This window comes from Grampus griseus (assembly GCF_964374135.1).
Source record: "Grampus griseus genome assembly, chromosome: 1".
NCBI classification, from domain to species: domain Eukaryota; kingdom Metazoa; phylum Chordata; class Mammalia; order Artiodactyla; family Delphinidae; genus Grampus; species Grampus griseus.
Window position 1 is genome coordinate 155,459,859 of NC_139017.1, and position 125,956 is coordinate 155,585,814.

At 41.7% G+C, this 125,956-nt stretch overlaps 2 protein-coding genes and 2 pseudogenes across 10 annotated transcripts; 3 read left to right on the forward strand and 1 right to left on the reverse strand.

The window, feature by feature from the left end:
- Positions 1-8,431: 8,431 nt before the first annotated feature.
- ZMYM6 (zinc finger MYM-type containing 6) lies at positions 8,432-51,802 on the forward strand. 7 transcript variants are annotated; one of them, XM_082662239.1, is made up of 16 exons: positions 8,432-8,566; positions 9,624-9,790; positions 20,151-20,235; positions 21,055-21,304; positions 24,445-24,619; positions 24,718-24,909; positions 29,437-29,587; positions 30,512-30,627; positions 31,446-31,721; positions 31,894-32,044; positions 34,859-35,031; positions 36,180-36,330; positions 37,556-37,690; positions 38,466-38,506; positions 47,165-47,309; positions 49,875-51,802. In XM_082662239.1, exons 2-16 carry the CDS (start codon positions 9,698-9,700, stop codon positions 51,704-51,706), a joined length of 3,966 nt encoding a protein of 1,321 aa, XP_082518365.1. In that variant the 5' UTR covers positions 8,432-8,566; positions 9,624-9,697; the 3' UTR covers positions 51,707-51,802. The 7 variants fall into 7 exon arrangements, with proteins under 7 accessions (XP_082518365.1, XP_082518364.1, XP_082518369.1 ...); XM_082662238.1 differs by lacking the exon at positions 8,432-8,566 and adding an exon at positions 8,676-8,838; XM_082662240.1 differs by lacking the exon at positions 8,432-8,566 and adding an exon at positions 8,988-9,090.
- LOC309825549 (small ribosomal subunit protein eS12-like) lies at positions 11,552-11,912 on the reverse strand (annotated as a pseudogene). Its single transcript has one exon. The product of its transcript is annotated as a small ribosomal subunit protein eS12-like (transcript).
- On the forward strand, positions 17,110-17,521 carry LOC309827176 (ribonuclease P protein subunit p20-like; annotated as a pseudogene). Its single transcript has one exon. The product of its transcript is annotated as a ribonuclease P protein subunit p20-like (transcript).
- Positions 51,803-53,349: 1,547 nt separating the features above from the next.
- On the forward strand, positions 53,350-62,855 carry LOC309833072 (platelet-activating factor receptor-like). Its single transcript, XM_082671206.1, has 4 exons — positions 53,350-53,413; positions 60,479-60,667; positions 61,213-61,680; positions 61,724-62,855. Exons 3-4 carry the CDS (start codon positions 61,226-61,228, stop codon positions 62,199-62,201), a joined length of 933 nt encoding a protein of 310 aa, XP_082527332.1. The 5' UTR covers positions 53,350-53,413; positions 60,479-60,667; positions 61,213-61,225; the 3' UTR covers positions 62,202-62,855.
- Positions 62,856-125,956: the final 63,101 nt, after the last annotated feature.

A 125,956-nucleotide genomic window follows, 5' to 3' on the forward strand; every position in this document is an offset into this window, starting at 1 on the left:
CTAGCTATCTATTTTATGTTTGGTAGTGTATATATGTCCATGCCACTCTCTCACTTTGTCACAGCTTACCCTTCCCCCTCCCCATATCCTCAAGTCCATTCTCTAGTAGGTCTGTGTCTTTATTCCTGTCTTACCCCTAGGTTCTTCATGACATTTTTTTCCCTTAGATTCCATATATATGTGTTAGCATACGGTATTTGTCTTTCTCTTTCTGACTTACTTCACTCTGTATGACGGACTCTAGGTCCATCCACCTCACTACAAATAACTCAATTTCGTTTCTTTTTATGGCTGAGTAATATTCCATTGTATATATGTGCCACATCTTCTTTATCCATTCATCTGTTGATGGACACTTAGGTTGCTTCCATGTCCTGGCTATTGTAAATAGAGCTGCAATGAACATTGTGGTACATGACTCTTTTTGAATTATGGTTTTCTCAGGGTGTATGCCCAGTAGTGGGATTGCTGGGTCATATGGTAGTTCTATTTGTAGTTTTTTCAGGAACCTCCATACTGTTCTCCATAGTGGCTGAACCAATTCACATTCCCACCAGCAGTGCAGCATGCATGTCCCCCTGACCAGGGATTGAACCTGGGCCCCCTGCATTGGGAGCGTGGAGTTTTATCCACTGTGCCACCAGGGAAGTCCCCTACTTGGTACTTTTTAAAGGTGCTTTGGCTTATTCATAAATTTTTGGTTCATTTTTACTTGCTTGTATATATATATATATATATATATATATATATATATATATATATATATACACACACACACACACATACATACATACATAGAGCATAAACATAAGTAAATTATATGTAGGTATATTTAAATCAACATACCCTTTACAGAAGAAAAAATACATGTGCATTCACACCTCTACTTGCAGATACACATATAACTCATTATTAAATGTATCATATTGTATTCATCCTTTTATTGTATTAAAGCTATTTTTCTCTTTTCAGTCTTAGTATGGATGTATAACCTTTATAGATTTGAATTATTCCAATTAACCCAAATTATGATGTTTTACAATCAAATTATTACAAGTTGGTCAGAAGAAAACATAGGCATAAATCATAGCAATATTTTTTGGATGCCTCCTAAGGCAAAAGAAACAAGAGCAAAAATAAACAAATGAGACCAAATTAAACTTAAAAACTTTTGCACAGCAAAGAAATCCATCAACAGTGAGAAGACAACATACTGAATGGGAGAAAATATTTGCAAATGATATGACCGATAGGGGTTAATATTGAAAATATACAAACAGCTCATATAACTCAGTAACAAAAAAACCCAAAAAACTAAACCAACAACCTGATTAAAAAATAGGCAGAAGACCTGAATAGACATTTTTCTGAAAAATATATATCAGATGGCTGAAAGGCACATGAAGAGATACTCAACATTGCTAATAGTCAGAGAAATGCAAACCAAAACCACAATGAGATATTACCTCACACCTCTCAGAATGACTATCATCAAAAAGTCTACAAATAACAGATATTGGTGAGGATGTGAAGAAAAGAGAACCTTAGCACACTCTTGGTGGGAATGTAAATTGGTGCACCCACTATGGAAAACAGTGTGGAGGTTCCTCAACTAAAAACGGAACTACTATATGATCCAGCAATTCCAATCCTTTGGTTATATATATGAAGAAAACGAAAACACTAATTCAAAAACATACATGCATCTCAAAGTCTATAGCAGCATTATTTACAATTACCTAAGTGTCCATCAACAGATGAATGGATAAATAAAATGTGGTATATATATATATATATATATATATATATATATATATATATATATATATATATATATACACACACACAATGGATTATTACTCAGCCATAAAAAAGAATGAAATTCTTGGGAATTCCCTGGTGGTCTGTGGTTAGGACTCAGTGCTTTCACTGCTGGGGCCCAGTTTCGATCATTGGTGGGGGACTAAGATCCCATAAGCTGTGTGGCATGGCAAAACAAAAACAAAAACAAAAATACCTAACCAGTAGGGAAACTGAATCAGTAATAAGAAGAAAATCCTCAACAAAAAAAGCCTAGGACCATATGTCATCACTGATGATGAAAAAAAGAATGAAATTCTACCATTTGCAATGACATAGATAGACCTAGAGGATATGATGCTTAGTGAAATAAGTCAAAGAAAGACAAATACTTTGTGTTATCACTCACATGTGGAATCTGAAAAATAAAACAAACAAATGAATACAAGAAAACAAAAACAGACTCACAGTTATAGACAACAAACTAGTGGCTACCAGTGGGGAGAGGGAATGGGAGAGAGACAAGATAGGGGTAGGGAATTAAGAGACACAAACTGAAAAGTAAATAATTTAAAATAAAATAAAATAAAATAATTGCAAGTTGGTCAGTGAGCACATCTTTAAGCTTTGGCCTTTTAGCTCTGCCCCTGACATCCTTGAAACACTCTTGACACAACAGAATGTTCCAAAGCCATACTGATTTTTCTCCTGCCCCATAGAATCATCTATTCTGCAATGAGTTCCAGATTCTTTTGGTGGGAAAAAACCACCAGAGACCAAATTTAGGTTTCAAGGGTGTACACAAGAGTAAATGTTAGGCAAAAATATTAGAGCTGCTATTGGGCCTCTTTTAGTATCGAAAAACCTGGAAAAATATATGTATTTTAAGCTTATGGCAAATCTGTAGTCATCAAAACAACATGGTACTGACATAAGTATTGACATATAGGTCAATGGAAAAAAATTGTGAGACCAGAAATAAACCTTCACGTCAATTCATTTCCACAAGCATTCCAACATAATTCAGTGGGGGAAAGAACAGTCTTTGTAACAAATGGGTATGGGACAACTGGTATCCACATACAAAAGAGTGAAGTTGGACCCCCTACCTCACACTATATACAAAATTAACTCAAAATAGATCAAGACCTAAATGTAAGAGATAAAACTATAAAATCCTTGAAGAAGACATAGACATAAATCTCTGTGACATTGGATTAGGCAATGGTTTCTTAGATATGACACTGAAAAGCACAAGCAACAGAAGAAAATAAATTGGACATCAGTAAAATTAAAGATTCCATCAAGAGAGTAAAAATGCAACCCACAGAATGGGATAAAATCTTTGCAAATCACATATCTGATAGGGGCATTGCAATAAGAATATATAAAGAACTTTTATATCTCAATAACAAAAAGACAAGCCAGTTAATGGACAAATGATCTGAATAGACATTTCTCCAAAGAAGATCAACAATTGGCCAATAAGCACATGAAAATATGCTCAACATCATTAGTCATCAGGGAAATGCAAATTAAAACCACAATGAGATACAACTCCACACCCACTAAGACAGTTATCAGCAAAAAGAGAGATAATAATAAACGTTTAGGGGATGAGAAGAAAATGAAACTCTCATACACTGCTAGAGGGAATGCAAAAAAGGTACACCACTTTGGAAAACAATCTCAAGTGGTTAAACACAGACCTACCATATAATTTAGCAATGCCATTCTTAGGTATATACCCAAGAGAAATAAAAACCTATGTCCACATAAGAACTTGCACCTGATTGTACATAGCAGCATTATTCATTATAATCAAAAGTCCATTAAATGATAAATGGATAAATAAAATATGGTAATCCATCCATATTAATTGGCAATAAGAATAAAATACTGATACATGCTGAAATGTGGATGAACCTTGAAAACATGCTAAGTGAAAGAAGTCAGTCACAAAAGACCACATGTTGTATGATTCTATTTATAAAAAATGTTTAGAATAGGCAGATCTATAGAGAAATAAAGTAGACTGGTAGTTGCCTAGGAGTTGGGAGGAAATGAGGAGTGATGGCTAATAGATACAGGGTTTCTTTTTGGGGTGATGAAAATGTTCTGATGTTGATTGTGGTAATGATCGCACAATTTTGTGAATACACAAAATCCATTGAATTGTACATTTTATTTTTATTTATTTATTTGGCTGTGCCGTGTGGCACGTGGGATCTTACTTCCCCGACCAGGGATAGAACTTATGCCCCCTGTAGTGGAAGCGCAAAGTCTTAACCACTGGACTGCTAGGGAAGTCCCGAATTGTACACTTTAAATGGGTATATTGTATGGTATGTGAATTATATCTTTTTTTTGTGAATTATATCTTAATAAAGCTATTAAAATTTTTTAAAAAAGAAACCCATTCTGTGAGAGCCACTTACAAGATACGCCCAGTCTATCTATTTATTTATTTATTTATTTTTGGCTGTGTTGGGTCTTCGTTTCCGTGCGAGGGCTTTCTCTAGTTGCGGCGAGCGGGGGCCACTCTTCATCGTGGTGCACGGGCCTCTCACTTTCGCGGCCTCTCTTCTTGCGGAGCACAGGCTCCAGACGTGCAGGCTCAGTAGTTGTGGCTCATGGGCCCAGTTGCCCCGCGGCATGTGGGATCTTCCCAGACCAGGGCTCGAACCCGTGTCCCCTGCATTGGCAGGTGGATTCTTAATCACTGCACCACCAGGGAAGCCCATGCCAACTCTTAGTTGCGGCATGTGGGATCTAGTTCCCTGACCCGGGATCGAACCCAGGCCCCCTACATTGGGAGCACAGAGTCTTAGCCACTGGACCACCAGGGAAGTCCCCCGCCATTTCTTATTTTGATGATATTGTGCTAGCTGGAGAGACTGTCCTGGACCCTTTATATTTTGTCTAATTTCTGCTTGAAAACAAAATAGTTCCTTCTTTAGCTTATTTCTCTTTTACAATAGCTTATCACAGATGGTTAAAATAAATCAATAGGCACTTTTAGTATTCTTTCTGGAAATCCCCTAATCTAGGTCCACAAGTTCATTAAGTACATTTTCTATCTTCTAAGTTAGTACAGGTGGCAGCACTGCCAAACATTTTGTCACTACATAACACTGGTTAGTCTTTTTCTAGCCTCCAGTAACAATTTCTTGACTGCTCTTCCAGACTCCACTAAGAGTTTCCTTGCTGTCTTTCCAGACCCTGCCTGCTGCCTGGTCCCAAAGCCAATGTTGTATGTTTTAGGTTTTAGGATTGGCAGTACTCCACTTCTAGATATTAATTCTGGAACAGATACCTATTGCTAAATAACAAAGCAGCCCAGAAGTTATTTACTTAAAACAAAAACCATTTACTTACTTGTGATTCTACAATTTGGGCTTAGTTAGGCAATTCTTCTGCCTGAGCTTGCTCATGAAGCTGCAGTCAGCTAGCAACCTGGAGGATCTAAGATGGTTCCACTCACAGGTATGGGGCCTTGGTGCTGGCCATGGGGCCACTCTTTGCATGACTTTTCATCATTCAGTAGTTTAACCCATCTAACTTTGATATGTTGTAGGAATGTTCCAAGAAAGTAAAAGCAGAAGATGTGGGACTTCCTTGGTGGCACAATGGTTAAGAATCTGCCTGCCAATGCAGGGGACACAGGTTTGAGCCCTGGTCCGGGAAGATCCCACATGCCATGGAGCAACTAAACCTGTGTGCCACAACTACTGAGCCTGCATTCTAGAGCCCACAAGCGACGACTACTGAGGCTGCGTGCCACAACTACTGAAGCCCGCGGGCCTAGAGCCTGTGCTCCACAACAAGAGAAGCCACCTCAATGAGAAGCCCGCACACTGCAACAAAGAGTAGCTCCCACTTGCTACAACTAGAGAAAGCTCATGTGCAGCAACAAAGACCCAGTGCAGCCAAAAGAAAAACCAGAAGCTGCAAGGACTATAAGGCCTATGCTTGAGAATTCACATGACATCGGTTCTGTAATACTCTATAAGTCAAGATAATTCACAAGGCCCAACCCAGAAACAAGGGGTAGGGAAATAGACTCCCTTTCTTGATGGGAGGAGTTGCAAACAATACAACATATTTAACCCCCCACAGGTGACTGCAAAAATTCTAAAGCAAATATAGTATTTAATGGTTTTATGTTGAAAGCAACATAGCAGGAAGAAGATACAGATGCCCAATGTCACTATTTCCATTTAACACATTGCTAGAGGTTTTAGCCAGCACAATAAGGCAAGAAAATTAAATAAATAAAAGTCATCTGTTTGGAAAGGAAGAGATGATTTGTCATTATTCTCTACATAGTTGGAAAACTAAAAAAATTTTTAAAAATATATAGATAAACTGTTAGAATTAATAAATGAATTTAGCAATTGTGCTGGCTTCAAGACCAACATACAAAAGTCAATTGTAGTTCTACAATTGAAATGAACTATTAGAAAATGAAATTTTACCATTTAAAATGACATAAAATATCAAAGATCCAGAAAAACATCTTAAAAGGATGTTAGCTCTCTGTACTTAAAAACTACAAAACAATATTAAATTACAGGCATTTAAATAAATGGAGAGATATACCATTTTCATGGATTGGAGGAGTCAACCCTATATAATGCTATCTTAGTTTCCTGGGCCTGCTGTCATAAAGTGTTACTAATAAAAATTTATTGTCTCATAGTTCGGGAGGCTTGAAGGCTAAAATCAAGGTTTCAGTAGGGCCATTCTCTCTTTGAAATCTGTATGGGAGAATCTTTCCTTACCTCTTCTAGTTTCTTGTGTTTAACACCAACCCTTGACATTCCTTGGCTTGCAGTTGCAGCACTTCAATCTCTGCCCCAATTGTCAACTGGTGTTCTCCCTTCATGTGTCCATCTCTACATCTCTTCTTATAAGGACACCAGTCATACTTGATTAAGGCCAACCCTACTCCAATATGACCTTGTCTTAAATAATTACATCTGCAACAACTGTATTCCCAAATGAGGTCACATTCTGAGGGTTAGTACTTCAACATATTTTTTGGGGGGAAACAATTCAACACAGTGAATAACAAATGGCAATTCTCCAAAACAGGTCTACAGCCTTAGTGTAATAGTAAACAAAATCCTTGCTGATTCTAAAATTTATAAGGAAAATTTTGTCACATTTGGCAAGATGATTCTAAAATGTATATAAATATGCAAAGGACCAAGAAAAGCCAAGACAGTCTTGAAGAACATAATGGGACAAAGGACTTTTTCTACCAGATATCAAGTTTTATTATAAAGCTACTACAGAAATAAAGACAGTGTGATATTTCCACAAAAAGAGACAAAAGGAATAGATTACCTAGTCTTCAAACAAACCCGCATTTATGACAACTTATATATATACAGGTGATGATAAAGAACAGTGGGGGAAAGCACAGACTTTTAAACAATAGCACTTAATCAGTTTAACATTCACATGGAAAAATGAAACCTGACTTACTTCACAGCATACAGAAGATACAATTTTAGATGGATTGTAGATCTAAATGAGAAAGACAAAGTAATAACAATTCCATAAGTCAATCAGAACCTTTGGTAGGAAAATATTTCTTGACAGGACACAAGAAACACTAAGCATAAAGGTCTTTTATGTTCATCAAAGGACACCAGAATTTATATCCATAAGAAAATGGCAGACAGTCCAATACAAAAATGAGTAAGAGACTTGAACAGGCACTTCATAAAATAGGCTATCCATACATCAAAAAACATGAAAATGGGTTCAACCTCATTAGAAATCTGGGAAATCCAAAGTAAAATCACAACGAGATACCACTATACCCCCACCAGAATGGCTAAAATTAAAAAGATGTACAGTAGTAATTACTGGCAAGGATGTGGGGCAAATGGAATTCTTATAAATGGCTGGTGGAAGTACAAACTGAAACAACCACTTTCTAAAGTTGTTTGAAATTATCCACTTAAGTTTCATATATACACAACAAGCAATTTCACTGCTAGGTATAAACCTAGCATATGTGTCACAAGAGGCAGGAATGTTCACAGCACTATTATTCCTAATGGCCGAACATTGGAAATAACTCAAATGTCCATCAGAAGTAGACAGTTAAACTGCAGCGCATTCATAAAGTGGAATACTATACAGCAGTCAAAACAAATAAACGACAGCCTCACAGATCATAGATGTATCTCCAAAACAATGTTGAGTGAAAACACATCAAATCTTGACTTTGAACAAGTTGATGTCTTCATTTACAGCTCCCAGACAAAAATTGTACCTCTTGGAGTTGTGGTGAGCATTAAGTGGAAAGATTCATATCAAGTGTTTACCAAACACTTGGCTTAATAAATATCAGCTATTATTTATTCATGTTCTCTTGGCAGGTCACCTTTCCAGACATGGGCAATAAAGAATGGTGCAGGGCACTTAACAGCGTCATCTTACGCCCCTTAGTTTCTTCCCAACCTCTTCCTCTATCTTCTCACCATTAGGTTTTGGTCTCTTTAAGAAGTCAACCATAACTGAGGCAAGAGGAATGCTGGGAAATCCACTCAGCTCAGGTCTGGAGCATAATGGGAAAGGGGGCGGAGACCAGGGTTGCGCACGCGCAGTTGTCCGGGTGTTGCGTTGCGATGGATTAAGCGGAAAAATTCCCGTAAGAGAAAATAATCTTCGTCCCAGGGTGGGGGCCTTGGGTTCTACTCCTCCTTCCCCGGTCGGTGCTCCCCGGGAGCAGGGAAGCCACCAGAAGGTGAGCGCGGCCGGTAGCAGCGGGAGGGGCCGCGTGGGGCGGGGCGGCGGCCGCGCCACGTGACGAGGCGGGCGCTGGGCGGAAGCAGCGCAGTCGGGCGTTGCGGTTTCGCTGCAGGGACACGCTGACAGGCATTTGCGGGTCGCGTTCTCTCCAAAAGATACAACGTTGCAGCGTTTGTACCCTGTGACAGGCGTGGGAATTATTGGTGGGGACGAGATTTTGGGAGCGATTACGACACGAGAGCCCATAGATTGTTGTAACTGTGGCAGGTAGTCCTAAATTCTAATCCCTCGCACTGGTTATTAAGCCAGTTGCCCATTTCCATGTCTGGCTTGCCTGTTTGGGTAAAGACAACTTTGGAGAGTTTCCTTTTTGCTTTAGGTGTACTACGTCCTGTTTAGGGGAAGGGAAGTCCGCTGAATGACTAATCTTGTTTACAAGAAGGAGATTGGGAAGCGGATCTCAGAGGGGCTCATTCCTGGGCATGGCCTTCGTGAGACCCTGCAGGTGGTCCACTTTAAGTAAGGGCATACCTGTTCATTTGTGGTGGCAACTTGCGCTCTTATCTATCTTTAAGCCGAGAGTTGGGGCCCTTATGGAGGCCTCTAGTGAAGGCTGAGTTAGAGGTGGGGGTGGGGAGTTTGGTGTGCCCCGTTTTGAGAAATATAAGCTGAGGTGGGCCTCCAAGTACTAATTCTCATGGACTCAGAAACAGTATTTCTGAGTCCTTTCTTCTAAGAGCTTGGTAACGTTCTCTCACGTGTTGGTCTGCCAGTCTAATTACCTCAGTAACTTTCAACATATAAAAGACCAGAGTATTTGTCTTTAAAGCTATCAGGGAAGCGGGAGCTATTGCTGTAAGACTTTATGTGAAGGCAGCTACCAAAGAAGCAGAAGGCAGGAAGAAAGGAGAAGAGTCATGGCCCCAGAAGAGTTGTTTTTTTTTTCAAATGCTTAGCCCTAAAACCTTGTGCTCAAAACAAAGCTTTTGATATAGATAAACACGAAAAAAAAAAAAAAAGCCTGAGTACCAATCCTTTATGTTGTGTTTTAGGAATCCAACTATCCATCACCAAGAAGAAATCTATTAGTTTTAGACCGGGGAATTCCTTTACCTAAAAAATTAGAATGAAAGAACCTTTGGATGGTGAATGTGGCAAAGCAATGGCACCGCAGCGGGGGCTTCTGGACAAAATTAAAGAAGAACCTGACAATGCTCAAGTAAGCATTTCATATTTATTTTAAATTTTAAAAAATGTCTTCCTTTCTACCTGGTGAATTCAAATTTTTAGTTAGTTTCTGACTTGTAAGGTAACCCAAACTGATTTTTTCCCCATTAGATGAGTAAATCACCTATTCTGCTCTTTGAATGAAAAAATATCTTGGTAACTCTATTATATTTCTTTTTGTGGGAAGAAAGTAATGTGTATTACCCTTTTTCCATTGGTACCTTTTTAAAAAGTTCTCTTGTATCTGATAGTAGTTTCCATTTATTCTGTAAGTATTTGTGGTCTACTCTATGCCAGGCTCTGGGGATCCAGGAGTGAGCAAAATCAGTTTAGTCCCTTCCTTCATAGAGCTTGCAGGTTAGTAGAGGAGATAGACATTACACAAGTAATTGATCACATGATATATATAATTACAAACTAAGACAAGTGCTGTGGAAGAAAAGCCTGAAATGGGGAATCTGACCTAGTTTTGATTGGGGGCAGGGGGCTAGAGAAGGATTTGTCAGCCGCATTATGAAGAATGAATTGACTAGGTGAAGGCATGGAGGAGAGTGTTCCAGGTAGAGTAATCTCCATACAGGAAAGCTCTGATTTGGGAAGATGCTTGGTTCTTTTGAAGGACTGCAGGACCAGTGGGCCTGGAACAGAAGAGGTGCAAAAATGGTGATGACGATGATAATGATGATCATAATAACAATACTAATAGTGATATTAATATGTCAATATGTAGAGTATATTATATCATAATAACATGATCTTATAAATACTAACTTATTACTATTAACACTTATATGTACTTAGACTGTGCCAGGCACCATTCTCACAACCATATTATTATCCCCATTTTAGAGATGAGGAAACCAGGTACAAAGAGGTCAAGCAGTTTACCACAGATCACAGCTCATAAATAGCAAAGATTGGATTCAAACCCAGGTATCAGACTTCAGAGCCTATACTATCCTACTTATAGGATGAGGCAGTGTAAGTAGTTTGGGGCCAGATTATGCAGAACCTTGTGGACCTTGTTACGAATTTTGGTCTTCTCCTGAGAGCTTTGGGAAGCCATTGTAGGGTTTTACTTGGGAGAATAAGATAAACATGTTTGGAAAGATCATATGGCTACCTTTTAGGGACCCAGATTGGAAATCTGTGGAGATTAGTGTGGAGAGACCAGTTAGTTGTTTTAGCAAAAAATGATTTTTTTTTCCTTCATGGACAGTTCTTTTGCTTTATACTCTAGTTATTGGCTTCATTGCATAAGCAAATCAATAATATTGAAAATATAAATAATAAAATAAGTCATAGTGATAATACTCTATTTCTCTTATTATCTCAAAGGCAGTGTCATTCCAGAACAGGGATGTCAAGTAGATGTTGTTTTGTTCATCCACTCCACGCCTTCCTAAAATGCTGTGCTGTGAAGGGTTCTGAGGTAGTGTCTACAGGATGTGGGGTGGGGGATGGTGGTATCCATGACACTTATTTTCCCTCCAGATGGTAAATTCTTTCTCTTTTTTTGCCAGAAGTAACCATTTGTTTGTCAAGTTTTGTGGGTTCTGCCTTTTAAGAATATTTTTTTTACCTTGCCCTTTCCTCCCTGTTTTATTATTTCTCATCTGGACTTTTATAACAGTTTCCTATTCATCGTCATGTCTTCAGTCACATATCTCACCAAAACTCTGTATAGTGATTTTTTTTTTTTTTTTTTTTTTGAGGAACAAGAGCCAAGTTTTTAATTTGATCATTTCTTCTATTAGAAGTACTCCTTAATGACATCCTTGGCCTGAGACTCTTTGCTTAACCACCACACAACTGCAACCATCCGCTTTACAGGGATTTTCCTGTCTGTCAGTTTTACAGAGGCCTACCCATTCCCCTAGTTTCTTGTTACCATCAACCTTAATTAGGTTGATTTGTCATTCAGCACAAGGGCCTTTACCAACTTGACATAAGCTCATCAGAATTGGATGCAAGCACACAGAGATGGGATTGGCACTTGTCTAAGGCTTTGGCAGCTTTGGAATCCCACATGCTAGGCTGTCCTGGATGAGGGTGGTCTTCAGCATCTCTTGTAAAGCAGTATTAATGTCCATTACACCTCCAGTGGAAATGCTTTCCTCCACCAAGGCGGTGGGTTATGGCCACAGCAATGGGTTATGGGTGGAGCCGAATCTTGAATGCACCGGGGCCTCTACCTCCCATGCAATTCCCCAGCAACAGGGAAAGAGCACTATGGTGCTCTTTATAGATCTGATGACACTGCTCTCTTTAAAGACCCTGTCTCCTCATGAGGGATAAAACATAAACTTTTTAGTGTGGCATCCGAACTATCCATGTTTAGGCCTTTGTTTTCCTCTTCAGTGTCGTCACTCATCCTTCCCACCTTTTTTTTCTTTCTTTTTTTTTTAACATCTTTATCGGAGTATAATTGCTTTACAGTGGTGTGTTAGTTTCTGCTGTATAACAAAGTGAATCAGCTATACATAAACATATATCCCCATAGCTCCTCCCTCTTGCATCTCCCTCCCACCCTCCCTAACCCACCCCTCTAGGTGAACACAAAGCACCGAGCTGATCTCCCTGTGCTATGTGGCTGCTTCCCGTTAGCTATCTGTTTTACATTTGGTAATGTGTATATGTCAATGCCACTCTCTCACTTCGTCCCAGCTTACCCTTCCCCCTCCCCATGTCCTCAAGTCCATTCTCTATGTCTGTGTCTTTATTCCTGTCCTACCCCTAGGTTCTTCAGAACCTTTTTTTTTTTTTTTTTAAGATTCCATATATATGTGTTAGCATACGGTATTTGTTTTTCTCTTTCTGACTTCACTCTGTATGACGGACTCTAGGTCCATCCACCTCACTACAAATAACTCAATTTCGTTTCTTTTTATGGCTGAGTAATATTCCATTGTATATATGTGCCACATCTTCTTTATCCATTCATCTGTTGATGGACACTTAGGTTGCTTCCATGTCCTGGCTATTGTAAATAGAGCTGCAATGAACATTGTGGTACATGACTCTTTTTGAATTATGGTCTTCTCAGGATATATGCCCAGTAGTGCTTCCCACCTTTTCTAATCTATGCTCCTGCAAACTATTTGCATTTCACAGGAAGGTATATTCTGTTGATTTTTATTTCCTTGCCTTTGCACATGCCATTTCTTCTGCCTGTGTATCCTAAACTGGATACTTTAGCTTGGCAAAAAGTTCCTCCTCTTTTAAGATATAGTTTAACTGTCACTCAGGTAGAATTAGCCATTCTTTCTCTGTCTTTTTTTTTAAATCATGTAGTGCTTTTACATTTATTATGGCATCTGGAGGTCAATGAATTTGGTTTCCTGGGTCTCGTCTTATTTGATCTCAGTTCCTTGCACAATGACTGGCACATGCTCAATAATCAAAATAAAAGAGGCTGTGTTTCACAGATGAGGAAACTGAGCCTGAAGGAATAAGTGACTTCACCAAGGTCTCATGGCAAAGCTGGGATACAAAACCAGTTTTTTAAAATTCCAGATCCAATATTTCTTTCATCGTACCTTGCCTGTAGTATAAAAATTTAAGAAATATTGTACTGTGAGTTGAGTATTCTTTCTGTATAAAAATTGTGATAATGAAAATCCCGTTAACAGCTTACATTGTAAATTTAAGTGGATAGGGACCTACTTAGTTCCTTTTGGTTTATATTAATGCTTCAAGGTGAATAGGCTATACTTTTTCATGATTGAGAGTGTGACCTATGGTGGAAAAGCCAATTGAACAAATAGTATGTGCAATTTTTCATGTCATATTTGAATATTGGAAAATAGACAAAAAATTGAAAAGTTGAGTATTTTATGATATACTAAGGGTCTGTTCTGGATATTAAAGCTATAGTTGAGCTCTCATTCAGTCGTTCAGTGACTTTTATTCCTGTTTATATAACCTAAAGCACTTGTTGAACACCATTGTAAGCAGTTTACATGTGACGCTTACAACCCTACGAGTTAAGTATGTTATTATTCCCACTTTACATACAAGGAAACAGAGACACAGATGGTAACTTGCTAAACTAAATGTAACACAACTAGTAAATGGGTGAGTTAGCATTTGAACCCAGGCAGTCTGGTTCAAGAGCCCAAACCCTTAACTAGGATGCTAAGCTTTGTTAGTTATTTTGTTTTCAGAGGAGCTACAAAGATGAAAAGATAGGGCCTCTGCTCTCAAGAGAATTGATAGTAAGGGGGAATAAAGGTATGGAAATGGGAGAGGTAATTATTTGCTGGGTGACTTCTCCCTGCCAGAAGGTATGCTACGTATGTCTTACCTATTCTCATTTAAACTCTACAAACATAGGAGGGAAGTATCCTTACCCCATTTTACAAAGGAGGGAACTGAGGGAAGGACAGGTTAAGTAACTTACAAACTCAAAGGAAGCATCAGAACTAGAATAGGAACTTAGTTTTGACTGGCTTCAAGCATATATTCTTTCTGTTGCTTTGTGCCACTTCTATACAGATATAAAATCACAGTATTATGTAATTACTGTAATTTTAAATATTGTGTAAGGTGCATTGGGAGCACAGGGAAAGGATCCCTTATGTCTGTCTAGGGAGGAGAGGAAGGCTTCACAGGATGGGTAGCGCTTGAGTTAATAGCAATTGATGAAGAGCTTCAGACAGAGAAGAGCATGTGCCAAGTCATGGAGGGGTGAGAGAATGTGGTGTGTTTAGTGGTTGAGTATTTCACTAGTAAAGTGGGAGAAGAGAATAGATTTTAGATGTTCAGGTAGAATTGATCCAATTTAGAGATAGCAAATGAAGTATGAGGGTCAAGGAGGATCCAGGAATACTCAAGAGGTTTCTGGCTTCAGTAAGTTGAGTTTGTGACAGTACCATTTACTGAGGGGCTAGGAACAGGATTTGGGGGGAAGTAATAAGTGTTGGAATCTGTTGTGTTAAGGGGCTCGTGGGACATTCAAGTGGTAATTTGCACTGGGAGGCATTTGCCCACATGGATGTGGTATTTAGAGATTAGAGAGTTATCTACCTGTAGGTATTGTGTTGCCAGATAAAAATGTAGAATGCTCAGTTAAATTTGACTACCAAATGAACAATGAATATTTTTTCATATAAGTATGTTGCATGCAATGTTTGGGACTTACTTATACTAAAGAATTATTTGTTGTTTATTTGAAATTCAAATTTAACTGGTCATTTTATATTTTTATTTGCTATATCTGATGACCCTATATAGGTGATAGTTGAAGTCATGAAGGTGGATGAGATTGTTCAGGGAACAAAAGTAGAGAAAAGAGAGTAGAGCTCAGGATAGAAAGCTGGGAACTAGATTAATTTAGTGCTTCAAAATGGCTTCAAAGTAGTCCCTCAAGCAGCAGCCTCATCATTACCTGGGAACTTGTTAAAAACGTATGTTCTTGGGCCCTGCTCCAGACCTGCTGAATCAGAAATTCTGAGGCTGAAACCCAACACTCTATGTCTTAATAAGACTTTTAGGGGCTTCTGATGCCACTGAATTTGGAACCATTGACTTCAGGGGTGAATATAAGATCAATGAAGGATACTAAGAAATAGTAATGATGAATTGAAGTAATAACATAATACGAAGACAACCAGTGGAATCATTGGCAGTGTCAGAGGTATCTGAGAAGCCAAGTAAGATAAAACCTAAAATTGTTTGTTGAATTACACAATAGTGAGATGATCGGTTATCTTAAAACACCTTCAGTTGAAGCAGTAGCCTGATTGCATTGTGTTCAGGAGGGAATCAAAGTGAGGAAGTAGAGAAAGAATGGAATACTTTTTCTCTAAGTTCGGTTGTAAAGGGAGAGAGAAGAGAGGGCAGTAGTTCCTTAGGGAATAGGTTCCTTGTAAGCCGAAGGGAAGAAACCTATATGGAGGTTGTGAAAGGAACAAAGGCAAGAATGACTGAGACTGTCTTGAGGATCTCCACATTTGCTGCCCATGCTGAACTTTTGCTGAACTCTCTAACATAAAACTGCTGAATAGTTGCTGAGTTGCCAAAAGGAAAGAACAATGCTGAGAACTGGACTCTTTCTGGACTAAGGAAACCATACCTTTCCCTAGTAATGGATGAAACGTGCTTGATAACCCAATCGTATGAACAGAACAGTTTTATCGTCCAATCCAAATTCTTGGTAAACAGCTTGTGTAAGCCTGTGTGAGCTTCCTCCTTTTCCCCATAAAAACCTCCACCCATTTTCCTCCACTGGGACACTATTCTGGGTTCTTCCAGAATCTGTGATCCCTGAATTACAATTCTAAGAACCTAAATAAACTACCTTTTTGCCTCTTTACAGTTCATGCTGCTTTTAGTTGACAAGATAGAGAGAGGCTGAGGATACACAAAATCAGTATGAAGTGCTGTAAGAAGGGAGAGGGAAAGAGATCCTGAACATAAGCGCTGTTTTAGTCATGACTGAGAAGGTTGCCTTTTCCTGTAAGGTTCAAGGACAGTTTGCTGATCAATTTGTAGGCATGGTGGGGGGAGCGGGAATCAGAATGTTGCAGGAATTCTTACTTAGCTGCTTCTATTTTCTTGGTGAAATAGAAACATTACTGAGCAGGAAGAATGTGGGGTTGGGACTTATGAGTGATGGAGGTGTGGAACAGTTACTTTATGAAGTAAAAGAAACTGACTAGGGAAATGTAACAGGCATATTAGAAAAATACTAGAGATTGAATTGATGGTAAGACAATTTTTTATTGAGTCTTAAGTGTTCTTTTTGGTAAGTTGAAGGAGGTGTATATAGGTACTTTAACTTCCTCTTCTTTTTGCAAGTGCCAATGAATAAATACTGTTATTTGAGTATAATGTTTAAGAACATTTGAATTGAATGAACTTGAATGCCCACTTTGAATTGAACTAACTTAGATTCATTCATTCAACAAATATTTATTCAATGTCATAATTATGAAAAGAGTAAGAGCTAGCATTTTTGTTCTTAAATCATGTTTAACTTCTGGCTAACTGCAAGGCATCACACTACACACTTTATTTGTATTAAATCATTTATCCCCCATAAATCTAGTCCAGTGGGTTAGATAATATTATCTTTATAGATAAGGAAGTTGAAACTGAGAAAGATTAAATAACTTGTTTAAGAACCGGGATCGCTAGTGTTCTGGCATTCCTGCGGCATACCCCTTTCCTTTTCTCCCCTTCTTGGGGCCTTGGGGTCATGGGCAGCATTCTGTATTCTGGCTGGTTGGCGCAATGCTTGAGTGGCCTGGCAGGGGAGTGGGCCACATGCGCGTGGAGGACACTGTGGACCGGAGGGAGGCACACAGCATGGCTGAAAATCGAGAGCCCCGCGGGGCCATCGAGGCTGAGCTGGACCCGGTTTAGTACACCCTGTGGAAGTGGCTTCCCCACTGCCTGTACCGGAAGCCCAATGACATTTCTGTCAACATGAAGACTGACGTTAAGGCCCAGCTGGCCCACTGCCAGAAACTGCTGGACGGACGGGCATGGGGTCAGAACTCATGCACTGAGATCTACATGCACTGGCCATCAACTGCACCATGAACATTGCCCTACAGCTTCAGGCTGGCAGCTTCAGGTCCCGGCAGGTGGTGCCAGTACCTCCACTGTGGAGCTTGTCGTTGAACTGGAACCAGAGACTTACACGTGAGCGCTGCTGACCCAGATCTACAACAACTCAGCCATCCACATCTGTGTCTTCAGGGTCGCACCCAAGTAATTGAAATGAGGCTGTCCTGTCTTATCCACCCACTGCATACAGCTAGGCTCAGATGTGGCTCTACTGAGTACTGTCATGGACCTTCTACCAGAGGCATGTAGGAAAAAGCCTGTCCTCCTTGCAGCCCCAAGGACTATGAATTCAGAGGGCGAATATTGTCTTTTGTTGGGCCCAAGCAGTGGGTCTTTCTGAATCTTTGTGTTCTGTAACCATTGTCCTATACAGTCAAACGTATCAAGTTGTGTTGGTGCCCGGCCACCCCACTGCAAAAAAAAAAAAAAAAAAGAACCAGGACCACACCTGTTTCTGTCTGCTCCCGGAACCCATAGTCTTCTTTGTTATGTTGACTGTGCTGGGTGTTGAATGTACAGAGGTGGAAAAACAGATATGGTCCCTGTCCCTAGTGGACATGGTCCTTTTGGTCTAGTGTATGTGTGGGGGAGGAGGAGGGGTGTTAGACATTAAACAGATTATCACCCAAATAAGTATGGTATGATGTATTATGACAAGTGCTGTGAGTGAAAGGAGATGGGAGAAGCTACAACAGGGGAACTTAATTTCCATTGGGGACCAGAGTTTGAATTCATTATAGTAATTATGTTATATTGTATTTGTACATTTAGGAGGGAGACAGCATGGATTTTGAAACAGAGAGACCTGGGTTTGATTCCCATCTGTGCACTTAGTATCTTTGTGACCTTGGACAAGTTGATGAACATCTCTAAGCCTCACTTTCCTCATCCATAAAGAAGGTTCAATAATTCTTACCTTATAGGCAGCAGTTTGTTTGGTGCCATAACGTACATCATGGGAAGTGGTAAATTAATGCAGTGGTTCTTAATCTTTGGCATTTAATATTCCAAAGAAATTCCAAAGTAACTTTGGGAACCGATACATTTGTCATTTATTTTGCTAAGTACAGGGAGATTAAAAATACAACTACCATTTATTATCACCATTGTTTCAAAAAACTTTGAGGGCGGGCTTCCCTGGTGGCGCAGTGGTTGAGAGTCCACCTGCCGATGCAGGGGACATGGGTTTGTGCCCCGGTCTGGGAAGATCCCACATGCCGCAGAGCGGCTAGGCCCGTGAGCCATGGCCGCTGAGCCTGCACATCCGGAGCCTGTGCTCTGCAATGGGAGAGGCCACAACAGTGAGAGGCCTGCGTACCGCAAAAAAAAAAACCCAAAAAACTTTGAGGGCTTCCCTGGTGGCGCAGTGGTTAAGAATCCGCCTGCCAGTGTAGGCCACACGGGTTCGAGCCCTGGTCCGGGAAGATCCCACATGCCATGAAGCAGCTAAGCCCGTGCACCACAATTACTGAGCCTGCGCTCTAGAGCCCGCGAACCACAACTACTGAAGCCCGCATGCCACAACTACTGAGCCCATGCACCACAACTACGGAGCCCGCTAGCCACAACTACTGAAGCCCACGCGCCTAGAGCCCGTGCTCTGTAACAAGAGAAGCCACCGCAATGAGAAGTCTGCGCACTGCAACGAAGAGGAGCCTCCACTCGCCACAACTAGAGAAAGCCTGTGCACAGCAACGAAGACCCAACGCAGTCACAAATAAAATAACTAAAATAACTAAAAAAAAAAAGAACACTGTCATTTAAAAAAATAAATAAACTTTATTTGAAATACGTAAGGCTGTTTTAACAACCCCCCCCCCCCCCCACCGCTCCAAAATGTAGGGTAGTTCTGATCTCAGAATAAAGGGCACTCTTTTTCAAGTTAGGTATATGTATTTTAATTTCTTTCATGATTACGTGTTATTTTAAAGCATTTTGAAGAATACATTAAAGATAAACCTGATTTAGGCTGTGTTGATTTTTTGTGTAATGAGCAGATTGCATTGAAACTCGTGTCTTCTGACATTAAGAGATATGCCACTTGCAAATCTGTTGGCTAAAATTACTAATTTGATCCAAACTCTAAATCATTCAGATTTAATTTCATTTATTGCTCCGTTATAAGCACAGCCTATAAAAGGGGTAGTGCTCAGCATTGAAATAGCTGTGTATTACTCCCATATAACAAGATTACATTTGAGAAGTAGATATAACTATCATAAAAGATTCTTCAGTTCTAAAGATCCTTTTTGTAAAGATTAAATCTAGGGCTTCCCTGGTGGTGCAGTGGTTAAGAATCCGCCTGCCAATGCAGGGTACACAGGTTTGAGCCCTGGTCTGGGAAGATCACACATGCTGTGGAGCAACTAAGCCTGTGCGCCACAACTGCTGAGCCTGTGCTCTACAGCCCGCGAGCCACAACTACTGAGCCTGTGTGCTACAACTACTGAAGCCTGTGCACCTAGAGCCTGTGCTCTGCAACAAGAGAAGCCATCTCAATGAGAAGCCTGCCCACCGCAACGAAGAGTAGCCCATGCTCGCCGCAACTAGAAAAAGCCTGCGCGCAGCAACGAAGACCCAATGCAGCCAAAAAAAAAGAAAGAAAAAGATTAAATCTAGTCTAATAACTTGTAAATTTTGACTTTTGAGGTATTTGAAGGCGATTACGACTATAATGTAGAAGAGATGAATATGACAGTTATTTTTTTGTTTGAATTTCTAGTTTCCTCAGTACTAACACTGTATTCATTTCTCTGTCTCTTCTTTTTTTCTTTAAGGAATATGTACATGCTTCAAAGCCGAAAACTCAAGAAAGTGAACTGAAAATTAGTGCTGTCTTTTCAGTCAGTGACAGTCCTCTTGGTAAGAAACAGAACTGTAAGTTAGTTAGAATCAGTATTTGTTATATTCTGACCAGTAGAATTGAGGGAAAGTACCTCATGTAAGTCTTTTTCTTCCTTTAGACAAAGCAGTGCTTTTCAAACTGGCTAGCTGGTCTTGACCAGTATTTTAAAAAGTGGAATATAATTACAGTTGGTCCTTGAACAACATGGGTTTGAACTACGCAGTTCCACTTACAGGTGATTTTTTTCAATAAATATAGTACCTGTATTTTTATTCTACAGATCTGTAAATTAACTAAGTGTGGGGACATTTTTATGTTCTATTGGAGATCACAATATGTGGAATCAGAAGAACTAGGGTTTGAGTCCTGATTCTATCCAGACTGTTTCAGCTTCCTGCCCTTGGATGAGTCATTTATCAATTCTTTTGTTTTTGAGACAGAGATAGCAGGACACAGATTTTTGACTGCGTGGGGTCGGCACCCCTAACCTCTGAGTTGTTTAAGGGTCAACTGTATATCAGAGTGTGGTGCATATAGTAAGGAAGCATATTATTTCATGAAACTACTGTTTCAGTTATTAAATTTTATATACATATACACACACATGCACATACAGATGTATGTGTGTGTCTCTTGGGTTATAATGTGAAATGTAGTTCTAACTGTGTCATGGTTCAAAAGTTTGAAGCTGCCTGTTTTAGAGTGGTTATTGCCTCAATATTGGATTTCAAGACTGAGGGAATTTGTCCTAAAAAATAGAGAATGTGTATATGTTCATGTTGATGTGAAAACAGTTTTTGTTGTTGTTGTTGTTTTTTCTTATTTTGTTTTTATAGCCCAACAGTTGACCCCAGGCTTTCAGCTCTCTCTTGCATCATCTGGCCCAAATATATCGCTTCCTTCAGTTCCAGCCGTAGCTATTCAGGTTTTTTGTTCTGGTTGCAAAAAAATGCTTTATAAGGGGCAAACTGCATTTCATAAGACAGGATCTACTCAGCTCTTTTGCTCCACAAGGTGCATCATCGGATATTCTTCACCTGTCTGCCTACCACCTCCTCCCAAGAAAACCTGTGCAAACTGCTCAAAGTATGAAATTCTTAATTATATCCCTTACTTTTTAAGTGTTTTTAGTTCAAATATGCTATTGCTATTTTAAATCTCTTTAGCTCATTTCCCTGGAAATACTTTATAGCTAATTGAGAAGTTTGCAAATTCTAAAGTTTTGTAAAGTTAAATAAGTGACTTGATGTAAAAAAGTATTGTTTAGACCAGTTTTCCTATCTCTTTCAATTAGAAAGAAATAAATTATTTGTGAGAAACTATAGGACCACTCCTATATTGTACGTCTACTGTAATTGTAGACAACAATACTCAAAATTGTTATCTTGAATGTTATTGAAGTATAGAATGAAATAATATCACCCGTATAATAGTATATGAAAGTTATTTAATTCTTTAGAAGGTAAATGGCCACAAAAATAATGCATTTATTCCTGAAAAGTCCTTGTGAGCTTTTGTTGGGGGTCATTGTTACTTTATAATAATGCATAGATGCAGAGAGAGGAAGAAATAGCAATGAAGTTATATAAACTTCTTTCTCTGCCTCAGTAAGTTTGAAGAATTTGGCACGTTTTACCTATTTGTGTGGTAGTGCAATTCTAGGAATACAGTGTGTTGTCAGTAGTCACTAATGTAGAGCAAGGAAAGTTAAGAGCTTGGTTTTAGATTGTAGCTCTATCACTTACCAGCTATATGACCTTGGGTCAGATATTTAACCTTTCTAAGCCTTAGTTTCTTCATTGGTAAATAATATCTACTTCCTCAGGTTTTAATGAGACAGTGTTGGCACAGGACCTAGCACATAGCAAATGCTTAATAAGTGGGATCCTATTATTTTTAATAATAAATTTGGTATTATGTATATTTAACATAATTTATAGGTCTCTATTTTGTCTTTGGCGATATATGATAGTTTCTTTATCTGCTTGGTGTGTTGGCCTTAGGTATCTAAAAGTAGATCCTGTTAAAATGGAAATCCCCGACTAAAAGGAAAGAGGCATTTTAAAACATTTTACTTAAATATTCAAATTTAGTTTTGTTCCAAAATGCCCCTCTAATACCTTACTTTAACTCTTTTATGTCATTCTCATGAAACTGATCTGGAAGGGTAAATTTAGTTTTTTGTTTTTAGATATTCAATCTCAACATATCAAATATCAAAAGGAAATTAATTAAATTTTAAAGAACATAACACCGCCTATACATCCAAATACATATTCTCTTAAAAGTAGAGACTCTTGTCATTGGCTTTTTACCACAATGCTGTTGTTATTCAAAATTTTTTTTTGTCTCTTGATTTTGCATTGCCTTCAGAGGCTGTGAAACATTCCTTTAGACTAAGTTAGGTGATAAATCTATCTTTCAAGCTGGGGTTTGATTTTTGCACATTGCCAAAAGTTACTTGATGTCTTACCAGCTGACTAGTGTAGATGATTAAACTGAGTCATACTGTTAAACATGGTCTCTGACTATAAAATTAAAAAGTTGTGCTTAGAGTTCTTATAAACTAAAAGAGAAATTAGAAAAAATGTTTGAGCCACGTTGTTGGGAGAGGTATGGTTTCTCTAAGGTGAATGTTAAGATGCAACATATATTTGGATGTATAAAGTTTAGAATGCATTTATATTTATGTGCACAGATTTTCATTAAAAAGTCATTCTCATTGGTTTACTTATATATATATAGCACTGGCAGATTTACATTATTAAATAAAATTCTTAATTGCTTTCATTTTAGTAGAAAAATTACTTTTCAAAATTAATACTTCATCTGCATGTAGGCATATCCACTTGGTTTCCAAGATTCACTGTCATATTAGTAAGGCTAGGTGAGTTTTAGAACATTAAAGTAGTGCTCTATTGCTGTTTTTTTATATTTTTAATTTTTTTTTATTTTGGCTGTGTGGTGCGGCATGCAGGATCTTAGCATGCGGGATCTTAGTTCCCTGATCAGGGATCAAACCTGAGCCCCCTGCATTGGGAGCACGGAGTCTTAACCACTGGACCACCAGGGGAGTCCCTGTTGCTGTTGTTATTCTTTTGTAGTTTACCATGGAGTTCTGTATAATAAAGGTACAGGATGGAAGGCAGAATAGTGGAATGATGAAGTCCATGGACTGTAGAATCAGACTGCCTCGATTTGTATTCTGGCTTCACTGCTTACCAGCTGAATGACTTTGGCAAGTCATTATTTAACCTTTCTGATTTGGTGTCCTAATAATACTTACCTTACAGAGTTTTTTGATAATTAAATTGGATAATTTGAGTAAAGAGACCAGTGTGTGGCACATAGAAATTACCCAGTACATTATTGTAGTACATAATATTATTGCCATTAATTTTCTTTACTGTGTGGTCATTAATTAGAAACTAGTGTTTCTAATTAATGACTATTTCCTTCAGTTTTTATACTTGTCAGAAGAATGGCAATAACTTAGTCTCTGTTTTTACTGGCAGTGCTTATTGTAACAATTAGCTCTTACAGAATAACTCTACAAGTCTCATAGAACAACTCAGTTATTTGTATCCTTTTTGTTTCATTCTTGTTTCCATCTGTCCTCTGATACCAAGCCTTAATAGTGCTTTTGTCTGTCATTTGTTTCTTTGGTCTCTTCAGTTATAGTGAAGATTTATATACCATGCTCATTTTTAATGCTAATCTTTGGTAGTTCATCTGTTTCCCAAATCTTACATTTAAATAAAAAGTTTTTTCATTCCTTATTTCATTCATGTTTCTACTCTTGGCAGCTACTGGGTAGTAAGAGGACAAGTGTTTTGTGGTCTGGAGTTGTGGGATGGCCACTTGTTCTGTTGGCTCCAGTGGATGAAAGTTGGTTGGAGCTGGAAGCCTCAATGTTTTTTTCATGAGCATCTGGCTAGATATATTTTAAATGTAGCTCTCCTTCAACACATCTATGAATTCAGTATTATAAACTCCGTTTTATACATGAGGAAATTGAGACAGTAATTGCCTCACTCATTGTCACTCAGATGATAAGTAATAGAACTAATCATCAAACCCAGTTTCCCAGATGCCTTTTCCAGGGCTACCCATTTACTACTATACAATAGCTGCCCTTAGTAAATGTAGTTATTTTAGCTCACAAAGAGGAAGAAATTACAATTACGAAGAACACATTTCATTTTGCCTTTGTTATTTATTTTTAGAGACATTTTAAATCCAAAGGATGTGATCACAACCCGATTTGAAAATTCCTCTCCTAGCAAGGATTTCTGCAGCCAATCATGCCTTTCTTCTTATGAGCTAAAGAAAAAACCTGTTGTTACCATATATACCAATAGCATTTCAACTAGGTGCAGCATGTGTCAAAAGAATGCTGATGTAAGTTGAATTTCACCTTTATTGGGATTCTCTTCACAGATTAGATGTTTTTAACCGGCTTTGCTTATTTTGTATCTGTATGTGTTTTTATTTCCTAGATTCGATTTGAAGTTAAATATCAAAATGTGGTACATGGTCTTTGTAGTGATGCCTGTTTTTCAAAATTTCATTCTACCAACAACCTTACCATGAACTGTTGTGAGAACTGTGGAAGCTATTGCTATAGTAGCTCTGGTCCTTGCCAGTCCCAGAAGGTTTTTAGTTCAACAAGTATCACAGCATATAAACAGGTATGAATATCAGTCTGTTGTGTACAGTTGGGCTTACCCCTTCTGAGATGGCTGCACAGGGATGAAGTGCAGCATAAAAGAGTGAGCTCTTCCCATCAGTTGATCTTGGTGTGTGATTTCCCCTCCTGAAAAATGGGATAGATTCTGATGCTGTAAGGGTTGATTTGACAGTGAGATGATATAGGTGAACTAGGTCATTTTTTAGGGTTTCCTTCATGGCCAAGAATTCACAAATATAATTTCATGATTTGCTATGAGTCTGAAATATTCTGTGACATATTGATAGTGAAGAAAACCCCATATTATTGTGAATAAACTATGACCAAGAGTTAAAAGATGATACAATCAGCAAATATAAAACATCTTTTTCCTTTTAGAAAATATATATTTTAAATGTGTTTTGGAATGAATTGTAATTATTCTGGCAACATTGCCTTATTAGAATACTGTAGCTTTTTTGTTTTCTTTTTTCTATTTTCCAACTGCCTTTTTAAAATTTTAGCTAATTTTTATTTATTAGTTTCGTTACTAAATATATTAATTTGTGTCAGTTTAATTATTGCTGAATAATATGGGGTCTTTAAAAAGTTATTTTTTAAACAGGTATAAATGATAATTAAAAGTTTTTTTCAGTTAGGATGTTTGGTTTATTTTTAATTCCTTTGAGCATCTATTTGAGTAATAGATGTTCATCTTTGGAAAGTATCTCTTTTCTAGAAACTTAGCCACTTTTTGCAGTCTGGCTACTACTTTCACAAGAATAAAATCCATGTTTTATATATATGTGTGTGTGTATATATATATACATATATATATGTATTCCAAAAATCATTTCCATTCCTGATTTTGTTACTGGTATTATACCCTATCAACTGCATGAATGATGTTCGTCTTTTACCAGGAAGATTATGTATTGTAACTTTGCAATTTATATTTTCCTACCTTTTACTTCCCTATTTAATTCATTACTAAAAGACCTTATATTGTGTCAGTGACAGGGTAGCAGTTAGGAGCTTGGACTTAGGAGCCAGATGAAGTAAGTTTAGTCTCCTACTTTATTTGTTAATTTAAAGTTTGTTTAAATTAAAAATATATATATAATTTTTTTAAAGTATCTCACTATGTTATTGAAAGGATTTTATGGTACAGTGTATGTAAATTGCTTAGTGTGGGGCCTGCTCATGGTAAGCACTCAGTAAGTAATAACATTGGTAATTTATATAAATGGTAGCATTATTATTGTTGTTGTTTCTTAAAACATGAATAACCTTACAGGCAAATTTTATTATGAAACTCAGCTTGAACTACAGGTAGTTCTGTAGAATCTCCTAATATACATTAAACATCTTTTCTATCTCCTGATAAAGAGTCTTCCTAGTTAAGTAACCTTCAAGGTGGTAGACTCTATCCTAGATTGATGTCCAGGTCTGTCCTGAGGGTGGTCCTTCGGTTCATGGATTACTTGGTCCTCTCTGATTATTTGTGATGAGAGAAGTATGTTATGACTAATTAGTTATTACTTTTAATGTGTTTTGTTGTTGCTAATATAGATGAGTAGTTACTAATATTTTTCAGTTTACATTTTACAGGCATACCTCAGAAATATTGTGGGTTTGGTTCTAGACCACTGCGATAAAGCAAGATTATATGTATCAATTCTTATATACACATACACACGAATATAATTTATATATATACATATTATATATATAATTGATATATATTCTTGGTTGAAAGAGGTATGTTTCAGGTCTATGTGGGTCCTTTCAAAAAGTAAAGAGCTAATCCTTAAATAATTCTAAAATAGTGTTTATAGACATTTCATCAGTTAAGAGTTTTAGAGACATGTGATTGAGTTCATCCAGTTTCTGTAGCTAGGAAAGCAGCTTACTAGATAACTAACTTAGATAGATTATGTCTTTTCTTCACCTTTAGAAAGAGAGGGCATTTATAGACATACCTCAGAGATACTGCATGTTCAGTTACAGACCACCACAATAAAGCAAATAATGCAATAAAGTGACACACAAATTTTTGGTTTCCCAGTGCATATAACAGTTATGTTTACACTATACTGTAGTCTGTGAAGTGTGCGATAACATTATGTCTTAGAAAAACAATGTGCATACCTTAATTTAAAAATACTTTATTGCTTAAAAATGCTAACATTCCTCTGAGCCTTCAGCGAGTTGTAATCTTTTTGCTGGTGGAGGGTCTTGCCTCGATGTTGATGACTGCCGACTGCTCAGGGTGGTGATTACTGAAGGTGATTACTGGGGTGGCTGTGGCAGTTTCTTAAAATAAGACAATTAAGTTTGCTGCATGGATTGACTCTTCCTTTCATAAACGATTTCTCTGTGGTATGCAGAGCTGTTTGATAGCATTTGACCCTCAGTAGAACTTCTTTCAGAATGGGAATCAATCCTGTCAAACCCTGTTGCTGCTTTATCAACTAAATTTATGTAATATTCTAAATCCTTTGTTGTCATTTCAACAGTCATCTTCACCAGGAGTAGATTCCATCTCAAGACACCACTTGTTTTTGCTCAGCCGTAAGAAGCAACTCCTTGTTCATTAAAGTTTTGTCCTGAGATTGTGGAAATTGAGTCACATCTTTCGGGCTTCACCTCTAATTCTTGTCCTTTTGCTATTTCCACCAATCTGCAGTTACTTTATTCACTGACGTCTTAAACCCCTCAAAGTCATCCATGATAGTTGGAGTCAACTTCTTCTAAACTCCTGTTAATGTAGATATTTTGACCTCTTCCCATGAATCACTTATGCTTTTAATGTCATCTAGAATGGTGAATCTTTTCCAGAAGGCTTTTAATTTACTTTGTCCAGCTCTATCAGAAGAATCACAATCTATGGCAGCAATAGCGTTACGAAATGTATTTCTTAAATAATAAGAGTTGAAAGTCAAAATTACTCTTTGATCCATGGGCTGCAGAATGGATGATTTGTTAGCAGGTGTGAAAACAACATTAATATCATTGTACATCTCCATCAGAGCTCCTGGGTGACCAGATGCATTGTCAATGAGCAATAATATTTTGAAAGGAATCTTTTCTTCTGAGGAGTAGGTATCAACAGTGGGCTTAAAATATTCAGTAAACCGTGTTGTCAGCAGATGTGCTGTTATCTAGGCATTGTTTTTCCATTTATAGAACACAGGCAGAGTAGATTTAGCATAATTCTTAAGGGCCCTAGGATTTTTAGAATAATAAATGAGCATTGGCTTCAACTTAAAGTCACCAGGTGCAGTAGCCCCTAACAAGAGAGTTGGCCTGTCCTTGAAGCTTTGAAGCCAGGCATTGACTTCTCTCTAGCATGAAAGTCCTAGATGGAATCTTCTTCCAATGGAAGGCTATTTCATCTGCATTGAAAATCTGCTGTTTAATGTAGCCACCTTCATTAATTATCTTAGCTAGATCTTCTGAATAACTTGTAGCTTCCGCATCAGCACTTGCTGCTTCACATTGTACTTTGATGTTTTAGAGATGGCTTCTTTCCTTAAAACTCATGAACCAACCTCTGCCACCTTCAGACTTTTCTTCTGCAGCTTCCTCACCTGTCTCAGCCTTCATAGAATTGAAGAGAGGTAGGGCCTTGCTTTGGATTAGGCTTTGGCTTAAGGGAATATTGTGGCTGGTTTGATCTTCTGTCCAGACACTAAAACTTTATCCATATCAGCAGTAAGACTGTTTTGCTTTCTTATCATTTGTGTCTTCACTGGAGTAGCACTTTTAATTTCCTTCAAGAGCTTCTCCTTTGCATCTACAACTTGGCTAACTGGCACAAGAGGCCTAGCCTTAGGCCTCTCTTAGCTTTCCACATGCCTTCCTCACTAAGTTTAATCATTTCTAGCTTTTGATTTGAAGTGAGAAACGTGTAACTGTTCCTTTCACTTGACTACCTAGAGACCATTGTAGGGTTATTAACTGGCCTAATTTCAATATTGTTGTGTCTCAGGGAATAGGGGGCCTGAGGAGAGGGAGAGAGATGGGAAATAGCTGGTCAGTGGAGCAGTCAGAACACATACAACGTTTATCAATTTAGCTAGTCTTAAATGGGCGTGGTTTATGGTGCCCCAAAATAGTTACAGTGGTAACATCAAAGATCACTGATTACAGGTCACCATAAAATATACAATAATAATGAAAAATTTTGAAATATTGTGGGAATTACCAAAATGTGACACAGTGAGCAAATGCTGTTGGAAAAATGGCACTGATAGACACAGGGTTGCCACAGATCTTCAATTTGTAAAAAATGCAGTATCTGCAAAGCATAATAAAGTGAAGCACAATAAAATGAGGTATGCCTGTATTATTGTCTGAAAGAACTTATTTTTCCTACATCCCAACTTTTAGGAAAGTCTGTACTTAGTGTAGCTGCTATCATTGTCATGCTCAAATATTTTAGCCAAAGGCTTTGGTTGTAGGTAGATTTTATTTTTCTTTCCTTAAACCATATATATATACGTGTGCTTGTACTAGGTATCTAAATCTTATTTTATTTTAATAGAATTCAGCCCAAACTCCTCCATATGCCTTGGGGAAATCATTGAGGCCCTCAGCTGAAATGATTGAGACTACGAACGACTCAGGAAAAACAGAGCTTTTCTGCTCTATTAATTGCTTATCTGCTTACAGAGTTAAGACAGTTATTTCTTCAGGTAATGTTTAAGTTTGATAAATTTATAGATTTCGTAACTGTTAAAGAAGAATGTGACTGCTTTTCTTTCACTTCGTTACAAACTAAACTGATCTATGTGGTTAAATAAAGACCCAAGGTCATTTTAGTTTCAAAGAGCTGATTTTTATTTTTATTTTCTTTGAAGGATCCATGCAGTATTTTTTTTAAGTAATTAATTAATTTATTTTAGGCTGCGTTGGGTCTTAGTTGCAGCATGTGAGATATTTTGTGGTGGTGTGCAGGCTTCTCTCTAGTTGTGGCACACGGGCTGAATAGTTGTGGCGCATGGGCTTAGTTGCCCCGTGGCATGTGGGATCTTAGTTTCCCCACCAGGGACCAAACCCATATTCCCTGCATTGGAAGGCGGATTCTTAACCACTGGACCACCAGGGAAGTCCCACAAAGAGCTGATTTTTTTTTTTTTTTTTGCGATACGCAGGCCTCTCACTGTTGTGGCCTCTCCCGTTGCAGAGCACAGGCTCCAGACACACAGGCTCAGTGGCCATGGCTCACGGGCCCAGCCGCTTTGCGGCATGTGGGATCTTCCTGGACCGGGGCACGAACCTGCGTTTCCTGCATCGGCAGGTGGACTCTCGACCACTGCACCACCAGGGAAGCCCAAGAGCTGATTTTTAAGTGACAAAGTTTTTCAGTGATTCTCTTGATTGAAGTATTTATTTTGTAATTTCATATGTGAAAAGAGAGAAAAAACACGTATAAGTTCCAAGTTAATTTTTGCGTAAGTGGGACTTAATTGAGGTTAGCTTTACATATTATTGTAAAGTTCCTTCTTTTTTGTTTTGCATATTACTGCATATTTGGTTTTTTTACTCTCCTAATACATTTTTGGATCATTTGTTCATCTGTGTAACTTACTCATTGGTTTTTATTTTTTGCTACCAAGGTGTCCAGGTTTTGTGTCATAGTTGCAAAACCTCAGCAGTCCCTCAGTATCACCTAGCCATGTCCAATGGAACTATATACAGCTTCTGCAGCTCCAGTTGTGTGGTGGCTTTCCAGGTATGAGCTAAGGTAGTACTTTACCCTTGCAGTTCTCTTAGGCGTTGGTCTATGGCAAATGTTAACTGCTGAAGGACCATGCTTATTAAGTTAGAAAGAAAAAAATTCTATTCAGCTGTGATCCAAGAGGTCATTTCTGCAAAATGTCTGAGCCCAAGATTTGACCCTCAGTCCTTCTTAATTCAGAGTGCTCACCTAAACTACCTTTCTCTCCCACTTTCTCCCTTGGCTCTCTCCCTTTCAAAAGAATGGAAGCTAGGCTATGGTTTGGATAGGTGGCATGGTGATGTGCTCATGTGTCCCTTCGTTTCATCCTGGGCCAGATACATAATGAGTCCTGGTGTGGATATGGAAGCTTCCACGTACTTGTCCCATTCTCTTCTCTCTGATACACAGGGAAAGGGTAGAGTTTCCCATCCTCCTGGGTGGGAAGATGCCTGATGTAGTATCCCTGGCACAGGGAGAAAGAGACTACTGGTGGCCACTGTGCTCTTAATAGCCATGAGAGGCTGGTTGGTAATGGGAGTGCAGGTGAAGGGGTATCTTGGGGGAAAGGAGAGGGCTGCTTTAATTTATTAATTAGTCATGTACTAGAGATCTTTGTCTGGAAAGCCTGAATTTTAGTCCTCAATCTTTTAATGTTGCATTTCTCAGTCCTATTCTGGAAGTATGCCATTTCAACTCTTTCTGTGAACTACTCAATAAAATTTTCAAGAAACGTTTGGGGGGAATTAATTTATTAAAATGAGAAAATGAAATTGATCAAGTTACCTTATTTCTCAGTTGATAAAATCTTTGCCTTATTTGTATTCATTCAGAATGTATTTAACAAGCCAAAAGGAACAAACTCTTCAGCAGTGCCCTTGTCTCAGGGCCAAGTGGTTGTAAGTCCACCCTCTGGGTCAGCAGTGTCAGCAGGAGGAGGTAACACCTCTGCCGTTTCGCCCAGCTCCGTCAGTGGCTCTGCCGCAGCCAATCTCCAGCCTCCTTCTGCTCAGTCCCAGCAAGTTGCTTTAACCCATACAGTTGTTAAACTCAAGTGTCAGCACTGTAACCATCTGTTTGCCACAAAACCAGAACTTCTTTTCTACAAGGTAAAGAGAGATCGTGGAAGGGATTGAATATGAGTTTATCTAAAGAAGTATTTTTGTCTTTTCATCTTTGACAGTCCCTTGGTTTGCTTTGAAATGAGAAAGAAAAGGATTTCTTAACAATAAAGCAACTGTTTAATTTAATTAGATATTAATGACTGTTCTTCCTCTGCAGGGTAAAATGTTTCTGTTTTGTGGCAAGATTTGCTCTGATGAATACAAAAAGAGAAATAAAGTTATGGCAATGTGTGACTACTGTAAACTGCAGAAAATTATAAAGGAGACTGTACGATTCTCAGGGGTTGATAAGCCATTCTGTAGTGAAGGTAAAGAAAAAAGCTCAGTTTTGGCCGCAGAGCATATGGTTGTTATGAAGTAATTCATGATGAGTTGAGCTGTTAATCCACAATTAATTTTCAAGTAATTTCTTTTATGAAGTATAATTTGAAGCTTTTTTATTGAGTTTATACTTAATTCACTTTAAATTCTATCCTTTTAAATGTTATAATAATCTCAATAAAGAAAAACTTTCAAAATATAATTAGGTCAATGGTATTCGTATATAGAAAATCTCTTTGTAAGTTTAGCTATGACTTCAGAGATCTTTTTGTTTTTGCACCCATTCATAAAGAGGGTACTTAGGCAATTACTGCTTCTTGGCTTAAGAAACTTTTATATTGGGTTGGCCAAAAGGTTGCTTCGTTTTTTTCTGTATGATGGCTCTTGTAGCACTTAGTTTTCTTTAACTTCATTCGAAACAATTTTGTTAGATTGTATGTGACAGCTGTCATATCAGCGTGCATTTAAAAAAAGACTTATCAAAATTGGTGAATTTTGGGGGACTTCCCTGGTAGTCTAGTAGTAAAGAATCCACCTTTCAACGCAGGGGGCACAGGTTTGATTCCTGATCAGGGAACTAAGGTTCCACGTGCCGCGGGGCAACTAAGCCCATGCGCCACAACTACTGAGCTTGCGCACCTCAACTAGAGAGGCTGTGTGTCGCAAACTACAGAGCCCACGTGCCCTGGAGCCTGCGTGCCACAACTAGAGAAGAGAAAACCCGCATGCCACAACTGGAGAGAAGTCTGCGTGCTGCAACGAGAAGATCTCGCATGCCTCAACGAAGATTCTGTGTGCCACAACTAAGATCCGACACGGGCAAAAATTAAAAAAATAAAAAAATCGGTGAATTTTTATGTAACCATTTTAATATTGAAGATGGAAGAAAAAAGCATTTTTGGCATATTATGCTTTATTATTTCAAGGAAGTAAAAATGCAACTGAAACACAAAAAGAAGATTTGCGCAGTGTATGGAGAAGGTGCTGTGACTGATCGAATGTGTCAAAAGTGGTTTGCGAAGTTTCGTGCTGGAGATTTCTCTCTGGACGATGCTCCACGGTTGGGTAGACCAGTTGAAGTTGATAGTGATCAAATTGAGACATTGAGAACAATCAGCATTATACCACGCGGGAGACAGCTGACATACTCAAAATATCCAAATCAAGCATTGAAAATCATTTGCACCACGTTGCTTACGTTAATTGCTTTGATGTTTGGGTTCCACATAAGTTAAGCGAAAAAAACCTTGACTGTATTTCCGCATGCAATTCTCTACTTAAACGTAAGGAAGACGTTCTTATTTTTGTTTGTTTGTTTGTGTTTTGCGGTACGCGGGCCTCTCACTGTTGTGGCCTCTCCTGTTGCGGAGCACAGGCTCCGGACACACAGGCTCAGCAGCCATGGCTCATGGGCCCAGCCACTCCACGGCATGTGGGATCTTCCCGGACCGGGACACGAATCTGTGTCCCCTGCATCGGCAGGCGGACTCTCAACCACTGTGCCACCAGGGAAGCCCTTGTTTTGTTTTTTTGAACTTGGCTTTTTTCTCTTTTTTTTTAAATAAATTTATTTATTTACTTATTTTTGTCTGCGTTGGGTCTTTGTTGCTGTGCGCGGGCTTTCTCTAGTTGCGGTGAGCAGGGGCTACTCTTCGTTGTGGTACGTAGGCTTCTCATTGCACTGGCTTGTCTTTGCTGCGGAGCACGGGCTCTAGGCACGTGGGCTTCAGTAGTTGTGGCTCATGGGCTCTAGAGAGCAGGTTCAGTAGTTGTGACACATAGGCTTAGTTGCTCCGTGATAATGTGGGATCTTCCCGGACCAGGGCTCGAACCTGTGTCCCCTGCATTGGCAGGCAGATTCTTAACCACTGCACCACTAGGGAAGTCCCAGTGTTCCATTTTTAAAACAAATGGTGACGGGCGATGAAAAGTGGATACTGTACAGTAATGTGGAATGGAAGAGACTGTGGGACAAGCAAAACGAACCACCACCAGCCACACCAAAGACCAGTCTTCATCCAAAGAAGGTGATGTTGTGTATATGGTGACATTGGAAGGGAGCCCTCTGTTATGAGCTCCTTCTGGAAAACCAAACGATTAATTCCAACAAGTACTGCTTCCAGTTAGACCAACTGAAAGCAGCACTTGATGAAAAGTGTCTAGAATTAGTCAACAGAAAACGCATAACCTTCCATCAGGATAACGCAAGACCGCATGTTTCTTTGATGACCTGGCAAAAACTGTTACAACTTGGCTGGGAAGTTTTGATTCATCCACTGTATTCACCAGACATTGCACCTTCGGATTTCCTTTTATTTTGGTCTTTACAAAATTCTTTTAATGGGAAAAATTTCATTTTCCTGGAAGACAGTAAAAGGCACCTGAACAGTTCTTTGCTCAAAAAGATAAAAAAGTTTTGTGAAGATGGAATTGTGAAGTTGCCTGAAAAATGTCAGAAGGTAGTGGAACAAAAGGGTGAATACGTTGTTCAATGAAGTTCTTGGTGAAAATGAAAAATGTGTCTTTTATTTTTACTTAAAAACTGAAGACACTTTTTGGCCAACCCAATACCTCTGATGTTTCTGAATATAGACGACCTAATATTTAGAGTATATGTTTCAAAAGTGATATATTTGTTTTGTGAATATAGATAAGACTGTCTTTTAACCTAGAGGCAAATAATTGTGTCAAGTATTTAGAAATTAGCTTAAAGTTGCTATCTAAGACTGTAGAAACTCACTTTACTGTCTTCAAGTTTATATAAACTTGATGTTTCTTGCTTTTATCCCTCTGGTTCTCAGTTTGCAAATTCCTCTCTGCCCGTGACTTTGGAGAACGATGGGGAAACTACTGTAAGATGTGCAGTTATTGTTCACAGACATCCCCTAATTTGGTAGAAAATCGATTGGAGGGCAAGTTAGAAGAGTTTTGTTGTGAAGACTGCATGACCAAATTTACTGTTCTGTTTTATCAGGTAAATGTAATATATCTCTTTGGCTTTCTGAAGTTCATACAAATTATTTTCTATTTGAAATATATTCAGATTATGTGAAGAAAAATTGGGTGTTTAGAATTGGATAAATAAATTATGGGCTCCTAAAGCAAAATTCAATTGAATATAAACATGAAATCTTTGGGGTAAAGAGTATAGAATTAAAATAAATAAATAAAAGAATTAAAAAAAAAGAGTATAGAATTTCGGGAGACTTTGTTGTTGTTTGAAGATATGTTCCTTTAATTTTTGCTTTCTTATAAGGCACACGGACCTTATTTATAACTTTGGGTTTTTTTTAGTTAGAACTTTACATAGTTATGTTGCCTTAAGTTGCTCTCTCATTCAGAAAGTTACTCTGAGAAATTTGAAGTCAGACCTTGTTCTCACTTCATAGGTCAAATGACTCTGACCTCCTTAACCCTCACCTGCCTTCTTAAAAAAATTTTTTTTTTGAAAGGCTAACAACGAAAGCTATAATTAATTGAACCACTAATACATGTCCAGTGCTTCATAAGTGTTATTTCATTTACTCCTCACCACAATCCTAAGAGGTAGGTATAGTATTACCTGTTTATAAATAAGGAAAAAAAGTAAGGTCCAGGGAGGTTAAGTAATGTGCCCCTGAAGAAGCTGGTAGGTGATGGACAGCACCTGTAACATTCCAGTGAGATCACCTGTTTACTTGTCTACCTTCCTAACATATAACTTTCTTTGGGGGTCTTTTTCATAATTATATGACCAAGACCTATCTCAATGCTCAAGACGAAGGATATCTAGTTAGATATTTGTTGAATGAGTCAAAATCTTTATGACTCCAAAGCCCATATTCTTTATACTGCAGTAGGCTACCTCTTAACGTTAAAAAAAAAAAAGCCTATCTTTAGATTCCTTCATCAGTAATTTTGAAAACAGGAGATAACTTTTATATCCTCTCAATTGAGGGCATCTATACGAAACAAATAGTGTATATATTTTTAAGTACAGTGTCTTAAGGTAGGAACCTTACATTTTGTGATCTCAACTGACTCATGTATCCTGTTTTCATAGTTCCTCCGATTTTATGATTATTGTTATATTTTCATTATTTTACAGTTTTAAGCCTATCCTGTTTTACATTTCTTTCTCAGATGGCCAAGTGTGATGGTTGTAAACGACAGGGTAAGCTAAGTGAGTCCATAAAATGGCGAGGAAACATCAAACATTTCTGTAACCTATTTTGTGTCATGGAGTTTTGTCATCGTCAGCAAATTATGAATGACCCTCTGTCACAAAATAAAGGTAAAGTTAAACTTGGCTAAGGGGGTCTTTATGTCAGTCCTAAGTTACTATCAGCACACACAGTTGTAAATAATATAATAAAACAAATTTCACTGGAGTCAAATAGCCTGAATTTCCTTAAATTTTCCTGTAAGAATTCTTAAAGATTGCTCTTGAGGGAAAATTAATCCTGATGCCTTTTGCTATCAAAATCAAACACACCAAGGAATCAGTAAACATATAAGCACTGATTTTGTAGGAAAATTAGATTTGATTGCTTTTGATTGAATTATCTGTACATAAATAACTTACACTAAGGGATATATGCTATTCAGTTAATAAACCAGAAATAAAAACAGAACATGAGGGCAAACAAAGGAAGAGGATATAAGTATGTTAATATGGTTGTTGTGACTGGTGTCAGATTTGATCCAGAGCTTGCTTGTAGCCAAGGAAAAAAGAACAACACATTAATTATATCAGAAAAAATAAAGTAGACCAGTTCTTCACAGGTAGCGAAGTTTTTCCTGGCTAAGAATAAAATAATTTTGCAAGTAGGACAGCTAATGTGGTCAGAATATCCAGATGAATAGATATGTGGCATGTTCTGAAAGTAGCTCTCTGAAGTAGCACTTCTCTGAGTTAGACTAAAAACATCTGATGTTATGTTCTCTCCTCAAAGCCTGGCATGCTGCTGAATTGACAGAATTCATGTGCTTTGACATTAAAGTCTGGCCTTTGTCTGCCTTTGCAATCTTATTAATCATCACCTTAATCACATATGCCTTGCACTAATCTTTTGTGTTATCATTCATTCCGTAAGACCAGTTAGGGTGGTGGTAGAATTTTCATTGTATAATGTGGGTTAACAAAGTCACTGTTTTTATGTGGATGGACAGCTACATCACCAACTTACTTATAAAAATTCGCATGTTAAATTTTTATTTGAATCAAGCTTAGGTGTAGGAATTTTAGTATTCACTAACGGAAAAGTCCGGTTAATCCTGAAGCTGATACCTGTATTTTCACCTATTAAGTATCAGTTGAAGTTTATAATTTTAGAGAATCAGGTACCCTTTAAGTCCTAATGAACACTAATCTGAACAGAATCACCCAACCCAACATTATACAGAGTTAGATATTTGCATTGTACCTTGAAACTTAGCTGTTAAACAGGGTTTTTTTAGTGTGTGTGTGTGATCCTTTTGTTTATACTAGGTCTTACCTTTTTGTCTATTTTAATCAGTAAATATTTCTAAGGCACAAACTGCTTCAGTGGAGCTCTCTTCTGCAAGGACAAGTACAATACCAGTTATAACCAATGTGGTGTCATTGGCAAAAATATCTCCTGCCCAGCTCACAGAGAATGTTGTTTTAAAAGGTATGACTTGATGTAAAGGCATTTGGGTAGACTGTAGAGGTGAGTGTTGTCTAGGGTAAATAGCTCTTATTGGTAATGTTTACATATATGTTTATATGAGGAAACATGCCCCTCTGTCTCTGAGGGAATTGGGTAGCAAGCAGGGTGGCATGTATAGGGAAGGAAGTGGCATGTATAGTTTATTTTTTTAAGAACCCAATTGATTTTATTTATTTATCTCTTTTTTTTGATTTTTTTTTTTTTTTTTTTTTTTTGTGCGGTACGCGGGCCTCTCACTGTTGTGGCCTCTCCCGTTGTGGAGCGCAGGCTCAGCGGCCATGGCTCACGGGCTCAGCCACTCTGCGGCATATGGGATCTTCCCAGACCGGGGCACGAACCCACGTCCCCTGCATTGGCAGGCGGACTCTCAACCACTGTGCCACCAGGGAAGCCCTTTTTTTGAATTTTATTTTATTTATTTTTTTATACAGCAGGTTCTTATTAGTTATCCGTTTTATACATATTAGTGTATATATGTCAGTCCCAATCTCCCAATTGATTTTAATATCACTGCCTTTACCTTCGGAGATTCTAATACAGTAGGATGGGATTAGGCCCAGGAATCCCTACCTTTACCAAGCACCCCAGGTAGTATTGATGCCAAGTTTCCTTGTACCACTTTTTGAGAAATTCTGGACTAGGCTGTAGACCACCTTAGCAAGAGGAAAGTAACCTCTTGGTTTTAGTGTTTACTTCTGTATATTCTAGGGATAATGTATGTTTTAATTTATAACAGGTGCAGTTAATACTAAAGAGGCAGCAAAGATCATTGAAGATGTAAGTTTTATTAAATATTTTCCTGATTAATGCCCCTTGGGTTTAGTTTCATTTTGGATATAGCCTTCTAATATATGTCTGAGTTCATGTCTATTTGCTGCTTAGTCTTTTTAAAAAGTAGAGTAATATATTATACACTGATTTTTGTTTTTGAATCTTAAAGTTAGATCATTAATAAGAATGCATTCCTGATTTTATTGTTTGTGTTCTGGTTCCTGAGTTTCTTTAAATACTTGTTAATTCCGTCTGGTTGCTTATTTTTCTCTTTTACTACATTCAAGTATTTTTCTTTTAGACTAGAAGGTCTCTTGAAAAAGTTCAGTATATTGTTGTTTTATGCATCTTTGAATTATGTGAGGCTGAAAATAGTGCAAAATAAAAATATATTTAAATTCCCACTTTATTGTGAAACTTCCCAAGATTTAAAAAAAAGTTTAAAGAAATATATAATTTCAAATCTGGCAGGCTGAAAGAATTGCAGACTATCTCATTGTTGTCCTATGTCAGCATCCCTTTAGCAGGAAAACAAAATTCCTATCATCCTTTATCAGTATCACACGAACCTAATGTGTCAGATCTTGAGTTAATGTTTTCAGTGACTGTTGTGTTGCTCTCTTAACATTTGCTCTTGATACAATTCAAATCTTTTTTTAAATATTGATATCATATAACAGCGTCATTCATGTTCATTAAGTGGTGTTGCTATACTAAAAAATGTGCCCCAAATTCTAAATTTGGAGCAGAAGTTAGATGTGATAAAACTTTGTGAAGAAGGCCAGACCATTGCTATGATATCTCATGCTGTTAATTTAGGAGAGTGCACCCTGCAGAGTATTAGAGATAATGCTCAAAAAACCCCAAAGCAGTATTAAAGCAGGTACATTCTTTAGTTCACAAAATTATCTTGTAACCAGGCAAGGATAATGGAATAAATGGAAGAAATCCTGGCAACACAGCTGCAAAATCAGTGCTGCCATAATGCGTCCCTAAGGCCAAGCTATCATCTGTGCTATGGCATGAAGTATTTTTGATGATTTGAAAGGAGGCGACACTGAGACAAAAAGGTTTACTGCAAGTCATGGCTGGCTTTCCAATTTTAAAGCCCACCAAGGTTTTAAGAATACAAAAATGAGCAGGCCAGCTATATCTGCTAACACTGAAGCTATCAAAACATTTCAGCTTTACCAGAATTTAAAGAGGCTTTAACTTGGAAGACACCATAACATCTGCTAATAAAGAAGCTATAAGGGACTTCCCTGGTGGTGCAGTGGTTAAGAATCCGCCTGCCAGTGCGGGGGACATTTGTTCAATCCCTGGTCTGGGAAGATCCCACATGCCGTGGAGCAACTAAGCCTGTGAGCCACAACTGCTGAGCCTGCACTCTAGAGCCCATGAGCCACAACTACTGAAGCCCTCTCGCCTATAGCCGGTGCTCCGCAACAAGAGTAGCCACTGCAATGAGAAGCCTGCGCACCGCAACAAAGTAGCCCCTGCTCGCCACAACTAGAGAAAGCCCGCGCGCAGCAACGAGGACCCAACATGGCCAAAACTAAATGAATTAATTAAAAAAAAAAAAGCTATGAAAATGGTAAAGAAGGTAAATTTGTGCAAGGTTGTTGAAAGGAATGTTGAAATTTTGCTTGGGTTGTTGCCCAGGGATTAATAAAGGAAGACTTGCTAGAATTAGAAAAACAAAGGAAGAGGGCCCCAGCAATTAGCCTGGGCCTTTAACACATCAACTAGCAGTGAAGTGACTGGCATAGACTTTTGACCATATTTCAGCAACCAGTTGCTATATTTGAAGATGATCCAAATGTGGATTGCGGTTCCACAGTGGCAAGGCGAAAGACGGACAGTGTGTCTGCATATCAAGAAATCCTCAGTGAAAAAAGAAAAAATGAGAAAAAAAAAACAAACCACGTTAGATTCATTAGATTCATTCTTTAGCAAAAGTCTTCCAGGGAATCAGACCAGCTTTCGCCGTAATGTGGAGAGATAGTTTATCCTACTTAGTTCGATATCTCTTAACTCTCCCATTATTAGTGTTGTTGGAAGATGGTGATAACTCTACTTAATTATTTTCAGGCAGTATACTACATTAGTTAATGAACTATCAGTAAGTTAATTTTGTGTCTATATGTATGCTATGTATTGTACATTAAATTATATCTTAAAATTACATTATTAATAGATCACCATGTTGTAGAATTAATAATTTTGTTATTAACTGCCTAACTGTATAATGAATCGTTGTTAATGTACCTTATATTAATAAGTATTATTAATATGTATTATAAAAATATTCTATATTGGTTATAGGCTTATGACTCTGATAATGCATCCCTCCTCTACTTTATATGTGTGGGACAATTAGTCTTGAATTATGTTGGTTTTGAATTGTTCAGGATTTTCAGGAACACATCCCTCATATTAAATGTGACTGCCCTACATATGTTTTCCCTATATGGAGTATTTCTGTAATTCACCAATCATTTAAACTATGTTACAGAATAGTTCTGATTAATATTTTCAGTTTAGTCTATAAAAAGTATAATAATAAATAATGTAGTATTTTTATGATTAAAAAAACCTGACAGTTTTAGAATTTTTTCTTTGTTTCTCTGGGACTTTGGTCTGAATGTCTTCAGGTTATTTAAGTGGTCTTAAATTTGGGGGAAAGGTGAGATACAGGGAAGTGCAAAGAAGAGAATATACTGCAAATGTCAGCAAACTTTTTCTATAAAGGTCTAGAGAGTAAATATTTAGACTTTGCAGGGCATACAGTCTCTGTTACAACTCCTCACCTCTGCCATTGTAGTGCAGAAGTAGCCATAGCAATACATGAGTGAGTAAAACACTGGAACAGTAAAACTTTATTTACAAACACAGGTGGTGGGCCCATGAACCGTATTTTGCCAACTCCCTGTTCTACTGTATTCCCTCTATCCAGAATTAACCATTGATAGATTTGGCTTATTAGCTCACAGTTTTTTTGTTTTTTCTTCTACCCTCCCTTTTTTCTCCTTTTTAAAAAATGAATCACTACCTTCAGTCCTTTTTCACAACCCTAGATGCAACTACTGTTCTGAGTTTGGTATGTGTCCTTTCAGACCATTTTTAATCTTTCACATTCATATATACACATCCATGGAAAATAATGTTATTTTTTAAAATATCCATGTGATATTTAATAGATTTGTTACATTCCCATTGCTGCTGTATAATATTGTATATAGGGACCATATTTTATTTATCTATTGCCTATTGATAAACATTAGATTGCTTCACTATCAAAAATATCTGCTACAGTGGACATTCTGTGTCTCCTTGTGCACGTGTGCAGGTGTTTGTCTAGTGTAGACATGGAATTATGGAATTTTGGCGACAAAGTGCATTTGCATTTTTAGTTTTCAAATTGCCCTATAGAGTGGCTGTTCCAGTTTTCATTCCCACCAGCAGTTTATTTTTGTACTTATTTCCCACAGCCTTATTGTTATTTTATGTTGTCAGATTTAAACTTTCTTTTGCCAGTCTGTTTAGTAATATCTTGTTTTATTTTACATGTCACTGATTACTAGTGTGTTTGCTTATATTTCTGTTTTTGAACATTTGAATTTTCTTTGAATTTCCTGTTTTTAATTTTTCCCCATATTTGTGTTTGTCTTTTTCTTATGGATTTCTTTTTTTTAATATGTTTATTTTTATTTATTTAGTTTTTGCTGCATTGGGTTTTCATTGCTGCACGCAGGGCTCAGTAGTTCTGGCTTGTGGGCTCAGTAGTTGTGGTGCATGGGCTTAGTTGCTCTGCGGCATGTGGGATCTTCCTGGACCAGGGCTTGAACCCATGTCCCGTGCATTGGCAGGCAGATTCTTAACCACTGCACCAGGGAAGTCCTGGGTTTCTTTATATATTCTGGATTTGCCTTCCTTTCTACTTACAATTTTTACCAACACAAAAACATGCAGTAATCTTTCCTACCTGAAAAAAATCCTTCTTTAACACCATGACCTTTCAGCTACTGTCCCATTTCTCTGCTCTCCATTTTGGAAAAACTCCTCTAAGTGTGGCCTCTACTTGCTGCCACCATTTCCTTATCTGTTATCTTCCCTTAGCTCACTCTAGTCAGGCTTTTGTCTGCACCACTCCACTGAAACTATTCTTGTCAAGATCTCCATCAGTGTTTATTTTGCCAAATCCAGTGGTCAATTTTCAGTTCTTACTCTACTCATCCTTTCAGTAACATTTGATACAGTTGATCTCTCCTTCATTCCTTGAAATACCTTCTTCAACTTCTAGGTCAATCATTTGTTCCTTTTGTCAATCTACATTTCTTTGTAGGGGACTCATTATAGTCCTGTGGTTTTAAACCACCTAGATGGTGGCTGATTACCAGATTTATTTCTCTTGCCTTGACCTCTGAGCTCTAGATTCACGTATCCATCCAACTGCTTGCTTGACATTTACTCTTAGATTGTGAATAGCCATCTCAAATAAAGCAGAGCTGTTTTATTTCCCCCACACTTCCTCTCCAGTGTTCCTTCTTATCACTCCTGTTGCTGTCTTCTTAGTCTGAGCCACCATCACCTTTCTTCTGCATTGCAGTGACCTCCTACTTGTCTTCCTCCTTCCATTTTTGCCCTTTGCAGTTTTTTTCTCCACACTATTGCCAGAATGATCATCTTAAAACGCAAATCAGATTGTCATTCCAGTGCTTTAAAAACCTTCAGTGAAATTCTGAAAAAAGAAGAATAGAGAAGGGGAAGATCTAGTTCCCAAAACTATAGGATAACTACAAATTTAAAAAAATGTTTTTAAAATTTTTATTGGCGTATAGTTGATTTATAAGGTTGTGTTAGTTTCAGGTGTACAGCAAAGTGAATCAGTTATACAACAGACTTTATAAGGCTACGTAGTTGAAACAACAAGAAGCCATGGATAGACAGCTCAATAGAAAAGAAGTCTAGAAATAGACCTAAAAAAAAAATATATATATATATATATGCGAATTTAGAAACAATCTAGGTGGCAGTTCAGATCAGTAGGAGAGATCTAGATTATTCAGTAAATAGTGTTGTGACAACTGAGTAGACATATGGAAGAAAATACAGTTGGATTTCTACCTCTTAAACCAAAATGATGTCTAGATGGAGAAAAGTTTTAAGTTTTAAAAAATAATGGAAGTACTAGGAAAAAGTATAGGAAAGAATTTTAGTGCAGAAGTGGGGAAAGTCTGTCTAAATATGTCACAGAACCCAAAAGCCATAAAAGATTTGTAAGGAAAATTCAACTACATTTCAAAGGCAAAGACACAGAAAAAAACAAGGTTGCAATTTATGCCATAAAAGGCTATTTTTTTCCATATGTAGAGAGTGTCTGTGAGTCAGTAAGAAGACCCAACACCCATTAGGAACATGGGCAAAAGTATGATCCATCAGTTTACAGACCAGGAAATAATAGTTCTTAAACACATGCAAACATAATTCAACTTCAAGATTAGAGAAATGCCATTTAGAACTACAGTTTTATCAGATGGCAAAGATAAAAATGATGAATTACACTGTTAAGGCATTTTTACATATTGCCAATGGCAGTTGGTAAAACTGCTACAGAGGGCAATTTAGTAAAACCTTTTAAAATTTAAAACATAAATACCGTTTTACCCAGGAACTCCAATTTTAAGAATTTATCTTTCAGGTATATTTTGCACATTCATCGTCCTTACTGCCAGTCAACCAAGAACTCCCAGACTGGTCAGAATTATTCCACTAAGGTGGAGGCCTCCGTCAATCGCCTGGTCAGCCTGCCTCTGCTGGCCTCCTACACGTACCACTCTCTGAGCATCCATTTCCACCGTGGTCATGTGGCTCTGGAGAGTGTGGGCCACTTCTTCCGAGTCTCCTGAAGATGCAAAACCAGCGCAGTGGCTGTATCCTCTTCCAGGGTGTGCAGAAACTGTCCCAAGATGAGTGGGGTAAAACCCTGGATGCCATGGAAGCCACCATGGTTGTGGAGAAGAGCCTGAACCAGGCCCTTTTGGATCTTCATACCCTGGTTCTGCCTGTGCAGACCCCCATCTCTGTGACGTCCTGGAGAATCACTTCATAGATGAGGAGATGAAACTCATAAAGAAGATGGGCCACCACCTGACACACTGGCTGGTGTTAGGCTGGGCTGGGCGAGTATATCTTTGAGGGGGCCACCCTCAACTCAAGAAGGGCTAGGAGCCTCCAGCCCAGCTGCCTTTGAGGGGCCCCTCTGTTATCCTCCGGTGTCAGGGCTTCTGTCTGAGCCTCTTCCTGCAGCCACTAGGCAGCTTTTTAACCACGCTGGAGCCCTCTCCCAAGCCATGGACCCAATGGAAACAAGAAAGCTTTTGCAGGAAAAGAGAAAGACCTTGGTCTACAGATATACTGGCACATGAAGAATCAATTTGTATGTAAGGATATTTATTGTAGCATTGTTTATAATAGCAAAAGATTTGTAACATTTAAATGTTTAGCAGCAGGGACTCTTCAAATTACATATAGTACATTCAGTGTATAAAGCTGTTACTAGGCAGCTTTGTATAAAGTTTTATGAAAATACCTCCAAGATAGTTCGCTAAGTGGCAAAGCAAGGTGCTGAGCCTTGCTAATAATATGCTACCATGTGTAGTCAGAAGCAACTTATTTAATTACATAGCCCATCTCTAGAAGGATGTATACGAAACTGGGAACACTGTGTTCAAGACTGAGTCTGGATAGATGGCAGACAGGTGTGGAAAACTTACTTTTCATGTATACACTTTTATACCTTTTGAATTGTTACGTCATTCAAAATTACTGCCTCTATCACCTATTTAAAAAGTAAATTTAAATAACAGTAGTACTCCCTTATCCGTGGGGGATACGTTCCAAGACCCCCAGTGGATGCCTGAAACCATGGGCAGTACCGAACCCTATATATACACTATGTTTTTCCTATACATACATATCTATGATAAAGTTTAATTTATAAAGTAGGCACAGTAAGAGATTAACAATAACAAAATGGAACAATTATAACAGTATACTATAATAAAAGTTATATGAATGTGATCTCTGTCTCAAAATACCTTATTGTACTGTATTCACCTTTGTGGTGGTGATATGAGGTGATGAAGTGAGGTGAAAAACGTAGGTGTTGTGATGAAGTGTTAAGCTTTTCCCTTTGCGCTTGAAGGACACACTTTAGGGCTTTTCTTCGGCATATCTGAATTGCCAGCATCACTGCTCTTGCACTTTGGGGCCATTATGAAATAAAATAAGGGTTACTTGACTAGAAGCGCTGTGACACCACGGCAATCAAGCTGACAACCAGGATGGCTGCTAAATGACTAATGGGCAGGATACGCTGGACAAAGGGATGGTTAACTTCCTGGGCAGGACAGAATGGGACAGCAAGAGATTCCATAGTGCTACTCAGAATGGTGTACAATTTAAAACTTATGAATTGTTTATTTCTGGAGTTTTCCATTTAATATTTTCAGACTGCAGTTGACCATGGGTAACTGAAACGAAGGAAAGCAAAACTGCAGATGAGGGAGGCTACTGTGTACCGTTCGGTGGTTTCCCATCATGCTTAAAGTACAATCCTAATTTTCTGTTGTTTTTTTTACTAAGACCTTCCAGGTCCTATACAAGTTGGCTTCTGCCGACCTTTCCAAATGTATCATTTTAGCCCTGGCTTAACTTTATTTCAGCCTTGTTCTTGTTGATGTTCCTTAAGCATGTCACGCTCTTTCCCACTTCAGGTCTTTTGCATCTCAGTCCCTCTGCCTGGAATCCTCTGACCTCAGGCATTGCATGACATGCTCTTTTGAATATTCATAAGGTCTTTGCTCAAATGTTTACTCCAGAATTACCTCTGCTCCACGCTGTCACTCTCCATTCTCTTATCCTGCTTTATTTCTTTCATAGCAGTTATTACTACCTGGAATTATACATTATGTATTTGTTTTACTTGTTTATATTCTGTGTCTCCCTCTAGAAGGTAAGGCCCATAAGAGCAGGACTTTGTCTTGTCTTCTGCTGTATGCCCAGGTCTAAGGACAGTGCCTGGCTTGTCGTAAACGTTCAGTAAATGTTTACTGAATGAAAGAACATGTTTTAAATACATTCTCCCACTCTGTTGTTTATCCTTCACCCTTTAAGAGCTTTGTTTGCAAAAGCTTAAAACTTCAAGGTGGTCAGTTGTATCAACCTTTTCTACTATATTTTTAACTCTTTTGTGCTTTATTTAAGAATACTTCCTCTGAGTTCTGGTTATTTGAAAATTCTCCATTGATTTTAAAGTTTTATTTTTTTCACGTTGAGGTCTTTAATCGATGTGGAATATTTTTTTGCATATGGTCTGAAGTTGGAGCTAAGTTTTCTGAATAGCCAATTGTCCTAATCAGATTGTTTTCTTTGTTTTGATTGTACTTATTATTGGCAGAGTATTTTTTTAAATCAATAAATGGTACTGATACTGATTGAAGAATTAGGAATTAGTATATATTTTCCAAAGCAACTTTCTTGTACCACTCTTTTAGAGAATTATATTTCTCTTGATATATGTCACCTTTCAACTGATAGCAATATTAGTCAGTGAGAAGGTACTAAAAAAAATCTCTCTGGTTTCTGGATTTTTTTAACTAGGGAAGTACACAGACAGATGCCATGAAACTTCTGTCTTCCCAGTCTTTGAAGCTTTTAAAGAACAAAGCATTATTGTGCAAACCCGTCACACAGACCAAGGCCACCTCTTGCAAACCACATACACAACACAAGGAATGTCAGACAGGTATGTGTTGTTGTGCTTTCCACATGTAGTAAGTTTGTTTTCTGTTTTGTGTGCTTGTTTTTGATTTTTTAAGAAAGGAAAAGAAAGTCATTGACAATTTCTTAAATGTGAAAACAATTCTTGGATCACATACTTTGAACATCTAATTGATTCCTTTTGTATTTATTGTCATTAACACTAATAACTACTGAATTGAATCCATATGCACGCAAAGCATTATGTGTAGAGTGGACAAGCATCTTCTGTACATGTGCACTGCTTTTCAAATGTATAGACAGGCTATTATAATTACTAAGATACGAATTTAGTTAAAAGTATTAGTGATTTAACCTTGGTTCTTTTTTTAAATACTGAATTGACTTACTAAGAGTATAATTATATGTCTGAGGTATTGGTGATTAGGAAAATTATTTGAATTCATACTTGAAAATATTGTACACTCTTGCCCCAATCCATGTTAACTGCTTTTAATCCCACTACCCTTATGTTTTCAGTTACTTTTATAGGCTACTCTGCCCAAAACATTTTTTGATTTTTGTTTTTAATGCTACTTTTACTTCATAGAATATATTTAAAAGCTTAGTCGGGGGACTTCCCTGGTGGTCCAGTGGTTAAGACTCTGCGCTTCTAGTGCGAGGGGTGCGGGTTCGTTCCCTGGTTGGGGAACTGAGATCCCACATGTGCTGTGCGGCGCAGCCAAAAGATGAAAGTAAAAGCTTAGTCTGTCAACAGCTAACCATGAGTTTTTATGTAGGATGCCTTTCTTTTGGTAGGAGTCAAGGAGAATTCTCTTTTCCTTCCTCAGTAAATTTGATTGTTTTATATTCCTGTAAAAATGATACACTCTTTGTTTACATGAATTTATATTAAATACACATTCACATGTGGAAGGTAGTAAGGGATCTGTGGACAGCTGTATATGTGGGTATGTGTGTGCTTATACATTTTTGAATTTCTAGATTAAGTATTAGGATGTTTTCTGTATACTGTTGTAAACTACTTTTTCACTTGACATTGCACGAAAACATCATTCCACATCAACGTAAATTTAAATATACGTTGAGATTCTTAATGGATGCATAGATTCCAGTATATATAACGTATGGATGTATATAATGTATATCCATCCTCCTAAGGTTGACATTAGATTGCTTCTAGTTTTTTAATATTATAAACAGTATTGAGTTAAGCTGTATAAATGGATCTTTCTCCACTTGTCTAATTATGTCCTTAGGATAAATCCTAAGTAGTGGAATTACTGATTCAAAAGCTCTCATAGAATTTTAAGGCTTAGATTTTGATATGTATTGCAAAATTGCCCTCCTGAAAAGTTATATGAATTTATGCTCCAATCAGCAATGTTTGAGAGCATCCATTTCTCTACACCTTCACTGACACTGGGTATTAAAACTAATAATTAACCCCCTTCCCCTCAACTTTAATTTTGAAAAATTCAAAATTCAGAAAGATTGAAAATACAGCACAATGAACACCCTTAGATGAATATACATAATGAATATACCCTTCATCTAGATTCACCAAATGTTAACTTTTTGCCAAATTTTTTTCTCCTCAGTTTTTTTCCCCATCTTTTAAAAAGTAAAATAGTATATTCTTTTTTTTTGGTGTTAATTAATTTTTGGCTGCGTTGGGTCTTTGTTGCTGCACACAGGCTTTCTCTAGTTGCGGTGAGTGCGGGCTACTCTTCATTGTGGTGCGTGGGCTTCTCATTGCGGTGGCTTCTCTTGTTGTGGAGCACGGGCTCTAGGTGCGCGGGCTTAAGTAGTTGTGGCACGCAGGCTTAGTAGTTGTGGCTTGGGGGCTCTAGAGCGCAGGCTCAGTAGTTATGACGCATGGGCTTAGTTGCTCCGCAGCATGTGGGATCCTCCCGGACCAGGGCTTAAACCCATGTCCCCTGCATTGGCAGGCGGATTCTTAACCACTGAGCCACCAGGGAAGTCCCTAAAATAGTTTACTCTTAACTTGGTGTATTCTATGGACATCAGCCCTAATTCCACTAATCTACTGAATACATGGCACTGCTAGGACACATACCACTGCCTACAGTTTTACTACAGTCAGTGACCAAGCTTTGGGCAAAGAGAAATTCAGTTTTTTGTTTTTTTGTTTTTTAAAAATATTTATTTAGGCTGCACCGGGTCTTAGTCTTCGTTGCAGTATGCGGGATCTTTTAGTTGCGGCATGCGGGCTTCTTAGTTGCGGCATGTGGACTTTTAGTTGTTGCCTGCAGCCTTCTTAGTTGCCTCATGTGGACTCTTAGTTGCGGCATGCATGCGGGATCTAGTTCCCTGACCAGGGATCGAACTCTGGCCCCCTGCATTGGGAGTGTGGAGTCTTACCCACTGGAGCACTAGGGAAGTCCCAAGAAATTCAGTTTTTAATGGCATCATGGAAGTATTATGGTTTGTGTTTAAACCTTAATTAGTGTATGCTTTTGACAAATATGAATAGTAACAAAATATAAATTTTAAACGTGGGGGAAAAACATAAAGAACATTGCTTATTTGTTCTTGAAAATAACAGTGATTCAAATATTTCATTCAGATTTATCTATGCCTAATGAGAAAAATGATGCGGAACTTGATTCTCCACCTGCAAAGAAAAAAAGAATAGGTTTTTTCCAGACTTATGATGTGGAATATTTAAAAGTTGGTTTTATTATCTGTCCGGGATCAAAAGAAAGCTCACCAAGACCACAGTGTGTCATCTGTGGAGAAATTTTATCCAGTGAAAACATGAAGCCAGCAAATCTTTCTCATCATTTGAAGACAAAGCATTCAGAATTAGAAAACAAACCAGTAGATTTTTTTGAACAAAAATCTCTTGAAATGGAATGTCAAAACAGTGCTTTAAAAAAGTGTTTACTAGTTGAAAAGTCACTTGTGAAAGCTTCTTATTTAATTGCTTTCCAAATTGCTGCCAGCAAAAAGCCATTTTCCATTGCTGAAGAAATAATTAAACCATATTTAGCAGAAATGTGTTCAGAAGTTTTGGGTTCCAGTGCTGGAGACAAAATGAAAACCATTCCTCTTTCTAATAGTACAATTGGACACAGGATTGATGAACTATCTGCAGACATTGAAGATCAGCTGATTCAGAAAGTCAGAGAATCAAAGTGGTTTGCCCTTCAGATAGATGAGTCATTAGAAATCTCAAATACAACCCTTCTTTTGTGCTATATTCGTTTCATTGATTATGGTTGTAGTGATATAAAAGAAGAATTATTATGTTGCATTGAAATGCCTTCTCAGATGACTGGTTTTGAAATATTTGAACTAATAAATAAATATATTGATAGTAAATCTCTGAACTGGAAGCATTGTGTTGGTCTCTGTACAGATGGGGCTGCAAGCATGACTGGTAGGTGTTCTGGTTTAAGGGCAAAAATTCAAGAAGTTGCCATGAATACAGTGGCATTTACACATTGTTTTATTCACCGTGAACATTTAGCAGCAGAAAAGTTGTCTCCGTGCTTACATGAAATTCTTATGCAGTCAGCACAAATTTTAAGTTTTATAAAGAGCAATGCGTTGAATTCACGAATGTTAACAATTTTGTGTGAAGAGATGGGGTCTGAGCACGTGAATTTACCACTTCATGCTGAAGTACGTTGGATATCAAGAGGGAGAATTTTAACAAGATTATTTGAATTACGACATGAAATTGAAATATTTTTAAATCAAAACCATTCAGATTTGGCCAAATATTTTTTTGATGAGGAATGGGTTGCAAAGCTGGCCTACTTATCAGATATTTTTTCACTTATAAATGAGCTAAATTTAAGTCTCCAAGGATCTATGACTACTCTCTTCAATTTGTATAATAAAATCGATATACTTAAGAAAAAGTTAAAAATGTGGTTGAAGCGCATGGAAGAGAATGATTATGACATGTTCCCTTCATTTTCTGAATTCTCAAACTCATCAGGCTTAAATATGAGCAGTATTGCAAGCATTATTTTTGAGCACCTGGAAGGACTTTCTCAAATGCTCAATGACTGTTACCCACCAGAAGAAGACTTGTGTTCAGGAAATTTGTGGATAATTAATCCTTTTATGAATCACCAAAATAGTAATCTCACGGACTTCGAAGAAGAAAAACTAGCACGGTTATCGTCAGATTTAGGATTACAATCAGTATTTAAATCAATGTCTGTAACTCAGTTTTGGATAAATGCAAAGGCAAGTTACCCAGAACTCCATGAAAAGGCACTGAAATTTTTATTGCCTTTTTCAACTATTTATTTATGTGATGCTACATTTTCAGCTTTGACTGAGTCAAAACAAAGAAATCTGTTGGTTTCTGGCCCTGCCCTACGACTTGCAGTCACATCTTTAATTCCGAGGATAGAAAAATTAGTAAAGGAGAAAGAATAGTAATGTGCATATTGCTTATTATCAAAGTCTATACTTTTGTGTTAAATTTTGTATGAGATAAGTATCCTAAAATATAAATTCCTAATGTGGATGTGTGTTCTCGGTGATTAAATAAGTGTTTTAATAATTTCTCTCTTTTCATTGAGGAATTTAATAATTATGCATTTATACATAATTATATATAATAGTCCAAGGTAGAGAACTTAGCTATTTTATTAACTGATCAGATAATTTGGATTAGTGACAAAGATGTAGGTAATGAAAGGCCCAGTTTATAATGTAATAGCTAGCACACCTGGATGTTGAAACTGCTTGGTCTTTAGAAGCACATAGGACATTTCAGTCTTCAGCCTGCCGGCTACCTACCCAGCAGGTTGTGGGTAGGTAGAAAACAAAGATCACAAGCAGCTCGGCTATCAGGAAGTGGAAGCAGCAGGAGAGTTTGAGACCCCTGTTAGGGGCCTCTCTGGCTCTCTAGACCAGGGCTTGGCAAACCTTTTTCATAAAAGGCTGGGTAATGAACATTTTAGGCTTCGCAGGCTGTAAGGTGGGAACTACTCAATTCTGCTGTTGCAGCACAAAAGCAGTAGACAATACGCAAAGTGTGGTTCAATAAACCACAGTTTATGAACTTATTTATGAACACTGAAACATGAATTTCATATAATTTTCATGTGTCATGAAAGCTGCCTTAAAAATTTTTATTAAAAAATGTAAACAAACATTGTTAGCTGAGGGAGGGGAAGGGAGTAAAACCAGAGCGCTTTCTGAATTTGTCAGTTTTCTCATCCAGGTCTAGATAGATTTCCAGGTAAAAGCAGATGGGCCAGGAGTGGCCTGTAGGGTTTTGTTCAGTGAAAGCCTCTCTACCCATGGCTGTAAGAACCTGAATTTTCAAACACCTTTCCCATTTTAACTTCAGCTGAGAGATATTAGAGGGAAAATACATTTCAGGCAATGATAGAAAAGAACAACTTATTTTAAAATTACTAGTTATTGATTTATTCTTAATAATTTCATAAATTTACTAATGTACAAATAATTCTGAGTTCTTACATGTGCCAGGCGTTCTGCTAGGCCTGCTCTAGGCTCGGAACTGATAACGGCATTATCCCCATTTACAGATGCAGACGCCACTGAGGCCCAAAGAGGTTAGGTGACAGCTCGGATCGCCAAGCTAGTGTGGCAAGGGCAGGAGCGACTCCCTCCTCCCCTACCTCCCTACCCCCGCCGCGCAACGTCTTTTGACCGTAACAGAGCTCTTATGCACGTCACGTCCATATACCGATGTTTGATTCTACTCTGTCCATACTAGCTGGGAGACTTTCCCTGAATTCGGAGGGGCCCGTTTAGTTAAGAGCAAGTGGGCCTCAGTATCCCCATCTGTGAGATGGGGCTGCCCTGCCCAAGCGCCGTCTCCTGCCTCAGCCTTTTGGTGCTGGCCCAAAAGAGGGCGGCAACCCCCTTAGGGGCGAGGAGCGGCGGCTCTGGCGCAGGTCTTCCGGCCGCCCCGGGAGGGAGGAAACGGACGGGCGGCAGGGGGCGGGTTTTCGGCGGGGCCTACCCTGAGGCGGGCGCGTCGCGGAGGCCTGCGCGGCCATGGCGCTCCCGCTCGCAGCTCTGCGCGTCCTGTTGGGCGGGTTCTTCGCGCTCACGGGGGCGGCCAAGCTCTCGGAGCAGATCTCGGCTCCGGTGTCAGAGCAGATGGTGAGCGGCGCGGGGTGGGCGGCGGACGGTTGGGCGGGGGACTGGCCGCAGGGCGGCGGGGGCTGCGACCCCGGCCGTTACCCAGGTGCCCGGCCGGCCCCCGCCTCTCCGTGCCCGCCCGCGCCCCGCGGACCCGCCTGTCTTCGGGCCAGACGGCGCTAGAGCTGGGGGGAGCACCTGGACAGCTACTTAGGCGTGGGCCCCTGCCTGGGGAGTTCCTCCGAGTTCTCTGGATTTTCCCTGGAAGGGGACGGTCACATTCCCTTCCATTCGGGCATTTTTGGCCCCAGGCAAATCTGGAGCCGATGAGGAATACTCTGGGACCCTTGGGGAGAGAGAGGGACCGAGCTCCCTTTGCGCCCTCCTTCCTTTGCTTGAGTTCTTGGGGGTGTTCATGAGGCGGGGAGTTATTAATCCCTGCTTATCAGAGTAGGAAACCTGCCCTGAAGGTGAAGTGTATCTGCTAAAGGTTACACAACTAGTCAAGAAGCAGGACCCAAACTTTAGATACTCTCCTTAGAATCCAGAGAGCCCTTCCCAGAGCCTGAGAGGGAGGGCTAGAAGTCGCCCTTCGACTTCCTGTCTAGTTCCAGACTCTCCGAAAAGCTGTCATGTCCTTCTGCCCACCAATCTGCCCAGTCCCTCAGATAAGCCAGACTTCTAGATCTCTGCCAGTTTCCTTCTTCCAGGCCTGGCTTAGGGTGAGGGGTTGTTTGGGGAAGTACATCCTCAGAACCGGACAGCTTAGAGTTTCTTCCTTAAAGCACTGAGTAGGGGAGGTAGAGCTGAGGTGGGAGAGCCAGCAAAGGTAGCCAACCTAAGGGTCCAGGTGAAGTTGTCATGTGGCCCAGGACAGAGCTTGACTTAGCGAGCGAGCTGAGTCACTCACTTTGACCCCCTCAACTCCCTTTCTGTCTACTGCAATGAGAGCCAGGTCCCAGCATATGATATTGAGTAGAATCTGTTTAATGAACAAGAATCTCCCCTTCCATTCCCTTCCTCCTCACCAAATATTCCCTGCATAGTAGCCTGAAGAGAAACCAGGCCAAACAGAAAGAGAAGCGCCGGAGTTCCCAAGGCCTTGGCACTAGATGAGAAAGCCCAAGCCTAGCTTCCTCTTCCCGGAATTTGGGGCTGGGTTGTAATCTGGTGAGAAAATCAGTCCATCTCTGTACCACCATCCCACCCTTCTTGGAGCGTAAAGCCTGTTTTCTGATTCCAAAGCTCAGCCCCCCAGGGAGGCCGTCTCCTTTCCAGGCTGGCTGACCTTAGCCCTGGACCTGGCCTAGAGTAGTATCTCCTTTGCTGGGGGCGTTGAGGGCACTGGCACAGAATGCCTCTGTGGAGCATCTGGGCAGTGGATCCTTGGTGACTCTGGCTGACAGGCATTCCCTGCCGCCCCTAGAAAGCCCTGTTCGTGCAGTTCGCTGAGGTGTTTCCACTGAAGGTGTTCGGCTACCAGCCAGATCCTATGAGCTACCAAGTGGCTGTGGGCTGGCTGGAACTGCTAGCTGGGTTGCTGCTGGTCCTGGGCCCACCGATGCTGCAAGAGATCAGCAACTTGCTTTTGACACTGCTCATGATGGGTAAGGGGGGTGCAACTGGGCTGGTGAAATGGGGACTTCTAGGCGAGGGTGATAGCAAAAAGTCTGGCTGTTCTCGTTACTTTTGCCACTCTTTTCCTCTGGAACCAGAAGCATTTCCTGCTCTATTGCAGTTTCCATGGTCTTCAGACTAGGCTAGGTGCTTTTTAAACTTAATATACTATAACCCTCTTCTATGTCAGATATACCTTCTATGTCATCAATTCTATTGGCTGCATGGTATTTCCATTATAAGGATATATTGTAACCTAAAAGCCCCTACCCCTTTCTCATTACCCCTACCCTGAGATGAGGGGTTGGAGTAGCAGCCGCCACTGGACTCATGTGTCTGGCAGGTGGAAACAGAGAGCAAGGAAGCTGGGCCCCCTGACCAGAAAGGCAGAGGATTTCCCTGTGGCAGGCATTCCTAGAGGGCCTCCTCTTAGTGGCTCTGCCCACAGGAACTGCTGATGTACAAAGACAGATGCTGCTTCAAAGGCCAGACATCTTCAGGCTCTTCTATGTCCCCTGGCCTTGTGTCACCATTGCTGCTGCCACTACCACCCTTCTTCCAGGCTTTCTTTCCATTTCCACAGCTTCCTTCATTTTCAGATCTTTCCCACTACCTCCACCACCAATCCCTGGGCCTTCTTCCCTCCACTAGGATTGAGAAAGGAGAAGGATCAGGGAGAATCTGTTCCAAAATGCCCACCTACTCACCTTGCCCTGTTTGGTTGGATTGTTGCTATTTCTTGCCATCTGAGAGGGTCTACGTTAGTTCAAGAAACTTTTGATTTCTGGTTCTGCTTTCTCTGGGAGGTCAGAGAGATGAGTGCAGCTAGTTTAGGGTGTTTGTGTTGGTGGGGGGCAGTGTTCAAGAGAGGGCTTAAGGTAGAGTGGGTCAGCTTGGCTGGAGGGCCCTGAGCTCCTGGATCTCCTGAGCATTCCCAGGGAGCCTCAGGGACCTCATTTTCCATTCCAGGGGCTATCTTCACTTTGGTGTCTCTGAAAGAATCACTGAACACCTGCATCCCAGCCATCGTCTGCCTGGGGCTCCTGCTGCTGCTGGATATCTGCTAGCTCTTAGTCCAAACTAAAAAGATGTTCAGACACCCTAGGAGGAAGTCTCCAAGTGCATTCAAGGAATCCTGGGAGTAGAGTCTGTCTTGCCTCCTCATGCCATGTCACTGCCAAAGCAGGAACATGGTGGAACACAGAATGTCACCTTGTTACCAGTACACCGAAGGTTGGCCAGCGTTGAAGTAGACATCTGGTCTACCTGGCCCTGCTTTGTCTCTTGGACATTTACTGCTCTTTTTTGAGGGGTACATGTTACATATTCTAGCATTCCTCATGTCATATGAAAATAGAAAATAAATTTAAATCACCCAAACTTTTAATGCCCCCAAATAACTACTTTCAATTCCTTTGTATAACTGTACCTCCCAGTTTTTTCTGTGCCTTTATACAGATGTTTTTAAATGAAAATGAGACCATATATACTACTTTATTATCTGCTTTTTAAACCTAATACACTGTAATACCATTCTCTGTCTGTTTTACCTCATTGATGTTAATGGGTGCATAGTATTCCATTGTAAGGATGTACTGTAATGTATCTATACAAGCCCCCAATGAGAAACATTTGGATTATTCCCAATTTTTTAACTATTGTAAACCTCACAGTTAATCATCTCTGCATATTTATTTTCTTTCCCTAGACGTGAGGGTGCTGATTCAAAAGGCATGCACGTTTTTAAGGTTTTTATTATATGCTCAGAATTTACACATCGAGTACGGCAGAGTACTGAGTATACCTGCTTCTGCCTGCTGAGCCACGTGAGGTACTCCCCATTCTTTTTTTTTCTTTTAAATTTTATTTGTTTTTGGCTGCATTGGGTCTTTGTTGCTGCACGCGGTCTTTCTCTAGTTGTGGTGAGCGGAAGCTACTCTTTGTTGTGGTGCATGGGCTTCTCATTGCGGTGGCTTCTCGTTGCGGAGCACGGGCTCTAGGCGCACGGACTTCAGTAGTTGGAGCACACAGGCTTAGTAGTTGCGGCATGTGGGCCCTAGAGTGCGCGGGCTCTAGGGCGCGTGGGCTTCAGTAGTTGTGGCATGGGGGCTCCGTAGTTGTGTCTCACGGGCTTAGTTGCTCCGCAGCATGTGGGATCTTCTGGACCAGGAATTGAACCTGTGTCCGCTGCATTGGCAGGCAGATTCTTAACCACTGTACCACCAGGGATGTCCCTCCCATTCCTTTTTTTAATTAATTAATTTATTTTTGGCTGTGTTGGGTCCTCGTTTCTGCGCAAGGGCTTTCTCCAGTTGCGGCAAGCGGGGGCCACCCTTCATCACGGTGCGCGGGCCTCTCACTGTCGCGGCCTCTCTTGTTGCGGCGCACAGGCTCCAGATGCGCAGGCTCAGCAGTTGTGGCTTACGGGCCCAGTAGCTCTGTGGCATGTGGGATCCTCCCAGACCAGGGCTAGGACCTGTGTCCCCTGCATTGGCAGGCGGACTCTCAACCACTGCGCCACCAGGGAAGCCCCCTCCCATTCCTTTTTATCTTGTGCACTTGAGAGTTGTAAAGCTAACAGAGATGGGCATTAAGTCATTTTACAGGACCTGAAACTGCCAGGGAAGTGCTCCTTGGCACCTAGATGGAGGCAGGGGACAGCCAACTCTAAGGCATGCTGCACGTTAAAGCAGTGCCAGAACCTGTGATGAATCCCAGAGGTCCTAGGGAGTCAGAAGGGTGTGTGTGAGAGACAATTCTCGAGGGCAAGTGACCATGTTAGGGTACCTACTATCACATCACCAACCATCTTCACCTCAGTGGGGTTCTTTTGGGAAGTGATGTACCTCCATAAGGGAAAATAGTGAAGAAAAAGAAATCATTTATTTATGCAAATACTCTAGCCACCAGCCTACAAATTGCTTTGGGGGTTAGGGAATGGCTTTTGGGAGCCCACAGGAGTGAGAGAAGTCTATGTATATTACTCCATTTCATCTTCACTATAGAAGGGTAATTTCTGCTCTGACACTGATGAGCTGGGAACCTCAGGTAAGCTGGCACTCTTAGTTAGGTCTTCTTGTGTCTGAAAGCACAGTGATGCAATCTCTCTATAGTTAGGGGTGTGTGTGTGTGTATGTATGTGTGTGTGTATACATATATATGTATATTAATACATATATATGTAGTAGTATATGTATACTACATGTACAGTGTGTCAAAACAATAAGGAAACTTTCTGTCACATAAGAGGTCCAGAGATAACATAGCTTCAGTTTCTTTTTTAAAAAAAAATAAATTTATTTATTTTTCTCTGCATTGGGTCTTCGTTGCTGTGCATGGGCTTTCTCTAGTTGCAGCGAGTGGGGGCTACTCTTTGTTGCGGTGTGCGGACTTCTTATCGTGGTGGCTTCTCTTGTTGTGGAGCACGGGCTCTGGGCGCCTGGGCTTCAGTAGTTGTGGCTCACAGGCTCCGTAGTTGTGGCTCGTGGGATCTAGAGTGCAGGCTCAGTAGTTGTGCTGCTTTCAATTTATTGACTTCTGCCCTCAGGGTTACAAAATAGCTGAAGCAGCTCCAGACAACACATTTGCACATAATATCCAAAGGTGAAAAGAAAGAGGAAAGCTCTCTTAGAAGACCCTAGGTTTCCCCTTGCATCCCACTGTACAGAATTATGTCACATTTCCATTCTTAGACCAGTCACTGGCAAGGAGAATGGAATTTCCAAGTTGGACTTAGACAAGTTAAGATTTACCCACACTGGTCAAGTGATCAGCAAAGAAGAAGGGAGAGAGTAGATAGTGCCACTTATTAACTTATTTGCAAATATGGATAATAATGGCAAATATTTTCATAGAGTTGCTGTGAAGATTTAGTGAGTTAAAGTGTTTACAGTAGTGCCTGGTACATAATAAGTGCTCAGTAAATGCTATTATTAAATAGCGTTTGTTATTAAATAGCAGTTCTACAGATGAGAAAATGGATTCAGAAAGCTTAAGTGCCTATGTGTCAGACCTGAGACTAGAATTAAGACCTGGTTGACTCCAGAACCCACACTTTCCACTGCACCAGTTGCCAAAGTTGGAAGTGGGCAGGTGTGGCACCCCTGCTCTTCAACTTGAAGGTAGATGGGATGATCGGTTCAATGTAATTAAATCTCCATTGCTTCCCAGAATTGCCCTTCTGCATGAAAATTTTGAAGCCCTTGAAAGTAGAGCCTGGAAACCCTGGGATCTTGGCCTCTTACCATCTCCACCCCTTCCAGGATTCCATAGCCAGCTTGTCTCCAACCAGGACTTTGAGTAAAACCTCACACAGCTGGTATTAGATTGAAGGCTCCTATTTACCGAGGCTTGGCCTGTAAGCTGATTTAGCAGCTACAGGGCCCTTCAAGCTTGGCTGTAGGGCCCACCTAGCAGCTTCAGGAAAGGCAGGGTGCTGGAAGAGTAGGCTGGCCAGCTGGTATGGAGGAGCAGTTGGGATTGACAGCAGCAGGAGTATCTTTAGCTTTAGCTGTGCTGCCTCACCCCAAGGAGAAGCCAGGCCTTAGGAAACGGGCCCCCCAAACCACAGCCTAAGCCTTGGTCAGGTCGGCACAATGACATTCAGCTGCGAGGCCTTCCTTATACTTTGCTATCTCCCTCCCTGTGCCCCCTTGCCTTGCAATGACATTCCCTTCCCTTGGGGCCCTGGCTGCACCCCACAAACCCTGCTCACAGCTGCCACAGGTGGACTCCAGCCCTTCCAGCTGTTGAGCCCATTCTTCATGTCGTGGCTTGGGATTAGTCAGTTGATGGGAGGGCCTAGGATATGTGGGTGGCAGTGGATTCTCATCTGTCTCAGCTCCTTAAACCCAGGCCCCCAGGAACCCAAAGAGATCTGCAGCAGCCAGAGCAGCAAGAGGTAAGAGAGGAGTGATCTGGTGGGAAGGCGGGGAGAGGTTCAGGGTGGGATGGTTAGGGCCAGAGCCATGGTGGGCCGAGCTGAGTGCGAGGGGCAGAAGGGAATACACTCACTCAGGGTCCCAGAAAGGACTGGAGCCTGAGAGATTCAAAGGTAAGAAGTACAAATTTTGGTATTGGAGGAACCATGTTTTGGAACACCCTAGGAGTGTGACTATGTGCCACAAATAGGAACAGGACATTGGCTTGTGCACTTATCCCCCTTGGGGAGAGGGGGAATATGCCCAGATGTGTTTGTGCTGTTGTGTTTGACTGGGGTGTCCGTGTCTCTAACGCTGTGTGTGTGCCTGTGTGAGTGTACACATTTATCTCTGTGCTTACTAGAGGGGAAGGGAGCGTATGTCCCCAGTGTCAGCCAGTGCTCAGAGTTTTACTTATGTTTTCTCATAATCCCCCCAACACCACTGTGAGGCAGGTATTTTAATCTCCATTTTACAGCAGAGAAGACAGGCTCAGTGAAGCTGAGTAATGTGCCCGAGGTCATAATGGCAGATAAATGTGTGTATCTAGGATCTGCCTGATTCCCGGGCCTGTGCTCTTTTTGCTTTGCTGTCCAAAGTTTTAAATCAGACCCAGGACTTCTTTGTGGTCAAAAGGCAAGGGGGAAGGAAACAAGACTGGAAGGCCTGTGAGACGTGAAACCTTTTCAGCTCTGCCCAGGGTGCTCCAGGCAAGCCCCAGGAGAGGACCTTCACCAAGGTAAGTCCAAGGTCACTGTGCATGGGCCTGCCTCTGGGTCACTGCATCCTGAGTCCATAACTCCATCCACGCCTCACTCTCCCCCCTACTGATCTGGATGGCACTGGAGCAGGGAGGCGTGGGCTTTTTCTAGGAAGGACCCTATATTCCAGCCTGGTTTCTCCATAACTCCCTGTTGGCTCAGCCTTGCTTAGGCTTATTAATGCACATACCTGGGCACCACAAGTCAGAACCGTACACCATCTGTGAGGGACACCTTCACCCTCCCAGTCGCCAAGGTTGGAAATTTCCAAACTACCTGGGATTCCTGTCTCTTCCTCATTTTCTACATCTTGTCACCAAGCTCATTCTACTTCAGATAACTCTGGAGCCCATCCCCTCCTCTCCATCCCCAGCTGGTGCTGGCTGTGCTCAGGCCTCAGCCCCTCGCCGGGCTTCCCACCACCACCGACTGAGGAAAAGAGGATGGGGGTCGGGTGGGGGAAGGCGGGATGGAGGGCTCTTGTATGGCTAACCTCCATGGTGACCTCTCTTCCTCTTGCTAGCCCAAGGTCCGAGATGAACAGCAGCGCTGGGGACCTGGGTGTTGGTGCTGGCGGCCGCAGCCCCTGGGGCGACCCTGCTGGCTTCATTGTGGTGCCCACAGCCTACGCCTTGGCGCCGGGCCTGGGGCTGCCGGCCAACGTGGCGGCCCTGGCAGTGTTCGTCCGCCGCGGCAGGCGCCTGGACCAGGCCCTGCGTCTCCACCTGCTCAACCTGGCCATGGCCGACGTGCTCTTCATGCTTACACTGCCGCTGCGGCTCACCTACTACCTGGGCCCGACCCACTGGCCCTTCCTGGAGGCTGCCTGCCGCGCGGCCGGGACCACCTACTGCGTGTCCACCTACGCGGCCTTGGCCTTCGCGGCGCTCACCAGCGTGTGCCGCTGCGGCTCGGTGCGGCCGCCCAGCCCTGCGCCGCTGGGGCCCCGCCCGCGCCACGTGTGCTGTTGCCCGGCTGGCCGGCCAGGCCTGTGCCGCACCCTCGCTGGCCGCCCCGCATGCGCTGCGCCCCAGGCCGGGCAGCGCCAGCGCGGACCTGGCCTACGACACCGTGGCCGCCTTCCCCGCCGCCTTCCTGCTGGTGCTTGCGGCCTATGTGAGCTTGGCGCGGGTGCTCGCGGCGCCCTCGGGCCCGAGCCCGGCCCTCGCCCCAGACGGTCCAAACCGGCGCGCGGCCAGGACAATGGTGCTCGGGCACCTGTTGGTCTTTGCCCTCTGCCTGGCGCCCTACCACCTGCTGCTGGCGCCCTGGGTGGCCGGGCAGGAGGACACCGTGGGCCGCGACGACAGAGGGTGCCAGGCCACCTCCACGCTTGACGTCCTGCACACCCTCAGCCTGGCGCTGCTGAGTCTCAACAGCTGCCTGGACCCGCTCATCTACTGCTTCTCTGTGCGCAGCTTCTGCCAGGACTGCTGGGCTCTGAGCTGCCTCCCGGGGGTAGGGAGGTCCGGGTCACACTCGGTCTCCTCGGCCTCCACGGCCTCCTCCTAGAGAGTCCCCTGGCCTGCTGCCTGCTTCACCCCTGCCACCCTCCCAGTGGCGTCCTGGGTGGTGAAAGCTCTTTGCAAGGACCTAGACTCCAGTCCTGACGCAGCCACATACTAGCCGCCTGTAGTTGTAGACCTCCGGGCTCTGTCAAAAGGGGAAAGAACATTCTTTATTGACCCGAATGTTTCCTAGACTTTGCCAGTGTTTGGATACAGATAATATGCCATTGCTTTCAGAATCTCTGGGGATAAACCCCAAAGTCCTAAACAGGGCCTACAAGGGCTAACTGCCTCCTGCTTCTCTCTCAGCATCCTCTCATCCTCATTTTCCCTCTTCTCCTCTACCACATCTGCCCGTCTCCGTGGGTTGAGTCACCTTATCAGTCCCTGGAACAGACCAGTTTCCTCCTCTTCAAAGCCTTTGCAGCTGACTGCCAGGAATGATGTCCCTCCGTCTCCTTTGCTAAGTTAATTCCTTTCCATTCTCACTTCCTCAAACGTAGCTGTAGGGAAGCCTTTGTTGACCAGCACCACATACACCATTCCCTAGACTGGGTTAGATCTGGTTGCTCCTTTATAGCTCTTTCCACAATTGCAATCAAGCAATTAACTGGTTCTTTTTTTTTTTTTCTGTTGTTCTTTTTCTCTGTATTTATGTCGATCCATAAGAGAGTGCCATTTTTGTAGACCCAAAAGGGTTGAATAGTGGCAGTTTTATTTTCATCCAATTCAACTTAATAAATTCCATGTTTGTCATATTTACTGCTTGCTACTGTGCCTTGCATGTAGTAAGACCTCAGTATGTCAGATGAATGCATGAAACCTGAATATCATTAGCTTAAAATGCTCAAGGACTCACTCAGACATTCTAGTCTCCGGTAGATTTTCCTCAAGTGTTTCTGGGATTCTCCAAGCTTGTATTACCAGATGCATTCTTTTTGTTTGTTTGTTTTTGGTTTTTTTGCGGTATGCGGGCCTCTCACTGTTGTGGCCTCTCCCGTTGCGGAGCACAGGCTCCGGACGCGCAGGCTCAGCGGCCATGGCTCACAGGCCCAGCCGCCCCACGACTCGTGGGATCCTCCCGGACCGGGGCACGAACCCGCGTCCCCTGCATCGGCAGGCAGACTCCCAACCACTGCGCCACCAGGGAAGCCCCCAGGTGCATTCTTGAAGCAGTCCTGATGATTGCTTCCGTCTGCAGTTGCTGGTTACCCACGACTCTGCCATCACCTCCACTGTCCCAAGAGTCCTGTGCCAAGACTTGGTGATAACCAAGCTGGAGATCCATCCTGCCATTAGCTGGGACAGGGATCCGTCAGACTTGCTGCCTTCTGCTTCAGCTTAGCCGGGACTCTGTCACTGGGTGCAAATCCCTGGCAATGGTTCTGGCCACCAGTGCTTTCCCTCCTCGTGCCTTGATGACTTAGCAGTTGGCTTCAAGTGGGGGAATGGAACCACTCCCTCTCCTCGGCCATGTTATAGGGGGCCCCATAACAAGGCTGCTTGGATCTCAAGCTTAATGAGTGAGGGCAGCGTGTTCATGTTGCCAAGTCAGATGGGTCAGGAAGGGTTCACCAGTCAGCTACCATGTCTTACTGACCTCAGGTCCTATTGCTGAATTTGCCTTCTAATGGTAAGTTTGAGAAATTTCTTTAATTTTTGATACATTACCTTTCATTGTTCCCTTATTCCTTCTTTAACTGTTTTCTTTTACATTTTAAAAATAATGCTCATGAAAAGAAATTCAAAGCAGTAGAGAAAAATGCAAAATGAAAAATAAAGCTTCTCCCGGTGGTAACCACCATTCACAGTTTCTTGTGTATCTTTCCAGAGATTTTCTATTACAGTACAGATATAGGTATAGTCAATTTCCTTCAAAAATCCACAAATGGGATAGTGTTACAAGGCTCTTCTGCACTTTTCCTCATTTAATGTATCTTGTACTTCTTTTTATATCAGCACGTATAGATCTACCTCATTCTTTTTAATAGATGCAGAGTATTGATTTCACTCAATTGATCCCCCTGTTGATGGGCATTTTTTTTAACATCTTTATTGGAGTATAATTGCTTTACAATGGTGTATTAGTTTCTGCAGTATAACAAAGTGAATCAGCTATACATATATTCCCATTTCTCCTCCCTCTTTTCGTCTCCTTCCCACCCTCCCTATCCCACCCCTTGGGCATTTGCTTTACTGTGATAACTAATAATGCAATGAGTGTCCCTGTCCACAAATCTTTGCATACTTGTAAATCTGTAGAATAAATTCCTGGCAGTGAAATCGCTGCGTCAAGGAGCATGTGTGTGCACTGAAATGGTTTAATTAAATCACCAAATTGCCTCCAAAAATGCAGCACCAATTACACACCCATCAACAGCTCGTAACAGTCCCTGTTTTATCACACCCTCACTAGGACTGGATATTGTCACCTGCCTCCTCCTTGAATCTGGACTCCTGTCTGCATTTCAACTGTGGGCATGGTTAATTTGCTTCTTTTTCCCAGAAGTTTTCTCGGTCTCCTCCATATCTGAAACCTGCCAGTGGGGGCAGAAGTGGGAAGGGAAAGGGTATCACCTGAGACCTCATACCAGCCAAACGCCTGTCTTGCTTGCTAGAGGAATTAAACAAAAGCCCAAATACACATTGGTAATTGTCATCTCTCCTTCCTTGGGAATTAGGTTGGCTCATTCCATACAACACTGACCATCATCTCAGGCCAAGGCCAGGAGGCAGCCTGGGCCCACGTCATGAATTCACTTGCTCTGGTGGAATGAATTGCTTGTTGCTGGGTCTCTGAGAAATGATCTCGTGTCCACGCTAGAGCCAGCTGAATCTCCTGAGGCCAAATTTGATTCTGTTCAAATAAAAAAATGATTCCCTGTGGCATCATCCATCCCCGTGGTCTTGTACTATCTTGCTTTTGATGTGACTTTTCCCTTAGTAGTCAGTTTCCTTTGGGAAATGTCTAACTTAGTCTTCTGTGTCTGACCTGAGGAAAAAGAACTTGAGAGTCGATTGCCTCTGGGAGCTCAGACACAGTGGAAGGAAGGCCTCTGTTTGGAGTTAGTGCATTTGGGAATCACCCTCCCCTCTCCCTGGTGATTCAGGAGAGTAGGAACCTGGGGTGAGAACCCAGAGGCAAAGAGCTTGAGGGATGAGAGAGAACAGATGGCTTTGTACTGTCAATCCTTTTGGATTCTTTTTGCCTTATTTATTCTAAACTTTCAAGAATTTGACCCAAGACCCTCCCTCAGTCCAGGATGGAGAAGAGCGAGCCCAGGTTGGTCCTTGATTAGATGCTGGACACCCTCTTTCTCCAGGATCCAGGGAAAACTCATCTGCCAACTGTTCCCAGCAGCTGGGGGAGTCTAGGGTATGTTTTCAGTATGCCCTGGACCCCGCTACCTCTTGTAGGGCCAGGAACGCCCAATTCCCACCCCTACCCACCCAGGCCACACCCTGTAGCTGTGGGGTCCAAACGTGGTGCAGAGAAGATGCTCCTGACACAGAAGGAAGAACGCTTCCTTTCCTGCCGGAACCCGCTCTCTCCTTCAGCTCAATTACTGTCCAGGTCTCTGAACCCAGCCCAAGCCCGTTCCTGCCTTTGGCTAGGGCTGGTCCAGGTCCCCGGCTCTGCACACGCCAGCCTAGGGCCCCTCAGCCAGCCGTGCTTCCTCAGTGACCCTGCTTGCTTTTCCTGAGTCCGCCTCTCCAGACCAGCCTCGCCTGTTCCCTCAGCCCCTGCAGGAAGCCTGTCACACCTCAGCTTGATTTCTCTATTGTATTCAGGCCCTGGCCCCAGGCGCTCTCTCTGCAGCTGATTCTTTGCCTTGACATCTATTTCCTTCTCCTCTAGCCTTGGAAGGAGGATAGTGTTTTCCCTCTGGGTTTTGCAGATACCCCTGTGGCTGCAGCTGTCTTTCACTGGTCCTGAAACCAGCTCCATGGACTACATTCCAGCTTCAGGGACTGGGACCTCCTCCCCAGACCAGTCACTCCAGGGCTCTCCCAGGCCTGCCCTTTCCCTCTGCTGGTATGGAACATGCCCACCATCTGGCCCTAGTGCTGTCGTTAAGTCATGCTTCTTTGCCCCTAATTTTCCGTGAGCACCAGGCTAGCTCTGAAATGTACTAGTGGTTGGGGTGCTGGGCTCACGCTGGCCCCTAGCATTGGTGGGGTTCTGGGTGAGCGTGCAGAAGGAGGCCCAGATACTATATGTCTAAATATTTACAAGTTATAAATTAAGCAAACACATTTTTAAATGAAATGCATTCCATTCATCTTCCTTGAAAAATATACCTTCATAATGACAGAATAGAAGAATACATTTAAAGTTGTGGTTTTCAAGACTGAAAATTAGCAAATTATCAAAGGTGAGAGAATCTAATTTTAAATATTATGTTCAAACATTGTATTTGGGTGGTGTATGATAAATTATTATTACAGAAAATATTAATTATTTTAATTTCATCATATAAATCACCATTCATAATATAAATATTTTTTACCATTTCTTCAAGCCATTTCTATACTCATACAGAAATTCTTAAGTTCTTTTTTTCAAAAATTTCAATAATTTACTGTTATTTTATTTTATTTATTTAATTTTACTTATTTATTTATTTATTTATGGCTGGGTTGGGTCTTTGTTGCTTCACCCGGGCTTTCTTTAGTTGCGGCGAGCGGGGGCTACTCTTCGCTGCGGTGCACGGGCTTCTCATTGAGGTGGCTTCTCTTGTTGCAGACCACGGGCTCTAGGCAGGCGGGCTTCAGTAGTTGTGGCACTCGGGCTCAGTAGTTGTGGCTCACGGGTTCTAGAGGGCAGGCTCAGTAGTTGTGGTGCTCGGGCTTAGTTGCTCCGTGGCATGTGGGATCTTCGCGGACCAGGGCTCGAACCCGTGTCCCCTGCATTGGCAGGCGGACTCCCAACCACTGCGCCACCAGGGAAGTCCCTATTTCACTTTTAAAACTAAAACATATATCTATACATATCAGAAAATGTTTTTTTGAAATTGAGAAACACTGCATGTGAAATATACAACCGAAGTGAGATTTCAATAAAATATGAGGCAATTAGAACAATGAAAGGAAAATGTCTGACAATGAATAAGATTCACAGACATAAAATCTCAAAACTAATTTTTATACAGACTTTTTGGGTACTATAGATTGAGGTATAATCTTGATTGAAGAGAGATCTGAACAAATTTAGCAACGAGTCGTCATTTTCTGTTATTTTAAAATAACAGTCCAGGGACTTCCCTGGTGGCACAGTGGTTAAGAATCCGCCTGCTTATGCAGGGGACACGGGTTCGAGCCCTGGTCCACGAAGATCCCACATGCCGCAGAGCAACTAAGTCCGTGTGCCACAGCTACTGAGTCTGTGCTCTAGAGCCTGTGAGCCACAGCTACGGAGGCCTCGGGCTGAAGCCCGCTCGCCACAGCTACTGAAGCCCGCGCGCTTAGAGCACGTGCTCTGCAACAAGGGAAGCCATGGCAATGAGAAGCCTGGGCACTGCAACAAAGAGTAGTCCCTGCTCACCCCAACTAGAAAAAGCCTGCGCGCAGCAACAAAGACCCGACGCAGCCAATAAATAAATAAATAAAAGTGAAATAGTTAACTCTTATGTTTCTATAAACTTCTACTAACATTTTTTTTAACTAATATCTCTTTAAAATTAATATATTTTTCCACCAATGAACATAGTTTGTTCTTTAGTGGAGAATTTTATTTGTTTCATTTAACTTTTCTGGTACATATCATATCTTAAGTAAATTAAATGTAATTGATTTAATGTCATTTAGTTGAGATTTCTACCATGTGTCTGAGAGTGGTTCTGAGGTCATATTTGATGTGTTTCATCAATATATTCTATCTTTGGGCATGTCCAGAAAATATTGCATATAATCTTTGAATTACTCCAAAAAATGTCATTGCTATCAGCACAATTGAAACTATGTCTTTTAGTAAATCCAAACTATGTACAATACATGGCCAAAGAATATTTCTGGATTTTTGGCCCAACTTGTGCCTTGTATACCTTTCTTTGTTAATCACATTAGCACCATGACCATAGATTTATCCTTGGCAATCTTTTTTTTTTGCGGTACATGGGCCTCTCACTGTTGTGGCCTCTCCCGTTGTGGAGCACAGGCTCCGGACGTGCAGGCTCAGCGGCCATGGCTCACGGGCCCAGCCGCTCCACAGCATGTGGGATCTTCCCGGACCGGGGCACGAACCCACGTCCCCTGCATCGGCAGGCGGACTCTCAACCACTGCACCACCAGGGAAGCCCCTTGGCAATCTTTTAAATCAATGTTCAAAACTGAAAGCTGTTTTTTCGTTCTTCATTCAAATCATACTTGTATTTTGGAATTCTGATTTGCATAGGGTATAGCACCCTAATACATACTGTACTCTGGTTGCAATAACTGGAAAAAGCCAAATAAATTATAAATACCATATGTTAAAGATACTGAAGAGCTGTGGAAGCAACAATGACTAGAAGAATTGGAATTCAGACAGGGAGTATCCCTTCTAAGTTGAGTTGATAGTCACTGGATGTTTCCTTCCCTGGGAACATTTGCTCATTCTGTGCATGAGTTGAGTATTGAGCTTGACCCATGCAGAGACCTTATATTGGTAGAAAAAGGAACCACATGTCTTTTGGCAGTTAAGTGGGGCTGTTGTGAGAAACTGGGGACTCTAAAACACAGCTGTTTGTAACCATAGGACATTTTCTGAGTTCTGAGTCTGAGTGTGAAAGGCTGGGAAGCTAAGCTGAGGGCTTCCAAAAGGCCAAGTGAAATCTCTCATAATCTTGAGATGCTTAGGACACAAAGTCCAATTAGAGGAATGAGGCCTGATGCAAAAACATAGCTGATATTCCCCTCAAGAAAATTTCTAGACTTTGAAGCTGTGGGAGTAAAGAGGAGGTAGGAAAAAAAGCTAAAGTGCCAGGTGCAGAGCCTCTAAAGGGCAGAACCGAATCTCCAGTGAGTCTTTCAGGATTGGAGAGACAGAGAGCAATTAGACTCTTAGTCAAAAGCCCAGGAAAGCCCAACCTGAAAGCAAGAATGAGTCGGAGGTGGACTGAATCATACTGAAATTGTCACCCAGCTCTGTCATAGGAGATATCATACAGATCTTCTACATGACTTTAACAATGTCTGACACACAATAAAAAGTCACTAGACATGCAAAGAGGTAGGAAAATGAGACTGATCATCAGACAGACAATAAAAACTGACCAATAAGTGATCCAGATGTTGGAGTATAAGACAAAGACTTTATTTATTTTTAATTAATTAATTTATTTTTGGCTGCATTGGGTCTTTGTTGCTGCATGCAGGCTTTATGTAGTTGCAGCGAGTGGGGGCTACTCTTCATTGCAGTGCACGGGCTTCTCATTGCGGTGGCTTCTCTTGTAGAATAACATGGGCTCTAGGTGCGTGGGCTTCAGTAGTTGTGGCACATGGGCTCAGTAGTTGTGGCTCGTGGGCTCTAGAGTGCAGACTCAGTAGTTGTGGTGCCTGGGCTTAATTGCTCCGTGGCATGTGGGATCTTCCCGGACCAGGGATTGAACCTGTGTCCCCTGCACTGGCAGGTAGATTCTTAACCACTGTGCCACCAGGGAAGTCCCCAAGACAAGGACTTTAAATAATTATAATTAATTAAAATGATTAAAGAAAATAGAGGAAAATATGGACAAAATGAATTAAAAATAGACATTTTCAATGGAGAATTGAAATTCCCAAAAAGGAATCAAGTGATTGATTTGAGAACAATAGAGAGAAGGTAATATTGGCAAAACTTGGGATTCTTTTATTAACAGAATAACAGTTAATAAGCAGAATTCACACATATAATTTCACCCAGTCAAAAAACTATATATAAAAGTAAAACAGGGCTTCCCTAGTGGCGCAGTGGTTGAGAGTCCGCCTGCCGATGCAGGGGACACGGGTTCGTGCCCTGGTCCGGGAAGATCCCACATGCCGCGGAGTGGCTGGGCCTGTGAGCCATGGCCGCTGAGCCTGCATGTTCAGAGCCTGTGCTCCGCAACGGGAGAGGCCACAACAGTGACAGGCCCGCGTACCGCAAAAAAAAAAAAGTAAAACAAATTAATCGAGCTCTTGCTAGAAGCAAATCTACCAATAAACATGAGTAATTAATGTTACAAGGTAAATTTTTACCAAAGTAATTTTTCTGGGAAGAAAGAATCATTAGCATTTCAACACTGATGGCAACAACGTAAGAAAAGTCTGTCATCAAATACTTTATTGGTCTCAGGCACTTAAGACAATGAGGGGTCAAATAACCTTTTTAGTTGCAGCCTGCCAGGGCTTCTGTCCTGGGGCATTAGAGGGAATCAGAGATGGGGTAGGTTACCTTTGAAACTTCAAAAACAGCAGCAGTTTTCATGGGGAAGGGGTCACTTGTATGAGCAAACTGTCTTTGTAAAAATGTCAACTGAGAAAAAAAAATGATATATTACTGTGATTTGAAAGAAAATGAAAAATCTAATATTCCAGTTAGTTCAAGTTATTTTGGTTGAATTGTTAAATTTTTCTTGGAAATTAAGGCATGACAGAAGCATGGGATACAGAGGGGGAAAGCATGGGATCTGGAGTTTGAGAGACCTAGGATGAAATCCCAGCCCCACCATGTTCCAGATATAGGACCTTGGCAAAGTACTGCCCCCTCACATGCTCAGTTTTACCCAGATGTAAAGGATGAGACAGTATCCGTAAGGTGTCTCATATAATACTTGGATATAAAAAGGTGTCAATGGGTGGTGGTGCTAATTCTTACTATTGTGGTGGAACTAATATTTGAAGATTAAATGCTCATTTTGAAGACTTTGTTTTTAATTTGGACTTCTTTGAGTAGATTTGCTTTTACAATGCTGTAGGAATAAAGTGCAATATAATGGAATATAAAATGTGGCATCTAAGCACTGGTCACACACTCAGGACAGACACAAAACTATACATCTACTTCTGAATATTGAATAGGAAATTTAGACATGTAAAAATGAATTTACATCTATATATTTTTCAAAATAAAACAGAGAAGCTGGAATGTAACAACAGAAATAAACTAGTAGTACAATGTCAGAAGTGGAGATGTTTGAGATTTTGTGTTATAACTAATCTTCTGCATTATGAATTTTAACTAAAACAAGAGGATGTGCTGAAAAAACAGGTTCCTCTGGCCAACCGAGTGGATTGACAATTCTGAAAATGCTGCTGTTATTAAGAGATGGGACAGGCTTAAACAAACAGGGACAATAGCTTATATCCTCTGTTAAAAGAAGTGCTCACAGATTTCCATTGCAAATGGTACAGAGAATGTTGTTTGAAGGGAGAGTTCCTTCTGGAACTACCTCCTGTTGAGGACTGATGGAAGATGACTGGTTGGAGCTGGGGCTTCCAAGTTGAGCCTGTAGCTCATTTTTGTGTAAAACCCCCATGCATCACTATTTACCAAGAAAATGAAAAATAAACTTGAGTTTCCTTTCTTTACTTGAAAAAAAAGAAAAGGAATCAAATAAACATTCTAGGACTGAAAATTACAGTGCCTGAAATTAAGAACTCATTGGATAGATTTAACAGCAGATTGGACATAGATTATAAAATTCAAGAAATGTCAATAGAAAATATCTAAATAGAAATACAAAGAGAATAAAGAACAAAAAAATTTAAGAAAAGAACACAAATGATGAGATCAATCAAAACTCCAATATGCTTGTAATGGAGAGCCAGAGAGAAGAGAGAAGATGGGGGTAGAGGGCATATCTGAAGAAATTAGAGCCAAGAATTTTTCAAAATTGATGAAATACATTGATGCACAGATTTGAGAACTTCAGTGAACCCCAAGTAGGATAAATAAGAACAAACAAACCAAACCAACCAAGCAAAAATGTCATAGGCATATTCTAGTCAAAGAACTTGAATCCAAAGACAGTAGAAAATCTTAAAATCATACAAAAGATACATTACAATTAAAGAAGCAATAATAAGATTAATATATAGTTTTCCAAAGAAAATATGGAAGGTAGAAGACAATGGAATGATATCTTCAAAGTGCTGGGGGAAAAAAAACTGACAACCTAAAAAAAACAATCCTTCAAAAATAAAAGTGAAATAAAGGCAAAAACTGAACACATCCAAAGGAGGGCTTCTTGAGTGTGGAGTTCTGGAGTTTGGAGTTTTCCTAAGATTGGTTCAAGATGGCGGAGTAGAAGGACGTGTGCTCACTCCCTCTTGCGAGAGCACCAGAATCACAACTAACTGCTGAACAATTATTGACAAGAAGACACTGAAACTCCCCAAAAAAGATACCTCACATCCAAAGACAAAGGAGAAGCCACAATGAGATGGTAGGAGGGGTGCAATCACAATAAAATCAAATCCCATAACCACTGGGTGGGTGTCTCACAAACTAGAGAACACTTATACCACAAAAGTCCACCCACTGGAGTGAAGGTTCTGAGCCCCACATCAGGTTTCCCAACCTGGGGGTCCAGCAACAGGAAGAGGAATTCCTAGAGAATCAGACTTTGAAGCCTAGTGGGATTTGATTGCAGGACTTTGACAGGACTGGGGGAAACAGAGACTCCACTCTTGGAGGGCACACACAAAGTAGAGTGTGCATCAGGACCCAGGGGAAGGAGCAATGACCCCCATAGGAGACTGAACCAGACCTACCTGCTAGTGTTGGAGGGTCTCCTGCAGAGGCGGGGGGTGGTTGTGGCTCACTGCGGGGACAAGGTCACTGGCAGCAGAAGTTCTGGGAAGTACTCCTTGGCATGAGCCCTCCCAGAGTCCACCATAAGCCCCACCAAAGAGCCGGGTAGTCTCCAGTGCTGGGTAGCCTCAGGCCAAACAACCATCAAGGAGGGAACCGAGTCCCACCCATCAGCAGACAAGCAGATTAAAGTTTTACTGAGCTCTGCCCACCAGAGCAACACCCAGCTCTACCCACCACCAGTCCCTCCCATCAGGAAGCTTGCACAAGCCTCTTAGATAGCCTCATCCACCAGAGGGCAGACAGCAGAAGCAAGAAGAACTACAATTCTTCAGGCTGGGGAATGAAAACCATATTCACAAAAAGATAGACAAAATGAAAAGGCAGAGGACTGTGCACCAGATGAAGGAACGAGTTAAAACCCCAGAAAAACAACTAAATGAAGTGGAGATAGGCAACCTTCCAGAAAAAGAATTCAGAATAATGATAGTGAAGATGATCCAGGACCTCGGAAAAAGAATGGAGGCAAAGGTCAAGAAGATGCAAGAAATGTTTAACAAAGACCTAGAAGAATTAAAGAGCAAACAAAGAGAGATGAACAATACAATAACTGAAATGAAAAATACACTAGAAGGAATCAACAACAGAATAACTGAGGCAGAAGAACAGATAAGTGACCTGGAAGACAGAATGGTGGAATTCACTGCCATGGAACAGAATAAAAAAAAAAAAGAATGAAAAGAAATGAAGACAGCCCAGGAGACCTCTGGGACAACATTAAACAAACCAACATTCACATTATAGGGGTCCCAGAAGGAGAAGTGAGAGAGAAAGGACCTGAGACAATATTTGAAGAGATTATAGTCAAAAACTTCCTGAACACAGGAGAGGAAATAGCCACCCAAGTCCAGAAAACACAGAGAGTCCCAGACAGGATAAACCCAAGGGGAAACATACTGAGACACATGGTAATCAAGTTGACAGAAATTAAAGACCAAGAAAAATTATTGAAAGCAACCAGGAAAAAACGACAAATAACATACAAGGGAACTCCCATAAGGTTAACAGCTGATATCTCAGCAGAAAGTCTACAAGCCAACATGCAGTGGCACAATATATTTAAAGTGATGAAAGGGAAGAACCTACAACCAAGATTACTCTATCTGGCAAGGATCTCATTCAGATTCGATGGAGAAATTAAAAGTTTTACAGACAAGCAAAAGCTAGGAGAATTTGACACCACCAAACCAGCTCTACAATAAATGCTAAAGGAACTTCTCTAAGTGGGAAATACAAGAGAAGAAAAGGACCTACAAAAACAAACCCAAAACAATTAAGAAAATGGTAATAGGAACATGCATATCAATAATTACCTTAAATGTGAATGGAATAAATTCTCCAACCAAATGACACAGGCTCGCAGAATGTATACAAAAACAAGACCCATACATATGCTGTCTACAAGAGACCCACTTCAGACCTAGGGACACACACAGACAGAAAGTGAGAGGATGGAAAAAGATATCCCATGCAAAACAAAATCAAAAGAAAGCTGGAGTAGCAATATTCATATCAGATAAAATAGACTTTAAAATAAAGAATGTTACAAGAGACAAGAAAGGACACTACATAATGATCAAGCGATCAATCCAAAAATAAGATATAACAGTTATAAATATATATGCACCCAACATAGGAGCACCTCAATACATAAGGCAACTGCTAACAGCTATAAAGGAGGAAATCGACAGTAAATAGTGGGGAACATCAACACCTCACTTACACCAATGGACAGATCATCCAGACAGAAAATTAATAAGGAAACACAAGCTTTAAATGACACAATAGTCCAGAGAGATTTAATTGATATTTATAGGACATTCCATCCGAAAACAGCAGATTACACTTTCTTCTCAAGTGCACATGGAACATTCTCCAGGATAGATCACATCTTGGGTCACAAATCAAAGCTCGGTAAATTTAAGAAAATTGAAATCATATCAAGAATCTTTTCTGACCACAATGCTATGAGATTAGAAAACAATTACAGGGGGAAAAACATAAAAATCACAAACACATTGAGGCTAAATAATACATTACTAAATAACCAAGAAATCACTGAAGAAATCAAAGAGGAAATCATAAAATACCTAGAGACAAATGACAATGAAAATATGACAATCCAAATCCTATGGGATGCAGCAAAAGCAGTTCTAAGAGAAGTTTATAGCAATACAATCCTACCTCAAGAAACAAGAAAAATCTGAAATAAAAAATCTAACCTTACACCTAAAAGAACTAGAGAAAGAAGAACAAACAAAACCCAAAGTTAGTAGAAGGAAAGAAATCATAAAGATCAGAGCAGAAGTAAATGAAATAGAAACAAAGAAAACAATAGCAAAGGTCAATAAAACTAAAAGCTGGTTCTTTGAGAAGATAAACAAAATTGATAAACTTCTAGCCAGACTCATCAAGAAAAAGAGGGAGAGGACTCAAATCAATAAAATTAGAAATGAAAAAGGAGAAGTTACAATGGACACCACAGAAATACAAAGCATCATAAGAGAGTACTACAAGCAACTCTATGCCAATAAAATGGACAACCTGGAAGAAATGAACAAATTCTTAGAAACGTATAACCTTCCAAGACTGAACCAGGAAGAAATAGAAAATATGAACAGATCTTTCGCAAATAATGAAATTGAAACTGTGATTAAAAATCTTCCAACAAACAAAAGTCAAGGACTAGATGGCTTCACAAGTGAATTCTATCAAACATTTAGAGAAGAGCTAACACACATCCTTCTCAAACTCTTCCAAAAAATTGCAGAGGAAGAAACACTCCCAAACTCATTCTATGAGGCCACCATCACCCTGATACCAAAACCAGACAGAGATATTACAAAAAAAGAAAATTGCAGACCAATATCACTGATGAATATAAATGCAAAAATCCTCAACAAAATACTAGCAAACACAATCCAGCAACACATTAAAAGGATCATACACCATGGTCAAGTGAGATTTATCCCAGGGATGCAAGGATTCTTCAATATATGCAAATCAATGTGATACACCATATTAACAAATTAAGGAATAAAAACCATATGATCATCTCAATAGATGCAGAAAAAGCTTTTGACAAAATTCAACACCCATTTATGATAAAAGCGCTCCAGAAAGTGGGCATAGAGGGAACCTACCTCAACACGATAAAGGCCATATACAACAAAATCACAGCAAACATCATTCTCAATGGTGAAAAACTGAAAACATTTCCACTAAGATCAGGAACAAGACAAGGATGTCCACTCTCACCAGTATTATTCATCATAGTTTTGGAAGTCCTAGCCATGGCAATCAGAGAAGAAAAAGAAATAAAAGGAATCCAAATTGGATAGAAGAAGTAAAATTGTCACTGTTTGGAGATGACATGATACTATACATAGAGAATCCTAAAGAGGCCACCAGAAAACTACTAGAGCTCATCCATGAATTTGGTAAAGTTGCAGGATACAAAATTAATGCACAGAAATCTCTTGCATTCCTATACAATAACAATGAAAGATCAGAAAGAGAAATTAAGGAAACAATCCCATTCACCACTGCAACAAAAAGAATAAAATACCTAGGAATAAGCCTACCTAAAGAGGTAAAAGACCTGTACTCAGAAAACTATAAGACACTGATGAAAGAAATCAAAGATGACAAAAACAGATGGAGAGATATACCATGTTCTTGGACTGGAAGATTCAATATTGTGAAAATGACTATACTACCCAAAGCAATCTACAGATTCAATGCAGTCCCTATCAAATTACCAATGGCATTTTTTACAAAACTAGAACAAAAAGTCTTAAAATTTGTATGGAGACACAAAAGATCCCGAATAGCTAAAGTAATCTTGAGGGAAAAATACGGAGCTGGAGGAATCATACTCCCTGACTTCAGACTATACTACAAAGCTACAGTAATCAAGACAATATGGTCCTGGCACAGAAACAGAAATATAGATCAATGGAACAGGTTAGAAAGTCCAGAGGTAAACTCACGCATCTATGGTCAACTAATCTATGACAAAGGAGCCATGGATATACAATGGAGAAAAGACAGTCTGTTCAATAAGTGGTGCTGGGAAAGCTGGACAGCTACGTATAAAAGAATGAAATTAGAACACTCCCTAACACCATACACAAAAATAAACTCAAAATGGATTAATGACCTAAATGTAAGACCAGACACTATAAAACTCTTAGAGGAAAACAGGAAGAACACTCTTTGACATAAATCACAGCAAGAACTTTTTTTGACCCATCTCCTAGAGTAATGGAAATAAAAGCAAAAATAAACAAATGGGACCTAATGAAACTTAAAACCTTTTGCCGAGCAAAGGAAACTATAAACAAAATGAAAAGGCAGCCCTCAGAATGGGAGAATATATTTGTAAATGAATCAACGGACAAAGGATTAATCTCCAAAATATAAAAACAACTCATGCAGCTCAATATTATAAAAAACAAACAACCCAATCAAAAAATGGGCAGAAGACCTAACTGGACAGCTCTCCAAAGAAGACATACAGATGGCCAAGAAGCACATGAAAAGCTGCTCAACGTCACTAATTATTAGAGAAATGCAAATCAAATCTACAATGAGGTATCACCTCACACTGGTTAGAGTGGGCATCATCAGAATATCTACAAACAACAAATGCTGGAGAGGGTGTGGAGAAAAGAGAATCCTCTTTCATTGTTGGTGGGAATGTAAATTGATAGAGCCACTATGGAGAACAGTATGGAGATTCCTTAAAAAACTAAGAATAGAATTACCATATGACCCAGCAATCCCACTACTGGGCATATACCCAGAGAAAACCATAATTCAAAAAGAATTATGCATGACATGCACCCCAATGTTCATTGCAGCACTATTTACAATAGCCAGGTCATGGAAGCTACCTAAATTCCCATCAACAGACAAATGGATGATGAAGACGTGGTGCATATATACAATGGAATATTACTCAGCCATAAAAGGGAACGAAATTGGGTCATTTGTAAAGATGTGGATGGACCTAGAGACTGTGATACAGAGTGAAGTAAGTCAGAAAGTGAAAAACAAATATCATATATTAATGCATATATGTGGGATCTAGAAAAATGGTACAGGTGAACCAGTTTGCAAGGCAGAAATAGAGATACAGGTGTAAAGAACAAATATATGGATACCAAGGGGGGAAAGTGGGGATTGTGGGGGTGGTGGGATGAATTGGGAGATTGAGATTGACATATATACACTAATATGTATAAAATAGGTAACTAATAAGAACCTACTGTATAAAAAATAAATAATTAAAATAAAAATTTTTAAAAATCCCCCCAAAAAAGACAAAAGCTGAGGACATTCATCACTAATATGCCTACAATATAAGAAAAACTAATTTAGGGTAGACTATCATAAGTTCAGGATGCATACTGCAATCTCTAGGGTAAACACTGAAAGAATTATAAAAGAATGTATAACATAAAAAGGTGATAGAGGTGAAAAAAATAAAATAAAAAATATCTGATTAATGTAAAAAAGGCAAGTAAGCAATGTAAAAGAACAAAGAAATAATGAGACAGAGAAAACAAATAGCAAGATGGTAGATTTAAGCCAAACTATATCAGTGATTACATTAAGTGTAAATGACCAAACAATAACATTAAGAGACAATGTTTGTCTGATCAGATAAGAAGCAAAACCCAACAATTTGCATTTTATGAGATACACTTTATATAAAAGGATGCAGACAGGTTGAAAGTGAAAACATGGAAAAGATATACTATATAAATATTAATTAAAAGAATGCTGGTGCAGCTATATTAATACCAGACAAAGTGTACTTTTAGTCAAGAAGTATTAATAGAGAAGAAAAGGGACATTTCTTAGTGATGAAAGAGTCCATCCAAAACACATATATAGCAAATCTAAATTTATATGCACCCAATAATAATACATCCTCAAAAATATGTAATGGAAGGGCTGATGGGACTAAAAGGGAGAATGGACAAATCTACAGATTGGAGATTTAGCATATATCTCTCAGAAACTGATACAACACATAGACAAAAATTCAGTAAGAATATAAAGTGTTTAAATGGCACAATTAATCAACTGCATCTAATTGACATTAATAAAACATAATATTCAACAACATTCTTTTTAGGTGAAATAGAACATTTAAAATATGATATAGCAGAAAACAAGTCTCAGCAACTTTCAAAAATTGACCTAACCTGATTCTCTGACCACAGTGAAATTATACTGGAAACTGGAACAACAGATAAATAGAAAATCCTCCAAATATTTGGATTTTAAACAATTCAGTCTTAAATAACCTATGAGTCATAGAGGAAACCATAATGTAAATTATAAAATATTTAAGCTGAATGATACTGCATTTTCATTATTATTTAGCTCCAAATATTTTATTATATTTGTTCTTAAAATTTATTTATATTGTTTTTTTGGTAAGTTTTTTTTTTTTTTTCTTTTTTGGCTGCACCATGCAGTATGTGGGATCTTAGTTCCCCAACCAGGGATCGAACCCTCACCCCCTGCATTGGAAGCGCAGAGTCTCAACCACTGGACCACCAGGGAAGTCCCTTATTATACTATTATACTTGTGAGAGTCAGCTAAAGCAATGTTTAGAAAGGAAATTGCAGCTTTAAGTAAATATATTAGAAAAGAGGAAATGTTTAAAACCAAATGATTTAAGCCTCCATCTCAAGAAGCTACAGGGACTTCCCTGGTAGTCCACTGGTCAAGACACCATGCTTCCACTGCAGGGGGCACGATTTTGATCCCTGGTTGGGGAGGCATGGCCAAAAAAATAGGAAGAAAAAAAAAAAGTAGAAGAAGACGCTACAAGAAGAAACACAAATTAAACCTAAGGAAAGTCGAGGAAAAGAATAAGAAATAAGAGCAGAGAACAATGAAAATAAAACAGACATTCAAAAGATAAAATCAACAAAGCCAAAAGTTGCTTCTTTGAAAAGATTGATAAAATTGGCAAATAACCAGCAAAACTGATAAAGAAAAATAAGATTGAAAAACAAAATTATCAATGTACATAGCAATAGGGGAAGTAATTATGGAAATATTTAAAAGGTAATAAACCTGAAATGGGCAAATTCTTTGAAAGACATAACAATTCTGACACAAGAAAAAAGTAAAAATTAGAATCTCTCTCTATATATTAAATAATATGAACCCATAATTAAAACCTTCCCACAAAGAAAGTTCCAAGTCCAGATGACTAGTGAATACCTTCAGAATTTAAGGAAGAATTAATACCATTAGTCAAAAACTCTTCCAGGGAATAGAAAAAAGAGCAAAGACTTCTCAATTTATTTTGTGAGAACACCATAGCAATGATACTTGATAAGGGCATTACAAGAGAGGAAAAATTACACACCAATATCTTTCATGAACATAGATGCAAAAATTCTAAGCAAGATTCTGACAAACTTATTTCTATGATATACAAAAGGGATAATACATTCCAAGTGAGAAGGTTTTATTCTAACAATGCAAGTTGTGGTTTAATATCAAAAAGCAGTCCATGTAATTCACCACATTAGCAGAATAAAGAAAAACTAATAGATATCATACCCATTTATGATAAGAAGTCTCAGAAAATGAGGAATGAAAAACTTCCTTATTCTGATGAAAGTTACTTGCCAAAAGCTTTACAGCTAACCTTATTCTTAATTATGAAACATTGAAACCTTTAGCCCTGAGATCAGAAACAGATAAGGATGTCTGCTATCACCATGTCATTCAACATTTTACTGGAAGTTCTAGCCAGTAAAGAAAGAAAGAAAACAATTTTAGCAATAAAGAAAGAAAAAGAAATGTGTTAAAAAGATTGGAAAGGAAGAAGTAAAACATCAATATTTGTAGATGATTGCGTATGAATCCAAATTGACAAAATATTAGAATTAAAAAGTGAACTTACCAAGGTCACTGGGTACAAGATCAATATGCGAAAACAATGGTATATCTATATAACAGCAGCAAACAGTTAGAAAACAAAACAAAATAATATCATTTACCATAGTATGCACACACACAAATTCTATTAATAAATCTAATGAAAGATGTGCAAGACTTTCTAAACTGAAGTATCTTAAGATATTCTTAGGGAAGATCCAAGTAAATAAAGGGATATACCACATTCACGGATTGGAAGTCTCAATGTTATTAAGATGTCAGTGCTCCTCAAACGGATCTATAGATTCAATGCAATCTCAGTTATAATCTAAGCAGGGTTATCCTTATAGAAGTTGACAGCTGATTCTGAAATTTATATAGAAATATAAATGACTTAGACTAGCCAAGGCAGTCTTGACAGAACTTAATTTTGAGGACTTACACTTCCAGATATCAAGACATTTTTTTAATATAATGCTTGATTCAGTTTGCTAATATTTTGTCTAGGGTTTTTTGTGCTTATGTTCATGAGAGATACTGATCAGCAGTTTTATTTTTTTGAAATATCTTTGTCTGGACTTGATACCACAATAATGCTGATCTTATAAACAAGATGGGATGTTTTCTCATCTATTTTCTCAAAGAGTTTTGTGTATGATGGTTGTCTAATCTCATTCGTGAGGGCTCCACTCCCATGACCTAATTACCTCAAAAGGCTCCACTTTGTAATAACCATCACATTGAGGAGGGGGCAGGATTTTGACAGATGAATTTTGGGGGACACAAACATTCAAGTCCACTGTATTTCATTCCTGTCCCCAACCTCCTGCCAAATTCATGGCCTTCTGATAACCAAGTATGTTCAATCCAGCCCAACATCTGCAAAAGTCTTACCTTGTTTTAGCATCAATTCTAAAATCTAAAGTCCAAAGTCTCATCTAAATCAGTTATGGATGATCCTCAAGGTATAATCCAACCCAAGAAAAAATTATGCTCCAGATTTGAACCTGTGAAACCAAACAAACCACTGTATGTGTTTCCAAAATACAATGGTGGGTCAGGCATAGGAGAGACACTCCCGTTCCAAAAGGGGGAAATAGGAAAGAAGGAAGGGGCGATGGGCCCCAAGAAAGCCCAAAATCTAGCAAGGCAAGCTCCACAAGATTTTAAGGTTGGAGAAAAATCCTCTTTGGTTAGATGTTCTGCCATTCACACCCACTGGGGTGGCAACATTGCCTCCACAGCTTGGCAGGGTTCTACCCACTTGAAATTGCTCCATTGAGTCTGTTCATTTTTCCTAGTCTTTCTTTTCCCCCCTCTCTCTATTCCTTATTTTGAAGTTTTATTTTGTCTTCAACTTCACTGATCTTTTTTTCACCAGCGTCTAATTTGTTATTAATCCCATCCAGTGACTTTTTCATGTTGTATTTTTTATGTTTAGAATTTCCACTTAGTTATCTTTAAGTCTTCTATTTACCTCCTTATTATGTTCATGTTTTCCTTCACATTCTTGACTATATTAAACATATATATGAGAGTTATTTAAAGTCATTGTTTGCTAATTCCATTATCGTTCTCATTTCTGATCTTTGTATCTATTTACTAATTTTTTTCTTTTGATTATGGATCACATTCTCCTGGCATATCTATCATTTTTGGATTGGATGTCAGGCATTTTGGAAGTTATGTTATTGAGTTTCAGTGTCTTTCTAAAGAGCTTTGTACTTTGTACTATGAGGCAACTAAGTTATTTCAAATCATATTGATTTCTTCAGCATTGTTTTAAAGTTTTATCAGGACTAGTTGGGAGTAATCTTTACTATAGGGATAATTTAGCCCTACTACTAATGCATGATCCTCCTGAGAGCTTTAGTGAATGCCACGGGTGTTCAGTGAGGGCTCTCCACTCTAACTGGTCAGAGTTTGAATGTCTCCCAAACTTGTGTGAGCTTTGATAACTTTTTAAAAAAATTAATTAATTTTATTTTTGGCTGCATTGGGTCTTTGCTGCAGCACACGGGCTTTCTTTAGTTGTGGTGAGCAGGAGCTACTCTTCATTGTGGTGTGCGGTCTTCTCACTGCAGTGGCTTCTCTTGTTGTGGAGTGCAGGCTCTAGGTGCATGGGCTTCAGTAGTTGTGGCATGTGGGCTTAGTTGCTCTGCAGCATGTGGGATCATCCTGGGCCAGGGCTCGAACCCATGTCCCCTGACTTGGCAGGTGAATTCTTAACCACTGCACCACCAGGGAAGCCCAAGCTCTGATAACTTTTAACCTTACAATTCCTTACATGTTCTTTGCCCTGTGGTGTTCCCCTTTTTGTGCATGACTTGGGGGTTAGAATAAACCCAAGGGAACCTTTAATCAGATTTCTAGAGCTCTTTTTTTCAGGGTTCCTTTTATTTGTAACTTTGCCCTGTGAGTTGCAGCTAGGTCAGGCTCCACAAATCCCAATTTCTATTTTCCTCAATTAAACAAGACTTCCATACTCTGCTTGGGATAAGATCGTCTACTCTGCACCATGGTCCAGAATGCATCTCCAGGCAGATTGCTGGGGAATTCATAGGGCTCACTATGCTTGTTTTCCTTCTCTCAGGTTTACAGTTCTGCGCTATGTGTCCAATGTATGAAAACAGTTGTTGCATATACTTTGTCAAGTTTCCTACTTCTTTTTTTTTTCTTTTTTTTCTTCTTTTTGCTGTATGCGGGCCTCTCACTGTTGTGGCCTCTCCCGTTGTGGAGCACAGGCTCTGGACACGCAGGCTCAGTGGCCATAGCTCACGGGCCCAGCTGCTCCATGGCATGTGGGATTTTCCCGGACCAGGGCACGAACCCATGTTCCCTGCATCAGCAGGCGGACTCTCAACCACTGCGTCACCAAGGAAGCCTTCCTACTTCTTTTGGTGGAAGGCTAAGCATAGGTCCCATAAGTCCATCATTGCCAGAGGCTGAGGTCAAGGCAGACATCGCTTTAAGATACTTTGTAATTGGTCCAAAAATTGACAGTTAGCTCAATGGGGCAGAGTAGAGGAGAAGAAATAGGTCCACACTCATATAGTCCTCTGATTTATAAGTAAAATGCTGCTGTGATTCAGTGGGGGTAAAAATGGGTCTTTTAAATAAATGATATGGGAGAAAATTAACCTTGATCCCTACCTCACGCTCTACTTAAAAACTAATTGGAGATGAAGCATAGACCTACATGTGAAAGGTAAAATGATAAAGCTTCTAAAAGAAACCAGAGGAGATATCTTCATAAACTTCAAGTAGGCAAAGATTTCTTAAACAGCACTTAGTTTAAGGACTATAGTTAAGAAATAATCATAAAAAGGAAGATTGGTAATTTTGACTTCATTCACATTACAAATTTCTCTTCAACAAATGACAAAATTAAGGGACTGTAGAAGCAAAACACAGACTTGTAGAGAATGTTTGCAACACATATTTGGAAAAAGAACTCATAACAGGAATACATCAAGAACTCTTTCATGAGCAATGTAAAAAAACTACAACTAAAAACTTAAAAAGATAAAAAGTCTTGAATAGGTTGCTTACAAAAGAGGATATCCAAATGGTTAGTAAACATTTGTAAAAACTGTTCAGCATTATTATCTTTCAGATAAAGGCAAATTAAGACTGCAGTGAGAAAAAAAAGAAGACTGCAATGAGATACCACCTCATACTCACCCGATTTTAAATGGCTAAAATTAAAAGAACTGAAAACTCCAAGAGTTGATGAAGATGTAGAGAAACTAGAAGTTTCATACATTGCTTATGGGAGTATAAACTTGTACAAACATTTGTAAAACTATTTGGAAGCATATACTAAAGATTAACAAACATACTGCCTATGTTTTCTGCTGGGAGATTTATGCTTTCAGGTCTTACATTTAAGCCTTAATCCATTTTGAGTTTGTTTTTTTTTATATGGTGTGAGAGATTAGTTCAGTTTGATTCTTATGCATGTAGTCGTCCAGTATTCCCGACACCATTTATTGAAGAGGCTGTCTTTTTCCCACTGTATATTCTTGTCTCCTTTGTTGTAGATTAATTGAACATATAAACGTGGGTTCATTTCTGGGCTCTTTATTCTGTTCCATTGGTCTATGTGTCTGTTTTTGTGCCTACCAGACCATTTTGATTACTGTAGCTTTGTAGTATAGTTTGAAAATTAGGGACTGTGATACCTTCAGCTTTGTTCTTTTTTCTCAAGGTCATTTTGGCTATTCAAGGTCTTTTGTGTTTCTCTACAAATTTTAGAATTATTTGTTCTTGTTCTGTGAAAAATGTCTTTGGTATTTTTGTATTTTGGTATTTGACAAGGATTGAATTGAATCTGTAGAATACCTTGGGTGGTATGGTCATTTTAACAATATTAATTCTTCCAGCCTATGAGCCTGGTATATCTTTCCATTTGTTTGTGTCATCTTCAATTCTTTCATCAATGTCTTAGAGTTTTCTGAATACAAGTCTTTTACCTTCTTGGTTAGATTTATTCCTAGATATTTTATTCTTCTTGATGGAATTGTAAATGGGATTATTTTCTTAATTTCTCTAATAGTTTGTTGTTAGTGTATAGAAACACAACAGACTTCTGTATATTAATTTTGTATTCTGCAACTTTACTGAATTTATTTATTAGTTTTTTTGGTGACATCTTTAGGATTTTCTATATATAGTATGTAGGAACCTGTTTTAATGTAAAATACAGACAAAACTACTGTATGGTGATATAATTTAGAATAGTGGGTAATCTCATGGGAGATATTAAGTGGCATGGTACATAAGGAAATCTTTCTGCCATATTGGAAATGTTTACCTCTTCACCAGGATAGCGATTACATATGTAATAATTCATTGATCTGTACATTAAGGATCTGTGCCCTTTCCTGCATATGAAGTATATGAAAATAAAAAGGAAAAAATCTTGGTTTTCTAGCAATGGTATAAAACTAATTATGCAATAATTATTTTTGACTTCCATATTTTCTTTTAGTAGTTCACAATATATGTAATATTAGTTTGCTGTTCAGGAGGATTCTGGGAAGATGGTAGAGGAGGAAGCACCAGGAATTTGTCTCCTACCTAGACAGCAATTGCTTTGGCAGAATATGTCTGCTGTAACTACTTTGGAAATCTAGAGTCTGTTGAGGCCTTGCAATTTCTTGTGGAAACTTGGGCAGTAAATTATAGTTAATTTTGGTTAATTTCAGCTCTTAGCACAATAACAGTGACCCATACCCACCCCTCAGCCAGGTGGCAGGTAGTTGTGCAGGTATTCCTAGAGGAGTTTGCACATAGCATGTGGTAGCAAAAATGATCTTGTCTGCCAAATATGGTTGGTCTCTGCTCTGATTGCTAATTGCTGCTTCTTATCACAGTGGTGATAAGAGGTAGGCATTCATTGTTGTTGCACCTTCCCCCCTTGTTGCAAGACCCTCCCCCTTGGCTGAAGTGACTTTCAGGGGATTTAAAGAACCAGTGCCCTTTTCCCCCTCCTTCATTTTTCACTTTTTCCCTTTTGGGAGCCAGACATTAAAGACAAGCACATTCAAAAGAAACTGCATTTACATGGAGAATTAAATAATGACCACACAGTTCCACAAAAAGGCATAGAAAAGATCTAAGAAGACATTAAGTTTACAACTCAGGCCGATCATCAGCATAAAGACAACCTACAACAATAAGAAACAAAAACAAAAAAAGAAAAAATAGGGCTTCCCTGGTGGTGCAGTGGTTGAGAGTCCACATGCCGATGCAGGGGACATGGGTTCATGCCCCGGTCTGGGAAGATCCCACATGCTGCTGAGTGGCTGGGCCTGTGAGCCATGGCCGCTGAGCCTGCGCATCCGGAACCTGTGCTCTGCAACGGGAGAGGCCACAACAGTTAGAGGCCTGCGTACTGCAAAAAAAAAAGAAAAAAGAAGCAAAAACCCAGAAAACCCTGAGGGTGGGAGAGGTTCTGATTTCCAGAGTTACCACATTATTAGAGTAAAATGTACAGTGCTCAACAAAAAATCACAAGGCACACAGAGAAACAGGAAAGTGTGGCCCATTCAAAGGAAGAAAAATAAACCAATAGAAACCGTCCCTAAAGAAGATCTAATGGAAGATATACTAGACAAAGACTTTAAAACAACTGCCTTAAAGATGCTCAAAGAACTATAGGAAGATGTGGAGAAAGTCAAGAAAACAATGTATGGACAAAATGGAAATATCAAGAAAGAGATAGAAAATCTAAAAGAAACCAAAAAGGAAATTCTGGAGATGCAAAGTACAATAACTAAAATGAAAAATTCACTAGAGGAATTCAAAGACAGATTTGAGCAGGCAGAAGAAAATATCAGTGAACTTGAAGATAAGACAATGAAAATTGTTGATGCTGCAGAAGAGAAAGAGAAAAGGTTGTAGAAAAGTGAACAGAGTCTAAGGAACATGTGGGACACCATCATGTGGACCAACATATGCATAATGGGAGTCCCACAAGGAGTGGAGAGAGACAAAGGGGCAGAGAGAATATTTGAAAAAAATACTGGATGAAAACTACTCAAATGCGATGAAAGAGATGAATATAAACATCCAGGAAACTCAACAAGCTCCATGTAAGATGAACTCAAAAAGACTCATGCTGAGCCACATTATAATCAAACTTTCAAAAGACAAAGACAGAGAGAGAATCTTAAAAGCAGCAAGAGAGAAGTGACCTGTCACATACAAGAGATCGTCAATAAGATTATCAGCAAATTTCTCATAAAAAAACGTTGGACACCAGAAGACAGTGATCAATATATCTGAAGTGCCAAAAGAAAAAAAAAACCTGTCAACTAAGAATCCTATACTGACAAAACTGTCTTTCAAAAGGGAGGGATAAATTAAAGTAAGACATTCAAATAAACAAGACCCGAAGGAGTTTGTCATGACTGTATCTGCTCAAGGGCATCCTGCAAGGTGAAATGAGAGGAAACTAAACAGTAACTGGAAGCTGTATGGATAAACAAAGATCTCAGTAAAGGTAAATGCATGGTCAATTATAAGAGCAATTATTATCGTAACAGTGGCTTGTAACTGTATTTTGTTTGTTTTTTATGTGATTTAAGAGACTAATACATTAAAAAAACTTATTAGTGTAAAATCTGGTATGACTGTAACTTTGGTTTGTAACTCCAAATCTTATTTTCTGCATAATTGGATACTGATGCATTTAAAAGAACTATTAGTTTATGACTTTGAGCACAGAATGTATAAAGATATAATTTTGTGACATCAACAATTGAAAAGGGTGGGGACAGCCCTGTAAAGGAGCAAAGTTTTTGTATGTTATTGGAGTTAAGCTGGTATAAATACAAATTATAGTGTTATAATCTTAGGATGTTAAATGTAATCCCCATGGAAACCACAAGGAAAATAGCTCTAGAATATACATAAAAGGAAATGAAAAATCAAAATATTTCACTAAAAATTTCAACTAAACACAAAAGAAGACAGTAATCAGTAAATGAGGGGCAAAAAAGATAGAAGACATATAGAAAACAAATAGCACAATGACAGAAGTGAATAGCAGTAATTACTTTAAATGTAAACATATTAAACTCTCCAATCAAAAGACAGAGCTTAGTAGCTCTGTAAAACACATGACCCAACTATATGCTGTCTACAGGAGACTCATCTGATATCCAAAGACACAAACAGGTTGAAAGTGAAAATATGGGAAAAGACATTTCATACGATAGTAACCAAAAGAGCACTGGTATGGCCATACTTATATCAGACAAAATAGACTTCAAATAAAAAAGTTTACAAGAGACAAAAAAGAACATTATATATTAATAAATGGTTTAATACAGCAAGAAGATAGAACAATTATAAATTTTACCACTTAATTACAATAAAAATATATGAAGAAAAAGCTGAAAGAATTGAAGGGAGAAACTAGCTCCACAATAATAGTCGAAGACTTTGGTACCCCACTCTAAATAGTGGATGGAACAACCAGACAGAAGTAAAGAAATAGAAGACTTAAACAGAACAATAAACCAAAGTATTCTAACAGACATATACAGAACACTCTATCAACAACAACAGCATGCATACTCTTCTCAAGGACACATGGCTCATTTTTCAGGGTAGACTATACGTTAGGCCACAAATTAAGTTTCAATAGATTTTTAAAAGATAGATATCAACAAAGTAATCTCTGATCACAATGGATGAGGTTAGAAATCAATAACAAAGATAAAACTGGAAAATTCACAAAGTTGTGGAGATTAAACAATACTCTTTTAAACAAGTGGAGCAAAGAAGAAATCACAAGGAAAATTAGAAAATACTTAGGGGGAAGTGGTCAAGATGGCAGAGTAGGAAGACCCTGAACTCACCTCCTCCCACAGACACACCAGAATTACAACTACTTACAGAGCAACTCTCTATGAGAATGACCTGATGATTAGCATTAAAAATTTTCCACAACTAAAGACATAAAGAAGGAACCACAACAAGACAGGTAGGAGGGGTGTGGGATAGTCAGGACCCACACACCTGGGTTGACAATCCACAAAAGGGCAGAAAATCACAATTGTAGAGGTCTTCCTGCAGGAGTGAGGAGTCTGAGCCTCACATTGGGTTCCCCAGCCTGGGGATCCTGCGCCAGGAAGACCAGACTCCAGAACATCTGCCTCTGAAATCTAGTGGAGCTTACATTCAGGAGGGCTATAGGAAACAGAGACTCTGCTCTTAAACAGGGCATGCAAAACCTCACATGCTCTGAGTCCCAGTACAGAAGCAGCAGTTTGAAAGGAGCCTGCATCCGACCCTCTTGCTGATCCTGGAAAGCCTTCTTGAGGGGAATGAGGCAACTGGGACTCTTTCTGGGGATGGAGATGCCGGCAGCAGCCATTTTGGGGAGCTCATTCTACTGCAATAACACCAGTGCTGGCAAGCATCATTCTGGAATCCTCTATCTAAACTATTAGTGCTGGGGACCTGGTCCCACCCACCAGTAGTCTGGCACCAGCCTCAACCACCTCTCCCCCTGCCCTCGGCTACACAGCCTACTACACAGGAAGTCTACCCCACCCTCCAGTGGGTCCACAGCTATTGCATGAGCCTTGGAGGCAACTGGACCAGGGGCCGGTCCCTCTTACCATCGTGTCCACAGTAGTTGGCTCCATCACAGCCGAAGAGCTCATGCAGCCCACATAGGGCCCTAGAACATATAGCCAAGACATGGAGACAACCTAAATGTCCATCAATAGATGAATGGATAAAGCATATGTGGTACATATATACAATGGAATACTACTCAGGCATAAAAAAGAAAGAAAGAATGCCATTTGCATTATTGGATGGATGGACCTAGAGATTATCATACTAAGTGAAGTAAGTCAGAAGGAGAAAGACAAATAACATATGATATCACTTACATGTGAAATCTAAAATATGACACAAATGAACTTATCTATGAAACAGAAACAGACTCACAGACATAGAGAACAGACTTGTGGTTGCCAAGGAGGAGGGTGGGTGGGGAAAGGACGGATTGGGAGTTCGGGATTAGCAGATGCAAAGTATTATATGTAGGGTGGATAAACAACAACGGAAATAAAAATACTTTTTATTTTTTGAATTGGAAGTGTCAAATCATTGATATCTATAACACCGTGGGGCTCAGTCAACCTCGCTATGGCTGCCCTCCTCTCTTCCACTGAACATTCATCAGGACAGTCTCTTTCTTACTTCCAAGGAGTGAAGCCATGGATTCTTGGCCATGAGTACAGTACAGGCTCTAAGTTTCATGACCTTCAGGCTACAGCTGAATTCCAACTCTACCAGCATGTGGCATGGCTGAGTTCCTGCTTCATTGGTTCCTAGTGGTGGTGGTGGTGATAACATCGATAAGCATGGAGCTTCAGCAGGAGTATGACTCTCATGGAAACGTTAGGGCCTGAGGTATGGAGTCCCCGCCTGTATATCCATGGCAATGAGGAAAAGAATGACATAACTAACAGCTCAAGCAATTTCACTGCAGGACCTCTCCAACTGAGCATTACATAGAAAAAGCTTTCTCTCCATTTCACAAGAGATAACTTTAATCTCAAGCCAAAGCAGCAGCATTTTAATTCCATTAACAATGGCACATAACAATGATGGGGGTGCCAATGCCAGTGTGGAGGGAGCTTCCACAAATGCTTGGGCTCTGACTGAGCAGGTTTCTGGCTTGGCTAGCCACGGGTTAAAGCTCTCACTTTTTGCTTGCTTTCAAAAGGCCTGGGTTTTAAGCTACCAAGATTTAGTTGTGAATGTTAATGGGTGACATTTGTATTCACCTCCTGGCAAAGTTTGACACTTCTGATTATCTTTGTGAGATTTTATATAAATGTGTGTGTGTGTACATGAAATCTAGTCTATATCCACACTGTTGTTAAAATGCTGTTTCTTGGGCTTGCCTGGTGGCTCAGTGTTTGAGGGTCCGCCTGCCGATGCAGGGGACGCGGGTTCGTGCCCCGGTCCGGGAAGATCCCACATGCCGCGGAGCGGCTGGGCCCGTGAGCCATGGCCGCTGAGCCTGCGCGTCCAGAGCCTGTGCTCCGCAGCGGGAGGGGCCGCAGCGGTGAGAGGCCCGCGTACCGCAAAAACAAAAAACAAAAAACAAAAAACAAAAAACAAAAAATGCTGTTTCTTAAAGCAGATCTGATCATGTCAGTCTTGCCTAAATTAAAACTTCGCTGACTCCACATTGCTTAGGCATCCAACTCCTCAGCTGGGCTCACCAGACCCTTTATAATCTGACTCTTGCTTTTATGACTAATCTCATCTCCTACCATTATTCCCACAGTCTCATCACCTTGAAATGGTACTTGGATTCCCACTTTCATTGACGAACTTTTATTTCAATTTTTCTACAACTGTTTGGGAAGTAATATATTCTATTTCTATTCTTTTTTTGATTACTCTAGAAAATTTAACATATATACTTATGAAAGTCTGAAGTTAATCGATCTCTTTATCCTCCTCTCATCAAATACAAGGGTCTTAGATACTTTAATTCCATTTTTTTCTTTCTTTTCCAGAGATATATGCTATTGTTGTCATATGTTTTAATTCTATCTTTGAAAAACCCACCATCCTGTATTATTACTGTTTTATACAGTCAAGGCCTATTTATATGTATCTGCATATTTACCATTTTCTTTGTTCTTCATTACTTCTTGCATCCTAAACCTTCATCTGAGATCACTTTTTACATGAGAAGATATTTTGTCTAAAGAACTTCCTTTATAATTTTCTTTATTGAGGTCTGCTAATGGCAATCTTTCAATTTTTTCTTCTCTGAAATATCTTTATTTCACCATGATCTTGAAAAGTCTTTTTACTTTAACATCTTTATTGGAGTATAATTGTTTTACAATGGTGTGTTAGTTTCTGCTTTATAACAAAGTGAATCAGCTATACATATACATATATCCCCATATCTCCTCCCTCTTGTGTCTCCCTCCCACCCCTCTAGGTGGTCACAAAGCTCCGAGCTGATCTCCCTCTGCTATGCGGCTGCTTCCCACTAGCCATGTATTTTACATTTGGTAGTGTATATATGTCCATGCCACTCTCTATTCTATTTGTTAAAATTTGGGCCTTTTAAAATGTATTGGCAGTATGTGCATACAGAAGCTTTTTATTATCATTAAGATGATGTATCCTGGAATAAAATTGATGGTTTTGTGTATAGCAAAAAAAAAATGTGAAAAGTCTTTTTTAACTGGGCACAGATTTCTAAGTTGACTGTTTTGTCTCCTTAGCGTATTGAACATACTGAGCCACTGTTTTCTGGGTGTCTGTTGTTGCTATGTGAAGTCAATTGTTAGCTTATCTATTGCTTCTTTGAAGACAACCTGTCTTTGGCTGCTTTTAAATTCTTCTTTTTATCTTTGGTTTTACAGTTTTAATATAATGTTGTAGGTGTGGATTTCTTTCTATTTATTCTACTTGAAATTTGTTGGGAATCTATAGTTTGATATATTTATCAGTTCTGAAAAATCATCATTCTCTCTCCATATATTGCTTCTGCCCTATTCTCTCCCTCTTTTTTGGGGGGTAGGGCTTCTGATTAGAAGTATGTTAGGTCATTTCATGTTCCCTTCGTGTCTCTTAACCCTTCTCCCTCAGAGCTTTATTTCTCTATGATGTTTCCTGCATATATTTTTTCAGTCCTACCTTTCTGTTTCACTGGTTCTGTTAGTACCTGCTTCCACTTGGCTGTTAAACCCATTTATTGAGTTTCTAATTATAACTAGTATATTTTTCATTTCTAGAAGTTATATTTAGTTCCTTTTCTTATCTGCTTGGTCATTCTTTAAAATTCCTTGTTCTTTGCTCATGTTTCAAAATTGCCTTTAATTTTTTAATGAATCTGAGACACAGAATTGGATAAATCATAACCCTTAGTTCATGGTCACTGGCGTCATTGGACATAGACCTCTTATTTGTGTATGAATGAATGTTTGTATGTATATATAAAAGAATGTAGTGAATACCTATAATCCCACCATCCAACCCCACAGATGGAAGAGCTACCTATCTACTCCTCTTCATCCTATAACTGTGCTTCCCCTTTCCTAAATTTGTGATGATCATTCCCTTTCTTTTTTGTTTTTATAGTTTTATAACATGTCTATGTGACTTAAGTATATTGTTCAGTTTTAGTTGTTTTTGAACTTTATGAAAAGCGTATTAGCATGTATATAATCTTCTGGGACTTAGAGAAAATTTGACGTTATATTAACTAAGATTTATCCATATTTCTACATGCTCTTTATAATATTCCATTGTGTGACTACTCCATGATTATTTTATCTGTTCTTCTGGTAATAGGCATTTTGACTGGGCATTAATATCTAACAGTCTTGCTATGAATATTCTTGTACCTATCTCTTGATAAACATGAACAAGTTTCCATTGATATGTAAATAGGGGTGGAATGCTGAGTTATACTGGAAGTAGCATTAGTAACAAACCAGTGCACACCAGTAACACTATTGGCTAGCATCCAGTCTGGTTGACCAGGCATCTGTTCTAATTTGTCCGTATCCATGTGGTATTGGTTGTTAATACTCTGAATATTATCCTTGAGGGTCTGTGTAATGGCAAACTTTGTAAATTAATGCCAAATTATTTAAAAATCGTTGTTCAGATTTATACCTCCACAAGAAATATAGGAGATTCTGTTGATCCACATTCTCTCCAACATTTGGAATTGTCAGATAACTTAATTTTTGCCAATCAAATGGGTGTAAGTTGGGCTTTCCTGGTAGTGCAGTGGTTGAGAGTCCGCCTGTTGATGCAGGGGACACAGGTTTGTGCCCCGGTCCGGGAAGATTCCACATGCCGCGGAGCGGCTGGGCCCGTGAGCCATGGCCGCCGGGCCTGCGCGTCCAGAGCCTGTGCTCCGCAACGGGAGAGGCCACAACAGTGAGAGGCCCGTGTACTGCAAAAAAAAAAAAAGGGTGTAAGTTGGTATCTCAATGTGATCTTGATTTGCATTTCCTGTTTACTAATAAGTTTGAGCATCTTTCTGAGTGTATATTAACCATAGGTCTTTCCTCTGAGAATTCCCTGCTCATATATCTTGCTCATGTATTTTACTCTTGTATCATGGATTTTTCTATTTGATTATCTTTTTCTCATTCATTTGAAGGAATTCATATAAAGAAATTAAAAAATTCTTGATGCCAATTCTTTTTAAATTGAAGTTTAGTTGATTTACAATGTTGTGTTAATTTCAGCTGTACAGCAAAGTGAGTCAGTTTTTTATATATATATATATATATATATATATATATATATATATATACTCCTTTTTTTTTTTTTTTTTGTGGTACGCGGGCCTCTCACTGTTGAGGCCTCTCCTGCTGCGGAGCACAGGCTCTGGACGTGCAGGCTCAACGACCATGGCTCACGGGCCGAGCCGCTCCGCGGCATGTGGGATCTTCCCGGACCGGGGCACGAACCCGTGTCCCTTGCATCGGCAGGCGGACTCTAAACCACTGTGCCACCAGGGAAGCCCATATATTCCTTTTTATATTCTTTTCCATTATGGTTTACCCCAGGACAGTGAATATAGTTCCCTGTGCTATACAGTAGGACCTTGTGGTCCATCCATTCTATATGTAATAGTTTGCTTCTACTAAACCCAAAATCCCAGTCCATCTCTCCCCCAACCACCCACCTCTTGGCAATCACAAGTCTGTTCTCTATGTCTGTGAGTCTGTTTCTGTTTGATGGGCAGGTTCATTTGTGTCATATTTTAGATTCCACATATAAGTGATATAATACGGTATTTGTCTTTTTCTGACTTACTTCACTTAGTATGATAATCTATAGTTGCAACCATGTTGCTGCAAATGGCATGATTTTGTTCTTTTTTATGGCTGAGTAGTATTCCATTGTATAATATGTATATATGTACCACATTTCCTTTTTCTTTTTTTTGGCTGCATTGTGTGTTCATTGCTGTGCGCAGGATTTCTCTAGTTGCGGAGCATGGGCTCTAGGCATGTGGACTTCAGGAGTTGTGGCTCGCGGGCTCTAGGGTGCAGGCTCAGTAGTTGTGGCACACAGGCTTAGTTCCTCCGCGGCATGTGGGATCTTCCCAGACCAGGGCTTGAACCTGTGTCCCCTGCACTGACAGGCGGGTTCTTAACCACCGAGCCACAAGGGAAGTTCTGGAACATTTTCTTATATTAGAAAGCAAGGAAATCACCAATATTTCTGGAGTTGCAAAGTGCCCAGCAGTCAGCTTAAAGAGGCTCTCTTTGGTCAAAGATGGGAAAAAGAGAGCAAAATAGAATAATTAATTCAATGGATTAAAATACTTTAAATGTATTTAAATCCATGAGTTTGTAATGAGATTTTTAAAAATTTTGTTTTAATTAATTAATTTATTTATTTTTGGCTGGGTTGGGTCTTCATTGCTGCATGCAGGCTTTCTCTAGTTGCGGCAAGCGGGGGCTACTGTTTGTTGTGGTATGCAGGCTTCTTATTCCAGTGGCTTCTCTTGTTGCAGAGCATGGGCTCTAGGCGCCTGTGCTTCAGTAGTTGTGGCGTGCAGGCTTCAGTAGTTGTGACTTGTGGGCTCTAGAGCACAGGCTCAGTAGTTGTGGTGCATGGGCTTAGTTGCTCCATGGCATGTGGAATCTTCCCAGACTAGAGCTTGAAACTGTGTCCCCTGCACTGGTAAGTGGATTCTTAACCACTGTGCCACCAGAGAAGCCCATGAGATATTTTTAAAATATTTATTTATTTATTTGGCTGTGCCAGGTCTTAGTCACGGCATGCGGGATCTTCGTTGTGGTATGCTGGATCCATAGTTGCGGCATGCGGGATCTAGTTCTGTGACCAGGGATCGAGCCAGGGCCCCCTGCATTGGGAGCGCAGAGTCTTAGCCACTGGACTACTAGGGAAGTCCCTGTAATGATATTTTTAAAATCCTCATTGGTGCCCTTAAGAATGCTAGTGAACCAAATCATTACTTTTATTTGATTATCTTAATTTTGTATCGAGTTTAAAAAGACACAGTAGAGTACATTTAAATGTATAGATCTAAATATGTACAATTGAAAGTATTATCTTAAATGTAGAGATTGATGAAAATTTACAGTTATATACATCTATGCAACTATCACTCAGAACAAGATATAGAATAGTGTTTCTCAAATCTCAGTGTGCATTTACGTCAACTAGTGAATTTGTTAAAATGTATATTCTGGGGCTTCCCTGGTGGCGCAGTGGTTGGGATTCCGCCTGCCGATGCAGGGGACACGGGTTCGTGCCCCGGTCCGGGAGGATCTCACATGCTGCGGAGCGGCTGGGCCCGTGAGCCATGGCTGTTGAGCCTGCGCGTCCAGAGCCTGTGCTCCTCAATGGGAGCAGGCCACAGTAGTGAGAGGTCCGCGTACCACAAAAAAAAAAAAAAAAAGTATATTCTGATTCAGTAAGACTGTGGATCCTGCATTTTTAACAAGCTCTCAGGTGATGCTGATACTGCTGGTTTGTGGACCACATTTTAAGAAGCAAGGTTATAAATTCTTCACTGTTGTAACATGTAGCGGTAGTTTGTTCTCTTTATTACTGCATGATTTTCCACTGTTTTAATATTCTAACATTTATTTACTTATTTTACCATTGATGGACATTTTGTTGTTTTCAGTTGGGGGCCCTTATGAATTAAGTTGCCATGAACATTCTTGTACATGTCTTTGGGTGGACATATGCGCTCACTTTGGGGGGATATATATCTAGGAGTAGAATTGCTGGGTCATAGTGTAGGTATATGTTTAGCTTTAAGAGATATTGTCAAACAGTTTTCCAAAAATGATTGTACCATTACACACTTACCAGTAATATATCAGAGTTCTAGTTGCTCCACATTTCACCAGCACTTGGTATTGTTCTTTTAAAAATATAGCCATTCTGTTGGGTGTGTGGTGGTATCCAATTGAGGTTTTCTGGCCAGTGAGAGACCTTCTTTTGAGAAGTAGTTAAGTATTTTTCTCATTAAAATTTTTTGTTTGTTATTTTGTTTCATGTTGATTTGGAGGGATTCTTCTTATATTCTGGATATGAGTTCTTTATTGGATACATGTATTGCAAATATTTTTTCCCAGTCTGTCGTTTGCCTTTTCATTCTCTTAATGGTGCCTTTTAGTGAACATCTGCTTAATTCTAACAAAATCCAATTTGTTAATATTTTTCTTCAATTAAAAAAATTGTTGTAAAATACACATAACATAAAATTTACCCTCACAACCATTTTAAAGTGTACAATTTAGTGGTATTAAGTACATTCATATCCTTGTACTACCATCGCTACCATCGATATCCAGAACACTTTTCCACTTGCAAAACTGAAACTGTATACCTATTGAAACAATTACTCTCCATTCCCTTCTCCCTCCGATGAGTGGCAATCACCATTCTGTTTTCTGTCTCTGTGATTTTGACTACTCTAAGTACCTCATATAAGTGGAATCATGTAGTATTTATCTTTTTATGACTGGCTTATTTCATTCAGCATAATGTCCTTCTTTGTCTCTTGTAATGCTTTTTTTTTTTTTGCTATACGCGGACCTCTCACTGTTGTGGCCTCTCCCGTTGCGGAGCACAGGCTCTGGACGTGCAGGCTCAGTGGCCATGGCTCACGGGCCCAGCCGCTCTGCAGCATGTGGGATCTTCCCGGACCGGGGCACGAACCTGTGTCCCCTGCATTGGCAGGTGGACTCTCAACCACTGCGCCACCAGGGAAGCCCTCTTGTAATGCTTCTTGATTTAAATTTTATTTTGTCTGACATTAGTATAGCCACTCTTATTCATTATTGTCTTCTTTTGTGTTTAGGTATTTTTTTTTTGTAATGAAACATTTAAATTCCTTTCTCATTTCCTTTGTGTATATTCTAGAGCTATTTTTCATTGTAGTTACCATGGGGATTTCATTTAAAATCCTAAAATTATAACAATAATTTGAATTTATACCAGCTTAACTTCAATAACATACAAAAAAACTCTGTCTGCACCCCTTTCAGTTGTTGATGTCACAAAATTTTGTCCTTACATATAGTGTGTCCCATAACATAAATTAATAATTCTTTAAAATGCATTAGTTCCTAAATTATGTAGAAAACAAATTTGAAGTTACGAACCAAATTTATAGTAATACTAACTTTTACACTAATTTTTTCTTTAAATGTATTAGTCTCTTAAATCATGTAGAAACAAACAAAAAATACAGTTACAAATCATCATTACAATAATACTAGCTGTTATAATTGTCCACGAATTTACCTGTAGTGAGATCTTTATTTTTCCATACAGCTTTGAGTCTAGTGTCCTTTCATTTCAATCTGCAGGACTCCCTTGAGCATTTCTTGCAGAGCAGGTTTACTGGTAACAAGCTCCCTCAGCTTTGTTTATCTGTGAATGTCTTAATTTCTCCCTCATTTTGAAGAACAGTTCTGCTGAATATAGGATTTTTGGTTGATAGTTTTTTCTTTTAACACTTTGAATATATTGGCAATTTTCTTCTGGCCTCCAAAGTTTCTGATGAGAAATCTGCTTACTATTTTATTGATGATCCCTTGTTTGTGAAAAATTGCTTTTCTTTTGTGCTTTCAAAATTCTCTCTTTGTCTTTTGAAGTTTGATTATAATTAGTCTCAGTGTGGGTCTCTTTAGGTTCATCCTACTTGGAGTTCATTGTGCTTCTTGAATGTTTGTATTCATGTCTTTCATCAAATTTGGGAGATTTTTAGCCAAATATTTGAAGAGTCCTTTCTCTTTCTTGTCCTTTCTCTTTTTTGTCTCCTTCTAGGATGCCTGCAATAAGTACATTGGTCTCCTTTATGGTGCCCCACAGGTCCCTTAGGCTCTGTTCATTTTTCTTCCTGTTCCTCAGCCTCAGTAATTTCCATTGTCCTATCTTCAAGTTCACTTATATTTTCTTCTGCCTGCTCACATCTGCCTTTGAGACACTCTAGTAAATTTTTATTTCAGTTATTGTATTTTTTTTCAATTAATTAATTAGGCTGTGTCAGGTCTTCATTGCAGGATGTAGGATCTTCGTTGTGGCATGTGGACCTCTTAGCTGTGGCATGCAGGATCTTTAGTTGTGGTGCGCGGGCTCTTCTTTGCAGTACACGGGCTTCTCTCATTGTGGCTGCGGGCTCCAGAGTCCAGGCTCAGTAGTTGTGGCACATGGGCTTAGTTGCCCTGCAGCATGTGGGATCTTAGTTCCCCAACCAGGATTGAATTTGTGTCCCCTGCATTGAAAGGAGGATTCTTAACCACTGGACCACCAGGGAATTCCCCTCAGTTATTATATTTTTCATCTCCAGAATATCTTTTCAGTTTCTTTTTATTAAGACAGTTGTTCTAAGCCTTTGGCTGGTAGAGCCACCATTAGGTCTTTTTCAAGGACAGTTTCAGTTGGCTTATTATTTTTCCCTTGAATGAGCCATACTTTTCTGTTTCTTTGTGATTTGTGTTTTTTTTTTGTGGCTTTGTGATTTTATTGTTGTTGTTGAAATCTGGACATTTTAATCTAATAATGTGGTAACTCTGGAAATCAGATTTTTCCCTCATCCTGAGGGTTTGCTGTTGTTTTTTTAAAATAAATTCTTGTAGGCTGTTTCTGTACCAAGGATCAACATGAGGTGTAAAGTTGAGGTCTTCTCAAGTGTTTTCTGAGCCTGTACCTTTTCCTGGGCATGGATGGTGACACTCTAATTTCTCTTGAATATGTAGTTGCTTTTGAATATCTTAGTCTTTAATTCCTGTGTCCCAAAAATGGAAAAGAGGAAAATGAATGGGGAAAAAATCTCCAGCCCCATAAATCTCTGGAAATCACTTTAGCCAGAGGGGTAGGGTCTTGCAATCATAGGTGGAATTCCAACAACAATGGACACTTCCTCTTTGTCTATACCTCTATTATTAGATATGGCTTCATTGAGCAGAGCATAGATCTCTGATAGTTGGAGAACAGGGCCCTTTCTGCACCCTGGCTTATGCAAGCTGCTCCAGGAATACATGCACAGCTACCTGCTACATGGCTGAGGATGGGGAACAGGCCACTGCTACCATACTAAAAGCTGAAATTTACCAAAATCAATAGCAATTTACAGTCCAAGTTTTCCCCTGAAAGTTTCAAGCCCTCAATAGCCTCCATAGTTCCAAAATAGTTATATCAGACAAATTCTCACAATGCAGATGTATAGGTGGGAAGACAGATTCTTGGTGCTTTCTACTCCACCATATTCCCATAATCCTCTTTTCAATATTTTCTTATACTGGTAGCACATTTTGCATCCTGCTTAAGAAATATTTGCCCATTTCAAGGTTATAAAGATATTCTCCTATATTTTCTTCTGTAAGCTTTAATATTTTACCATTCACATTTAGGTCTATAATCCATTTTGAATTGCTTTTTTTATAGTCAAAGATTTTTTCTTCTACTTTTTGAGGTCAAGATTCATTTTTTTACCCAACTCATTGTTTAAAAGACTGAAAACTGAAGGAAAAAAAAATCACGTGTTTTTTCTTCTTTTCCTCTACAAACTTTACATTAGGGCAGTAAAATAATTGAGGAGAGAAGTTTCTTTTGATAGAAGTATTTCTTTGTAAAAGTGCTCCAGCTAATAATTGAGGAGGGTATTATAAAACTGGTATACCACCATTTTGCAGCCTCTAATGCAGAAAAAGGAGACATCATAAAAAGAGAGATTATGATAGAAATATATAACATTACTTATGAAGAATTATTGCCCCAAAGATGAACCTGCATCTGATCAAACTTCTAGATCTAATTAGCAATGTACAAAAAATATGAGGGATAAAGAAATATGATAAATAACTCTGCAGGTAAAAAGATCCAAACTGTAGGAAGTTCTCAAGATTAACAATCTTGCTTTTTGCAAAAAAAAAATTTGCTGAGAAAAATGGAGAGAGGGAATCTAGATATTAAAAAGACTTAAATGATATCAGTCAATTACAGCTGACCCTTGAACATTGAACAATGTGGAGGTTAGGGAAGCTGACCCTCTGAGCAGTCAAAAATCCACTTATAACTTTACAGTGGGCCCTCCATATTTGCTGTTTCACATCTGTGGGTTCAACCAACCATGGATCATGTAGTACTGTAGTACACATTCACTGAAAAAAAATCTGTGAATAAGTAGACCCACACAGTTAAACCTGTGTTGTTCAAGGGTCCACTGTACAATGTATGAGAAATCAGAAATATTTGATTGGCTATTTCCCTAGTTGTTTGATGATATTAAGGGATTATTGTTAAATTTATTAGATGTGATCATTATATTGCAATTAGGTTTAACAAAAAATTCTTGGGTTTTGCAGATACATACTAAAATATTTATTAACAAAATATTATGTTTATGACTCACTTTAAAATAATACAGAGAGGGAGAGTGGGAGATATATAGATTAAACTAAGTTGGCCACGAATTTATAATAATTGAATTTGGGTAATAGATACATGGGGGCGGGGGTGTTATACTAGTCTTTCTACTATATATTTGTGTGTGTGTTTGAAATTTTTCATGATAAAAAGTTTTTAAAAATGTGCCTTAGTTGTTCTTGGTTCTTTATTTTTCCATAATGATTTTAGAATCAGCTTATCAAATTACATTTTTTTTTTTTTTTGCGGTACGTGGGCCTCTCACTGTTGTGGCTTCTCCTGTTGCGGAGCACAGGCTCCGGACGCACAGGCTCAGTGGCCATGGCTCACGGGCCCAGCCACTGCGTGGCACATGGGATCTTCCCGGACCGGGGCACGAACCCGTGTCCCCTGCTTCGGCAAGCAGACTCTCAACCACTGCGCCACCAGGGAAGCCCTACACTTTTAAAAATTGAAATAGCATTGAAGGTAGGGATCAATATGGAAAGAACTGACATCATTACAAAATCATGATTTTTTATCCATGAATGTGAAATATCTCTCCATTGATTAGGTCTTTTTTAATGAATTTGAGTAAATATTTATACTTTTATGTATCTTTTATTAGATTTATTATTAAATATTTAACACCTCTGTAGCTATTATAAATGATGTACTTTTACAAATTACATGTTTTATTATTGTGTTAATGTAAAAACATGCAAGTGACTTTTGTATATTGATCTTCTATTCAGATACCTTGCTAAATACAATTACATCTAATAGTTTGTCTTTAGATTATTTTCTATGTAGAAAATTATGTCATCTGAAAATAATGATAGTTTTATTTTTCCTCTTTAATCGTACCACGCATGCACCTAAGAAAGTAACCTTAAGGTAAAGAAAATTTGATAGGGCTACAATATGAAATCCACAAATCCACATTACGATGGGAGATTTCAACACATTTTCTTAAATTGCTGATAAGTCAAGCAGATAAAAATTCACTAAATATATTGAAGATATAAACAATAAAATTGAACAAACAGAAGCATGACTGTACATAATTCTCCTTTCTACAATAGAGAGTACAAAATCTTCTTCAAAACTGTCTTAGTTATCCACTGCGGCACAAACTCAATAGTGTAAAACAAAAATAAGTATTTTTTAAATCTCTAAGTGTCTCTGGGTCAGGAATTCAGGAGCAGCTTGGCTGGGTGGTTTTAGTTCAATATGTCTCATGAGATTCAGAGAGATGTTGTCAGTGGCTACAGTCTTCTTGACTGGAGCTGGAGGATCTGCTTTCAAACAGGTTCACCCACATAACAAGTAAACTGGTGCTAGTGGTTGGAAGGAAGCCTCAGTTCCTTCCCATGTAGGACTTTTCACAGGGCTACTTGAGTGTCTTCATGACATTGCAGCTGGCTTCCCTCAGTGTGAGCAACCTCAGACCAAAAGATGGACACTGCAACGTGTTTCACGATGTAGCCTCAGAAATCCCGTACTGTCATTTCTGCAACGTCATATTGGTTGTACATAACAGCCCTATTATTCAATGTGGGAGGGGACTACCCAAAAGAATAAACACCTTGAGATGAGAATAATTGGGGGCCACCTTGGAGACTAACTACCATAAGCACACATGTAACATTTACAAACATTGATTATATACTAGTCACAGAGCAAATTTCAAACAATAACTATCATACAGGCAAGATTCTTCGATCACAGTGCAATTAGGTTAGAAGACAATAACAAAAACGTACACTAAATATGGCTATTTGGAAATGATTAACACACTTCCAAATAACTCATAGGTCAAAGAAGAAATCTCAATGGAAACTTAAAAACACTCAGAATTGAATGATAATGAAAACATACGAAATGCAGTGAAAATACTTCTTCAAGGATAATTTTTTTTTTTTGCCACGCTGTGGCTTACAGGTTGTTAGTTCTCTGACCAGGGATCAAACCCGGGCACTTGGCAGAAACTACATTTCCAATTTAACCAGTGAGTTAAAGAAGGAGTAGACTTAAAGAAGATAGAGGGAAGTAGATAATAAAAATAAGAGCAGAAATGAAGAAATTAGAAAAGATACAATAGAGAAGAGCAACAAAACTAAAAAAATTGCTCCTTTACAATAATTAAAATATGGACAAGTCTCTGGCAATGAGAATCAAGAAAAAGAGAGAAGGTACAAATAAATATTATAAAAGGGGGGACAATTGCAGAGGAAGCAGATTCCAAAGATGATAGAATTTTATCATCAACTTTATGACAATACATTTGAAAACTTAGAAAAAATAGACATTCTTAGCAAGATATAAATTATTAGAATTGATTCAAAAGAAATAGAAAACCTGAAAGAGTCCTATTAGGGAATTCCCTGGTGCTCCAGTGCTTAGGACTCGGTACTTTCACTGTCAGGGAAATAAGATCCCGCAAGCCGCACAGCACGGCCAAAAAAATAAAAATAAAAATAAAATAAATGAATAGTCCTGTTAAAGAAACAGAAGCAATAGTGAAACAAAACAAAACAAAGCAAAACAGAAAACTTCCCATTAAAAAAAAAAACACACCAGTTCCAGATGGTTTTACAGATGCGTCTCACCAAAATTACAAATATCTGACCATCCCAATCTTATACAAACTTCTTCAGAGAAAAGAAGAGGGATAATATTGTCCCAACTCACTCTATGCAGCTAGGATAATTTAGAAACCAAATCCTAGACGAAAAAAAAAAAAACAGGAAAATATCAGGCTCATTTTACTTATCAATATAGGATGCAAAAATCCAAAACAAAATTTTAGCAGATCAAATCCAACAGTATATGTAAAATATGTAAAATAAACCATTAAGCTCTTCAGGTAAGTTGGGTTTATCTCCGGAAAGTGAAATTTAATGTTAGGAAAATCTCTAAATGGAATGATGACAACAGATTAAAGGAGAAAAAGCCATATGATCATGTCAAAAGATGCAGAAAAAGTCCTTGAATAATTCAACATATATTTGATTAAAACTGTTAGTGAATTAGAAGTAAAGCGGAACTGCCTTTACCTGATCAAGAGAGGTGTTCAAAAATCCTACAATAAGTATCATCCTAAAGAAAAAATGTCAGAGCGTTAAAGTTATGAATGAAACAAACATACCCGCCGTCACCACTTCTGCCTAACGTTGTACTCTATTGTACTCTGGCCAGCACAATAAGACAAGGAAAATAAGCCAAAGGCAACAGGATTATTTTATTTCTCTAAATACATTAAACATAATTATTTTATGTTCTGTGTCTCATAAGTCTAATAACTGGGTTCTTTGCAGATGCATTTCTGCCATTTGTTGTTGTTCATTTTCTTTGGAACTTTATCTGTGGAAATTATTTGAGGCCTAAGATGAAAGTGAGTTCCTCTAACAAAGATTTACATTTGCTTCTGCCAGGCACCTGGGGCACTACCTGTCTGGGAACAATTTATACTAAATTTTTGGTTTCAGGTTTTTCAGATCACCTCGGTAGAGTGAGTTTGATTGCACGTGAGGTCTAAGTTGTAGTTATGGAATCTCAGGAGGTGACTCTTCCTCCCTACACTCATTGTTATTGCCAAGGTTTAAAACAAATAATTTTCCTTGCAATTTCCTACATGTGGGGATGGGGTGAGTTTTTTCCTAGCTCACGTGTACATTAGAGTAGAGCCCTTTAGGGTTCTAAGTTTAAACAGGGAAGTATTTGCCCAAGTTAAACCCTGTGCTTCATCTTCTTTCCCTCATGTCCTGTCCTGTCTTTCCCTCATGTCCTTCTTTCACAAAAAGTGAAGTTCAATTTCATATGTTAGCAAATACCCCTGAATCAGTTATTTATTGCCAAAAAATTGTGATACAACACATTATTCAAAAAATCAGTGGCTTAGGGCTTCCCTGGTGGCGCAGTGGTTGAGAGTCCGCCTGCCGATGCAGGGGACACGGGTTCGTGCCCCGGTCCGGGAGGATCCCACATGCCGTGGAGCGGCTGGGCCCGTGAGCCGTGGCCGCTGGGCCTGGCGTCCGGAGCCTGTGCTCCGCAACGGGAGAGGCCACAACAGTGAGAGGTCCGCGTACCGCAAAAAAAAACAAAAACAAAAATATCAGTGGCTTAAATTAATAAGCATCTATTATTGCTCAAGAGTCATCAAACTGACTGGGTGGTTCTTCTCATTCAGCTGGTCTCACTTAAATATCTGCAGTCAGCTACGGTTAGGTATATGTCTCTGTCGCTCTCGGCGGGACTCTCTCACAGGGTTGGGGATCAGCTGGCTATAGGCTAGTCTATGATGGTCTTGTCTTGGATAGCAAAGCTCTCTTGTATCTTGTCTCTCATCCGACAGCAGGTTACCAGGCTTGTTCTCAGAAAGGAGGCAGGAGACCAAGAGAAAGAGTAGAAGTAGGCAAGCCTCTTATAGCTTAGGCTTAGAACTGGCACACCATGACTTCTTCCACATTCTATTGGTTAAAGCAAGTCACAAGTCCACCCAGATTCAAGGGGTGGGAAAATAGAGCGCCCTCTTGATGCAGGAAGTTGCAAAGTCATATGGCAAAAGACAAGGATTCAGGAAGAGGTGAGCCCCTTTTGCAACCAATGTGTTACAGCTCCCAAGGCTAACAGGCTTCAGTGCTCTGCTCACTTCTCTGGTTCTGCCTTCACTTAGATTTCGGCTGGAGTAATTTTTATTTTTTTTGCCAGCTCATTGATGAATTTAAGAAGATTTAAAAGTTAAAAAAAAATCATTTATCATGCTTTCAGTGGGAGGGTGAACAAAGCCCCTGGTCTGCCATACTGCTTGATTGACATTTTGATGAATTTCTGTCTCTGTACATGTGTGGCTCTCTACCCTAATTCTCTCTACCAATCTTTGAAACTCTACTCATATGCTTCCGTTATGCTTCTTTACTTCTTTGACTGCCCTTCTTCACCCAGACAGAGCTCTAGACGCTAAAAGTATTTAGCGTCCCTGGCTTGAATCCGTCATTTCTACTAAGGCCTGGCATTCCTAATACAGCAGTCATAATTTGTGGAGTGCAGGGTCCCTTGTTAAAAAATTATTAAGAATTTCAAGACAGTGACAGCACAGCATAAAGCCTTGTAAGCATGGGGCTCTGTGTGACTGCACCGTTCACATTCCCATGAAGCTGGCTCTCATAGTAATGATTGATTTACGTCTCCATCTCCCTTATACATCACTGGATGGATGTGGGAGAACACTGTCTAAAGTCTGTCTGACTAATCTTTATGCCTCAATGGGCTAGCAAGGTGCCAGGTACAATCAGTAAGTGTTTGTGGAATAAACAAGTGAAAACTACACTATTTCTCAATTCTAAAACACATCAGCTCTTTTATACAACTGTAAGAGAAACGTAGAAAACCATATAAAATGTCCCTATCCATTGTAAGATGCTCTTCCAATTTCAGAATAGTTAACAAAGTATACATCTTAGAACTGAGAAAACATAGTGGTGCCTTTTAGCATCCTAGATGATAGCTGTTATTATGCTTCATGGAAAGTGAGATGCTTCTTGTAGTTCTAAGGGGGGTTCCTAGGATCAACTTTAAATCTTATTTTCCCTGATATCTGCTCTTGGCCGATCCCTAGGCTGGGGAACTATCTGCAACCTTAGCTCATGTTGGAACGTCTTGACTGAACAGGTCATGTGGGCAGCAGGACAGGTGACCAGTCTGCCTATCTCCCACCAGAACTTTATGTCATGTGGCATCTTTAAACATCTTCTTGGGAAATGGAAAAAGGGCTTGACTCCCAGTTTTAATTCACTTGGGCCTGTGACTTCTACTTTCTCTGCCTCAGTCTCCCCCTTTATATGAGGAGGAGAGCCAGTGACCCCAAAGGGGTACAGGGAGAAGGAGGTTGTTGGGTGGGTATTCAATCAGAACTACTCCAAGGTCTATTCCTAGAGAGGAGGATGGTCAGTGTCCCTAGCCTCCCAAGCCCACACCTCACCACCCCAAAGCTTTCAGGACCAGAAAGTGTGGAGGAGGAAAGAGGGCAAGAAGGCTTTAAGGTTGCCCACTACTCTCCACCCCAACTTTCGGAGCCTGGGGCAGTGCTCTCTTCACACTCACCCAGGGAAATCGGAATCCAGAATGAGCCCCTCCCCAAGCGGCTTCCCCAGTGCGCCCGCCCGCCCCCCCATTACAGCATCGCTCTGGGCGCCAAGACGGATTCAAGCCAGGGACTGCTGCAGTCAGCTCTCCTCCGCCTCTCCTGTCTCCTGCAGCCTGTGTCCTGGCTCTGCAGCCTCCGGCTGTGCTTCGGACCGTCCCCTTTCCCTCCCCCGCCCCCGCCTAGGCACGACCCCTGGCTCAGGGCCTAGCGGTGGACGGGCACAGTGGGTACAGGTGGGGGCCCCAGCAAAGTCGACAGGTCTAGCGGGGTTCTCGCTCCACACTGGGGATGCCTGGGCTGTGTGGACTGTGAATGGGGGATGCCTGTCTGTGGCTCTGAGGCCCGGCACAGCGCCCCACCCTGGGAAACAGAGGAAGGGGGCTCTTAGACCCGAGGCTAGGAGCTGAAATCGAGTAGCTCACCCGGGAAACCCGAAGAGTCTCCTAGAGGGATGTGCCCGGGGGGCTGTGTGTGACATTCAGGGTGTGACTGTGCCTCAGTGGGGCGCGAGACCGTGTCTGTGAGGCTGTGTGACTGTTTCCCTAACCGCCCGCCTCTGGGCTGGGGTCTCTGTGCCTAGGCGGCTGTGCGTGACTGTGACACTGTGTGTGCCCGTTCCTGGGTCCCCGGCGGTCCCCGGGGAGGCGGGGGCTTATTCGCCCCCCCACCTGGGTCTCCCCAGCGCTGTCGCTCAGCTAAGCGGGGGCTCCTCTGAGACCCCGGCGGCCGTTCGCGAGCTGCAACCTCGGCCCTCCTGGGTCCCGTGCGGGGGCGGGGAGCTCGGTCCCCTCCCTCTCGCCAGCTCCGGGCTAAGCGGCCGTGCGCGGGGGCGGGGGCGGGGGCGGAGGCGGAGCGCGCGGGCGGGATCCCCCCGCCTCCCCTTCCTGGTCCCCGGGAAATCCAGCCTCCGTGGCTTGGCCGCCTCCCGCTCCCGCGCCCGCAGCCGCTCGGCGCTCGCTCGGGGCTCAGCAGCCAGCGTGGCCCCTCAGCCTGGGGCTCCGCAGTGCCGGGCCCCGTCCTTGCCTGCCCGCCAGCCGCCGCAGCGCCCCCGGCCCGGGCCGCCGGCACCATGTAACCCGGCCGGAGCCCAAGCCGGGCCAGGTAAGGCGCGGAGAGGGGTGGGGACGGGGCCTCGCGCGCCGCGCCCTCTGCAGCGCCCCCCAGCCTCGGCCTGGCTGCGGCCCCGGCGCCGCCCACGCCCCGGGCTCCGGCGGCCTCGGCTCCCGGCCCCGGGATGGGGGAGGACTGGGCCTCCTCCGCCGCCCCCGCCCCGCCCTGGCTGCCCGCGGGCCTGACCGGTGGCGGACCACGCGGAGCGCGGACCGGCTCTCGGGGTAGAGCCGCGTGGCCGCCCGCCCCGGCCCAGCCCTGGGCCGCTGAGGCTTGGGTCTGGGAGGGAGTAGCCAGCTGGGTTGTGGAGGGCAAGTGGCGGTGTCGGGGAGATCCAGAGAGAAGTTTCCTCTGCAGGTGTGTGAGTGCGCGTGCGTGTCACCGTGGGTCTGTGCGTGATTGTGTGTGCCAGTGAGTGTATGCAGCGAGTGTGCGTGTGTCGTTGTGGGTGAGTGTGTGCGTGTCAGTGGGTGTATGCCGTGTGAGTATGGAGGGTGTTGCTGTGTATGTGTCGGTGGACATGTGTGTGAATGAGTGTGTGTTGTCACTGTGTGTGTGTCTGTGGATGTCTCTGAGTGTGTATGCGAATGGTCGTGTGTGTGCCGGTGCGACTGTTTCTGTGAGTGGGTCCAGGTATCTGTGGCCTGTGTGAATGTGTGCGTGTGTGTGTGTGTGTGTGTGTGTGAGAGAGAGAGAGAGAGAGAGAGAGAGAGAGAGAGAGAGAGAGAGAGAGAGAGAGAATGTATCCGAGCAGGGTTCACTCTGAATCACTCGCACCTGGGCTTTGTCCCCTCCTCTCCCAGGGGATTTCTGGTGGTATTGGGGATGGGACAGGGAGAGGGGACTTTTCAGAGGTCAGCTCAAACCCCCTCCCCAGGGACTCCTCACCCCTGACTCAGGCAAGAGCTGCATTGCACTTTCCACGTTGGTTCCCACCTTCACCTACCCCATGGGGTACCCTCTGTGATGCTACTGGTTGTGTCCTAGCTGCATGCTGAGGCCCTTGGGCCTGTGGGTGGGGGAGCTGGAGTGTATGTGTCTGTGTGTGCTTCTCCTTCTTGGGGCCTGGAACTTGTGTCACCCCAGTACTGTTTCACCAAGGGCCCTTTAGAGCTAGGAGCTCAGGAGGCCAGGTGGAGGCTTCTGTCCTGTTCTTAGTCATCAGAGCAGGTGGCTGTTTCCAGACTTCCAATCCCTAAATTTCCAAGTTCTGGGTCATTGGTTCAGCCCACTGACTCTGGTGGGTCTGTGCAAAAGCTCTTTGAAGTAATAATAATTAAAAAAAAAATGCCCTTATGTCAGTTCAGGGCTGTTAAAAAACGCTCCCTTCTCAACACTTTTCTCATCTTCCTAACAATCCCGGGAAACGGGCAGGGCAGGTTAAGCCATATGAAATTGTCAATATTCAACTGTTTTTGTTTTTTACCTACAAAACAGCAATTTCATGTGGTTCAACTTAATATAATGCCAATTTACAGATGAGGATGTTGAGGCTTGAGAGGTGAATTGCATTCCCCACAATCACACACTGCTAGTCAGTGGTTCGGAAAGACTCCAACCCAGGTCTTTTGGTGACTCAAAGAGCTGGGCTGGGCCAGGGTTAGAGAGTGGTACTCCCTGGTGTGCTCTCTCTGACCCTGGTGGCACTGCCCTCCACCTCCACCCAGCATGCCCTGAGTGCTGGGGCTACTTCTGCACCCAGCTGCCAAGGCCTAAAAGGGAGAGAGGAGGAGAGAAGAGGGAGGGGAGGGAGAGGCTTCGTGAGTTGGCAGTGAATCAGGGTCTAAAAAGGGAGCCGGGAGGGCTAGGGTGGCAGGTGTTTCTAAAAGGAACATGAACATAGGATGAACAGCCTCAGATACAACCCCCGCATCCCCCACCCCCCCGCCCCACTGATCTGGCAGGCAGTGCCCACTGCATTTTATGCCAGGGGGCTCACATCCAAGGAGTGCGCTTGTATGTAGCTCTAGAGTGATGGCCAGGGGAGGAAGCTTAGAATTGACTTGGTCCAACCTCTTAATTACAAAGTGAGGAGACTGAAGCCCAGAGAAGGGAGAGGACTTGCCCAAGGTCACACAGCAAACTTGTGGGTTCCTGGCTAGTTTTAGCCTAGGAACTTTACAACCTTCCATGTTGCTTTCCATTCCTAGAAACCCCCAGTCTCACCCCACGCTCTGCTCATCAAAACTGAGCAGAGGGGATTTGGGGAGAAGAAACAAAGACTCAGTAACCTTAAGGCTGTAGACCCTTCAACCTGGGACCCCTTTCCAAAGAGAAGGAGTTACAGATGTTCCTGGGAATGGGGATTCCTAGCCATACCCACCACTGAGGTAGGCCATTGAGCATCTCTTAATTCCTGCTGAGGGGTTGAAGCTGCTGCAGGCCAGACTCCCAGACTTTCTTCTGTGGCAGCAGCTGCCTTCATCTCTCTCCAGTTGATGTTGGAACTTGGGCTGGCTGAGCTCCATTTTCCTTCATCCCATCCAGTTTCTGATGCATTTTGCCTCATTGGCCTGATGGTTCCTTACTTCATATGTTCCTGTTAGGTAGAGAAACTTCTGGGGCTTGTCTGATTTTGGAGGGGTCTGTGGTTACCCTTAAACTCTTTCTAATTAAGCCTTCCAGGAGCCTGGGCTAAATGATAAAGATAAGTGTTCCCGGGCTTCCCTGGTGGCTCAGTGGTTGAGAGTCCGCCTGCCGATGCAGGGGACACGGGTTCGTGCCCCGATCTGGGAAGATCCCACATGCCGCGGAGTGGCTGGGCCCGTGAGCCATTGCTGCTGAGCCTGCGCATCCGGAGCCTGTGCTCCGCAACGGGAGAGGCCACAACAGTGAGAGGCCCGCGTACCGCAAAAAAAAAAAAAAAAAAAAAAAAGATAAGTGTTCCCATTTTACAGGTGGGAAAATCAGAATTCATAGAAGTGCTTCCTATTTGTTTGGTTTTTCTATTAATCTACTGAGATCAGTAGAAGAGGTTCTTTTGAGTGAGGGACAAAAGAGCAAGTGACAACAGGAGGTTTTGTCCAGAGGGGCTTCTACAGACCCCTTCCAGTGTCTTCCCTCCCCATGGTCAGGAAACCGTTCCAGCATCTGATTTCATCCCACTTGGGAGATTCAAAGCTTTGTCTCTCAGTGGGGGTTGGAAGAACAGCTGCATACCCTCCACTCTACAAGCAGTACATCTTGATTCCCTCTTTACCCACCCCCTCCCCCAGGTCTGAAGGCTGCTGGCTCAGCGGGCCTCCTGCCGTCTGGGGAGTCTGGGTTTGAGCTGGGGTGAGGTGGTGGCACCATCGTTATGGCAACGCACTGCCAGCTCATCGTTGCTAATAACTTGTCAAGTCCCTGGGCTCAAATGCAGCATGCCTTCCCATCAGTCCTTCTCCCCATGTTACAGAAAGAAAAAGTGAGGCTGTGAGGGAAGGGCCTGTGAAAAGGGAATCTGGGGAGGTGGGTGGCCTTGTCCTTGGGGTTTTAGCTGGAGAGCTGCGAGGAGGTCGCTTGGGGACTGGTTGACACATACGATTATATAAGTTTGCGTATGACTGCATGGGCTGTTACATGTGGATGCACTCAGAACATACTTGTATAAACCTGTACATGCTAGCTGACATGTTCATGTGCTGTTACACAGCGGTCCACATGCAAACACTCCTCCAAGCATCAGAACGTGCTTGTGCATGAATACTGCCTCTGCCCTCTGAACATAAGGCACCCGAGAAATCTGGGTTTGTGGGGGTGTCCAGGTATGTGGGTGGGGATCTGATCTTTTTCTGATGCTGCTTCAAAGTGTCTTGTTAACAAAGGGACAGAATGGTCCCAGGGTTCCTTTTTCCTTCCAGTCAAGAGCTCAGAATGGGAATGGGCTGGGGATGGTGTGAGCTCCTAGCTCCCCAAGGCCCCTGCGTTTATGCCCTTTGAGCTCAGGTATCTCCTGCCCCCCTCACTCTCTGTTCTTTCTCATCCTTCCCTCTTCCTGTGTGTAAATATTAAAGAGCTGAGCCTGCAGGGCTGATGTAGACATGGGGAGAGAATGAAATTGAAGGATTCCCTCGCCCCCATCCCGACACCCCCCCCGCAGTCCTCCGCTCCTGCCTCCTCCCCTCTCCCTTCTCCCCTCCCCTCACTCAGTGCTTCCACATGTCTCTCCTCCCCCCAGTCCAGATGGGAGCTGGCTCCTTCGGAAAGGGGGCTCAGAACGGGGTGTGGGGAGCTACCTCTCTCTGCCTCCCCCCACCATATCTGCTTACAGGGCTGGGGGCCCCCACGTGAGTATTTATTTTATTTTATTTTTGGGGGGGTGGTTGAGAAGGAAAGTGGTTTTAGAACCAGCTGTGAGTGGCGTTGAGAGGCTCAGGGCTGAAAGGAGGTGGGTGGGGTCCTCTCTCTAGGCTCACTCAGGGAAGCCTGGAGTCTGGGTTTCTTTTCTTTCTTTGGACATAGAGGGAAGAGAGGAGTACCAGGTGCCTCCGGTGGATGGGAGCGAGTGTGGGAGGGGCAGGGGAGAGGGGCTTCTGTACTAAACCGGGGGTGTAGTGGGGTAAGCCTTTCGTTTCTGGCATCCTGGGTTTCTGGCAACAGGACCGCAGAGTGGCTGGGAGCTGTCCCAAGTGCTGAATTGGACTCGGTGGGATTTGCTCCTTTGGAACTGTCCCGGGTATTGAATGGGGCTGTGTTGGGGGCCCAATGATGGAAAGGCTGCTGGGCAGTGCTGAGGGCTCACTAGAAAAATTCTCCCTGATGACCTACTTTCCAAGGACAGGATCCTTGGACGGAAAGATAGATTTTGGGGTCCTTCCTCTGACCTTAGGCCTCACGGTTCCTAACGGTATTTGGGAAAGGGACTCCTCTTTTCCTGTTTCAGTTCCCCTCCCCTTTCCAAAACCACCCGACTGTTGGTGTGGGGGTAGGGATGGAGGGTGATGTTGCGGTTGTGAGCTCTCTTCTCTTGGGTAGTTTTTAGTGCAATTAGCTTAGGGGTATTGGCACCAGCCTTTCTCCTACTGGGTCCCAGAACTTCAGGCTCAAGGCAGATCTGGATTAAGAGACTTCAGGTTTTGCTGGTTAGGCCTGGGGTGCGTAGAGCTCAGGAGTTTAGGATAATTTGATTGACCATGTAGCATCCCCCTGCCCACCATACTTTCAAACTCAGGACAGGAGACAGTGACATTTTCTGCAAGCCTGTCTCATGCTTTGCCCACCCCAACCAGAGCTCAGAGCAGCATTTGGGAGAGACTTTGTTGGGGAGAAAGATTTCCAAGCAAAGGACTTAAGGAGTGGGTGGGATTGTTCAGTGCCATGCAGCAGAGAAGGAGGAGGCTACTAGAGATGGGGCAGTGGGAAAAGAGAAAAATCTGGGGGGGGAGAAAAAGGATTCAAATCGGGGGATGGGGGTCTGGATTTCAGTTCTTAGCTCCCTTGTAAATCTTTCCTGCACTAATCTAGGGTCAGGATCATCTTAATTTTCTGGGTTCTTATGCTCTATCTTTGTAAATCTGAAGGGAATAGAGCAAGGACTTATTTTTCCAGGTCCCTTCCCTTGTCATCCCAGGGGGATGAGAGCCAAATGTCAGGACATGCAGATGAGGCTGTGGGGGAACAACAGGCAGGAGTGGATGATAGCAGCTTCACCTCCCATCCCCAAGGAACAATCAAATATTCAAATGGGATCCTTCTTGAGGGGAGAGGAAGGAGAAAGTTTCTGGATGCTGGGCAAAAACTGGGTGTGGCAGGGAGTTCAAAAAAAAGGGGAGGTATTTAGGGACCCCACACTGAACCCGTTCATCCCTTTCCAGATGTGACTTCTACTTACTAAGGAGCCCCTCACCCATCATGTTTTTGATGTAACTCATCAAGATGATTCCTCCCTTCTCTAGCTGCTTGGGAGGAGCTGAGTTCTCCTATGCTGTGGATGCTGGGAGGTGGTGGGTGTGGGTGTGGGTGCCTGTTTGGGGAGGGGAGGTGTTTGTGCTCCACTCAGCTCCCTTGGTTACATAACAGCTTTGATAAGACTTTACTTTGGAGCTGCTGCTACTGCCTGAAGCAGTCACCCCTCCACCCCCACATGGAACGTTGGATGTCCACCCCCTTCTCCCTGGCCCATTGGAGGGTCCTGCTATTCACGACCCAGTGTTCCAGCAGCTGCCTTCCTGTTGGGAGGTGTCTTCAGCTTGCTCCCCTGCTCCCTACCCAGCTCCTCTTTTCTAAATACTTGCTTCTTTTATTATTGTGAGCCGAGATCACCCCCTGCCCCTTTATGTTTTTAAGCCTCCAGGCCTACCCTGTCTTTGCTGGGGCCCTTGGCTGGGGTGGGAGGGGTTCACTGAACATCATGAAGCTGCCCTCTAGGGAAGAAGAGAAGCATCCCCAAGAAGTTTTAAGGCCCAGGGATAATTTTCTTACTGTTCCTCCCTCTGCCCCAATAGCTGTTTTGGAGTCTGGGAGCCGTGGACCATACCCAGAGATACTGGGAGGAAGAACTCTGGCCTTGATATTTTCTCTTCATTTCCCCTTTCAGAATTAAAAATTTGTATATATATGGGAGGTGGGGGCTGCCTGTTGGGTGGAAAAAGGTGCACCTATTCTGAGGTGTACCTACTCCATTGTTCCCTGCCTCCCAGGTTGTCTGTGGAAATATTGGTTATTCCAGGCATGAGACAAGGGGATGACAGAGCCCTTTTTTGGAATGACTTTTGTTTTCTTTGAGTGGGTAAGAATGGAGTATATCCAGGAGTGGGGCATATCCTATTGATAATAGGAATAACTTTCCAAAATGAAGTGGGAGACTGGCAAGAGGAGAGAGCAAACGCAAACTTGTGCTGTCACTTGGAGAGAATGTGGACTCCTGGCTTTGTGCACATCTCTGCTATTCCAGTGCATGTGCATGTGTATTCCTGCCTGTGAGTGTGTATGTGACTGTGTATATGTCCATACGTATGTGTGAGTATGCTGTATGAATGGGTACACATTTATGAGTTTGTGTATTACGAGATATGTATGTATGACTCTATGTATGCGTCTATGTATATATGTGACCATAAAGGCAATTACTTAAACCCGTGTGTGGGAGGGTGCTCACCCAACCATACATATATGTGAGTGTAAGTATGCATGTGAGCATGTATGTGGGGGCACATGAATTAGCAGCATGTGAATATGTGTACATAAGTTGAGTCATTCATGTGAATAAATGTGACAGAAAGAATGAGACGGAGAGATTCTGACTAAACACTGGAACTGTCCAAAAGTTGTTTTCACACAAGCTTGAACTTGATCCACTCTCATGCCTGTGGCTCTTTTCCAAAAACCAGGCTCCTCGAGGTGTCTCAAGTTATCTTCTCATGGGGACCCAACTCTTCCCTGCCACCATCCGTATGAAAGGATCTTGCAGAGGAGAAAACTGTACAGGCCTTGGGGACAGCTGAGAAAGGGAGCTGAGCTCAAGGCGCATCAGATGCTATGGTGCTCAGGGGTGTATGTAGGGGAAAGAGTTTGGGAGCTTGAACGTTACTGCTGAAGTTTCAAGAATGAAGCAGAACAAGCTGGGCTTAGTGGATGAAAGGGGTAGGGATTTTTAGGGAGGCCCAAGTGTGTGCATCAGCTTCACACATGGGCGTGTGTACGTGTATATGTGTGCATTACTTGTCTACGCCTTAATATGCATGTCTGAACATAAATGCACTTTCTAAAATGTATACATACACGTGAAAAATCTACAGGAATGTGCATACCAACAGAGGGATTTGTCGACATGTACATACACGCTAACACACATATGCATATAGACAGAGTAGAAGAAATACGTGGGCATGTGTTAATACTGGCCTGATTGCCACCCACGATGACATACACGTGCACCTCACTCACCCAGGTTAACAACAGCCTACAAATAGTCCCTGTTCCATCACATGTGCCTCCCCCAATTCATCCATTCATTCAGCCAGCGTTTTTCTTATGTCGGTGATGCGCCACGTACCGTGCTGGACACTGGTGATGGTCCTTGACCTCAGGTAACTTACAGTCTAGAGAAGGTAAAAGACCTGGACCCAAGTAAGGAGAGTGTTCAGGAAAGTAGGAGGACGTAAGTGTTCACGGGGGCAAGTGGAGGCCTATGGAGGGCTTGGTCAGTTCTGGAGCGGGGAAGGGAGGGGTTTGGTAAAGGAGCCATAGAAGAGGAGGCCTTTGAGCCAAGGCTTGAACAGGTGTTCACCAGGTGGGCAGAGGCAGGAAAAGGTGGTTTAGTGACAGGAAATGTCCCAACTGGTCTCCCTACCTCCACCCTTGCCAGCCCCTCCTCCGGAGAGTCTCCCCACAAAAGCAGCCAGCTTAAGATGAGATCATGCCTTTCCAGTGGCTTTCCCTCTCACTCAGAGTGAAATCCTAAGTGCTTAGTGGGGTCGGAGTGACATAAGTGCTGTGTGTAAAATAGCCTCCAGGGACCTCCCTGATCTCAGATGCCACCCCTACAAGTGCCTCCCTTCGGTTCCACAAAGATGCTGAGCACAGCCTCACGTTGGGGGCCTCTGCTTTTCCCTCAGCCCGAAACGCTCTCCCCTCCAGATACCCACATGACTTGCTCCCTCGCTTGATTCAAGTCTTTGCTCAGAAGTCACTTTTTTGGAGAGGCCTCCCCCACAGTCTTTTGTTTGTTTGTTTGTTTTTGTTTTTGCGGTACGCGGGCCTCTCACTGTTGTGGCCTCTCCCGTTGCGGAGCACAGGCTCCGGACGTGCAGCCCCAGCGGCCATGGCTCACGGGCCCAGCCGCTCCGCGGCATGTGGGATCTTCCCGGACCGGGGCACGAACCCGTGTCCCCTGCATCCGCAGGCGGACTCTCAACCACTGCGCCACCAGGGAAGCCCCACAGTCTATCTTAAATAGCCCCTTGTCATGCTGTCCTCTCACCTCCCCTTTTTAAAAAATAATTCAGCACTTAACACTTCCATTATTTCATATATTTGTTCATCATCTCTTTGTCCATTAGGAGAGAAACTTCATGAGAATGGAGCAAGAGAATGTTTTGTTCACTACTGTACCTACTGTGTCCAGAAGAGTGCCTGGCTCGGAGGCACTCAATACGTATCTGTTGAATAAACAGATTTTAGGAAGATCGCACTGGCAGCCAGTGAGGAGAGTGGATCGGGCTGGGCCAGGATACAGGCAGGGAGATCAGTTAGGAACCCATTGTAAGAGCTTTAGTGAGAACTTAGGATGAGGGCAGCCTGATGGAGAACGTTGGGAGTGGAGGTGGAGACAGGGAGATACAGTGTCCAAACACGCGCATGTATGCACACACAGGCACACGTGTGCACATGTCATATTTTAGCCGGTGACATCTACTATCTTAGTCGCGGAAGGCTAAGGAAGAAAGTAAAAGTGTCTTTATATGTAAATTGGTACGTATGTCATGAACACCCAGTGACAAGCGGGACAGCCTCCAGCTAACCCTGGATGATGGGATCTTCTCACCACCACCCCACATATGTCTACCCCTGTCAGCCAGGCTGCGAAAGGCTGCCAGGCAGGTTCCATTTGATCAGTGACGCAGGGCACCTGCCTGAGGGAATAGGGATAGGGCACAGGGTGCTGAGCGGTGGAAAGGGTCTTTGGAAGGCAGAGTCACAGAGCCTGAGAGACACACGGGGAGAAACACGTGGACCCTGAGAGGGGTGCTCAGAGCCCGTGAGGAGCTCAGGCCTGGCCGAGACTTCCTGAGGCCAGATGTGGTGGGAGGCAGGACAGCATCCTCAGGCAGCCTCCACTTTCTAGCCCTCACCTTTCCCTGCCCCCACTCCTCTCCCTCTTCCACTCTGGTCCCGTTTCCTAGCCGGGTGGGTGCCTTGACCAAGTATGGGCTTAGGAGTGAGTGGTTCCCCACTAGGGTGTGGGAGTTCCGGGATGTGGGGACACCCAGGGAACTGGGACCCGATTTCTAGCGGACAGGCTGGGGCTTTGGCGGTAGGGAAGGAATCTCTGAGAGGCTCAGCTGTGTCTGATTTCCTCTCTAAGGAAAGAGCATAGAGACTTGAGCTTGTGTTGCAGAATGAGGAACTGAGGTTAGACCTCAGGCACGACCATTCAGCTTCTAGGGTGAAGTGACTGAAACTTGGTACCTGGGGAACGCTTGGAGGCGGGCTGGTAAGAAAAGGAGGAAGAGGTGGGACCTGTGGGTCAGCCCCGCTCGTGCCGCTGCCTGACCTGCGTAGGGGGCGGGCCCTGAGGCCTAAAATCCGCGTTGAGAGATCCTCCGCAACCCCTCCAAGAGCTGGGTTGCCTCATTTCCAAGAGCTAGAGCCCTTTCCAGGTTCCGGGGTGTATGATGGGGACCTTCTGCCAATCTCTCCTCTCATCTGGACCAGGGGCGGGGGCGCTGCCGCCGCTCCCCTCCCACCTGGGCTCTGAGCGTGGGGGTTGGGCCGAAAGAGCCGCCAGAGCCGCCCACCTGCCCGCGGTGTCATGGCAACGACTCTGCCCACGTGGACGACGAGGAAAGGGAGGAGAAGAGAGGAGAGGAGGCACCACAACAGACAGGAGAATGGGAGGGGGCTCCTCAGGGTCTTGCACGCGGGAGCGCCCATCCCTCCAGCTTGGCCCAGGGCCCCTGGGGCAGGGTGGGGCTTGTGCTCCCGGCCTGGCCTCAGAGAGTGCGTGTCCTTGGGCGTCCTGAGTGATGACAACCTTGGCCTCCTGGGCTGGGCGCCCCCCCGAGTGGAGTCCTGGGGGAGATGGGGCTTTGGCATGTGCAGACCTCTTCTTCTCGCCCCACCCCACAAGTCCGGGATGGTGCCTGGGGTTGAGGGGATGAGAGCACGACCTACTTCTCCATTTTCTCACTATTTTTCAAAAGGAAAATGACCCACTTTTCAGCCAATCGGACTGGGGCCTTTTCCCAGGCTCATTCCCTGAGCCCCCCTGCCCAGGCCTCTGCTCCATCCTCAGCCTGTTAGTCACGTGCTGGACCCACTTCCTGAGGGAAGCAGGTGCACCTGTGTGGAGGGTCCGTCCCTGCCATCTGCGGCAGGCAGGGGAGGGGCCTATTCCAGGGGTGGCCAGGGCCCGAGTGATTTTACGTCAGCCCCCCTTTGGGTTGACAGTCCCCATTGACGGCCATGGTCCTGGGCACTTTGAGTGTCCTGTCTGCCATCCCCTTACACTGCTAGGACGCACACCGTGGAGGGGCAGGAAGGACTCTGGGGAGGGTGGGAGAAGGACTGTACCCCTCCTCTCACTCTGTATTAGTGGGTGATGGTGGGCTGTCTTCCCAAGCTGCACCATTTCCATGTGGAAAGGGAGAGCCGGTAGCACTGGAGAACCATGTCTGTCTGTCTGCCTTCCAGAGAACCCTCCTAGAGGGTTCTGTCTATGCCTCTCTTCCCAAGCCCCTCCTCCGCTCTAGGATATTGGTCTGGGCCTCAGAGCCCCCTCCCTCCCTCAGCTATATTGGCTTGGGCTGGCTTGGGGGGGGTGATTAGGGATTTAATTATTTAGTTTCTCCAGCTCAGTAGATTAATTCCATCCATCACAGGCAGGCTGAACCATCTCCCGATCTTTGGGTTGCCTGGCCAACCCCAGAGGGAGGCAGCATCATTGCTCACCTGGGCCTAGTATTGGATCTGGGAACAATGGATAAAGTTCTTGTTGGGGGAGGATTTAGTGTATGACATTGAGCAGATGTGGGTGCTTAAGTGATGTGAAATGAACATGTATGTCGGTTGTGTGGGGATAAACATGTGAACGTGTATGTGAGGTTCTGTATCTGCACAGCTTCTGTGTGCACAGGCATCAATGTCCATTGGATGAAAATGCACGTGCGTGTGGACCCTTGTGGGAACAAGTTTGTATATATCTGTGCACATTATGTGATGATGACTAGCTATTTGAGGACAAATGCCATGTGAGTTGCGTTGGATGAGTCTGCATGGCTGTGTAAGCTGCTTCTGGAGAACACGTGTGTTAAATTGTGAATAAGCAGTCTTGGGACCGGATGCCCATGTGCAAGGGAGGGATGGCAAGGGTGGAGGTTTCCTGAGGCTGAGTGATGAATCAGGGCACACTGAGGGTCCACCTGGTGACCTCAACAGACCAGTTTGGTCAGAGAGAGATGCTCCTTTAGACCTGCCAGGGGTTGGTCTCCTAGTGGTTGAGAGTGTCAGGCCAGGACTAGATCCAGATTCAAATCCTCCACCACCTGTGTGACTTTGGGCAATTTTCTTTGCATTTCTTAGCCTCAATTTCCTCATCTGTAAAATGGGAATAATAATGGAACCTACTACAAAGGATGGTTGCGAGGCCTACACAAAGAAGTACATCTAAAGCACTTAACACAATGCCTGTTCAGTTGTAGGCATTCAAAGAGCTGAGCCTTACACTTCAGAGTTGAAAGGTACCAGAGGGTGTATGATCTGAAATGTGTTCTGTGCTTGAATGCATACTATACCATCCTCCAAAGTGGTCCTCCAATCTCAGCTTATATGCCTCCCTGGACAGGACACTCCCAGCTCTTCAGGAAACCCACGTCACACTTTACCAGCTCTGCCTGCTGGAGAGTTCTGGTCCGGCTGCAGGGAGTCATTTCCCTCATGCCTTCTCCCATTTCTCTCCCTATTTCTATGCACCAGCCGAGGGGTGCTGCTTCTTGATGGCTCAATTATTGATCTTGAACTTATTGAGCATCTACTATAAGCCAGGTTTTGTTTATACAGAGATAGATCAGATGGATCCTGGTTTTCAAGGAGCTCACAGCCTGCAGACAGCTATTTATCCTACTGTGTTGAAGTATGGGACCTTAGTGAAGGTAGCAACTGCTGTGCTCTGGGATTGATGAGGAGGGCACGCTTAGGTGAGGTTTCTCGGAAGAGAGGATACTTGAACTGCATCAGAGGCAAAGTTGGGAGGACAGGCTTTCCATACGGAAGAATCTCATAGTCTGTGCTGACTCCTCTCCCCATACTCTCTCCCGTTGTGGTCCTAGCTCCTGCTAAGCCCGGAAGTCCAGCGAGGAGAGCAGGGGTTAAGAGACCCTGGCTGCTGGGGGAGGATCAGGCAGAGCAGAGGGGAGGGAGGTGGCACCACGTCAACCTGGCAGTTAGCCAACCAACTAGCCCTCATCGGGTCCCCTGGGGGCTGGCTCTGTGCTTGACTTCCCTGTAGGAGAGGCCCAGAGAAGACAGACCCTGGTGCGGGCAATCCTGGCCCCACCTCTCACAGAGAGCTTCCAGGACAGTGTGCCAACCCAGGAGGCAGGCTTCATGGGGCAGCAAGACACCTGGGCCAGAGAGTAGCACAGGCCACAGGCCTGGCCTGGCTGAGAAGCTGCTGCCCAGGGGACCCTTGCCATGGACTTGGGATTCTACCTGTTGTTTTCTAATGGCCCTAGAAGGTTCAGGTCTGGCAGCATCCTGGAGGCCAGGGCAGCGTCAGCCCAAATCTCATCAAACACATACAAATAAAAGAAGGCACTAGAGTGCTCACGTCAGGAGAAGCCAACGTGTGGAAACATATGTGCCAGTTGCCTTGAACAGGTCAGCTTATTTTCTCATTGCCACAGCCTTAGAAGGTAGGTATCGTTATCCCTATTTTACAGATGACCAAATTGAGACTCATGGTCACGCAGGTAGACTGAGATGAAATGGTCGGAAGCAGATGATTGTCTTTTCAATACCGAGCAATAAGTTCACCGGGCTTTCCCTCCCGGATCCTTGGAGTTGGAAGAAAGACCACCAGCCCTGGCTGCGGGGATCAGTGGGGTCTACAAATCAAGGGCGTCTAGTTCTCTCAGATGCCATCATCTTTGGCCACCAGAGCTGCTCTGCTGTCTTCAGCATGCTTAAGGGGTGGGAGGTCTTCAAAAGGAACCTAGGCAAACAGAAAGTCCTGGGTGAAGCATGAAACAAATGAGTATTCAGGGTTTGGGCTCTCTGATGCATACCTGATTCAGGTATGGCTACAGCCTCTGACTGAGGCTGTCTGAGGAACCCTGTCGAAGGCGCTGCTCCCAGATCGCACATGTCTTAGTGTTTTCTCCCTGGCAGTCAGGAGCTAACCCTCAGCTCTGTGCTACTTGACCCGCAGTACCTTAATCCTCATGACATCATGGTGAGAAAAGAGCTAGGCTTGTCCCCATTTGGAAGGTGAGGAAACTGAACTAGAGAGAGATGCAGGGACTTTCTTAAGGCCACGTGTCTAGTAACTGGTGGACCTGGGACATGAACCCAAACAGTTGTCACTCGGGACCCATCACCCACAGTCTCTCTCGTTAGCCATCCCTGACCAGGGTCCTATAGGAGTCTAGTCCTGGGATCCTGCCTCTCAGCGGTTGGCTGGGATGACTTCCCCAAAGCAGACTCCTGGAGACCTTCAGGAGGGGGAGCAGGGACAGGCTGAGCAACCTGAGGATTGATGAGTTGACAGAAAGGGAAGAACGGGCCCAAAGCAGTTGGCTGTGGCCGCAGCTAGCGGGTATGAGGGGTGAGGCTGGTCAGGCGGAACTGTATCTCGTAGGGCATTTGGTAGCCCTGGAGAAGCCTGAACTTTGCTTCTGGTGCCTCTGGGCTATATGGCCCCAGCTGGGAGAGAAGCTGGGACCCAGAGAGTCTGGAGGAAGAGACCTATTTGGGGCTGGGAGATTCCCTCCTCACGGTCTCCTCCTTCTGCTCTGCAGTGTGGGGAGTGTAAATTTCCCCCTTCATTCCTCTTTCCCCTTGCTGCCTTCCTTGAACTCTGCCAAGGGGCACACCTCGAGAGCCCCAGACGTGGCTGGAAAAGAACCATCTTTACCTGCCATTTGAGAGGGCCTAGATAAACAGTGACGAACAGGGCTGGGTTTGGTGGCGGGATTTCGAATACCAAATCCTCCAGGGGCTCTCTAGAGCCCTTATAGGGAAAGGAGCGGAGGTCCTTTCTGTGGGCTGCTGGACACAGGAGTGGAGTGGAAAGTGACGACATTCATTCATGCGATAGATACTTGTTCGTGCTAGGCATTGCTCTAGACACTCAGAATACTGCAGCACATAAGACAGACTTAGTCCCTGCCCTCCTGGGGCTTATATTCTGCTATGGGGAAACATACTATAAACATGTAATAGATAAAGAAAATAATTTCAAAGAGCAATAGTGCTATGAAGGCAATGAAACCGGGTGATGTAGAGCGTTTCTGGGGGATGGAGTCCGACTTTAGTTAGAGAGTGGTCAGGGAGGGCCTCTCTGAGCTGAGACCTGAGAGATGAGACAGAGGAAGCCATGGGAATATCTGGGGCAGAGTGTTCCAGCAGAGAGAACATCAAGTACAAAGCCCCCTGAGGTGGGATTTTCAAAGAGATTATGGGTAGTGTGGGTTATTCATGGGCTGAGCGCTGTCCAACGGGTCAGGAGATGGATTTAGACTTGGATCTTCCTGTGTCTCAAGTGTTTTGGAGCAGAAAGCCCATTTTCTGTAAAATTCCTACCCTAAACCCCTAGGAAGAGTTGATTAAATGAAGTAATAAAGGTGAATGAAAAAGATCCCAAACCTCCCTCCTGTTCTGTTCCCCCTCCCTTCTTTCCACTTTCTGGGGTAGTGAGAGGAAGAGAAGGCTTTTCCAGGGTCCTAAGGGTGGGGGCTGGGCACGAGGCCTGCCGAGTCTTCAGTGACAGAGCTGGGTAGCGAGGTTGCAAGAGGCCAGGGGTGAGGAAACCAGCCCAGCTGTGGAGATCCTGCCGAAGCCAGCTGAGAAAAGCCAGTGCTGAAATGGTCAAGGGGGCTGGGACAGCCCTGGATGCAGGAAAAGGCTGGGGCTGAGGAGGAATTCCTATCCGTGGGCATGGGAGTGTGGGCTACAGGTCAGAGGCTCTGTGTTAGGGCCCCCCACTAGCTGGCCCCTTCACCGGGGACGGAGCCCCAGCCTCTGAGCTGCTGTCAGGATAGGGGGTGGAGGAGGACTGGAAAGGGAAACTGAGGCAGAATCCTGGCCAATCTGGTTAGGTTGACACAGGGAAAGGGGGTGGGAAGGCAATGCCTGAAACTTTGAGGTCCCAAGGGCACACGTAGCTCACCCGCAGGTGTGGAGGAGCCTGGGCCTACAGCAGCAAAATGAATTCCAGGCCTCACTTGCTGTAGGTGCTGCTATGTTGGAACTGGCGAGGGGATGACCTCAGAGGCTCCAGTGTGAGGGGACTAGAGAAGGCTGATCCACAGCAAGAGAGCAACTGTACCCTTTGCTGCCATCTGGACCATCATGTCCAGCTTGTAGCTCTTCCAGACAGCTTCTTGGGGGAAGGCATGAAGCAGTTAATACTTGATTTCTGAAATCTTTATCTTTGCCCAAAGCATCACTTTGTGTCAGCCTCTGAGACCCTGGCTTTTGTCGAAGGCACCTTGCTCCTTGGCTGCCCAGGTGTGGACAATCTTGAGTAAGAACTGCTTTTTTCCAGTAGAATACCTTCGGTCTTATATAGCTGTCCCAGAGATACTAAGTGACCTACTCAAGGTCACACTGTAAACCAATGGAGGAAGTCGTAAAAATGAAAATGCAAATACGGATAGCTACCTTTATTGAGTATTCACCATGTGCCAGGTGCAGTATTATATGCTTTACCTGGTTAACCATCACATCCTTCATCCCTTTCTGATGGTGCTAATATTATCCCCATTGTACAGAAGAGAAAATAGGCTGAGAGAGGTGAATCACCTGCCCAAGTACACACAGCTAGTAAGTGAATGGAAAGGGGCTTTAATAGAGTCTGACAACAGAGGCTATACCAATAACTGCTTTGATCCAGGGAGTTTGGGAGTCACCTAGGTCTCAAGAAAGGAAAATCAGCTGGTTTGGCCACACAGGGTCCTGGGGGAGAGGACAAGAAACCAC

Excerpts from the sequence above, each read along its gene's own strand:
- ZMYM6 (XM_082662239.1), top strand. The coding sequence starts at position 9,698 with ATGAAAGAACCTTTGGATGGTGAATGTGGCAAAGCAATGGCACCGCAG. Across the intron at positions 30,628-31,445 it reads GTTGTGTGGTGGCTTTCCAG|AATGTATTTAACAAGCCAAA; the intron begins GTATGAGCTAAG and ends GTATTCATTCAG. Across the intron at positions 31,722-31,893 it reads CAGAACTTCTTTTCTACAAG|GGTAAAATGTTTCTGTTTTG; the intron begins GTAAAGAGAGAT and ends CTTCCTCTGCAG.
- LOC309833072 (XM_082671206.1), top strand. The coding sequence starts at position 61,226 with ATGAACAGCAGCGCTGGGGACCTGGGTGTTGGTGCTGGCGGCCGCAGC. Across the intron at positions 61,681-61,723 it reads CCGGCTGGCCGGCCAGGCCT|GCCGGGCAGCGCCAGCGCGG; the intron begins GTGCCGCACCCT and ends GCTGCGCCCCAG.